Source organism: Silene latifolia, chromosome 3, assembly GCF_048544455.1.
Source record: "Silene latifolia isolate original U9 population chromosome 3, ASM4854445v1, whole genome shotgun sequence".
Classification (NCBI taxonomy): domain Eukaryota; kingdom Viridiplantae; phylum Streptophyta; class Magnoliopsida; order Caryophyllales; family Caryophyllaceae; genus Silene; species Silene latifolia.
In genome coordinates, this window is record NC_133528.1 from 79,040,059 (window position 1) to 79,184,237 (window position 144,179).

Below are 144,179 nucleotides of genomic sequence, written 5' to 3' on the forward strand. Positions count from 1 at the left end.
AACACATAATGGATGCATCTACAAAAAGAATAGCCACTTTCCTCATCTAAGTGGCGGAAATTATCTACAAGGGAAGCAATTCAAGGGTACACACTCCTTCATAGATGCAATTTCTTCAAACTACTAAGCCTAGAAGGATACCAATAAATCACCTCCAAGTTGTGTCAAGCTAGGGTACCTTTGTCCTCAATCGTTAAATGCTTTTGTCAAGAGTAGACTCCCTATGGTGTTAGAAACACTGGAGGATCGCGGAATTCCCCCTCTTGCCTAGACAAGAAGAAGGGTCGTCCCCTCTCTACCATGCACAAAAATGGATACGATGGATAAAGGGATCAATAGATATTTGAGTTTAACTTTGGGAGTTTGCTTTTGTTTTTGTTTTCCCCCCAAATTTCTTTGGCATTTGACTTTTTGAGAACACTTTCTTTGCCATTCTTTTGATTTTTGGCATTTCAATACTTGACAACTTTTTGCATTTCTTTTTGAACATTTTCAAAGTCACCCCAATTAGTAACGAGGGTGCCTTGTATTTGAAGCTTAGGAGTTCTATTTTTGCTCCTCTTTTCATTTGATGCATTTTTGCAAACTTTCTTTCACTTTTCATTTCATTGAACTCAAATTGATTTCTTTTTGTGCCCATTCCCTTTTGATGACAAAAATGTATGGTAGAACATGGATGAATGATATAAGTATGCATGGTTTCAAGGGTCACCTTGGAATAAACGGTAGCCAAGGAGTTATCACACCACAAGGTACTCTTGACTAGGCCTTAATCCATGGGTCAAAGGATACTAGCATGACACATCCTAGGGTGTTTTACAAGCATTCTAACAAGCAAAGTCTTAACAATAAAAAGCATCTACTAGGGCCTATATACACTTGTCAAGCTTCCCAAGTAGACGGTTTCGCAAAATTTTCTAACATGCAAACTACATGCCATGATGCAACTAACATATAAACATCCTAATGCAAATGATTCTACCAACTAATATGCCAAATAAACTAGATGCAATCCTAAGTTCACATTGTTTTTACCGCATCAATCAAAATAAAGCCACATAGTCATTAACATAAAGAGGAAAAAGGAGATTGGAAAGATCATACCATGCGGTCTTCAATATCCTCATGTCTCGGATGTGGCGTAGTCAATCAAAGTGAACAAGGATGAAACAAACACAATATATACAAAACAATGTATACAAAGGAAATGAACTTGTTTTTGGTTTTTTCAATTTTTAAATTTTTATGATTTTTGAAATTTTTCAATTTTTATGGTTTTTGAATAAAAGTTAAGTGTTAGAATTCCCATCCCCACACTAATATGGGCATTGTCCTCAATGGCCAAAATGATGGAAATTATGCAAGAATGATGCATGATTTCTATACTAAATGCAATTCTACACTAAGCTATACTACATGATGCATGGTTTTTGTTATGACGGAGAGGATAATTTAGATTACCTCCCGTTGCGTATGCATTAACTTCCCCAAACCAAGTAAGACACTATTGCTAATGTCAAAGCATGGGGGAGTTCATGCACACACTATGCTATGCATGAAACTAGATTGTCATTTTGGATTTTACAAATGGGAACAATAAAGAACACCTCAAAGGAACCGAGGTGTGAGTCCTTTGATGTTGCTAGGACTAAACCAACAAAAAGTCAAAGTTAAATAAAATACAAGGAAACAAGATGCAAAGTTCTTTTCATGAAAAATAAAGATAAAGAGGAGAGATTAGAAAACTTCACTTGAACTAAGGTGGGTGCCTCTTGCCCGCTCCACCTAGTGATGAAGTAATCTCCTAGAAATCGGCATCATCTCCTTCAATATCGGTATCCCAAATATCCCTAGAAGCATCACTTAAACTTGGATCCATGAATTCATCTTCTTCACTCTCAAGCTTCACCGTATCACCTCCACAAGAGTCGCCGCTCTCCTCCCCTTTGCGACCGTTTGCCCCTTCATTGGCCTTGTCCGAGTTAGGAAAGAGCAACTCCATTTGAGCCCATGAAGGAAAAGCTCCTTCTTCACTTATCCGTCCCTTTTGAACCATGTCGTGGTATTGAGGGTAAAGAGCATAATAGTTGTCCACCTTGGTTTCATATTGACGGTAGTGCAAGTCTTGCAAGATTCCCGTGACAAAGTCGTCACGGGGGAGGATGAAGGGATTCGGATGGTTGTAAGGTTGGTAGGGAAAGGGGTAGGGAGGCACCTTTATCTTTTCACCTTGAGTTTGTTGTTCTTGTTGTTGTGGTGGAGGAGCTTGTGGGGGTGGAGCTTGCCTTTCTTGACTTTGAATGAGGTAAGAGGGTATTGGGGACAAGCTTCCTCTCCTTGGGGAGACTCGAGGTAGGTCGGCCATCGGAAGGTAGATAGGATCACTTCCTTTCGTCAACCATTTGATCCTTTTATCAACCCCCTCAAGGGTTATCCAATGGTGTTGGACAACAAGGAGGTCTTCATTAATTCTCATTCCCCCCGAGAGTGGAGTGTACTCATTGTTCTCATTGAACCTAGGATTAAAGTGCTTTGCAAGTCTTGTTATGAGTCCACCATTCACTATATGCTTCTTCCCATCATCATCACCATTTCAGAATTTTGCCCACTTTTCTAGCAAGACTAGAGGTGCATTGAGATGATACCCGTCTCTTCCTTGAATGTTTAGATAGGATTCCATGAACATGAGGTCCATTTGATTCACAATAGCCGGGTCTCGGCGGGCGAAGAGGGTACCCGAAAGAAATCGGTATGTGAGCCTCAAGATTGGGTTTTGGATGTGAAAAGCAAGACACTCTTTGGTAAGAATGAAGTCCCGACCCGTCATGGCCCTCCACAAAGGTGCGACACTATACTTCTTGGGTCTTGATGTTCGGGTAGGCGAGACATCAAGACCGAACACACTCGCAAATTCCACAAGGGTCATTGTTCTAGAGACATTCTCTAACCTAAACTCTATGCTAATCACTTTGTTTGAAGTTGTAATCTTTAAGCAACTCAAGAATTCGAGCACAAGAGACCGATAGGTGGGTTCAAACATGCGAAAGAGTGTTGAAAGACCAAAAACCTCAAATAAAGCCTCCACTTGGTGGAAAATTCCAAGCTTTCTCAAAGTATCATGACAAAGGAATTTAGTGGGAAGAATATTCTTACTTAAGAGTCGATGGAAGACCAATCGCTGCACATCATCAAGGAATTCCACATTCGAGAAGTCGTCGAGCCTTGTGAGGTCTACAATTTCTACATGCTCTCTTCTAATGGTGTTGAGATGTGAGGTAGAGGAACTTCCCACCATCCTAGGTCTTCTTGCACTTCTAAAGGAGGATCTTCTAGGTGCCATCCTTGAGGTCTTTTGATTTGGGTTATTTTGTTTGAAGATTTGCTAAGGTTTGTTCTTTGTTGATTGAGAATTGGAAACCCTAGAAAATTGGGGACTTTTAATTTTGTGGGTGAAGAGAGTGATTTGGATATGTATGGGAGTCACAAGGGGGTGAGTTTTATAGGGTGAGTGGAAGGAGTAGTGATGTGTCATTATATGGGTGGTGGGGTGTAATTTAATTGAGAAAAGTCGGGTCGAGAAACGGGCAGGGAGACGAGCGGATTCGAAGCTGAGACGCTCGGATTCTCCTCTCACGGGACGGGCGGATTCTGGGCAAGACGCCCGGATTCTCGCCCACGAGTATAATCCCAGAATTTTTCTCGCCTCAAGACGGGCGTCCCGAGCATAAGACGCTCGGATTCATCGAGTCAGACGGGCGTCTTCTTGAGAAGACGGGCGGATTCTTCGACAGAGATTTTTCTTTGAAATGCTCAGGGGAAAAGACGAGCGTCTTTCCACTAATCCGGCCGGATTCTCTCAGACGGGCGTCTTCTTCCTTAGGACGCTCGGATTCTTCATCAGTCCAGAAACCTTCAATTTCTCAACACAGCTGGACGCGCGGTTTTTCCCTTGGACGTCCGTATTCTGCCAGGACGTCCGGATTTCCAGAGAGACGCACGGATTCTTGCTGCGAGTGTTGACTTTTTCTCCTTTCTTTCAATGCATCCCCGCACTTAGGAATTTTCTCCTTCCTTCATTCAAAAACTCATTAGTAACCCTCCCTCACTTGCGCTCATGAAAAGAATTTATGCTTTTAAACAAATGCAATTAAATAATAAATACAAGTTAGAGGGTTAGTATATTTACAAATGGTGGTTTAGGGAGGACTCCACCAAACTCTCATTCTTGATGAGATGTCAAGGAGAAGGAGGACCGAGGTAGGTAGCCTCGACCTCTCCAACAAATGCTCCTTCATAGTATGGCTTCAATCTTTGACCATTTACCTTGAACTTGCTTCCATCTTCCGCCTTGAGTTCGAAATCTCCATACTTCCCAACTTCGGTTATCACATAGGGACCCATCCATCTAGAGTTCAATTTTCCCGGAAAGAGTCGGTAGCGGGAATTGAATAGAAGGACTTTGTCTCCCTTGTGCAAGGCCTTTTGTCGAATCCTTTTATCATGAAGCAATTTTGTTCTTTCTTTGTAAATCTTTGCATTCTCATAAGATTGTAGTCGGAATTCCTCCAACTCTTGGATTTGGATCATCCTCTTTTGACCGCTCAATTTGAGATCAAGATTGAGTGCTCGGATTGCCCAATAAGCTTTGTATTCCAATTCGATTGGCAAATGACATGCTTTTCCATATACAAGCTTGTAGGGGAGGCACCAATGGGAGTCTTATAGGCCGTCCTATAAGCCCAAAGAGCATCATCAAGCTTTGTGCTCCAATCTTTCCGAGTCTTGTTCACAACTTTCTCAAGAATTTGCTTGATCTCTCTATTTGAAATTTCCACTTGACCGCTTGTTTGAGGATGATATCCCAAGCTGGTTCGATGTTGAACACCATATTTGGTCAAAAGGGATGCAAGCTTCTTTTCATGGAAATGTGTTCCTCCATCACTAATGATAGCTCTAGGAACTCCAAATCTTGGGAAAATTATCTTCTTGAAAAGCTTGGTGACCGTTTTTGCATCATCATTCGGGGTAGCAATTGCCTCTACCCACTTTGAAACGTAATCTACGGCCACAAGGATGTACTTATTCCCATTGGATGTCACAAAGGGTCCTTGGTAGTCAATTCCCCAAACATCGAAAATCTCCACCTCTAGAATGCCCCTTTGCGGCATTTCGTTTCTCCAAGATATATTTCCCGTTCTTTGACAAGCATCACAATGAATGATGAATTCTCTTGTATCTTGAAACATTGTGGGCCAATAGAAGCCCGATTGGAGAATTTTCGCAATGGTTCTTCTTGCTCCATGGTGCCCACCGTAGGGTGATGAATGACATCCTTCCAAGATTCCTTGGATTTCCCATTGAGGGATGCATCTCCGGTAGAGCCCATCACTACACTCCTTGTAGAGGTTTGGGTCATCCCAAAAGTACCTCTTCACTTCGAATAGGAATCTCTTCCTTTGGTTGTGGTTCAAATTAGGAGGGAGCACTTTTCCAACGATATAGTTAGCATAATCGGCAAACCATGGGGTGATGTGCCTTTCAAGTTGAGTTTGAATAGCCATCAAGATATCGTCGGGGAATGAGTCATTGATCGGGGTTTCTCCATTTTCATCATGAAACCGGATCCTTGACAAATGATCCGCCACTACATTCTCGGCTCCTTTCTTGTCTCTTATTTCCAAGTCAAATTCTTGAAGTAGCAAAATCCATCTCAACAACCTTGGTTTTGCCTCCTTCTTTATCAAGAGATGTCGAAGAGCACGGTGATCCGAAAATACAATCACCTTGGATCCAAGTAAGTAGGACCGAAATTTATCCAAAGCATATACAATGGCAAGAAGCTCCTTTTCGGTTGTGTCATAATTCACTTGAGAAGGGTCGAGGGTCTTGCTTATGTAATAGATGGCATGAAGAGCTCTCCCTACCCGTTGGCCAAGTACCGCTCCAACGGCGTAGTTGCTAGCGTCACACATAATCTCAAAAGGTAACTCCCAATTTGGGGGTTGGATGATTGGTGCCGAGATTAATGCTTCTTTGATTCTATTAAAAGCTTCAACACACTCGTCAAGAATTGGAATTGGGCATCCTTAAGCAAAAGTTGAGTGAGGGGTTTTGCTATTTTAGAAAAATCTTTTATGAATCGACGATAAAAACCCGCGTGACCGAGAAAACTTCTCACCCCTCTAACATTCACGGGAGGTGGGAGTTTCTCTATCACCTCAACTTTAGCTTTATCGACCTCGATGCCTTTTTCCGAAATCAAATGACCCAAAACAATTCCTTCATTAACCATGAAATGACACTTTTCCCAATTTAAAACAAGACTAACATCTTCACATTTTTGCAATACAAGAGAAAGATTATGCAAGCATGAGTCAAAGTCCTTTCCATAAACACTAAAATCATCCATAAAAACTTCCATTATGGTCTCTAGATAATCGGAGAAGACACTCATCATGCATCTTTGGAAAGTAGCGGGGGCATTACATAATCCAAAAGGCATTCTTCTATATGCAAAAGTGCCATAAGGGCACGTGAAGGTGGTCTTATGTTGGTCATCCGGGTGTATAGGGATTTGGAAGAATCCCGAATACCCATCAAGGTAACAAAAGAATTTGTTAGAGGCTAACCTCTCAAGCATTTGGTCAATGAATGGTAAGGGGAAGTGATCTTTCCTTGTTGCGGAGTTCAATTTACGGTAGTCAATGCACATACGCCAACCGGTGATCATTCTTGTGGGTATTAATTCATTCTTTTCATTTGTCACTACCGTAGTACCTCCTTTCTTAGGTACCACTTGGACGGGGCTAACCCACAAAGAATCCGATATGGGATATATGATTTCCGCATCAAGTAATTTCATGACTTCTCCTTTGACAACTTCTTGCATGTGGGGGTTCAATCTTCTTTGGGGTTGAATGGTAGGTCTATGGTCGTCCTCTAGATGAATCCTATGCATGAAAAAGTTGGGACTAATCCCCTTAAGGTCATCTAGACTATAACCTATAGCCTTTTCATGTTGTTTCAACACATTAATCAATTTACCCAATTGGTCATCATCAAGTCTATCATTAACAATCACGGGTTTGGTCTTTGATTCATCAAGGTAAGCATATTTCAAATTTGGGGGAAGGGGTTTTAAAGTAGGAGTTTGTACCTCACTTTCCTCCTTTGGAGTGTCATTGAGAATTTGCTCCATCTCCATTAGACATTCCATTCTCATAGCATACTCAACTTCACTTTCATGAACCTCATCATACTCAAATTCCATGATGGGTTCCTCTTGCTCTTGAGTTTGTAGAATATCCTCTAGGATAGATTGCTCATCCTCTATGGGTTGACATGCTTCTACTAGAATATTATGCACCAACTCGGATTGTGCATGGGTGAGTTCTTTGTTAGCTAGAGCGGCCTCAAAGAGATCCACCTCCAACTCCCAATACATGCTCTTAGCCTTACTTGGTTCTAAGGCCTCTAATGCTTGCATGGGATCCTTGAAGTAAGGGATACTCAAGTGGTCCTCTACAAAACAATCTATGAAATCCATTCTCGCAAAATATCAAACAACTAGAAAACAATTAGAGCAAACCTTGAGGAATTTTACTTCCCCAAGGTGAAAAAGACACAACTAAAAACAATAAAAGAAATCTTAAATCAATTAAACACCGTCCCCGGCAACGGCGCCATTTTTGATCGGAGCCATTTGGTGTTCACAATTAAGCATATGTGGTCGTTGGTCAATGGTCGATACAAAACACAATTTATACTTCACAAACAACTCTAAAATTAGTAAAGAGGCAAGTAAAGGTCGGATCCCAAGGGACGGGTATTGAAATGAAGATTCTATTGTAACTAGTGGTGTCTAGGGGTGTCACAAATTGGGTTGATGTAGAAGGTTACTAAACTAAAATAGCAATGAAAATAAACTAACAAGATAAATGAAATAAGGGTGTAAACAATTGATTAAAAGCACTAGGGTGTCATGGGTTCATAGGGGGATCATGGGATATGATCATACAAACATGTTCTCAAATTATAAGCAAGCAATTATTGTTGTGATGGATTGAGTTGGGTTATATCTTACAATCCTAGGAAAGTTTGGGTCCGGAGCCGAATCTCTTGGATTGTACAACACCTACAAGTCGACTTAATCTTCCCTACTTAACACATGCATGGTCTAACAAGACTCGAGTTGGGTTATGTCTTACAAGTCAAGTTGAAAGGATAGAAGATGATAGTAAATGCAAGGATTCATAGGCTTAGCATTTCATCAAATATAACATGTGCATGTATTAAGATCAAAACAAGCAAGCAAATAAGATATGAAAGCATATTAATTTAAGCATGAATCATTCCCCATGTTTGTTTCCCCTAATCACCCATTAAACCCTAGCTAAGAGACTACTCACTCATTATCATATTGATCATGCTAGAAAGGTTGTCAATCATACTAACATAATGAAACATGATGAATAAATGAAAGTAATTAGCAATAATTAAAAAGGGATTAAGAGATTATACCTACTAATGATTCCAATAATAAAGCAAGAATAATAGAAGTACTTGAATCCTAGATTGAGAGGTTGTCAATCTCCCAATAATAACCCAAATAATCTTCAATTACCCAAAATAAAGTAAGAACAAGAGAGAGATTAAAGAACTAAAACTTGGATTAAAACTTGATTAATATTTGATTACAATATTGAAGAGAGATTTGATTGATATTAACTACACTAATTATTGATAAGAAGAACATGCCCCTCTAATTAGACTAATGGGGTATTTATAGTGAAAATTAGGGAGGATGCATTAGGGTTAACTAAGGGCTAAACTAGTAATTACACTTTTAAGTTGAGCAAGGAGCCTCCGGGATTATCCGAGAGAAGGGCTTCTCTTATCGATGCTTGAGGAATGAAAACGTCTTTGTCTTTGTGATCCGTGCGGATGGGAGTCGGGACGGCCGGATCTGGGCTGAGGAATCCGAGCGGATTCTTGGGCAAGACGCTCGGACTGGCGAGGGGGAATCCGAGCGGATTCCAAGGAGGGACGCTCGGATTGGCGAGGACGGACGGATTCCCTACAATCCGTTCGGATTGTAGTTCAGCAACTTTCCTTCTTCTTTTTCTTCCCTTTTCTTCATGAATTCCTTGGGGATTTCCTTGGGGACTCAAGGATCCTTTTCTCAACAATGCTCTTCTACTATGCTATGTACAAAGGCCTTCTAGTCTTGTCTCTCCTTGATGCTTGGTCATTGAATATGATCAATTTAGCCTTGTTTTGCCATGAAAATGCAAGATTCTTACTCCTTTCCTACCAAGGGATCAAAATCTCAAAGAATATGCAAAACAAAGAACTAAAGATAAGAAATGACCCAAATAGGCACTAAAAAGCATGGAAACAATGGTAATTCGGGGGCTAAATATGCGCCAATTATGGTCACATCAATATCCCAATTCGGTTCTATGTTGATCTCTCTAGGGATTCCAAACCTTGGAAACATCACTTTTCTTAAGACCTTGGTTAGCGTCTTTGCATCGTCGGTTGGAGTAGCAATTGCTTCTACCCACTTTGATACGTAATCAACGGCAACTAGAATGTACTTGTTACCTTGAGACGATACAAAGGGACCTTGGTAATCAATTCCCCATACATCGAAGATTTCAACTGTAATACTACGGTTTTCTATGTCTATGGGTACTCTATCGAGTTGGGCTTACTCTGTCGAGTAAATAAGTTTTTACGCAAAACAGTAGCTGACCTGATGGGTACTCGATCGAGTACGTGTGACTTACGGGTTATTTTAGCCGGGATTCGTTAATGACGCGTGATTAATATAAAAGGTTTCTGTCATTCTTCTTAATCATCTTTACACTTTTCTAAAACCTTTCAAGTGAGAAAAAGAGTTACGTTGTCTTCATTCTTCGCGTTGTTAACAAATCCCAAGGCTAGGATCGTCGGATTGTCTTGTTCTTTACGCCGTTGAGATCGTCGTGTCAAGGGTAAGCTTCTAGTATAATTTTTATGATGTTTTGATAAGTTTGTTTAAAACCCTAATTGGGTAAATTTGGGGACTCTCGGTGTATTGCGTTGTTTGGGTGATGATTGTATGAATATGTGTTATAGGAGGAGGATTCGTTGAGGAACATTACTGATTAGCTATCGTGACGGTCTTGCTTGTGATTGCTATTCCAGGTAGGGTTTCCTTACTCAGTATTGATTACATGGCATTGTGATGATTGATTCGTTATTGTTGGTTTATATCATATCGGATTTGGAATTGGTGATTGTTAACTGTATAATGTGGTTGTGGTATAATTGTCTGTGGTTTGCGAGGTGCGCCCTCGGCTGAGTGGAGTTACTTGCGGGAGTGGCTTCACGCCCTTGATTCGCATTCTGTGGAACCTGCCACAGAAGGGGTGTGCACATTTACGAACTTGGGTTTATCTCTCGGATGAGATGAACGGGGCTTAGGTGCGAACGGTTTCGGCCCCCCACTGGCGGTGTGGAATACTTGTTGCGATGAGTATTCTGGCAGGACTACACACTTAAGTGTGTAGTCAGGTGTGTGGAGTTGTGATGGAAAATGGTTGTTTAGCTTGGATTGTATATTGTTTCTGCTGTGTTATTTTGTGTAATCAGTACTGACCCCGTTTAATTATTTTAAAAACTGTGGTGATCCATTCGGGGATGGTGAGCAGTTATTGAGCAGATATGAGTTGGCTGGCACGAGGGATAGCTGAGATGGAGTCATCACATGAGTCACTAGAGTATTCCGCTGTGTCATGAACTTATTTTACATCATTTTAGTTGGCTTGACAGTTTTGAGAAACAGTTGTATTTACTTTATCAGTTTTGGGATTTGGACTTATATCGCTTTAAACTTATCTAATAAAATTGTCTATTTGATATACATTGCCTCGAGTAACCGGGATGGTAGCATTCCCAAGCCTTAAGTGGTCCTGGTAAGGCACTTGGAGCATGGGGGTGTTACAAAGTGGTATCAGAGCGACGATTTTGGAACCTGTAACTAATGAACCCAATGAACTTAGGGAGTCAAAATAAAATGAACCCGGGTAGGAGTTGTTAGGAGCTAATGCAAAGACTTGGGAGACGTCTTAAAGTCGATCTCGCCCTACAACTTTGAACCGGTCACTATGGGGTCTATCTTGGGATCGTTGTGTGTTTATCTATGTATATTGCATATCTATATAGAAGTGTGTTGTGTGAATCGGTGGATGAATGCATGTGGAGGATAGGAGATGTTGTGGTGAAAGATGATGAGTAATATGAATATGTATATTGATTGAATAACGGAATTGCATGATGAATGATTTATAACGTGGCTTGTTAGAATCATGTGTGTATATATATATATATATATATATATATATATATATATATATATATATATATATATATATATATATATATATATATATATATATATATATATATATATATAGTTGGTTGGAAAGTAGTTGAGTTAAGCATGCGGGTAGTATACGAGTCAGCATGACTCGATCGAGTGGGGGCACTCGATCGAGTAGGTGAGTGACTCGATCGAGTGGGGTATTTTTCGTTTTTGGACAGTGTACTATTTTTGGGCACTAGATCGAGTAGGTAGGGGCACTCGATCGAGTGGGGTCAGCTCGATCGAGTAAGTATGTGGCTCGATCGAGTGAGGTTTTGGATTCATTCTGGTCAGGTTATGGAGTCGAGGCACTCGATCGAGTAAGTGGGTAACTCGATCGAGTGACCTTAACTCGATCGAGTAGGTCATGTTACTCGATTGAGTAGGTTCTGCACAGGTCATATACGTGTTTGAGATAAGGGGTGTGTGTTTATCTTTACCTTTCTCTTATATAGTGCAAAGATGCCGCCAAAGAGAAATGTATTGTATGTCAGGGTTGAGAATATGAGCATTGATGCGATAGTTAAGATGCTAGAGCACCAAGATGCTCTCACCGATGCTTTAAAGAAATTTGGGAAAGATAAAGAGGCTGGAATGGATTTCGCTAAGATGAGTATCAACATTGCTTTGGTTTAACCAAAAAGAGTACATGGGTACAGGTGCGCCAATCTTGCTTGATAATTAGCACAGAGAGATAGAGAATATACTTGATGTGGTTCATTGCCCTAAGGACATTAGAGTGGAACAAGCTGCGTTCTACATAACGGATGCGGCCGGAGAATGGTGGGACAAGGTTTGAGAGAGTGCTTTAGACCTATTTGTGAAACAGGGGATGTCTACTATACCTTGGAGTGAGTTCAAGAGGGCTATGCGTCGGGAGTTTGTGCCGGAACATGTCCGTAGTAAGTTAAAGGAGTAGTTTGATGATTTCAAGATGGCTCCGGATATGACAGTAGCTGAGTAATATCACAAGTTTAATGAGAAGTCTAGGTATGCAGAGGATATGGGGCTGAGTCAGGAGAACTTGGCATTGAGGTTTGAGAAGGGTTTGACACCCAAGATCATGGAGAAGTTGCCGGTAGGAGTCCTTACTGATGTTAAGGAGGTATATGAGCGTGTCGGGAGAGATGAGAGGTTGGTAGAGATGGCTAAGGATAATAGGGAGAGAGCTTCTGAGAAGAGGAAGGATGAGAGCGACGGTGGCGTCAGTCTAGTTACAAGAGGGGCAACCATAACCAGGTGACAGCTTACTCTTCGGGGTCGGGGTTTAGTGGTGGAGCTTCTTTTGGGCGTGCCCACGGTGGTGGTAGTAGCAGCTGGGGGTTATCTTGCTTTAACTGTGGCGGTATGGGCCACAAGAGACATGAGTGTACCATTGCTGTGGGCAGGGATTTTCAAAGGTAGTCACATGGGAGTTTCTCTCAGGGTCCGTCTCAGAGTTATACTAGTAACAGGCCGGCTGGGTCATGGAACAATCAGGGTGGTCAGAACAACAACAACAGTGGGGCTAACCGCAATGGCGGTAATTCATATCAGAGACCAGCGACGAATAACAACCAGGGGTCGGCTGTTAAGCCGTCTACTTCTGCCAGTACTATCCAGGGAGGTGGACAGAAGACCAGTGGTAAGCTCTTCATGATGGAGAAGAAAGCAGCTGAGAATGATGCTCACGTAATCACGGGTACTTTTCTTGTTAATGGTGTCTTTACCTTTGTTTTGTTTGATTTGGGGGCGTCACAATCGTTTTTATCATCGAGTCATGCTAAGCTTTTGGGTTTTAGAGAGTTTGAGTCTGTAAAGGAGAGAGTTTTTATACCGTCGGGTGAGTCTGTATCTTGTGGGAGGTTGTATAAGGCTGTGTCTATAACAGTTGGGCAGGTTGACCTACCAGTGGACTTGTTGGAGTTTCCTATGGATGGTTTTGAGATGATAGTTGGCATGGATTGGTTGGGTAAGTATAAAGCTAGAATAGACTATCACCAAAAGAGAGTCTCTTTGAGAGGTCCTAAGGGAGTTAGTGTGTCTTATCGTGGGTTTGTTGTCAAACCCAAAGTCAAATTTATTGCAGCGGTGACATTGAAGTCTTATCTGAGGAAGGGGTGCCCTTTGATCTTATGCCATGTGAGAGACCATAGTATGGTGAGTTCGACAGTTGATCAGATACCAGTGGTGGGAGAGTTGCCAGGTGTTTTTCCGGAGGAGAAACCAGGGTTACCACCAAAGAGGGAGATAGATTTCAGTGTGGAGCTGAAACTAGGGACGGGACCAATCTCTAAGGCTCCATACCGCATGGGTCCTAAGGAGTTGGAGGAGCTGAAGAAAGAGCTGGATGATTTGATTGATAAGGGATACATTAGACCTAGTGTATCACCGTGGGGAGCACCAGTTCTATTTGTGAAAAAGAAAGATGGGAGTTTGAAGCTATACATCGACTACAGAGAGCTGAACAGGGTTACAGTGAAGAACAAGTATCTGTTGCCAAGGATAGATGATTTGTTTGATCAGTTGAATGGGGCAGCGGCCTTTTCTAAGATTGATTTGAGGTCGGGTTATCATCAGGTGAAGATTCGGGATGAGGACATACCGAAGACAGCTTTTACATCGAGGTATGGTAACTATGAGTTTGTTGTGATGCCGTTTGGGTTATCTAATGCACCTGCAGTATTTATGGATTTGATGAACCGGGTCTTCAGTCAATTTTTGGATCGGTTTGTGGTGGTCTTCATCGATGATATCTTAGTCTATTCTAAGACTAAGGAGGAGCATGAGGAGCCCTTGAGGTTGGTGTTGCAGACTTTGCGTGATAATCAGCTATATGCAAAGTTGTCTAAGTGTGAGTTCTGGCAAGAGGAGGTTGCCTTTCTGGGGGCATGTGATTTCGATGAAGGGTGTAGCTGTGGATCCGGCAAAGATAGAGGCAGTCACTCGGTGGGAAGCACCGAAGAATGTGGCAGAGATCAGGAGTTTCTTGGGTTTGGCAGGGTACTACCGTCGGTTTGTGAAAGACTTTTCCAAAATAGCCAAACCTATGACAGCGTTGATGAGGAAAGAGAACAGGTTTCGTTGGGATGAAAGTTGTGAGACGGCGTTCCAAACATTAAAGGAGCGTTTGACCACAGCTCCAGTCTTAGCATTACCTGAAGGGTGTGAGAACTTTGAGGTATATACAGATGCTTCAAATAATGGTTTGGGATGTGTGTTGATGCAGAATAGGAAAGTAATTGCCTATGCCTCTAGGCAATTGAAGCCTTATGAGGAGAACTATCCGACACATGATCTGGAGTTGGGTGCAGTTGTGTTTGCTCTCAAGATTTGGAGGCACTATCTTTATGGGGAGACCTTTAAGATGTTTTCAGATCACAAGAGTCTCAAGTACATCTTCACTCAAAAGGAGCTGAACATGAGACAGAGGAGGTGGATGGAGCTGATTGGGGATTATGACATGGATATTATATACCATGAAGGGAAGGCAAAAGTGGTTGTTGATGCGCTGAGCAGGAAGAGTGTGCATTCTCTATGCACAGCCATGTCTTTGTGAGATTGAGAGATGAGGTGGGGAAGATGGGGATATATATGATACAAAAAAGGGATGCTAGAAGGGACTTGACAGTGGAGCCAGATCTTTATGAGGAAATTCGCAGGAAACAGGCCGTGGATCCTAAGATTGAGGAGTGGAGAGCTGGAGTAGAGAAAGGGACAGTGTCTAGGTTCTCTATTCATACAGATGGCAGTGTGAGGTTTGATGGCAGGTGGTGTGTTCCAAATCATGAGGAATTAAGGAAGATGATCATGACAGAGGCTCATTGCACACCATATTCAGTACATCTAGGCGGTGACAAGTTGTATAAAGATTTGAAGAAGACTTTATGGTGGCCTGGGATGAAGAAAGAAACAGCTGAGATTGTGGCTCGATGTTTGACATGTCAGAGGGTTAAAGGAGAGCAGCAACAACCACAAGGTAAGATTCAGTCTCTCGAGGTGCCTGAGTGGAAATGGGAGTCTATCTATATGGATGTTATAGTCGGTTTGCCGAGAAGTCAACAGGGCAACAACATGATTTGGGTAATAGTTGACCGTTTGACTAAGTCAGCTCACTTTGTGCCGATGAAAGATACTTGGACCAAGATATAGTTAGCCTTGGCTTATAGGAAGCATGTGGTTCGGTTGCATGGGGTGCCTAAGGATATAGTGTCAGATAGAGATGCGAGGTTCATATCGCGGTTTTGGAGAGAGTTGCAAGAGTTGATGGGAACTTCTTTGAAGATGAGTACAACTTTTCATCCTGCGACAGATGGACAGACAGAGAGGACCATCAAGACACTAGAGGATATGCTGCGAGCTTGTGTGATGGAGTTAGGTGGTAGCTGGGAGGATAGATTGGATCTTATTGAGTTTTATTATAACAACAGCTATCACACGAGTATTAAGATGGCACCGTTTGAGGCTTTGTATGGGAGGAGGTGTAGGAGTCCGATTTGCTGGGATGATATAGCTGAGGCAGCGGTTTTAGGATCACAGATGGTAAGGAGATGATAGAGCAGGTTAAGCTGATCAGGCAAAAGATGAAAGCGGCCCAGGATCGACAAAAGAGTTATGCAGATCTACATCGTCGTGGCATAGAGTTTCAGGTTGGGGATAAGGTTCTTTTGAAAGTGTCTCCTATGCGTGGGGTCATGAGGTTTGGTAAGAAAGGGAAGCTAAGCTGAGCCAGAAGTTTATCGGACCATATGAGATTTTGGATCGTGTGGGTGAGGTTGCTTAACGGTTAGCGTTGCCAGTAGCTTTGGATAGAGTACATAACGTGTTTCATGTGTCTCAGTTACGGAAGTATGTGAGCGATCCTTCACATGTGTTAGAGGTGGAGCACATAGAGTTGGATCAGTCCTTGTCGTATCTTGAGGTGCCAAAACAGATTCTTGATCGCAAGGTTCGGAAAACTAGAAATGGGGAAACGGTGTTGCTTAAGGTTCTTTGGTCTAACCATGAGGTTGAGGAGGCTACTTGGGAGGCGGAAGAGACTATGAGGGAGAGGTATCCATCTCTTTTTTATCAGGTATGTATGGTTACGGGGACGTAACCATGTTTCTTTTAGGGGGGTAGGAGATGGTCGCATAAGGTTTTTGTATGCTTTATGTTGGTTTTAGTACAGTTAGTAGTTGCTTTGAGGCGGTTTGAGTGTTGGTTGGGAGTTTTGTTTTGAGTTTTGTTTTGCGTTTTAGTTACGTTGTTGTGTCGGAGTTGAGATTGTATGTTTTGTTTTTGTGTATGGATTGAACTTCGGGGACGAAATTCTTTTTAAGTAGGGAAGACTGTAATACTACGGTTTTCTATGTCTATGGGTACTCTATCGAGTGGGGCTTACTCTGTCGAGTAAGTAAGTTTTTACGCAAAACAATAGCTGACCTGATGGGTACTCGATCGAGTACGTGTGACACTCGATCGAGTAAGGGGCACTCGATCGAGTAAGTCACTTACTCGATCGAGTAAGTGAGTCTTACGGGTTATTTTAGCCGGGATTCGTTAATGACGCATGATTAATATAAAAGGTTTATGTCATTCTTCTTAATCATCTTTACACTTTTCTAAAACCTTTCAAGTGAGAAAAAGAGTTATGTTGTCTTCATTCTTCGCGTTGTTAACAAATCCCAAGGCTAGGATCGTCGGATTGTCTTGTTCTTTACGCCGTTGAGATCGTCGTGTCAAGGGTAAGCTTCTTGTATAATTTTTAAGATGTTTTGATAAGTTTGTTTAAAACCCTAATTGGGTAAATTTGGGGACTCTCGGTGTATTGCGTTGTTTGGGTGATGATTGTATGAATATGTGTTATAGGAGGAGGATTCGTTGAGGAACATTACTGATTAGCTGCCGTGACGGTCTTGCTTGTGATTGCGATTCCAGGTAGGGTTTCCCTACTCAGTATTGATTACATGGCATTGTGATGATTGATTCGTTATTGTTAATTTATATCATATCGGAATTGGAATTGGTGATTGTTAACTGTATAATGTGGTTATGGTATAATTGTCTGTGGTTTGCGAGGTGCGCCCTCGGCTGAGTGGAGTCACTTGCGGGAGTGGCTTCACGCCCTTGATTCGCCTTCTGTGGAACCCGCCACAGAAGGGGTGTGCACATTTAGGAACTTTGGTTTATCGCTCGGATGAGATGAGCGGGGTTTAGGTGGGAACGGCTGCGGTCCCCCACTGGCGGTGTGGAATACTTGTTGCGATGAGTACTCTGGCAGGACTACACACTTAAGTGTGTAGTCAGGTGTGTGGAGTTGTGATGGAGAATGGTTGATTAGCTTGGATTGTATATTGTTTCAGCTGTGTTATTTTTTGTAATCAGTACTGACCTCGTTTAATTGTTTTAAAAACCGTGGTGATCCATTCGGGGATGGTGAGCAGTTATTGAGCAGGTATGAGTTGGCTGGCACGAGGGATAGCTGGGATGGAGTCATCACATGAGTCACTAGAGTCTTCCGCTGTGTCATGAACTTATTTTACATTATTTCAGTTGGCTTGACAGTTTTGAGAAACAGTTGTATTTACTTTATCAGTTTTGGGATTTGGACTTGTATCGCTTTAAACTTATCTAATAAAGTATGTTTATTTATTATCTATTTGATATACATTTCCTCGGGTAACCGAGATGGTAGCATTCCCATGCCTTAAGTGGTCCTGGTAAGGCACTTGGAGTATGGGGGTGTTAAAAAGTGGTATCAGAGCGACGATTTTGGAACCTGTAACTAATGAACCCAATGAACTTAGGGAGCCAAAATAAAATGAACCCGGGTAGGAGTTGTTAGGAGCTAATGCAAAGACTTGGGAGACGTCCTAAAGTCGCGATCTCGCCCTACAACTTTGAACCGGTCACTATGGGGTGTGTCTTGGGATCGTTGTGTGTTTATCTATGTATATTGCATATCTATATAGAAGTGTGTTGTGTGAATCGGTGGATGAATGCATGTGGAGGATAGGGGATGTTGTGGTGAAAGATGATGAGTAATATGAATATGTATGTTGATTGAATAACGGAATAACGGAATTGCATGATTAATGATTTATAACGTGGCTTGTTAGAAACATGTGAAGTAGGATGTCGTTTGTTGTATATATATATACTAGCTTAATACCCGTGCAAAGTTGCACGGGCATATATAAAAACATTTCCAACATTCTTTTTAATATTATTTCTATTTGGATTGATAACAACTCTACCAAACATATGTAATTTGTGTTACCAATTTTTTGCAAATTTCATAGAACAATTTTGTAATGTCCATAAACAGAATATATACAAACTACTCCGTATTTGCTAACCTTTTTAAAGCATAAATTTATATTTACCAATGATTTCGGTTGCTAATTACCTTACTAAAGGTATTGAAAAATAATAAAGTTGGTTGTATCACTTTTTGTTTAACTTGTTCAAAAGCAAAAATCATGCGAATGAACCGTGAATGATTTAGCAACGAAGCAAAACAGATTTGATATAATTCATTTTGATATAATTCAACACTAAAATTCAATTTAATAAGTGATTTTTCAATACTAAAGTAAATAGTTCATTAGCTCGAAGTTTGATCGATTCCTCTCCTCTTTTTGGATTCTAGTACTTAGTTTTTTACTCCCAGTCCCAGTTATTTGTTCACTTTTTTTTTTATTCTTACGAGCGATATTTTAATTAAATGTAAACAATAATTGAGAAACATGATTTCATTTAAAGTGTGGGGACGTAACATATATGAACTTCTTAAGTTTGTACACAATCGGTGCATACATGAACCCCAACACGATAAAATATTTTCAAATGCGGCCTAAATTTACAATTTTTTTTCTAACACTATTTTGCAAAGAATTTCAAATTCTCGAAGACCTTTATCAATTTTATTTAGTAGCTTCAGCTGCCTAAGAATTGTAAATGTCATTAGTATGGTGTCTTGTATAGTTGTGTCCTCTCCGGTAACTCGGGTCCTAGTTCCACTTTTAACAAAGGGTAAAAATGTAAGATGGTCATCATATCATATAATTGCTTTATTCTGATCGTTTGTTTATCGTTGATTAAACTACCGATTTAAAAGAATATAAAAGATAAACAAATACTTATCTTAGCATAAAAATAAAGAGATCTCTCCCGAAAAAAGATAATAGTATATTCAACTGATTGAAAAATAATCAAATAAAAAACTTAGCAACATCTTAAAAATTAATAATATAATCACGCGACGAAAGTAGGTCTCCTGAGAGACGGTCTCTTAATAAGCTTTATTGAGAGACCATTGTACAATTTTAAGAAAAAGTGGTACTAAAGGTAATAAAATAGGTACAGATCATGATTAATGATAAAATGGGTACATTTATTATGTAAATAGGTACGAAATTACTATGTAACGATCAACAACAAAAAGGGTACGAAATACAAATAAAAGGGTACGAAAGATTAGTTTCTCAATAACTTAGTGAAAGACCGTCTCTCCCAAGTTTTAGTGTATATCTAGTACATATATTATGTTGGAGTAACCCCTTATTCACTTGAACCGTTGGACGACACGTTGCAATCTATCACTACAAAGAAAGGTGTCGATTGATCGCTAAAGGAGCAAAGGACTTCGGACTTGGAAGACAACTACTTCCTCTGTTCCCGGTCATTTGTTTACCATTTTTATTTTAGGGTGTTCCATTCATTTGTTTACCTTTTTAAATGGTGGTATTTTTTATGAATATTTTGATCATCTATTTCCATATTGATCCATTTGTCATTTAATAACACTAACCACCGGTTGTTCCCTCTTATTTCCTTAATAATTGTGCGAAAACCAAAGGTAAGTAAATGACTGGGATGAAGGGGGAGTATTTATTTGTTAGGAAATTAAATTTAGATGTTACTTAAAATAGAAGTGAGATTGTATTATGAATCATAATATATGCAAAGAAAGAGAAACGATGTGGTAAGACAGAAAGGCATGAAAGAAATTATTTCACAATATTTGATTAATGGGCTTCATTTGATTAGTGAGCTAATTTGATTAGTAAGCCACACGGGACTATATATGTTTAATGGGCTTAATTTAATTAATTGGCCGCACAATAAGAATGGATAAATTTGTGTGTAATATGGGGTGGGACTGTGGGAGTTAGGCGGGAAAGAAAAAAGTTTTGGTTTTGTTTTATTATTTTTATATATATATATATATATATATATATATATATATATATATATATATATATATATATATATATATATATATAGGTTGAGATGAGTCCACAAATTTGGTTGAGTCCATAAGTTCACATCTCTACCATTTGATCTTACAAGATAAATGGTTGAGATTAAAACAAAAAAAACATTCACCCAACATGCAATTAATGCTTTGTCTCTCATAATTTCAATTACCAATTTTTCTAATCAATTACTTTCTCTTTCTTATCAACTAATTTATTAGATTAATATATTATCATTTATATTTCATTTATCAAAATATAAGATTTAAAAAACGAAATTTCATACCCGCGTAAAATAAAAACGGGTTCGTAAAAGACTCCGTAAATCTTCATCCGGACTTCGATTAAGGCGAAACAAAATCCTAAATTTATTATTTTTTCGAGCCCGACGCAATGGTAATATTTTCATATACCGTTGAGTTTTCGAAATTTTGAGTACTGCTAATTACTCGGAAGTTACACCCTATTTGCTTGAAGATAAAAACATACCCGCTTGAAGTTACACTATTTGTACTTGAACCTACTTAATTAATTTACTTATGTAATTAATTGGAGTCCGAATAAGAGGTGAGGGTGGTGGGTGGACTAAAGTTACACACTTACTTTATTAAAGTTATACACGTCACCTGTTAAAGTTACACCTTCAATAATTCAAATTAGATAAACATGTGATAAAGTTACACAAATTCAAATTTTATATACACAAAATGACCTTAAATGACAAAAGTTTCACCCGTCAAAGATAAAAGTTACACTCGCAAAGCACTAAAGTTACACTCGTAAATCAATAAAGTTACATAAATCTTTGCTAAAATTATAAAAATTCAAATTAATATATTCAAAATTTTATATACAAAATTATCTTAAAAGATTAAAGTTACACTCGTGAAAAATTAAAGTTATACTCATAAAGCACTAAAGTTACACTCATGAAGTACTAAAGTTACATAAACTTGTGCTAAAATTACAAACATTCAAATTACTAATATTCAAATTTGTATATACAAAATCACCTTACAAAATTAAAGTTACACTCGTAAAAGATTAAAGTTACACAACTAAAGTACTAAAGTTACACTCGTAAAGTACTAAAGTTACACCCTTACAAAACTGAAGTTACATGATATACAACTGAAGTTACACACTATATACTTGAAGTTACACACTATATACTTGAAGTTACACTCTTACAAAAATAAAGTTAGACACTATATAATTGAAATTACAACCTTCATTGACAATCATCAATCCAAATCTCACATCTTCATTGTCAATCTATAACACCAAAGACTCATCAACATCTTCATCGTCAATCTATATCGCCAAAGACTTATCATCATCATCATCATCCCATCATCATCATCATCACCATCAACATCATCATCATCATCATAAAAAATACTAAAATTAATTATTAAAAAATATAGATATAATTCATCAAAAAAAAAACAATCATACAAATCAATATATTTCAAATTATCAAATCATTTTAAATACCTAAAGCAACGAATTCAACAAAATCAAACAAAAATTTAACAAGAAAATATAAGTATATTAGTACTTTGAAAATAAATCTAGCCACTAATAATATGATAGTACTCTCATATTCAATTAGAGTTAAAAAGATAAGTAAAATAATTGGTTTATAATCTGAATTTTTCATTTCCGCGTAAAATAAAAGTGGTTTCTTAAAATGCTTCGTAAATTTTCATACGGACTCCGATTAAGGCGAAACAAAATTCTAAATTTATTATTTTTTCGAGCCTGTCGCAATAGTACTATTTTTGTGTACCATTAAGATTTCGAATTTTTAGTACTGGTCGGTAAATTTTTTTACGAATTTAAAAAACCCTAAATCACAATATGACTAAATTTTTCCCAATTTAAAAAACCCTAAATCAAAATAACGGAGGAAAACACTCGAAAATAGAGAGAAAAAGAATTAAGAACTTACATTAAACTAGATAGACGATGGAGGATATGGTTCTCGTCGATGACAAACAACATCTAATTAATTAGTTGAGTTGTGTTTCTTTTTATTTAGAGATTTGTTAGATTGAATCAAGAGAAAAAATCGTGTACAAATTGAGAAATTTGGATAAAGCACAATTTTTAGAGAGAGATAAAGAGATGTAGGGAGAGAATCATTTGGCAGATGAATGAATATGGGATGATTTTTTATTATTATTATTCTTTAAAAATAGGAGTTAATAGGAGACATTGTCATTGGTAATTACATGTATGGGGAAGTGGGGTATGAAGGGTGTTAAAAAACATGATTAGTTAGTTGGGTGGTGTTTTTTTTATTTAATCTTAGCCCTCCATTAAACTTAATCCAATGGCTAGTATTAGAACTTAGGGACTCAACATAAAAGGTAGGACTTATAGGATCCTATATATATATATATATATATATATATAGTTGGTTGGAAAGTAGTTGAGTTGAGCATGCGGGTAGTATACGAGTCAACATGACTCGATCGAGTGGGAGGCACTCGATCGAGTAGGTGAGTGACTCGATCGAGTGGTGTATTTTTCGTTTTTGGACAGTGTGCTGTTTTTGGGCACTCGATCGAGTAGGTAGGGGCACTCGATCGAGCGGGGTCAGCTCGATCGAGTAAGTATGTGGCTCGATCGAGTGAGGTTTTGGATGCATTCTGGTCAGGTTATGGAGTCGAGGCACTCGATCGAGTAAGTGGTCAACTCGATCGAGTGGCCTCAACTCGATCGAGTAGGTCGTGTTACTCGATCAAGTAGGTTCTGCATAGGTCATATACGTGTTTGAGATAAGGGATGTGGGTTTATGTTTACCTTTCTCTTATATAGTGTAATGATGCCGCCAAAGAGAAATGCGTTGTATGTCAGGGCTGAGAATATGAGCATTGATGAGATAGTTAAGATGCTAGAGCACCAAGGTTCTCTCACCGATGCTTTAAAGAAGTTTGGGAAATATGAAGAGGCTGGAGTGGATTTCGCTAAAATGAGTATCAACATTGCTCGGTTTAACCCAAAAGAATACATGGGTACAGGTGCGTCAATCTTGCTTGATAATTGGCACAGAGAGATGGAGAATATACTTGATGTGGTTCATTGCCTTGAGGACTTTAGAGTGGAATAAGCTGCGTTCTAGTTGAGGGATGCGGCCGGAGAATGGTGGGACAAGGTTAGAGAGAGTGCTTTAGACCTATATGTGAAACAGGGGATGTCTGCTATATCTTGGAGTGAGTTCAAGAGTGCTATGCGTCGGGAATTTGTGCCGGAACATGTCCGTAGTAAGTTGAGGGAGGAGTTTGATGATTTCAAGATGGCTCCGGATATGACAGTAGCTGAGTACTATCATAAGTTTAATGAGAAGTCTAGGTACGCTGAGGATATGGGGCTGAGTCAGGAGAACTTGGCATTGAGGTTTGAGAAGGGTTTGACACACAAGATCATGGAGAAGCTGCCGGTAGGAGTCCTTACTGATGTTAAGGAGGTATATGAGCATGTCGGGAGAGCTGAGAGGTTGGCAGAGATGGCTAAGGAGAATAGGGAGAGAGCTTCTGAGAAGAGGAAGGCTGAGAGTGAGGGTGGCAGTCAGTCTAGTTACAAGAAGGGCAACAATAACTAGGTGAGGGCTTACTCTTAGGGGTCGGGGTTCAGTGGTGGAGATTCTTTTTGGCGAGGCCGCGGTGGTGGTAGTAGCAGCTAGGGATTAACTTGCTTTAACTATGGCGGTATGGGCCACAAGAGACATTAGTGTATACTAGTGCTGTGGGCAGGGGTTTTCAGAGGCAGTCACAAGGGAGTTTCCCTCAGGGTCTGTCTCAGAGTTATGCTAGTAACAGGCTGGCTGGGTCATGGAACAATTAGGGTGGTCAGAACAACAACAACAGTGGGGCTAACCGCAATGGCGGTAATTCATTTCAGAGACCAGCGACGAACAACAACCAGGGGTCGGCTGCTAAGCCGTCTACTTCTACCAGTACTTCCCAGGGAGATGGATAGATGACCAGTGGTAAGCTCTTGATGATGGAGAAGAAAGCAGCTGAGGATGATGCTCACGTAATCACGGGTACTTTTCTTGTTAATGGTGTCTTTACCTTTGTTTTGTTTGATTCGAGGGCGTCACAATCGTTTGTATCATCAAGTCATACTAAGCTTTTGGGTTTGAGAGAGTTTGAGACTGTAAAAGAGGAAGTTTTTATACCGTCGGGCGAGTCTGTATCTTGTGGGATGTTGTATAAGGGTGTGTCTATGATAGTTGGGCAGGTTGACCTACCAGTGGACTTGTTGGAGTTTCCTATGGATGGTTTTGAGATGATAGTTGGCATGGATTGGTTGGGTAAGTATAAAGCTAGAATAGACTGTCACCAAAAGAGAGTCTCTTTGAGAGGTCCTAAGGGAGTTAGTGTGTCTTATCGTGGGTTTGTTGTCAAACCCAAAGTCAAGTTGATTGCAGCGGTGACATTGAAGTCTTATCTGAGGAAGGGGTGCCCTTTGATCTTATGCCATGTGAGAGACCATAGTATGGTGAGTTCGACAGTTGATCAGATACCAGTGGTGGGAGAGTTTCCAAATGTTTTTCCGGAGGAGATGTAACACCCCCATACTCCAAGTGCCTTACCAGGACCACTCAGGTATGAAGACATTACCATCTCGGTCGCCCGAGGTATGATAATCAAATAGACAAAACAGAAACAACGTTTAATTATAAATGCTTTAGCGAAGAGTTACAATCCTCAAACCAAACTGAAAGTACAATACATTATTCCAAACTATCTGTTCTCAACTGAAATAATAATAAATGCTAAACTACAGCGGAAGACTCTATCATCATGTCGTGGCCATCCCAGCTATCCCAGTACTCATCTCTATACCTGTTCAATATCTGCTCACCATCTCCGAATGGATCACCGCAGGTTTACAAAACAACACCGGGGTCAGTACTAATCACACAATCAATATAGATAACAACAATAAGATAACAGATACAATTTGAAATCACACACACACACACACACACACCACCAACTCCCATCATCTCAATATCGACCGTCCCTTTGGACCGGACCACCGCCAGTGGGGGACCGCAGCCGTTCCCACCTAAGCCCCGCTCATCATACGAGCGATAACCCTGTCCCATTAATGTGCACATCCCCTCCCGTGGCGGGTTCCACGAAGGGCAAAACTAGGGCGTGAGATCACTCCCGCAAGTGACCCCACTCAGCCGAGAACGCATCTCGAGAACCATCAACAAACACAACCACAATCACAACACAGTCATTATATCAAACAACCAAATACAACACATCACCAATATCCCATTATGGGACTAATACTGAGTAGGAAATCCTACCTGGAAAGCACAATAAGCAGACGGTATCTACAGCTGTATCAAAACGCCTCTTCTACGAATCCTCCTCCTAACACATAACACATAAAGACTACCAATCACTTACTACTCATAAAACCCCCAATCTCTAAATTAGGGTTTAAACAATCCCAACAAAACATTATAAAAATTATGTTAAGAGCTTACCCTCGACGCAAGGAATCCAACGACACGAAAAACAACAAAAACCGACCGTCTGAACTCCGGAATTGCTAAGAATGCGATTAGGAAGATGAACTGGTCGCTTTCTCTCTTAAACAGGGTTTTAGGTTTTGTAAAAGTGAATTAAAACAATGACGAATATGTTTAAATACCTTAATCGCATAATTAACAAAACCCGAGAAAACTCCCCGTAAAACCGGACACTCGATCGAGTACCCAAGGTACTCGATCGAGTACCCCCTTACTCGATCGAGTACCTGACTACTCGATCGAGTACCCAACAGTCGAAACTATTTTATTTCGCAACTTGCCCATACTCGACAGAGTAAGGGCTACTCGATAGAGTACCCCAAGACATATAAATACGGAGTATTACAGTCTTCCCTCCTTAAAAGGAACTTCGTCCCCGAAGTTCAAACTACTACTAAACAAAGGTACTCCCATAAGCCTTCCGACTCGACGGTCAAACAAAACACAACGTAAAACATGATACTAACCCAACTTATCCCGACAAACATACCGACACAACATATAAAAGGTGTATAAAACTCTTAAAACTCTCGCGATCATCTCCTACCCCCCTAAAAGAAACAAGGTTACGTCCCTGTAACCATACATACCTGATCAAAAAGGAAAGGGTAACGCTCTTTCATGATATCCTCTGCCTCCCATGTAGCTTCCTCAGTCTCGTGGTTAGACCAAAGGATCTTAAGCAAAACTGTCTCACCACTCCTAGTCTTTCTAACCTTTCGGTCTAGGATCTGCTTAGGCACCTCAAGGTATGATAAAGACTCATCCAGCTCTAAGCTCTCTGCCTCCAACACATGTGACGGGTCACTCACATACTTCCGCAGCTGCGATACATGAAACACATTATGCACTCTCTCTAACGCTTTTGGTAAAGCCGACGATAAGCAACTTCCCCAACTCGCTCTAAGATCTCATAAGGCCCTATAAACTTCTGACTTAGCTTGCCTTTCTTCCCAAATCTCATAACTCCACGCATCGGAAACACTTTCAGAAGAACCTTGTCCCCAACTTGAAACTCTATGTCCCGACGATGTAGATCCGCATAACTCTTTTGTCGATCCCGAAATTTGCTCTCATCCGTTCCCCGATCATCTTAAACTGTTCCACCATCTCATGCACCATCTCTGGTCCTAAAACCACTTTGCCTCAAAGACTATCGTCCCCAGATTGGACTCCTACATCTCCTCCCATACAAAGCCTCAAACGGTGCCATACCAATACTTGTGTGATAGCTGTTGTTGTAAGAAAACTCTATCAAGTCCAACCTCTCGCTCCCGCCTACCACCAAAATCCATCCCACAAGCTCGCAACATATCCTCAAGAGTCTTGATTGTTCTCTCGTCCGCCCGCGTCTGTCGCAGGATGAAATGTTGTACTCATCTTCAAAGTCGTTCCCAACGATTCCCGCAACTCCTTCCAAAACCTTGATATAAACCTCGCATCTCTGTCAGACACTATGTCCTTAGGGACTCCATGTAACTTAAGCACGTTCTTTCGATAGGCCATAGCCAATTGTGCCTTAGTCCATGTATCTTTCATTGGACCAAAGTGAGCTGACTTGGTCAGACGATCCACTATCACCCAAATCATGTTGTTACCTTGTTGACTCTTAGGCAAACCCACAATGAAATCCATGGAAATGGATTCCCACTTCCACTCAGGCACCTCTAAAGACTGAATCTTACCTTGTGGTCGTCGCTGTTCCCCTTTAACTCTCTGGCATGTCAAACAACGGGACACAAACTCAGCTGTCTCTTTCTTCATCCCAGGCCACCAAAACGTTTTCTTCAAATCCTTGTATAGCTTGTCTCCACCTGGATGAACTGAATATGGTGTGAAATGCGCTTCTGTCATGATCGTCTTTTTCAACTCCTCATCATTAGGAACACACCACCTACCATCAAACCTCAAGCTACCATCTGTATGAATAGAAAACCGGGACACTGTCCCTTTCTCTACTCCAGCTCTCCACTCCACTATCTTAGGATCCAAAGCCTGCTTATCCCGAATGTCATCATAAAACTCAAGCTGCACTGTCATATCACCCATGGTATCTCCTTTCTGCATCATATGAATCCCGAAGCTTGCTACCTCATCCCTCAGCCTCATCAAAGATAGAGCTGTACACAGGGAATGTACACTCTTTCTACTCAAAGCATCAGCAACGACATTGGCCTTCCCTTCATGGTAGATGATTTCCATGTCGTAATCGCCAATCAACTCCATCCACCTCCTCTGTCTCATGTTCAACTCCTTCTGCGTGAAGATGTACTTGAGACTCTTGTGATCAGAAAATACCTTAAAGATTGCTCCATAAAGGTAATGTCTCCAAATCTTGAGAGCAAACACCACTGCACCCAACTCCAGATCATGAGTAGGGTAGTTCTCCTCATAAGGCTTCAACTGCCTAGAAGCATAGGCAATCACTTTACCATTCTGCATCAACACACATCCCAACCCATTCTTCGAGGCATCTGTATAAACCTCGAAATTCTCGCTCCCTTCAGGCAATGCTAGGACAGGAGCTGTGGTCAAACGCTCCTTTAATGTTTGGAACGCAGTCTCACAACTCTCATCCCAACGAAACCTGTTCTCTTTCCTCATCAACGCTGTCATCGGTCTAGCTATCTTGGAGAAATCTTTCACGAACCGTCCGTAGTATCCAGCTAAACCCAAGAAACTCCTAACCTCAAGAACATTCTTTGGTGCTTCCCACTTTGTCCTTTCGCCTCAATCTTCGCCGGATCCACAGACTACCCCATCTTTAGAGATTACATGCCCTTAAAAGCAACTTTCTCTAACCGAACTCACACTTGGACAGCTTAGCATACAACTCATGATCCCTCAAAGTCCGCAACACGATCCTCAGATGCTCCTCATGCTCCTCCTTAGTCTTAGAGTAGACTAAGATATCATCGATAAACACCACTACAAACTGGTCCAAGAACGTCTCGAAGATCCTATTCATCAAATCCATAAACACCGCCGGGGCATTAGACAACCCAAACGGCATCACCACGTACTCATAATGGCCATACCTTGACGTGAAAGCTGTCTTTGGTATGTCCACCTCTCTAATCTTCACCTGATGGTACCCCGACCTCAAATCAATCTTAGAAAAGACTGTTGCACCGCTCAACTGATCAAACAGGTCATCTATCCTTGGCAAAGGATACTTGTTCTTTATCGTCACACGGTTCGGCTCCGGTAATCTATGCACGACCTCAAGCTCCCATCTTTCTTCTTCACGAAAAGAACTGGTGCTCCCCAAGGCGATACACTTGGTCTAATGTATCCCTTCTCTATCAAATCATCCAACTGCTTCCTAAGTTCCTCCATCTCCTTAGGACCCATACGGTACGGTGCCTTAGAGATTGGCCCCGTCCCTGGCTTCAACTCAACGGTGAAATCTATCTCCCTCTTCGGTGGCAACCCCGGAATCTCCACCGGGAAAACATCTGCAAACTCTCCCACCACTGGTATCTCATCAACTGCTGGACTTTCTATCCGGTCATCTCTCACATGGCATAAGATCAAAGGACATCCCTTCCTCGATACGACTTCAAAGTAACAATTTGCAATCAACTTAACTTTGGGTTTGACTAGAAACCCACGATAAGACACACTAACACCCTTAGGACCTCTTAGGGACACTTTCTTTTGATGATAGTCTATCTTAGCCTTATACTTTCCTAACCAATCCATCCCAACTATCATCTCAAAACCATTAAAAGGAAACTCTAGCAAGTCTACAGGAAAATCGACTTGCCCAACTATCAAAGATACATCTCTAAACAACCTCCCACACGATACAGACTCACCCGAAGGTATGAAAACTTGCTCACTAACAGACTCATATACTCTCAAACCCAACTGTTTTACATGACTCGAAGACACAAACGATCGAGAAGCCCCGAATCAAACAAAACAAACGTAGGAATACCATTAACAAGGAATGTACCTGTGATAACGTGCGCATCTTCCTCTTTGCCTTCTTCTCCATCATGAATAACTTGCCACTGGTCTTCTGCCCACCTCCCTGGACAGTACTGGCTGATGCGGTCGGCTTAGCACCCGACCCTTGATTGTTGTTGTTGTTGTTCATCGGTGTCTTCTGATAAGAATTACCGCCGTTGCGGTTGCCTCCACTCTGGTAACTCTGACTTCCCCGGTTTGGCCATGATCCGGCCCGGTCTGTTGCTCGCGAAGCTGCGCAGGTCTCGAAAGGATCCCGGTGCACTCGTGCACTCATGTCTCTTGTGGCCTACGCCACCACAACCAAAGCAGGTCACTCCCCAACTATTGCTCACACTCCCTCGGCCACGCCCAAAGGAAGCCCCAAAGCACTAAACCCAGACCCAGAAGAAAACCCCTTTGACTGATTGTGGTTGCCTTTCTTGTAATTAGATTGGCCACCACCCTCGCTCTCGGACTTCCTCTTCTCACCTCCCGACCTCTCCCGAGCCATCTCCACCAACCTCTCCACTCTCCCGGCTCTCTCTCATAAGCTTCCTTAACATCGGTAAGGATTCCCACGGGTAACTTATCCATAATCGTGGTAGTCAACCCTCTCTCAAACCTCAACGCCAGGTTCTCCTCACTCAAACCCATATCCTCAAAGATATCTGGACTTCTCATTGAACTGTCTCGTAGTACTCGGCCACCGACATCTCGGCGGTCATCTTAAACTTATCAAACTCTTCCCTCAACTTACTCCTTACATGCTCCAAGCACGAACTCCTTCGTCACAGCCCTACGAAACTCCTCCCAAGGTATAGCGGGTAAGCCTTGGTTGGTGTATATCTCCTTAGCACTCACCTTCACTGAATCCCACCACTTGCCTGCCGCTCTCCCTTAGATAGAACGCAACCTGTTCCACTCTCATCTCATCAGGGCAATGAACCAAGTCTAAGATGTTCTCCATCTCTCTCAGCCAACTATCAAGCAGATTAGGCTCCCCAACACCCTTGTATTCCTTCGGGTTAAACCTCGCAATGTAAAGGCTGATTTTCGAATGATCAACCTCCTTCTCCTTATTCTTATCCTTGTCCTCATTCACTCTCTTCAGGGTCTCAGTAAGAGCATCCTGGTGCTCTAACATCTTAACGATGTCATCCGTGGTCATAAGCTCTGCTCTCGCGTACAAAGCAATTCTCTTGGGCGGCATCTTGAAGCTATATAAGAAAGGGTAAACATAAACACACGTACTAAACCTCAAAACACGAACACACGATGCCCAGAACCCACTCGATCGAGTTCCCAAACACACTCGATCGAGTAACGGGCTACTCGATCGAGTGCCCCACGTACTCGATCGAGTACCCAAACTCCAGAACCAAACAGACCTTCTGATCTCTTACCTACTCGATCGAGTATCTAGGCTACTCGATCGATTGATTTTTCTACTCGATCGAGTACCCCTAGTTACTCGATCGAGTGCCCCAAAACTCGATTTCGGGTGAAAATCGCAAAAACCCACCCGATCGAGTCGGTCCCACTCGATCGAGTATCACTAATACGTAAGAGCTACCCGCATATTACGTCATATGCTAACATGCTAACCTTATAAATCACATATTATATCATATCAATCATGCTATTAATTGCCACATTGTAAATCATTCAACATGCTATCATTTCATCAATAAATTTACTCATATCACCATTTTCTTTCACATGCTCAACTTTCTACTTCTACATCCAACAACCAACACATTCCATCACATTTGTAAACAAGTTAACCAAGCACACATACGACTCGACACACACTTCCCCCATGTGACCGGTTCAAAGTTGTAGGGCGATCCCCGCGACTTTAGGACGTCTCCCAAGCCTTTGCACTAGCTCCTACAACTTTTACCCCGGGTTCATTTTAATTGACTCTCTACGTTTATTAGGTTCATTGGTTACAGGTTTCAGGATCGTCGCTCTGATACCATTTGTAACACCCCCATACTCCAAGTGCCTTACCAGGACCACTCAGGTATGAAGACATTACCATCTCGGTCGCCCGAGGTATGATAATCAAATAGACAAAACAGAAACAACGTTTAATTATAAATGCTTTAGCGAAGAGTTACAATCCTCAAACCAAATCGAAAGTACAATACATTATTCCAAACTATCATTCTCAATGAAATAATAATAAATGCTAAACTACAGCGGAAGACTCTATCATCATGTCGTGGCCATCCCAGCTATCCCAGTACTCATCTCTATACCTATTCAATATCTGCTCACCATCCCCGAATGGATCACCGCAGGTTTACAAAACAACACCGGGGTCAGTACTAATCACACAATCAATATAGATAACAACAATAAGATAACAGATAGCTGAACTGTCACACACACACACACACACACCACCAACTCCCATCATCTCAATCCGACCGTCCCTTTGGACCGCCGCCGATGGGGGACCGCAGCCGTTCCCACCTAAGCCCCGCTCATCATACGAGCGATAACCCTGTCCCATTAATGTGCACATCCCCTCCCGTGGCGGGTTCCACGAAGGGCAAAACTAGGGCGTGAGATCACTCCCGCAAGTGACCCCACTCAGCCGAGAACGCATCTCGAGAACCATCAACAAACACAACCACAATCACAACACAGTCATTATATCAAACAACCAAATACAACACATCACCAATATCCCATTATGGGACTAATACTGAGTAGGAAATCCTACCTGGAAAGCACAATAAGCAGACGGTATCTACAGCTGTATCAAAACGCCTCTTCTACGAATCCTCCTCCTAACACAAAACACATAAAGACTACCAATCACTTACTACTCATAAAACCCCCAATCTCTAAATTAGGGTTTAAACAATCCCAACAAAACATTATAAAAATTATGTTAAGAGCTTACCCTCGACGCAAGGAATCCAACGACACGAAAAACAACAAAAACCGACCGTCTGAACTCCGGGAATTGCTAAGAATGCGATTAGGAAGATGAAGTGGCTGCTTTCTCTCTTAAACAGGGTTTTAGGTTTTGTAAAAGTGAATTAAAACAATGACGAATATGTTTAAATACCTTAATCGCATAATTAACAAAACCCGAGAAAACTCCCCGTAAAACCGGACACTCGATCGAGTACCCAAGGTACTCGATCGAGTACCCCCTTACTCGATCGAGTACCCCAGCTACTCGATCGAGTACCCAACAGGTCAGAAACTATTTTATTTCGCAACTTGCCCATACTCGACAGAGTAAGAGCTACTCGATAGAGTACCCCAAGACATATAAATACGGAGTATTACAGGAGATACCAGGGTTACCACCAAAGAGGGAGATAGATATGGGTCCTAAGGAGTTGGAGAAGCTGAAGAAACAGCTGGATGATTTGATTGATAAGGGATACATTAGACCTAGTGTATCACCGTGGGGAGCACCAGTTTTGTTTGTGAAAAATAAAGATGGGGGTTTGAGGCTATGCATCGACTACAGAGAGCTGAACAGGGTAACAGTGAAGAACAAGTATCCGTTACCATGGATAGATGATTTGTTTGATCAGTTGAACGGGGCAGCGGTCTTTTCTAAGATTGATTTGAGGTCGGGTTATCATCAGTTGAAGATTCGGGATGAGGACATACCGAAGACAGCTTTTACATCGAGGTATGGTCACTATGAGTACGTTGTGATGCCGTTTGGGTTATCAAATGTACCTGCAGTGTTTATGGATTTGATGAACCGGGTCTTCAGTCAGTTTTTGTATCGGTTTGTGGTGGTCTTCATCGATGATATCTTAGTCTATTCTAGGACTAAGGATGAGCATGAGGAGCACTTGAGGTTGGTGTTGCAGACTTGAGGTTTAATAAACTACTCTGATATGAAAAATGATTTCAAAAGTTTTCTAACTTCATTTGCATTAAAATAACACTATTTAGAGTTAAAACCGTCTTCGGACCCAAAACCGACTCAGAAACCCGCAACTAGAGTCAACCTGAGTCAACCCGAATCAACCCAAATCCCGAATGTCAAAAATAATGCCATGAATGTCTTTATCATGTCATTTCCATTAAAATGACCCTAATTAGAGTCACAACCGTCTTCAGACCCAAAACCGACTCAGAAACCCGCAACTCGAGTCAACCCAAATCTCGAATGTCAAAAATAATGCCATGAATGTTTTCATCATGTCATTTTCATTAAAATGACCCTAATTAGAGTCAAAACCGACACCGGGCCAAAAACCGACTTGAAATTCAAATCCCGACTCACACGGGTCAAACCCGAGTCAAGCACACAAAACACCTACCTCATGTAACACCAAAATCATCTTATTAGATGCCCATATTGTTACACGGCATCTTATATGAATGCCACATATCAACAATGGATGGAGAATTGGCCACGTCCAAATTGAAAGGGACAATACACCCCTTTCCATCAAGAGGTAGCTCGCGCCTCTTTAGGCATGCCCTTGGCCAGCAAGCAAACTTAACCGACTTGCTACCACCCCCATTTCTCTATAAATACCCACCATCACACAACACAAACATCACGCGAGTGTCCGCCCCCTCACATCTCCCTTAAACTTCTATACTCGACTTCCTAAGTCACAAAATCGACACGTGTTTACGACCTACCGATCGTAAACACAAGCCTTACACATTTTGTTTGGTACCGTCGCCGTGCATTCGACCGACCGATTCGACCAACTCAACCTTAATCAACATGTTTTAATTAACATATTTTCAACATATTTTCAAAACAAAATCCTTTTTTAAGGCACTCTTTTAAACTTCTTTGATCGCGAGTAGCCACAATTAGAAAACCGTCTCTAAAGTCGTCTACGTCGCAAACATCAATACACGTAAGTTTGAGGGTGTAAATAACTCATTTATTTCATGTCTCTACTGTTTTTATGAGTTTATGAGCATGAACAATGCATAACACGATTCAAACATAGGTTAGACGAGCCAAAACCGAGTTTTGGCCTGAGACAGAAGCCTCTTGCTATTCAAAGAGGCTCGCGCCTCAATGGGGTGTCCAGGTCAGACTCAAACGTGTTTGAGTTCGTCTTTCCTTCAACACTTTCTTTTATTTTTACTTCTTTACTTTTACGGTTTTTACCATTTTAATTCATTTTTATGACAAATATTTTGACCATTACAAAAATCATCCTTGGTTCCTTATACCATGACGGTTTATTCCGTGACTCGATGATATTATGGTTAATTACATTTTAATGGCTATTTTAACACCCTTTTCTTTTATTTATCATTTTTCTCATTTATTTACATTTGCAAACATATTAGTCATGATTCATAATCACCCTTGGTTCTTTATACCATGTCGGTTTAATCCGAGTACGGTGATAAATATCGAATAATTACAAATAAATGAACTTAACATATTTATTTCAAATCAAACATTTTACATTTTTATTTGTAAACTATGCTTTTTCAAACATGCAAATCCGACAACGAATGTTACTAACACAATAGTAATTATTCCGAGTCATGCAAACAACATTTTCAAATCTTTCATCATAAATACGGTTTTAAATAACCTTTTCAAGAACCAGGAGACGCCCCCTTAGGTCGGCTCATGGCTCGCGCCCCAAGCGGTCGTCTGTTTCCATCTTTCAAAACCAGGGCAGAGCCCTTTATCTCACCAATACGCTCGCGCCTTAACAGGGCTGCCTGGGACTGTTCTGTCCCATTTTGGTACTTGTTTAGGACGATGACGATTACGGTTTATCCGAATACGTGACGGGTTAGATTGACAAGTTTACGTTTTTTACACTTTGTCATTTGACACCCTTTTTCAATAAATGGATCGTGTTAAGCATCATAACCCGAACTTGGTAAATGGATGTTTAATTTCCGTTTTCACATATAAATCAATCTAAATCCAACTTCACATCTTATGCTTGATATTTGGATTAACAAACCGACTTAGAAAGCTCACATGTTAGGTTAACACTTTTGGATGTCATGCATTTACACCGTTTTATCAACTTTTGCACTTAAACAACCACGATCGATCAGTAGAGGCCGCTAACGCGGGCGGGATTGGATGTCCGATTAAAGGGCTTCCCAATACGTACCCTCACCCCTTACTCAGAACCTTTGGATAGTGGATGGCCTTATCCAGGGCGTACGAGAGTCATTTTAGGCATAGAATAATAAAAGGGGGGCGAGTCCTTATCTTTAGTACCTATGTCAAGCACCGCTTTTTACCTTGATTGACCTAGGTATAAAGTGGATTCGAACGGGTTCCAGGCATCCCATAATTGCTTGGTGGCGACTCCGAACATCTCTGCATCATTTCGAGACCTTTACCGAGACAAACCGACCGATCTAAAGTGATCCGGTCAAAAGCATTTTTTACGTCACCGAGCGTGGCTTTCAAAAGACCGCTGCATGTCCACAATTTGGCTTGGCGTGCAGGTGGCCCGTGACTACGGACCGGTAGGTGGCCCAAATCCACAGACCGGCCTGTGGCCCATGCCCACAGATTGGCGACTCCGCTGGGGAAAACTAGGACACTTGTGTCTTTGTGATCCTGATGGGTGATGTCGTCGGGTCACATCCAATCAAACACATTTATAATACTTAACAAACTACTAGTTAACGGTAAGTCGAGGTCGATCCATGGGACGGTGTGCTTTGGGTTCTAAGTCTATCTATCTCAATTTATGCTAGTGTCACAATTTGTTTAGGTTTGTAGTTATGTCTAGACTAATGCAAGCAATAAAGTATAACAAGCAATGAAATAAAGGATGTAAACAAATGATTAAAAGTGCTAGGATATCATGGGGACGTAGGGGATTCATGGTGTTGATCATACAAACATGTTACAATTAAAAACAAGCGATTAATGTTGTGGAGGAACCGAGTTGGTTTATGTCTTACGGTTCTTAGGAAGAGTTGGGTCCCGGAGCCGAATCGATTAGATTGTACAACACCTACAAGTCGACTTACTTTCCTCCTAATCAACTTCTATGCATGGTCTAACAAGACTCGAGTTGGTTTATATCTTAAAAGTCAAGTTGAGTAGATAAGAGATGGGTAAAAATGCAAGGATTCATAGGCTTAGCATTTCATCAAACATAACATGTGCATAAAGTTGACATCACAACAAGCAAGCAATTTAATCATGTGAACATATTAGATTAAGCATGAATCAATTCCATGTTTATTTCCCTTAATTACCCACTAATCCTAGCTAAGTAACTACTCACTCATTATCATGGGAAACATGTCATTAATGGTGTCAATCATCACAACAAGTATAAACATGATAATGGAATGAAGAAATGAGCAATAAAGAGTAAAGAGTAAAGGAATTATACCAAACTTATGTTCCAAATAATAAAGCAAATAATAATAGAAGAAACTTGATTGATCGATGAAGGGTTGTCAGTCCTCCAATAATAAACCCAATAATCTTCAATTACCCAATAATAAACTTGAATAATAAACTTGAACAATAATTAAGGAGAGATTAATGTGAGAATTGTGGAAAGATTAAAGAGTAATTTCTTCTAATCTACTCCTAATCTAAGGAAGGATCTTCTACTCTAAAAACTTGATAAGGAGATGCCCCCTTTGATTATTTACAAATGGGATATTTATAGTAGAAATTAGGTGGATGCATTAGGGTTAACTAAGGGCTAAACTAGTAATTACACTTTTGGGATTGAGCAGGGAGGAGCCGGTATTCCTTGAAGGAAGGGCGTCTTTCACGGAGCTTGAAGAAGACGAAATTGTGCTGGGCAGGAATCCGAGCGGATTGGGGTGAAGACGGGCGGATTGTTGAAGAGGAAAACGGGCGGATTGGGGTGAAGACGCACGGATCCTGTGTATTAGAGACGGCCGGATTTCAGAGAATCCGCACGGGTTGGACTTCAGTTTTTGTTTTCTCCTCCATTCTTCCCTTTCCTCTACTTCCATTTTATTCTTGTAAGCTTGGCCTTTAGTTCTTGCTTCCTCCTCATACTAGTCCATCAAATATCGTCAAGTAGCTTCCGAATACGCACGAAAGACGGGAATTTCTGCCTTATTCTCTTCTTTCCTACAAAACATATAGAATGCGATAGAAAAGCAAATAGGAAGGTTTTGACGGATAAAATGGCCATGAAATGCTATAATAGTATGCAAAATAGGCTCAATTAGGGGACTAAATGTGCGCAAATAATGTTCACATCAGATCCTTAGAGGTGAAACTCGAATGAGGTCGTGGTTAAAGTGCATTAATTGATATTACGGTCATAAGTCGGGTTCCTTGTCCGGGTCCAGAACCTAACCTTTATCGACCAATTGGCTCGTCTCATCGGCGTGAGTTTTCTCATCCCCGCGTTTTGAATCCCGATTGAGTCAAGCATACCATTGACGTTACACATTTCTTTTTCGTCAAAGAGCTTTCATCACCTTCGAGCACGAGGCTAGGGCACCCTCCTTACACATTTAGTTTGGATTGGTATCTCTTTCGAAAATCGGGGTTTGATTGCTTGGTGTGTAACCCATCCTATTAAGCCAAAACCCGTGTCAGCATTATGCATAATATAATGAAACCGCGAGTGCTTATGTGTTATGTGATCATAGGTCCTTCCGTGTCATTTTCAAACTTTCAAAACACCTTTTTGTGCCGTTATAATGGCCATTTCAAAACTCGGTCTTTCGCCGACCGTTGCACGCCTTTTTACGCCGTCCAAATGACGACTTTCAAACCGGTTTTTTTTACAACCGTTTCAAAAACACCTTTTTCGCGCCATTATAATGGCCATTTCAAACTTCGGTCTTTCGCCGACCGTTGCACACCTTTTTAGGCCGTCGTAATGACGATTTTCAAACCCAGTTTTTATAACCATTTCAAATGCACCTTTTTATACCGTTGTAATGACGATTTCAAACCTTGGCTTTCACAAAGCATTTTAAAGTCCCCTTTTACGTCATCGTAATGGCCGTTTCAAACCTCGGTCCCTAGCCGACCGTTGCTGTAACACCCCGTATTTTATTAAGTTGGATAAAATTCTTTTAATTGCTATTTTGAATTTAATTACATCATTTAACGATTTATATATATATGCTTTGCTAATTAATTAATTTCATCATAATTCGATACGTTAATTTTAATAATCATTAATAAGTTTATTTAAAGTTAGTTCGAGTTTATTGAAGTTAGTTCGAGTTTATTTATTTAATAATTTCCGTTTCTTTACGAGTCCTTATGAAAGTTGTTTTAAGTGAACCCGAGATGGATTTTGGGAACAAAACCGTCCAATTAGCTATTTTGAGCTTATTTCACTAAATTAGCAATTTTTATTAATATCCGTTAGTTTTGTAAAAATCGCTAATAATTCCGATTCAAGCTGATATTGTATTATTTACGTTAACTAGCTGAGTTTATTTTATTTTCACTCATTAAATTTATTTATTATTGATTCCGTTTTATTACTGAAACTTTTACTAAAACCGATTTTATTAACTCGAGACGGTTTTAAAAACTAGCGAAATTACTTAACGATGAAGAAAGATACGTATAATAAATAGCTAGAAAGCAAGCACGTCACTCATTTCTACGTTGTTCCTCTATCTTCTTTCTTCTTCTTTCGTTCTTCTTCTTCTTTTTTTTCCCCTTTACAATTTCGCGTCTATAAACCCGTCCCGACGCTTCGTTTCTCAACCGTTTTCAACTATTTTTGTTCCATAGCGCTCCTCTCGTCGTTCTCGTCATTCCGATGTAAGTAACATTCATTTTCGTCATGTATTTTTACAAACCCAATTTATACTTTCAGCTTTATTTATTATAAGACGGTTGTAGATGCTGTGATAGGCGGTCTTGTAGAAGATTTGTTAGTCATAAATGATTAGTTCAATCGGAAAAAGGTAACAATGATAGGTTACTCTATATTACTTATAAAATATGTTTATTTCGAATGCTGGTTAGTCTGTTTTATAGTTGAGACGGTGTATAATTATATATAAGGATCATTATGGATGTTAATTAGTCCGTTGTATAGTTGAGACGGTGTATACTGATATGTGGAGATGATTGAGACGGTGTATACTGACCTGTAGGGATCATTTGGGATGCTAGCTAGTAAGTGGTATATTTAAGACGGTGTATCTTTGACATGTATGGATTGTTTTGGGATGCTATTTGGGATAAAGATGATTGTGTTAGAATAATAAAAGGAATTACGGATGGTTGCCATGTTAGGTGTAACTAATTTATAAATGGAAGAGGAGGTGGGATATGTGAGATGAAAGAGATCATGATGGATATATAAAGCTTTATACGTTGAATTGCAGAGAGATATTCATAGCCCTTGTACCGTCAGTTGATTAATGGCTTTGAGGTTCAGATTTGGACTATGGATTTGGAGTATTGTATATTAATTTGTGTTCCTGGCTGTAGCTTGGCAGTGGCCTGGCCGTGGCCTAGGCAGTGGCCTAGCTAAGTCACGAGTTTGAGGCCATGTGTAGTTGGTGGTTAGGCCGAGTTTGAGGTTGTCATAATAACTTTTGACCCGTGTCTATAAATTGTTTTGACGCTAGTTTGGTTTATTTAAAATATAATTAACTTAATTTCCGTCTCTTATTTTATATAACGATAATTCGTTAATATCGTCCTTTCACATCATTATTTTAGGTGGCTCATATGTGGTTGAAGATGAAGAGTAATTTTGGGTTTTAGAAGCTTTCTCAAGTTATTACTTGTCTCTTTGCTAGCGTAAGGTAACTATTCCGAGTTACTCGACGAATTAATGTCACATTAGTAGTTGATGTTGTGTTTGTTGTTTGATAAGTGTTTAGGTGATTGATAATGTTTTACTTTCGTTTTTCACATGATAGAAATTGGAAATAGCATGAGAATAATATTGCGATAAAATTTGTGATTTGGGCCAAAGTAGGCCAAGACTCGAGTGGGCAGATTGACCGAACGAGTTTGGTCAAACTAGGTTTAAACCGGTCAGCCTCGATTTGACCGATGACCCGTCGCGGGACTCGGGTCGAGGGTTTGTCTTTGAGGTGAGATTGGTTGTTATTGGAAGTTTTATGTTATGCCTTGATATTTGTAATTATCATTTCACATGTTGGTTGTTGGATGCTTTGGATGCCTTATGCTTGAGTCTTCTTGCCTTGTTGCCATTTTATCTTGTTCTCATGAATTATGAGATTAACGGTTAGCTGGAATTTGGATTATTATTGATATTGGAGATATTGTTGGATTGTCAGCTGAATATGCTCTTGCGTAGCCTTTCATATACTAGGGTGTGTATGATCATTTGAGTGTGGAAGTTTGGACTCTTTGCCTCTCTTATGGTTAATTGGGTGTCCTACTTATCTTGTGTGGTGTGGGCTAAAGTATTCATTTGGGACCTAGATTGGTTTTATTTAGGTCCTAGGTGAGTATTTCGGCCTTCATCATAGATAGGCCATTATAGTCTTTGACGAGTATATGTTTGCGGCTTAATAGCCTTTGTGTTCCTGGCTTGGTGGGTTTATATCCAAGCTGGGGCATGACCTTTCTGCCTATTTTGTGAGGAGATGGTCAGCTTAAGTACTAGCCAACCCTTTGGTGGACTCCTTAGGGTACTCATGTGGTTTTATCATGAGTCTTGGGTGCGGTGGTTTTATCCGCATTTCGCTAGGTCTGCGCAGTCTAGGATTAGGGTTGAGTCGTGTTTTGGCCATGTTTTAAATGTAACCTCTGAGCCAAAATACTAGCTTCCCTACCTCGTGGTATAGACTCGAGTTACAAAGTGACTATTGACTGTACTAGTAACTTATGCCTGTCTCTAGATATATTGTCCTTTCTTGTTTGATGATTCTATGAATCATAGAAGGTGAGATGCAAGCCGGCTATGGTTGATAGAGTTTGGATTCCTGGATGTTATGTGATTCACATGATAGTGTAGTATGAGTCGGTCTAGTATTCGCATGCTATGACTATGTGTTGTTATATTGTTGTTCACATGATAAGCACGATTGTCTAGCATCTATATGCTAAGGCTATGTGTTATTCATATTCATATTCTTATGTTTACATGTTATATTAATTATGACATTTCGTGGTCGGGAGAACTCGGAGTTACTCCCCACCGACCGTGGCTTTCGTATTTGTATAAAATGCGAATGATGTAGGTGATGCATATATGGGGTACATGGACGAGCTAGCGAGCAAAGTAACCTTGGGACCTAGATTGGTTTTATTTTATTGTGACCCTTAAACACTTTTTATGTCACATACATTTTAGGGACATATGTCTCCCTTTCTCATATTTGGGTTGTATAACTTTGTTTCGCGACTTTAGCGATGTTTCATTCATGAGATTTATTTTGGACCTTGCATGTTTGACACCTTCCCATTTGGATATTTTTATAACAGGTTCAGGTTTCGTTTTCGGTTTTAAAAATTACAGGTTTTTACCCAACTTAACCTATTACAAACATATCCATGCAGCTTTATTCTAGAATTACTATGTTTATTTTTCCGCGATAAATGAGGGTGTCACAGTTGGTATCAGAGCATATTTGCTCCCGACGCACGTTTGTGCACCCCCAATATAAATAACTTGACCTTAAAATAATAAACATGAGAGATGGGTAAGATGGGTAGACTTAGGACCTTATGTTGTAGTCTCTTTGTGTTTGCTCTTTGTTAGGTACTAACCTGTTTGTTGATTGTCATTTAATAATTGTTGCGTTCTTGGATCAATGACCGTGAGCTTATCTATAGCTAATGGAGTTATTACCCTTATTATAAAAAAAAAATTTGAACTAAAGGTTTTGAAAATATTTTAATGTTTTTCACTGGTTTTAACGTCAATTAGTGTTAAAGCTTGTTATTGGAGACGTCTGATAATTAGTTTTATCATTTGTTGGTGTAAAAATGTATTTTTATGTCTTTGAATTGGAATATTGATGTTCTTGAGTGATCGCCAAGAGTATCTCCGTTCCATTGAAAGGACACTTATATTTTAAGAAGATCAAGATTTAGTGCCTATTGCTGAGGATTGAAGATTTGTTCAACCTTTGAAGAATGCTTCTACTTACTTGAAGATGTTTCTCGTTCTTTTTGTATCTCGCCTTATTCTTAATCTCTTGGTGCTTATCCTCCTTCTAAACTCCCTTCTGTTTTACTTTAAAAGCTACGCTTGTACTCCTAACTTGTCCTTTGTTCTTTGCTTATCCTCCCTTAACGCCATTAGATAGTACTCTTTCTTGTGAGGAATGTTGACCTTGGTTGGAAAATTCGACTTTTGAGGAGATTGTTTGTGTCTGACCCTTAACCTGGCTTTGAGAAGTCGTGATGTTAGAAAGACTTAGGTAATGTGATGAGACATACTTAGTGATTCATATACCTAGTTCCTTGACAAAGTGAGTATAATTGATTGGTGGATTATTTGTGTTAGGACTGAGTTGCCTATGTGATTAAAGTTATAGAACTTGGCTTTGTTGTTTATGTTTGGGATTTGAAAGCTTAGTAGGTTGAGCGTCGTCACCTTAGGAGTAAACATGAGATAAGTTTAGAATATGAATTTGGAAGAAAACCCATTTTTAGATGTTAACAATCCCGTATAGATTAGGGATGTGATTTGGTGTTTGTTGTTCCTTGAGAACTTTGTTGAGAAGTCTTTGTCAATTCATTCTTTGGTTTTGAAAACATTGAGGCTGTGTCGAGTGCTTGAGATAAAGAGATGCTTTTATACTTGAGTGGTAGATTTGATTTAGGGAAATCCTAATATGTGATAAGATAGGTGGAAGAAGTATCTAACCGATTTATCACCCCTTAAGCGAGCATTTATTTTACCTTGACCCTTGTTTTGGGATTTGGTCGTTGTGTTATAAAGGTACAATACCCTAATAGACGTGACCTTGTTAGAGAGAACCTTAAGTTTTAGGAAGCGTATGGATTAAGCCTTAAAATCTTCTTTCGTACCATCAATCGTTTTCCCCCCTTTCGTTCATACCTTGATTGGATTTGATTCTTAAGTATAAAAGTTTACTCGTTATTACCTTGTCTTGAATACCTCCCTAATTCTAATATCTCTTACTGGTTGTTAACTAGTTATCTTTATGATTCGACTCTTTTAGTCTCACATCTTGACATGTTCATATATCCCTTTTTAAATTTCCTATCATTTCCTGACCTGGTTATTACCCTTTGTTTCCTTAGTGGAGTGATGACATTGTTGTTTGAGATTTGAGTATCTGACATTTCCCTGTTGTCTAATTTCCCTTTATCCTTGACCATAAGCGTTACCGTTCATACCTCATTTCCTCGCTTCATCTTGCTCCTCCTTTAAGTTTGACACTCGTATCTTGTGAAACTCTATCTTTGACATCCTTGTAAATTTGACTCCAATCCTTATCCCTAGTGTAACACCCCGTAATTTCGGACCATTATTATATTGCGGAAGTAATTTATTAATCAAGTAAAATTTGATATTAATATATTTGAAGTAATAACAATTCAAAGAAATATAATTCTATTATATTTTGAAGTAAAGTATTTATTTTGATAGTTTCGAAATGTTTAAAAATAGTTTAAACCGTGTAAAAATCTTTTATTTCGAAATAAGGGCATATCGGGAAAAATGGCAATTCTTTTGAAAATTGGGCAAACGATTTTGGAAATGGGTCATATGAGTACTCAATCTTCTTGTAATCTCGTGTTTAAGAACTTTGGCCTTGTCGGAATTTGCATTTGACAAACGGTTCTAATTATTGTCGAAACGAGCCAAAACCGACTCATGAAATTCCGTCACATCCCGCTCCTTTCCTCTCCTTTCCACGGCACCCCCTTCCCTTTCACCTTTCCTTTTGATTTTTCTTTTCCAACATCATCTTTCTTGAACATTCTAAAGCATCCTAAACCAAAAACACCATTTTTATAACAAATCTAAGCTTTTCTAAACTAAATTTCATCATAATTCACTCATTTCTAGTCCGATTTTCGCAAAATTTATATTTTCGGAATCCTCTCTTCAAGATCTACATCCTAGTATGTTTTAATTTCAGTTTTCTTTATGTCGATTTAAGACGATTTTGGGCATAATTTTGGTTTTGATAATTATTATTGTGTTTTTGTTGTTTTTAATAGGTGAAGATTATGAGGATGATATAGGGGACTCCTATATAGTAGAGGATGATGGGTAGCTACTGTTTTTAGGGTTTTCTCAAGGGTTATTTTGCCTTTTTCTAGCTTAAGGTAACATATTTCGAGTTACTCGACGAATTAATGTCACAATCTTGTTTTTTTGTATGATTTTGTGATTTTTATTTGAGTAGTTTATTTCACATGAAAATATGTGTTAAATTCATGTCTTTTGTATGTTTAAGTTCACATATTAGTATGGAAATGAAATGGGAATGATTAATTGATGCTTTAGACGATGTTAAACTGAACAAAAATGGAGAAATGGAGGGTTGGGGGTGGCGGCCAGCAGGCCCGGCAGGCCCTAGGTTGGCCCGGGTTGGCCCGTTGCTTGTTTTGCGGTTTTTCATGCATTATTTGTCGTTTCGGGTTTATTAATGTTATAATTAGTAAATATAATGTTGATGGTAAAATTATGTTTATATTGGTAGTTGCACATGTTAGGATAGGTTATGATATGAAATTGTAATGAATAGGCTTAAAATGAATTTTATAGCGATAATTGCAATGTTTTGGTGAATATACCGAAAACTGAGCCTTAGTCCCTTTGACTGAATCGATGTCAGTCAATTGTGTGATTGGTCAGCCGCAATTTAACCCGTACCTGTCGCAGGGCTGGGGTTGCGGGTAAAAATTCGGTTGGATGAAATTTTGTATGAATTGGATAATCGGCCTTATTCTTGTTTTAGGCCATTTATTATGTTTTATTTCACATGTGTTGTTGGTTGATTTGAGTAGTTTCTTATATTGTAGAAACGGCCCTAGATTCCCTGAAACCTTTAATATTTTTAATATTGCTTGAAATGGAATTGGTATTGAATACTTCTTGCAGGTTGTTGTGTTTGTCATAGATAGGTCTTTATAGTATTTGACGAGTATATGTTCACTGCTTAATAGCCTTTGTGTTCCTGACTTGGTGGGTTTATATCCAAGTTGGGGCATGACCTCGTTACTTATTTTGAGGGTAAGTGGTCAGCTTAAGTACTAGCCAACCCTTTGGTGGACTCCTTAGGGTACTCACTTTGTTTTAGAAAAATTGTGGGTCTTGGGTGCGGTGGTGTGTATCCGCATGTCTAGGTCTGCGCAGATTTTAGGCTAGGGTTGTGTTGTGTCTTGGCCATGTTTTGATAGAACCTCTGAGCCAAGATACCGGTTCGATTACCTTCCCTACCTCGTGGTATAGACTCGAGTTACAGAGTGACTATTGACGGTGCTAAGAACTTATGCCTGTCTTTGATATATTGCCCTTTCTTGTATGGTGATTTTATGAATTGTAATAGGTGAGATGTAAGCCGGTTACAATTGATAAAGTTTGGATTACTGCTTGTTATATGTTTCACATCATAGTTTAATTTGGTCAGTTTAGTGTTCATATGTTAGTATATTCGATAATTAGTTTATTTATGATGTTGTTTACATGTTACATTACATGTTACATTAAATATGACATTTCGTGGCTGGGAGGACTCGAAGTTACTCCCCACTGAATTGTGGCTTTCGTGTTTGTATAAAATGCGATTGACAGGTTGATGATGATTAGATGGGGTACACGGACGAGCTAGTGAGCAAAAGAACCTTGGACCTAGTTTGGTTATATTTTGTAGTAAACCTTTAATCATTTGGTTGTGTTTATATTTTGAAGGGACATATGTCTCCCTCTTTTACTTTGGTTTGTATCACTTTATTCTCACGACCTAGTATTGTTATGTAAATTAGTTTGTTAGTATTTGCAGGTTTTGGCACTCTTCATTTGGAAATGTTTGTGAATGGTTTAGAAACATTTTTGAACTTACAGGTTTTTATCTAGTTGAACCAATTACAAACATATCCTGTCAGTTTTTCTGTAGAATTTACGTGTTTATTTAACGCTAAGAATGAGGGTGTCATAGTTGGTATCAGAGCTTGTTGCTCCCGACGCACGTTTGTGCACCCCACTTAAAAGCACTTGACCTTTAAATAATAAACTTGAGAGATGGGTAGGATGGGTAGATTTAGGATTTTATGTGGTAGTCTGTTTGTGATTGCTAATTGTTAGGTACTAATTAAATTTTCTCTTTTGTAAGATGGCTCCGCCAAGAAGAGTTGATGATGCTATTTTACTAGTTCTTACTCAAATTCTCCAAAACCAACAAAATCAGCAGAATCAACAAGCTCCTCCTCCTCCCCCGCCTCCTGAGGGTACTCCAGGCACCTATAATTGGGTGGCTAATCAATTAACCCGAATCAACACTCCCACTTATGGTGGAGAGATTGATCCAGTTGCTCTTACGGGGTGGTTTCGGGAGTTAGAGAAAAGCTTTACGTTGTATGATGTTAAGAAAGAACATAAAGTGAAGCCGACATCTCACTTCCTAGTACGAGAAGCAGATCGATGGTGGTCCATGACTGGGCCTACCGTTTCATCTGAACCGGGATTTGACTGGGAACGTTTCAAGGAATTAGTGGAGGCCCGATTCTATCCGCAAGAACTTAAACAGCAGAAGTTGAAAGGATTCATGGAATTAAAGCAAGGAAGCCTTCCTGTTCAGGCCTTCACTGATAAATTCAACGAGTTGGCTCATTATGCTACTAGATTGGTGAAAGATGACAATGAAAAAGCCTTCTTTTATCTTGAAAAGCTCTCTCCTAAAATCAAAAGCATGGTCCGCCGGGACTCCACCAGCTTTGTTTCAATTTACAATGATGCTTTATGGGCTCAGAATGCACTGAAAGACATTGAAAATGAAGCTCGTGCAACCAGTTCCAGTCTTGGCAAGAGGCCTTTATATCCATCTTCTAGGCCCTATACTCCTTCACCCAGGTTCACTTCTTCTCCCTCTGACCCAAACAAGAGGACATTTGTTTCTACTGTGCAAGTTAACCGGGGTGGTCAATCTTCAGCTTTTAACAACAATAAAGGTGCTAAAGACCGAGTGTGCTATAACTGCAAGAAACCAGCACACCCTGGTAAATGCTTCGTTGATCCTATCATATGCTTTTCTTGCAACAAACCGGGCCACAAGGCCAATGTTTGCCCGGAGAAGAAGGTGACGGCTCCTACTACTCCTGCTGCCCCAGGGAGGCCGAAAGGCCGGATTTTTGTCATGAGCCGAGCAGAAGCTGAGGCACACCCTGATATCATTACTGGTACATTTTCTATTTTTGATGTTCCCTGTTTGGTACTATTTGATACGGGTGCCTCTTTATCTTTTATTTCAATGAAACTCTCCGATAAATTATCACTTGAATCATCACATGGAGAAAGCACATCTATATCCTTACCGTCTGGTGATGTCTTTTCCTGTTCTAAAATCTATCCGGAAGTCCCTATTTCTATTGCGGGATCTATATTTCTAGCAAATCTTTTCCAATTTCCGCTTGAAGAATTTGATGTCATTTTGGGCATGGATTGGTTACATAATTATCATGCTCGATTTGAATGTCGGGACCAGAAAATAATTCTTACAAGCCCTTCAGGTCACCGTGTGTCTTATCAAATGGTTAAAAGAAAAACCGGTGCTAAATTAATTTCTGCTATGAAGTTTGTCAATGCGATGAAAAAGGGTCATCAAGCCTTCTTTTCTATGGTGACTCCTTATGATTCTTCCTCTCTGCCTCCTAAAGAGAACATTCCTGTGGTATGTGAATTTCCCGATGTTTTTCCTGATGAGCTACCGGGAATTTCTCCTGAAATGGAAGTTGAATTTACTATTGATCTTATTCCTGGTACCGGCCCTATTGCTAAAGCTCCTTATAGACTGGCACCGTCTGAAATGAAAGAGCTGAAGGCTCAGCTGGATGATTTGATTGCCAAAGGTTTTATCCGACCTAGCTCTTCACCTTGGGGTGCTCCTGTTCTCTTTGTAAGGAAGAAGGATGGATCTATGCGGTTATGCATAGATTATCGTGAACTTAACCGGGTTACTATCAAGAATAAATATCCTCTTCCTAGAATTGATGATCTTTTCGACCAACTCCGAGATGCTTCCACTTTTTCTAAAATTGATCTTCGTTCGGGCTATCATCAAATTCCAGTCCGATAAGCTGACATTCCTAAAACCGCCTTCAGTACGAGATATGGTCATTTCGAGTTTACAGTGATGCCATTCGGATTGACCAATGCTCCAAAGAAAGTATTCATGGATCGATGAACCGTACTTTCAGAGAACACCTTGACAAATGCGTTGTAGTGTTCATTGATGACATCCTGATCTATTCTAAATATGAAAAAGAACATGCCAAACACCTTCGTGTTATTTTAGAGATTCTGCGCCGTGAAAAATGGTATGCTAAATTCTCTAAATGTGAATTCTGGTTACCTAAAGTGACCTTCCTTGGGCACGTCATTTCGAAAGAGGGCGTTATGGTAGATCATGCCAAAATCGAAGCCGTTGTTAGTTGGAAAAGTCCGACCAATGTTTCTGAAATCCGTAGTTTCCTTGGCTTGGCGGGTTACTATCGGCGGTTTGTGAAGGATTTTTCAAAGATTGCTAGGCCGATGACTCATTTCTTTGAAGAAAGAGTCTAAATTTGTGTGGTCTGAGGAGTGTGAAAATGCCTTCCAAGAATTGAAAAAGAGGTTGACTACCGCTCCGGTGTTGACCTTACCTGAAGAAGGAGTGGACTTTGATGTTTACTTTGATGCTTCTAAGCATGGTATAGGTTGTGTCTTGATGCAAAAAGGGAAAGTCATTGCGTATGCCTCTCGACGGCTTAGAGTTCATGAAGTTAACTACCCGACTCATGATCTTGAATTAGCTGCGGTGGTGCATGCTTTAAAGATTTGGAGACACTACCTCATTGGAGTCCATTGCAACATCTACACCGACCACAAAAGCCTGAAATATCTCTTTACCCAAAAAGAGCTGAACATGAGACAAAGAAGATGGTTGGAATTGGTGAATGACTATGATGCCGACCTAATTTATCACGAAGGAAAAGCTAATGTGGTGGCTGATGCTCTTAGCAGAAAATCCTGTCATTCTTTGAATTCTTTTCGGGAATTACCTCCTGAACTTGCTTTAGAACTTCAAAAATTAGGAATAAGCCTTGTAAAAAGGGGCTCTAATCATCTTGATGCCATGTCAGCCGAACCTGACTTCTACCGTGAGATCCGTGCATGCCTTCCCGATGATCCTACTTTCAAATCCATTCGAGCTAAAATTCATCTTGGGCAAGCTAAGGATTGTAAGATTGATGATGATGGGTATCTTCGTTATCATGGTAGAATCTATGTTCCGGAGGCAGCTGATTTGAGAAAAAGAATTCTTGATGAAGCACACCTCTCTCCTTACTCCGTTCATCCGGGAGGTACCAAAATGTACAAAGATTTGAGATTACAATTCTGGTGGCCTAGGATGAAGATTGAAGTTGTGGAATATGTCAGTAAATGCCTCACCTGCCAGAAAGTAAAGATAGAGCATCAAAAGCCCGGGGGTTTGCTTCAACCCTTGGATGTTCCTCTTTGGAAATGGGAGTCTATTTCCATGGATTTTGTGATGGCTTTACCCAGGACTTCCACAGGAAAGAATGCTGTTTGGGTGATTGTGGACCGATTGACTAAGTGTGCTCGTTTTATTCCTATCAAAGAGACCTGGAGTTTAGAAGTTCTAGCTCGTGTCTATGTGGATGAGATAGTGCGATATCATGGGGTTCCTAAAGATATAGTTTCAGATCGGGATCCTCGATTTTGTTCTCGTTTCTGGACTGCATTACAGGAGGCCTTGGGTAGTAAACTATTGATGAGCACTGCTTTTCACGCCGCCACTGATGGTCAAACCGAGAGAACAATTCAAACTTTAGAGGATCTTCTTCGTGCCTGTGCTTTAGATTTCCAAACTTCCTGGGAGAAATGTTTACCTCTGGTTGAGTTCTCTTACAACAACAGCTATCAAGCCTCCATTAAAATGGCACCATATGAAGCTCTGTATGGTAGAAAATGCCGTACTCCAGTCTGTTGGGATCAAACCCAAAATGTTCCAATGTTAGGACCTGATTTGGTGACCGAGTCCGTTGAACAAGTTAAAATCATTCGGGAGCGGATGAAAGCCGCCAGACCGTCAAAAATCATATGTCGATGTCCGTCGTCGACCACTTTCTTTTGAGGTTGATGATCAAGTATTCCTTAAAGTGTCACCTATGAAAGGGGTGAAACGGTTTGGCGTAAAAGGAAAGTTGAGCCCTAAATATATTGGATCTTTCCGGGTGATTGAAAAGATTGGTCCGCGCTTACCGTTTAGAATTGCCCCAAATCTAAGCAAGGTTCACAATGTCTTCCATGTTTCTCAGTTGAGGAAGTACATTAGTGACCCTAGCCATATCATCCAAGAAGAGATTCTTGAATTGGAGCCTAACTTGGCGGTTGAAGAAAGGCCAATTCGGATTCTTGAGAAAGCCAACAAGCAACTTAGGAGCAAAGTTGTACCTTTAGTCCGTGTTCTTTGGCGTTGTGGAAATGTCGAAGAAGAGACTTGGGAGACTGAAGCTTCTATGTTAGCTAAATATCCTGAATTATTCTCGTAAGGTATTCCTTTTCTTACTCTTTTTCCGCGTTACTAAGCCGTATTTAATCATAATTAGTAAAGATATTATTCTTATTATAGAACTTTAAACTAAAATTTTGAAAATGCTTTTATGATTTTTAATGGTTTTAACATTAATGAGTGTTAAATCTCGTTATTGGAGACGTCCCAATAATGGGTTTTCTCATTTATTGGTGTAGAAATATTTTTTTTTATATATCTTGATATGAATGTGGATGTTCTTGTCTGATCAACAAGAGTATCACCGTTTCATTGAAAAGATACCTATATTTTTCTTATGATTATATTATTAAGATGTTGTATACTATAATTTCTCCTTCTAAGTTTCGAGGACGAAACTTTTTAAAAGGAGGGGTGATTGTAACACCCCGTAATTTCGGACCATTATTATATTGCGGAAGTAATTTATTAATCAAGTAAAATTTGATATTAATGTATTTGAAGTAATAATAATTCAAAGAAATATAATTCTATTATATTTTGAAGTAAATTATTTATTTTGATAGTTTCGAAATGTTTAAAAATAGTTTAAACCGTGTAAAAATCTTTTATTTCGAAATAAGGGCATATCGGGAAAAATGGCAATTCTTTTGAAAATTGGGCAAACGATTTTGGAAATGGGTCATATGAGTACTCAATCTTCTTGTAATCTCGTGTTTAAGAACTTTGGCCTTGTCGGAATTTGCATTTGACAAACGGTTCTAATTATTGTCGAAACGAGCCAAAACCGACTCATGAAATTCCGTCACATCCCGCTCCTTTCCTCTCCTTTCCACGGCACCCCCTTCCCTTTCACCTTTCCTTTTGATTTTTCTTTTCCAACATCATCTTTCTTGAACATTCTAAAGCATCCTAAACCAAAAACACCATTTTTATAACAAACCTAAGCTTTTCTAAGCTAAATTTCATCATAATTCACTCATTTCTAGTCCGATTTTCGCAAAATTTATATTTTCGGAATCCTCTCTTCAAGATCTACATCCTTGTATGTTTTAATTTCAGTTTTCTTTATGTCGATTTAAGACGATTTTGGGCATAATTTCGGTTTTGATAATTATTATTGTGTTTTTGTTGTTTTTAATAGGTGAAGATTATGAGGATGATATAGGGGACTCCTATATAGTAGAGGATGATGGGTAGCTACTGTTTTTAGGGTTTTCTCAAGGGTTATTTTGCCTTTTTCTAGCTTAAGGTAACATATTTCGAGTTACTCGACGAATTAATGTCACAATCTTGTTTTTTTTGTATGATTTTGTGATTTTTATTTGAGTAGTTTATTTCACATGAAAATATGTGTTAAATTCATGTCTTTTGTATGTTTAAGTTCACATATTAGTATGGAAATGAAATGGGAATGATTAATTGATGTTTCAGACGATGTTAAACTGAACAAAAATGGAGAAATGGAGGGTTGGGGGTGGCGGCCAAAGAAAGCCGGCAAGCAGCCAGCAGTGCCCAGCCACGGCAGCCCAGGTTGGCCCGGGTTGGCCCTTTGCTTGTTTCGCGGTTTTTCATGCATTATTTGTCGTTTCGGGTTTATTAATGTTATAATTAGTAAATATAATGTTGATGGTAAAATTATGTTTATATTGGTAGTTGCACATGTTAGGATAGGTTATGATATGAAATTGTAATGAATAGGCTTAAAATGAATTTTATAGCGATAATTGCAATGTTTTGGTGAATATGCCGAAAACTGAGCCTTAGTCCCTTTGACTGAATCGATGTCAGTCAATTGTGTGATTGGTCACCGCAATTTAACCTGCACTGCCGCAGGTGGGGTTGCGGGTAAAAATTCGGTTGGATGAAATTTTGTATGAATTGGATAATCGGCCTTATTCTTGTTTTAGGCCATTTATTATGTTTTATTTCACATGTGTTGTTGGTTGATTTGAGTAGTTTCTTATATTGTAGAAACGACCCTAGATTCCCTGAAACCTTTAATATTTTTAATATTGCTTGAAATGGAATTGGTATTGAATACTTCTTGCAGGTTGTTGTGTTTGTCATAGATAGGTCTTTATAGTATTTGACGAGTATATGTTCACTGCTTAATAGCCTTTGTGTTCCTGACTTGGTGGGTTTATATCCAAGTTGGGGCATGACCTCGTTACTTATTTTGAGGGTAAGTGGTCAGCTTAAGTACTAGCCAACCCTTTGGTGGACTCCTTAGGGTACTCACTTTGTTTTAGAAAAATTGTGGGTCTTGGGTGCGGTGGTGTGTATCCGCATGTCTAGGTCTCTTGTGATTTTAGGCTAGGGTTGTGTTATGTCTTGGCCATGTTTTGATAGAACCTCTGAGCCAAGATACCGGTTCGATTACCTTCCCTACCTCGTGGTATAGACTCGAGTTCTGAGTGACTATTGACGGTGCTAAGAACTTATGCCTGTCTTTGATATATTGCCCTTTCTTGTATGGTGATTTTATGAATTGTAATAGGTGAGATGTAAGCCGGTTACAATTGATAAAGTTTGATTCTTGCTTGTTATATGTTTCACATGATAGTTTAATTTGGTCAGTTTAGTGTTCATATGTTAGTATATTCGATAATTAGTTTATTTATGATGTTGTTTACATGTTACATTACATGTTACATTAAATATGACATTTCGTGGCAGGGAGGACTCGAAGTTACTCCCCACTGAATTGTGGCTTTCGTGTTTGTATAAAATGCGATTGACAGGTTGATGATGATTAGATGGGGTACACGGACGAGCTAGTGAGCAAAAGAACCTTGGACCTAGTTTGGTTATATTTTGTAATAAACCTTTAATCATTTGGTTGTGTTTATATTTTGAAGGGACATATGTCTCCCTCTTTTACTTTGGTTTGTATCACTTTATTCTCACGACCTAGTATTGTTATGTAAATTAGTTTGTTAGTATTTGCAGGTTTTGGCACTCTTCATTTGGAAATGTTTGTGAATGGTTTAGAAAATTTTTTGAACTTACAGGTTTTTATCTAGTTGAACCAATTACAAACATATCCTGTCAGTTTTTCTGTAGAATTTACGTGTTTATTTAACGCTAAGAATGAGGGTGTCATACCTAGGAAGTTCATCATACCTCTTTTGTTGGTTAAACTTGAACCCTCTTAGCATACTTGTATCTATGATGTCTAACTTACTTTTCATTTCGCACAATTTCTAAATATTTCAAGCTACCATTTTTGGTTCGTTGTTAAAAATTTATGTTACTATTACAAAATTTTCCCTACTTGTAAAGATTTGGAAAATGAAAATTCGATTTAAATTCTCTAATTGTTCTTTGAGTATAGACTTCTTTATCATGGTTTTGAGTTGCTAAACCTGAGATTTTTGTAAATTTTATCCAATTTCTATTCACTTTGATCTAATCATGATGCCTTTGTTAAAGTTTAATATTATATTTCAGGAATTTAACTTCCCTTTTAGTTTAAAGGTGAAACCTTCATTTCTATTTTGTCTTTCGCAAAAGAAAATTTGAGTGGATTGCCTTTTTCTTTGATTTTGACGTTGATCGGATGTTAGAACTAGTTATTGGAAACGTTTGATAACTTGTTCTACGCTTGTCGGCGAATAGTTTTTGTTTTAAATTTGTCTCTGACTTGGAAAGTTAGCGTTCTTGTGTGCACGACAAGAGCAATTCCGTTCCATGAATGAGACTTATATTTTTGAAAACTCTTCGTTAATGTTTTTGAAGGTATTTTGATTTTTGATTTATACAAATGATTTGCCTTTTGACCTTATCTTTGATTTGGAATGTGATGTTCTTGAATACGTAACGAGAACACTTTCGTTCCCTTGATGAGAATCTGGTTCTGTCGGAAAATTTTATTTGAAACTTTTGAAAGAATTTTGATTCTTACGATAAATAACCTTTAAAATGTTTTGGTTACCGATTCCAATTCCAGTTTTATTTTTATATAACCTTTCATTTATACTTTCAAGTTTCGAGGACGAAACTTTTTAAAAGATGGGGTGATTGTAACACCCCGTATTTTATTAAGTTGGATAAAATTCTTTTAATTGCTATTTTGAATTTAATTACATCATTTAACGATTTATATATATATGCTTAGCTAATTAATTAATTTCATCATAATTCGATACGTTAATTTTAATAATCATTAATAAGTTTATTTAAAGTTAGTTCGAGTTTATTGAAGTTAGTTCGAGTTTATTTATTTAATAATTTCCGTTTCTTTACGAGTCCTTATGAAAGTTGTTTTAAGTGAACCCGAGATGGATTTTGGGAACAAAAACGTCCAATTAGCTATTTTGAGCTTATTTCACTAAATTAGCAATTTTTATTAATATCCGTTAGTTTTGTAAAAATCGCTAATAATTCCGATTCAAGCTGATATTGTATTATTTACGTTAACTAGCTGAGTTTATTTTATTTTCACTCATTAAATTTATTTATTATTGATTCCGTTTTATTACTGAAACTTTTACTAAAACCGATTTTATTAACTCGAGACGGTTTTAAAAACTAGCGAAATTACTTAACGATGAAGAAAGATACGTATAATAAATAGCTAGAAAGCAAGCACGTCACTCATTTCTACGTTGTTCCTCCATCTTCTTTCTTCTTCTTTCGTTCTTCTTCTTCTTTTTTTCCCCTTTACAATTTCGCGTCTATAATCCCGTCCCGACGCTTCGTTTCTCAACCGTTTTCAACTATTTTTGTTCCATAGCGCTCCTCTCGTCGTTCTCGTCATTCCGATGTAAGTAACATTCATTTTCGTCATGTATTTTTACAAACCCAATTTATACTTTCAGCTTTATTTATTATAAGACGGATGTAGATGCTGTGATAGGCGGTCTTGTAGAAGATTTGTTAGTCATAAATGATTAGTTCAATCGGAAAAAGGTAACAATGATAGGTTACTCTATATTACTTATAAAATATGTTTATTTCGAATGCTGGTTAGTCTGTTTTATAGTTGAGACGGTGTATAATTATATATAGGGATCATTATGGATGTTAATTAGTCCGTTGTATAGTTGAGACGGTGTATACTGATATGTGGAGATGATTGAGACGGTGTATACTGACCTGTAGGGATCATTTGGGATGCTAGCTAGTAAGTGGTATATTTAAGACGGTGTATCTTTGACATGTATGGATTGTTTTGGGATGCTATTTGGGATAAAGATGATTGTGTTAGAATAATAAAAGGAATTACGGATGGTTGCCATGTTAGGTGTAACTAATTTATAAATGGAAGAGGAGGTGGGATATGTGAGACGAAAAAGATCATGATGGATATATAAAGCTTTATACGTTGAATTGCAGAGAGATATTCATAGCCCTTGTACCGTCAGTTGATTAATGGCTTTGAGGTTCAAATTTGGACTATGGATTTGGAGTATTGTATATTAATTTGTGTTCCTGGCTGTAGCTTGGCAGTGGCCTGGCCGTGGCCTAGGCAGTGGCCTAGCTAAGTCACGAGTTTGAGGCCATGTGTAGTTGGTGGTTAGGCCGAGTTTGAGGTTGTCATAATAACTTTTGACCCGTGTCTATAAATTGTTTTGACGCTAGTTTGGTTTATTTAAAATATAATTAAATTAATTTCCGTCTCTTATTTTATATAACGATAATTCGTTAATATCGTCCTTTCACATAATTATTTTAGGTGGCTCATATGTGGTTGAAGATGAAGAGTAATTTTGGGTTTTAGAAGCTTTCTCAAGTTATTACTTGTCTCTTTGCAAGCGTAAGGTAACTATTCCGAGTTACTCGACGAATTAATGTCACATTAGTAGTTGATGTTGTGTTTGTTGTTTGATAAGTGTTTAGGTGATTGATAATGTTTTACTTTCGTTTTTCACATGATAGAAATTGGAAATAGCATGAGAATAATATTGCGATAAAATTTGTGATTTGGGCCAAAGTAGGCCAAGACTCGAATTTGGGCAGATTGACCGAACGAGTTTGGTCAAACTAGGTTTAAACCGGTCGCCTCGATTTGACCGATGACCCGTCGCGGGACCCGGTCGAGGGTTTGTCTTTGAGGTGAGATTGGTTGTTATTGGAAGTTTTATGTTATGCCTTGATATTTGTAATTATCATTTCACATGTTGGTTGTTGGATGCTTTGGATGCCTTATGCTTGAGTCTTCTTGCCTTGTTGCCATTTTAGCTTGTTCTCATGAATTATGAGATTAACGGTTAGCTGGAATTTGGATTATTATTGATATTGGAGATATTGTTGGATTGTCAGCTGAATATGCTCTTGCGTAGCCTTTCATATACTAGGGTGTGTATGATCATTTGAGTGTGCAAGTTTGGACTCTTTGCCTCTCTTATGGTTAATTGGGTGTCCTACTTGTCTTGTGTGGTGTGGGCTAAAGTATTCAAGCTGGGACCTAGATTGGTTTTATTTAGGTCCTAGGTGAGTATTTCGGCCTTCATCATAGATAGGCCATTATAGTCTTTGACGAGTATATGTTTGCGGCTTAATAGCCTTTGTGTTCCTGCCTTGGTGGGTTTATATCCAAGTTGGGGCATGACCTTTCTGCCTATTTTGTGAGGAGATGGTCAGCTTAAGTACTAGCCAACCCTTTGGTGGACTCCTTAGGGTACTCATGTGGTTTTATCATGAGTCTTGGGTGCGGTGGTTTTATCCGCATTTCGCTAGGTCTGCGCAGTCTAGGATTAGGGTTGAGTTGTGTTTTGGCCATGTTTTAAATGTAACCTCTGAGCCAAAATACTAGCTTCCCTACCTCGTGGTATAGACTCGAGTTACAAAGTGACTATTGACTGTACTAGTAACTTATGCCTGTCTCTAGATATATTGTCCTTTCTTGTTTGATGATTCTATGAATCATAGAAGGTGAGATGCAAGCCGCCTATGGTTGATTGAGTTTGGATTCCTGGATGTTATGTGATTCACATGATAGTGTAGTATGAGTCGGTCTAGTATTCGCATGCTAGGACTATGTGTTGTTATATTGTTGTTCACATGATAAGCACGATTGTCTAGCATCTATATGCTAAGGCTATGTGTTATTCATATTCATATTCTTATGTTTACATGTTATATTAATTATGACATTTCGTGGCGGGAGAACTCGGAGTTACTACCCACCGATCGTGGCTTTCGTATTTGTATAAAATGCGAATGACAGGTAGGTGATGCATATATGGGGTACATGGACGAGCTAGCAAGCAAAGTAACCTTGGGACCTAGATTGGTTTTATTTTATTGTGACCCTTAAACACTTTTTATGTCACATACATTTTAGGGACATATGTCTCCCTTTCTCATATTTGGGTTGTATAACTTTGTTTCGCGACTTTAGCGATGTTTCATTCATGAGATTTATTTTGGACCTTGCATGTTTGACACCTTCCCATTTGGATATTTTTATAACAGGTTTCGTTTTCGGTTTTAAAAATTACAGGTTTTTACCCAACTGAACCTATTACAAACATATCCATGCAGCTTTATTCTAGAATTACTATGTTTATTTTTCCGCGATAAATGAGGGTGTCACAGTTGCATTCTCAAAGCGCCCTTTTACGCCGTCGTAATGACGAATTCTACCCTCGAATTTTCAAAATTCGAAATCAAGTTTCAAACAAAAACGTTTTTCAAACTGTCGTAATGGCGATTTTAACCCGTGCAACTTTCAAAATTTCAAATCTCGTTTTCCAAATCAAATTTGTCTTTTCTAAGCCGTCGTAATAACGATTTCAATTCTCACAATTTTCGATTTGCATAACGTCTTTCAAAGGTTAAAACGGTTTGCTAACCCGTCCTAATGACGAATTCAATTCTGATAATTTTCAATTTCAAATCATTTGAAAACAAATCTAACCGTTTTCAAATTTCAATTCAAAATCAAATCTTTAAAAACGAATTTAACTGTTTTCAGATACCAAATCCAATTTCAAATCCTTGAAAACAAATCTAACCGTTTTCATATTTCAATTCAAAATCAAATCCTTTTAAAACTAATTTAACCGTTTTCAAATTTCAATTCAAAATCGAATCTTTGAAAACAAATTTAACCGTTTTCAAATTTCAATTCAAAATCAAATCCTTTGAAAATAAGTCTAACCGTTTCAAATTTCAAATTCAAAATCAAAATCATTTGAAAACGAATTTAACCGTTTTCAGATTTCAAATCCAATTTCAAATCATTTGAAAACAAATTTAACCGTTTTCAAATTTCAATTCAAAATCAAATCATTTGAAAACAAATTTAACCGTTTTTTAATTTCAAAATCAAAATCAAATCTTTGAAAATAAATTTAACCGTTTTCAGATTTCAAATCAAAACTTAATCTTTGAAAACAAATTTAACCGTTTTCAAATTTTCAACCCAATTTTAAATCCTTTGAAAACAAATTTAACCGTTTTCATGGCCATTGTGATGACAATTCCAAATTCTTCAATTCTCGATTTTCAAATCCGTGATTCGGAATTTCAAAAACCGTCTTCGGAAACAATACATTGTTTTCAGAGCCGCCGCAAACTCAAACTCAAATCGTCTTTTGAAAACAAACTTAAGACAACTCTTCAACTGATCGACTTTCGGAGATCCCTACTCTTCGAAAACCGTCCATAAAACGACAAATGAACCTTTTTGAAAATTTCTATTTTCGAAAATTTCAGTCCACCATTCCGATTCGGCCTCGAGTCGATTTCAAGTCAAGTCGTCTAGATAACGTCGAGTGTCCACCGAAGTTAGTACCTACCTTCTAGTCTAGGTCGTGTCGCCTATTTTTCGAGACATATTCAATGGCGTTAGGAGAGTTAAAACCTCTCGGGTATTAAACTTGTGTTTCCGCCGTATTACGGGTCACAGGTCAAGTTTGTGTACATGTCTCGTCCAACGGCGTCAAGCCATCAACACACATCCAAACTAAGTCAGAAGTCGTCTGTCTAGGCATCACTATGCCAAAGTTGACACTCGAGTCTAAGTTCAAAGTCATGCACTAAGAGTTCAAACACAAGAGGTTGTTCACGATCTTTAATGAACTCATAACCTAGTCACACTGTCGCGTCTTCACGACATAACTGCCTTTTGTACATATATGTCGTACTTGCCTTTTTTTGCGCAATCCCCTGCCAAGACAAGTTATAACGCCTATCGTTATGTCAAACACGAATCCCTTGGGTGCCATCAATCTCCAACCAGATTCTTAAGAAGCTGATCAACCTTCATCCGCCATGACTTCTGCCGAAACCAACAACATGGTCCTTCGACTTCTAGCTACCGTGGAAAACTTGAGCACTCGTCTCTCCCAGGTTCAGGACAAAATCTCCAAAGGAAAGCTCAAACCAATTGGTCTAACTCCTGACCCTCTACCAAACAAGCGAGAACGTAGATGGGATGGAAAACTGTTTTGTCAATATCACCAAGGTCGCGGACATGACACTGAAATGTGTCTCCCCTTAAAAGGTATCATCCTTGATATGATCGAAAAGGGTGAATTACCACTACCTCTCTCAGCAAACAACAAAAATAACCCTCCAGAAAACCCTATTGGACATAGTCAGGAATCTTCCCTAGACTACTCTCATCTCATCCTTCCTGACGATGAGAAAATCCATGCAATTGACGAAGATGGCATACAAAGTGCTATAATGATGCTCTCCGTCTCCATCAACAACATATTCTCAAAGCTGCAAGTGGCTATCGATGATTTGAACACTCGGGTAGCTAACTTGGAGAAAAGGTTGGGTAATACCAAAAATGAACCCAACCATCAAGGAGGAGACCAACCTGTAGATACCTCATTTCTGCACCTCCCGCAAACCACCCGGTGATGATTGGGCCGCATGTTTGGTACACGGAACGATTTGTGACAGTTCGTAAGTTTATCGTCAAGTGATCGCTCAAACACTTGTGTCTACCTCATAATTGTCATCTACTTGCCGATACGGTCGTTTTGCCAGTAATTAGAGTACATTTGGAGTCCGGGTCAAAAAACCATCTTCATTTTCTAAATACCGAGTCAGAGTGTTCTGGAATGTTCCGGATATTTCTATTCCATATTTTCCAATCTTTTGATCTTTGGTAAAATATCTCCCGTAATATTCACACAAAATATTAAGGAAACGAGATTAATCCGCTATTCCATAATAGAAACGCGGAAATCTTTCTTCCGCAGGAGGAAACCACTGAGGAAAGGATGCAGCAAGTGTTGCGCCTCTTCCAAGGGACGCAGATTTCTGCCGCGCCTCTTCCTCGATCCTTTTGCGTATTTTCGTATCTTTTCGAGATTCACTTCCAAAGTTTCTCCGAAAACCCTAGTTCTTTCGTGTGATTAGTATAAATAGAGACCTTCGGTCTCACATATTTCTCACGCGTGTGTCCGCCCTTCTCTTCTCCCTTTGCATTCTAGACCACGTTCTTACTTTTTGGCGCCTACGTGCTTGAACTTTAGACCACGTAAGCTCGGATCTTTCTGAGTACCAGCCTCGTTTTGCATGACCGACCAATTTGACCAACTCCACATCAATCAACATTAATCAATCTTATTCATTTTCCTCCTAGAGGGCACTTTCGTCGTACATTCGAGTCGAGCATCACTAAACGTTAACTTAGTTCATCTCGTTTCGTCAAACATGTAAGTCTCAGGGTGTAAATCCTTCTTTTAATTATTGTTCTTTATTTTTGTAATCACTATTGTAAGATTTATGTTGAAAATACGTTTAAAACCGATTTGTAAAACCTTATTTCAAACCCTTTTTACGGATTATCAGAAGACGAACATCGAGAAAGGACGCAGCAACTGCTGCGCCTCTTCCTGAGGCTGCCGCAGTTCCTGCTTCCTTTCTTCTTCCTTCGTCTTCTGTTTGTCTTATTGTTTTTGTTTCGTCTTTCAATTGTTCATATTTCTTTTAACATAATAATTTGAGTATGATAATTCTAACATGTAAATCTTTATTATTTAATTCATCTTTTAAATTCCCGACTTAAATCCCTTTTAATTCATATTTGCAGATTTTCGTCATTTAAATCAATTCGGGTTTTTAAGAGGTTCGATTCATCCATATTGAGTCTCTGTAATTCATCTTTGATATATTTTCATTCGTTATTTATCGTTGCCATCATTAGTTCGTCATTAATAATCGAGTTAACCTAATTAGTTTATTTGATTCATTATTAACCTCATAATTAATCTTGTAAATAATTCTTTCTAATTAGTTTTTATCCGTGTTTTATCGCTTTTATGACCTCAATCACATGTAAATAATCTGTTAATCACTTCTATCCGAGTCAAATAATATAATCAAGCATTAAAATCACCAATGAATATTAACGATTTGCAATTCCGGCTTCACAGCCAGAACTGAACTCAGGAACAGACGCAGCGTCTGCTGCGCCTCTTCCAAGGGACGCAGCTCTGCTGCGCCTGTTCCGGGTTGAGTTCTGTCCCTGAACTCCCGTTTTTGCCTTGACCTAGTTTATTAATTACGTATTAATCTACTATTACTCGTATTATCACCTAATTTCTGTTTGTTTGTTTATTTATTCTTTCTTTTCCCAAATTATCCGTTTTGAATGTATTTTCGACATAAATCAATTAATCCAATGTAATTATTGTAATTTTCTTTATTGTATTTTTATTGTATTTCTTTTATCGTATTGCTTGTATGCTCTCACATGTAATCGATCTTAAATTTCTACTTCGACATTATTGCATGTTAAATTACGTGTTCACCGACTTAGTTAATTCTCACATGCTAGGATTAATCTAATGGATGTTACATTGCATGCATATAATCGACAACATATCAAGTATAGATGATTTTCCGTAATCATTAGTAGAGGCCGCTATCGAGGCGGGCGGGATTAGGTGTTCGATCAAAAGAGCTTCCTAATACGTACCCTCACCCCTTACTCCAGATCTTTGTGAACATCCGTGTTCATTGGCATCCACGAGAGTCATTCTAGACATAGAATGCTAAGGGTAACGAGTTCTTGGTGTTCATGTCACTACTTTGTGTCTTGACATGGCACGAGTTATTCGAACGGTTTCCAATTTTCCACAATAAATTGGTGGCGACTCCACAAATTCAACAAAAGAAAAGCTTGCTTCACTTTTTGCCCCCGTGGGCCCGCGTCCACAGTTTGGCGACTCCGCTGGGGACAATACACTTACGTGTAGCCAAAAGGGTGAAACTTGAACAAGGTTAGGGAATAGTTTGTACAAGACAATTGTCGGTTTTCATAACTCGGTCTTCCTAGATCGTTTCATTCGGCCTTCCTAGGCCCAACCCAACCCATTCGACCAATCGTCCCGTCTAAACGGTCCTAATTCTTATTTGGGCCTAAAGATGGATAGCGATTGACGTCATCCATACCATGGTACTTACTCTTGTTTGTATCAAGGACTTTCACTACTTGAGGAAATGGACTAGGAATAGGCCTTACTCTTGTTTGGTACGAGCCTCTCCACAGACCTCGGGTTTGATTGTTCGGTATGGCAACCCACCCTTTAAAACCAAAACCCTTCTAAATGCACTCAGCATCCCGTTATAATGCTTGTAAAATGTTTGTACCATATGTGATCACCATTTCTAAACAAAACCATGACGATTTTTGTAAAATCAAAATCCCTTTTAAAATGTAAATTTTTTTGAAACATAGGCCTAATATTAGCGCAAAACCAGTCGAAACCCTGTCCAATTGTCGAGTCAAAATTCGGGCCTCAAAACCCATTTCAAAACCTCACTTCGAGTCCACTCCTACAACTACACTAAAGTTGACTAGGACCAACATTTTCAAACTTTGTCTTTTACTCAAAACTCACTTGACATAAGTGGCACACTCCCACTTCACGAGTCAAAACATTTCTTTTTTCGAGTAAGTGTGCTAGAATGGTCGATCGTGTTTTGATTCGTTGTTGATTTCTTATCCAGTTTCCAAGATGCCTGAAACAAGCGACGTGAGCCACAACCAATACCAGAATGGTAATGATCAAATCCTAGCCGCACTAGCTCGTCTCCAAGTCACTCAAGACCAAGTGTATGATCGCCTTGACACAATCGAGGGCCGAATATATGCCGTGGAAATGAGGATGCCTCCTCGAGAAAGTGAAGTGTCTGATGAATTTGTGAATAACTTCGGAGACGAAAACCCTCCCATAGGTATGACTACAGCTGAGAAACGATGCCAATACTTGGAGGAACAATTGATGTATCTCAATGGGGATGATATTTATAGGAAAATAATCGCAAATATGAAGCCGTGAGTTCCAAGTTGCCAACCAACATCAACATGACGGATATCCCTAAATTCAAGGGGCATGAAAACCCTTTGAGCCATATCCGTGCTTTCAAGGATTACATGTCTATCAAAGGCATTAAACCCGAGATGTTCTTAAGGATCTTTCCTTCATCTCTTGACACCATCCCAAAACAATGGTTGTATTCTCTAGAGCACAAGAAAATTGCTACCTGGGACGATGCCGCAATTGAGTTCGCCAAGCAATATGCGGATAATGCTGAAATCCAAGTCAACATGCGCACTTTAGAGGTTCTTACCCAAAATGACAAAGAAGGTTTCACCGACTTCCTAAGTAGGTGGAGGTGTTGAAGCTGGTGTCCTCCAGTTAGTGCGGATAACGTCATTGCACGTACACTTGTACGGACAAGTGGGAGCTTGTTGGGGCTGGTGTCCTCTACAGTTAGTGCAAGGACTTATAAATCTCTAAAAGGATCAAAGGGTATACCTTTGTATTATTATCAGTTGGTCCACGTTTATCAATAACGGTTGGCTTGCTAGATAAGTTTGACGTTATTGTCATACAGATGGCGGTGATCAACTGGTCCCTAAAAGTCACACCTATAGGATACGTTTGAGAGATGTGACGGTATGAAAATACAGTCATGTTGATGCCTAATTTGACTAAGCAGTTAGTCAGAGTTATTGACTAATAATTAGTCAAACGCGATGTTGAGATATTTATTTAATACAAATTAAATAATAATGGCTAAGGCGAATTAAGCGGTTAATTCGTAAATTAAATATAAACGGTTATATTTAATTGATGTATATTGAATTAATTATACAATATTGTCTTTGTCGGACATGTATTAATATATCGACTGAGTCACGTTACTAGTTGATATTTTAATAACCGATAACCGATGACGATTTATAATAAAATCCCGTCATATACATTTTAGCAAATTCGAGTCGGACCACGAGTTAAAAAATAAAGAGGAAGTGAAAGCCCACTTCCCCATGCAAACCCACGGTTTGGCCGAAACACACAAAAGGAGAACTCCTCTCCTTTGTGACCTAATTGTCTCATTTGAAACAAAAATTAGGGTTTTGAGAGTATTTTCCTCTGAAAAATCCTAGATCTCACATCAAGAAAACTCACAATAGCTCTCTCAATATTGCAAGTCAATTAGAGAGTATTTCTAGCACAAGGGGCATAGTCTCAGACGGTCTTGGGTGCAACGATTAGGAGGAAATCTACTTTGATTTCTGTTCTTAGGCCGAATTCACCAAGGACCCGAGGTTGATTCTTATTCCTTATTGTTTCTCTTGTATTTTGTTTTATGACGATAATCACATGTTAAAATACGTTATAGTCCTAATATTCAAGGGAATTTTACGGATATTTCCCTACAAGTGGTACCAGAGAGAGGCCACGTATATTTTTCATTGTGATTTTCATAAAAACGATTTGAAACGATTTTTATTGTCTCGAAAACCGTGCGGCCTCATGTGTTTCACGGCTGTTTAGTGTTTGTTTTCGATCTGTTTTATGCATATTGTTATTTTATACGGAAATTATAGCAATATGTTAAGGTTTTGTCAAATTGTTGTTTTGATTTTATACGTATTAGATCAAAATCACCATTGGTTTTGTTTTGACAAATGTTTTCACGAGGGTTTTTTAATTTTCAGAACTGTTTTGGTCTTGATCGAGTGGATTTCTAATCGATCGAGAGCTTCTCTGACTTGTTTTTGCTCGATCGAGTACATGTTATACTCGATCGACCTGTTTTAAAACCCCATCTGTTCGATCGAGAAGTCCTCGTGCTCGATCGAACAGGTTTGCTAATATAAGTCCTCGATCGACCCCTAGTTTAGTCGATCGAGCACTTCCTGTTTGGCAATCCTCTCGATCGAATGGCAGCCTCAGTCGATCGAGCCCTTTTCTTCCTCGATCGAGGACATTTCATCTTTGGCAGCGTTGAAATTTTATTCCTTTTGTTTTAAATTTTCTTTTGGCCATAATTTGTACTTTATACGGATATAGTACACTCGCTTGATAGTGAAACGGTTCACTCACGTACCAGATAGTTATTTTAAAGCGAATTTAAAATAACGGATTGTAATGGATTAAAATTAAGTTGATAGAAGCGGTTTTGTCACATAATTTTAATCGTTAAAAAGGTGGTTTGGATAAATTTAACATAATTACGGAATTATGTCACGAATAAATTTTAGTTTTAGTTGATGCATTTTATTAATCGTTATTTTGAATGCCTTGAATGTTTTATTACGTATTTAATTTTTTTACAAACAGTTGTAACTTAGTGTGGCCTTAGTAGAACGTGTTACCGTAATGATGGAACACGGTCTTGGTTGTATTTTGAGATCTCGTATCTCCATTTTGTTTTTTTCCTTGTAATTACAGTTTTTATTTAGAATGTAAATAGGTTTATTTTTGTAAATTTTAATTGTAATTTTGAGAAGACCAAAGATGGAGATCGGATGCTCACTCCCGCTACATGGACAAAGATGGAACATCAAGACAAGCTTCTCGGGTCCAACGGTGGATTCCAAAGTTGTATTAAGTTCTTTTTACTAGGATAGGCCACACTAGGACTTTTTATTTACATTTTGCATTCTTTTATTTTTGTAACGATAATTTGCATCATATTCCGCCTAAAACCAAACCACCTAATTATTGCATGAAAACTGACTCATATAGAGGTCACGCGTTAGTTTTCTTTGATATACAGATATCACTCGTTTTTAAATAAGCCATCACCTAAATTAATTCATTCACGCAGTTGCTAGTTTTTCGTTCACTTAAAATGAATTAAAACTAAGTTGATGGGATCTTCCTCGTATAACCAAAAATTGAGAATAGTCTTTATAGGTCAAACTCCAATGAATCCCTTCTTCGTCGGTAGGCATAATATGACCCCTTCTACGTCGGGTAAGTTGGAACTGATTGACCTATTTTATCTCAACACCATGGTCACTCGTACGATCCTGTGATTATGGTGGACTATAGATAGGATTTACGGAAATCTATCGATCAGGAGTTCTTACGGAAGAACTAGCTAAATAGTTGGCTTATCAATTTACGGAAATTGAGTCTTGGGATCACTTGTATTATTCTTGAGGGAGATCAATTATGCAAGTGCAATAAGTCTACACGATTAAAATGAATTTTAAATAGACTTAAATCACCTCGATGAGTTGCTTATTTCGTTTTGTTTTTCCTTTCTTTTTCAGTGTAGATCACAATCACTTAAACTGCTAATAACAAAATGGCTGGTCCTACTAACGACTGAATGCCAAGTGCCACATTGGACCGTGAGTCCTGGCTTCGGATCTTCATGAATCAGATGAATCAGTCTACTCGACTGAAGAATGATGGATCAAACTTCGCGGACTGGGAGGCGGCATTACGGAATGCTGCCGCTGCTGACGGGAAGCTCAAATATCTAATAGAGCCAATCCCGCCAAACCCAGGTCCCACGGCTAGAGCTAACGAGATCGCCAAGTATAACGATTTCTGTATGGAAGCGGGTGCGATAAAGAACGTACTCATTTTTGCAATGGAACCCAATTTGAAGAAACGCTTCATAGCCCAAGGTGCAAACAAGATTTTCACCACGCTCACTAAGGAATTCTCGAAAGCACCGAGAATCGTGACCTATGAGCATACCACTCGCTTCTTTGATGCGAAACTCCAGAAAGGCCAACCGGTTAGCCCACACATTCTCAGATGATTGAGAATGTCGAGAGATCGGAGGCGCTTGATTGTAAAATCAGCGAGAACATCGTGATTGACCGCATGCTTCATTCACTCCACGATGGTTTTGCGCTCTTTAGAGCGAAATACTATATGAATGATTTGAAGAAAAGTCCCCATGAACTACACTCCCTACTCGTACAGACCGAGAAGGATATGAAGTTTAGTGGGAGCTTGAAACAGGATGTTCTCGTTGTGTCAAACAAGGACAAGGGTAAGGGCAAAGCTCAGGCAGACCTAGCTGTAGGTAAACCGAAGTTCAAGAAGTCGGGATCAGGTAAGAGTGGGCCTGGTGAGTCGAGCAACTCATCGGGCGCGACAAAGAGCAAGACCGATAACATGGAATGCCATCACCGCCACAAGATCGGGCATTGGAGGCGTACATGTCCTGTTTACCATGAGGACATAAAAGCGGTCGCGTTAAACCCGTTGGTATGTCTTCTTCCTCTTCTACTTTTATTCATATGATTGAGATTAACCACGCAAGTTACGGAACTTGGGTACTAGATACTTGTTGTGGTTCTCATCTCGTGTAATCATGCGGGGGCTCAAACATCGAACCCCTCGTAAAGGGTGAGGTGGACTGCGTGTCGGGAATGGAGCACGAGTGGCTGCCGTCTCAAGGGGAACATATGTGATCCGGCTTCCTAGCGGATTTGAGTTATTTTTATATAACCGCTATTATGTACCCAGTCTTTCTAAAAACATTATTTCGGCCGCACTTGACAAACTTGGTTTTTCATTTGTAATAGAGAATAATACTTGCATTTTCTCATTACACGATATGATTTATGGCAAGGCAGTCTCCATGAACGGAATTTATGTTTTAGATCAAACCACTGAAATATTGCACGTAATGAATAAAAAGTTAAAGGTTGGTGACAAAGATCAAACGTATCTATGGCACTGCCGCATGGGACACATTAATGAGAAACGCGTAAAAACAGCTCATCAAGAATGGAGCTATCTCGGCCTTTGATTTTCAATCATTTGGCACGTGTGAATCATGTCTCATCGGTAAGATGACTCGAATTTCCTTCAAAAGTGTTGGAATGCGCGCTGCTGACCTATTAGGACTCACACATACGGATGTGTGTGGACCTATGTCAATCACCGCACGAGAAGGCTATAGGTATTTCATCACTTTCACGGACAATTTAAGTAGATATGGCTATGTCTACTTAATGAAGCACAAAAGTGAATCCTTTGAGAAATTCAAGGAATACCAAAATCGGGTACAGAACCTACTGGGTAGAAAGATTAAAACACTGCGATCAGACCGTGGTGGCGAGTATCTTTCTCACGAGTTTGATCAACACCTCAAAGATTGTGGGATTGCCTTACGCTTAACTCCACTGGAACACCTCGGTTGAATGGGTGTCCGAACGGAGAAATCGAACACTACTTGATATGGTTCGATCCATGATGAGTCACACCGTGTTGCCTGACTCATTGTGGGGTTATGCTCTTCTATCAGCTGCTCTAATACTTAACCGAAGTCCGTCTAAAGCTGTTGACAATACTCCATATGAACTATGGAAGGGAACAGTCCCTAACTTGTCCTTTATACGGGTTTGGGGCTGCGAGGCTTATGTCAAGTGGAGACACGACGATAAGCTCGGCCCGCGATCGGTCAAGACATACTTTATAGGTTATCCTAAAGGAACGCTTGGTCATCACTTTTATTCGCCAACCGAACAACGTGTATTTGTTGCGGCTAGTGCGACATTCTTAGATAAGGAATTTCTCGAGAATGCAAAGAGTGATAGAACCTTCGAACTGTCGGAGATTCCAGAACCAAATACCGAGCAACCATTGGAGGAACCAGTTCCTTCAATCCCGCTGCAGATTAATATTCCCGAGGAACCTAGGAGGTCGGGAAGAGTCTCTATTCCTCCTCCGAGATACATTGGTATGGTCGAGGAACATGACATAGATGACATTCTACTCTTAACGAGTAGTGAACCCGCAACCTATAAAGGTGCCATGACTAGTTCTGACTCAAAGCTATGGCTTGAGGCCATGCAATCCGAGATGGACTCCATGTATGAGAACAACGTATGGGATCTTGTTGACTTACCTGCTAAGGTTCGTCCCCTTCAATGCAAATGGCTTTACAAGATAAAGCATTCTGTGGAAGGTCAAAAAGATATCTATAAAGCACGACTAGTTGCTAAAGGTTTCACCCAAGTGCCAGGTTTGCACTACGATGAAATTTTTGCACCCGTAGTCATGCTGCGTTCCATTCGGATTATCTTAGCGATTGCCGCTTTTCATGACTATGAAATTTGGCAGATGGATGTGAAAACCGCCTTCTTAAACGGTTTTTTGGAGGAAGAGTTGTACATGGTACAACCCGAAGGTTTCATCGATCCAGAACATCCTAAGAAAGTGTGCAAGCTTAAGCGTTCCATTTACGGACTTAAGCAAGCATCTCGGAGTTGGAATCATCGCTTCGACCAAGTGATAAAAGAAAATGGATTTACTCGATCGGTCGAGGAACCATGTCTATATATCAAGTCCAGTGGGAGCAAGATTGTCTTCCTAATATTGTATGTTGACGACATACTCCTGATTGGGAATGACATACCTCTCTTAACTTCGGTAAAAGTATGGTTGAAATACCATTTCCAGATGAAAGATCTGGGTGAGGCACAAAGAATTTTGGGCATCCGTATCTATCGAGATAGATCACGTCGGATGTTATCTCTATGTCAGGAGTCTTATATAGACAAGATACTAGAGAGATTCAGCATGACTAACTCCAAAAAGGGGTTTCTTCCTATGGCTCCAGGGGTGCATTTGAGCAAGTCTCAGGCACCAGCGACACCGGAAGAGAAAGAGCGCATGACACGGATTCCTTATGCCTCGGCTATAGGATCAATCATGTATGCCATGATATGCACACGTCCGACCGTGGCATATGCATTGAGTATGATAAGTCGATTCCAACAAAGATCCAGGTGAATCACATTGGATGGCTGTCAAGAACATTCTTAAGTACCTACGGAGGACTAAAGATTGGGCATTGACTTATGGAGGCGAACAAAAGCTATGCGCAACCGGTTACGCAGATGCTAGCTTCCAAACGGATCGAGATGACTCGAAATCTCAGTCTGGATTCGTTTTTACTCTTAATGGCGCGCAGATCAGTGGAAGAGTTCCAAACAAAGTGTTATAGCAGATTCTACGATCGAGTCCGAGTACTATGCCGCGTCGAAGTCGCAAAGGTAGCAATATGGATGCGTCAATTCTTACAAGGACTATCTGTAGTGCCTAGTTCGAATGACCCGATCACCATCTATTGCGACAATAGAGGTGCCATCTTCCAAGCTAAGGAGCCTAAGTCTAGCAACAAGTCTAGACATGTACAACGGAAAGCTCATCTAATCCGAGATTACGTGGAGCAAAAGGAGGTAGTGATAGAAAAGATTGCTACAGATGATAATATAGCAGATCCTCTCACTAAACCATTACGACAAGATAAGCATGAAGGGCATGTTAATTCCATGGGAATTAAACGTGTTCCTGAGTTGTAGTACTCTTTTATGGATTAGATTCATTCTCTTTTGTACTCTATACGACATCATCGTTTTGATATTTATATATTTTGTTTTTCATGTGGATTTGTACGACAATTTTGAACACCACAAAGTGAACTGAACAAACATTATATTTTGGTCCTTAATTGCCCACGTGAGCTGATAACTCTGGTAATTATTTTGTGACGTTGGTTAATGGTGGGTTCAACGAGCCATAAGTCAAACGGTTGACTGACCAATCACAGAGGCGAGTTATACGGATATCTCGTAGGACACAATTGTGACATCGACGTGGAGTCCTAAATGTTTTATAACATTCGGTGCCAGGTCGTGGATAGGACCTCCATGGTGATCCTAAGAGTCAATTCTTTTGACTATCGACTGTCTCTTGAGATTAAGGCAGATTTTGGGTGACTTTGGTTTATTTCTCACGGTCATCCGTAACAGGGGGCCAAGTAGATTTTTTCTGGGTCATTTCATGTTGTGCTTAGATCGGCAGGGGTCGAGTTGAAGGAAATATTCAGCCTTTATCAGGTACTCGATATTTCTCGGGGCCACTCGAGGAGTCAGAATCGAAATGCATGGCCATGCTCGGATACGGATTCGTTTTATCAGTTAAGTTACTCTCTAGTCGGGGAAACCACTCTAGATACAGATCGATTGTAAAATACGACCTTTGCGGATCCGGATCTGCAAATTGTTTTACATTGAGTGGGAGAAATTTTAAATGGATATGAGAATCGGTTATCGCACATACACTTCTACGGACAAGTGGGAGTTTGTTGAAGCTGGTGTCCTCCAGTTAGTGCGGATAACGTCATTGCACGTACACTTGTACGGACAAGTGGGAGCTTGTTGGGGCTGGTGTCCTCTACAGTTAGTGCAAGGACTTATAAATCTCTAAAAGGATCAAAGGGTATACTTTTGCATTATTATCAGTTGGTCCACGTTTATCAATAACGGTTGGCTTGCTAGATAAGTTTGACGTTATTGTCATACAGATGGAGGTGATCAACTGGTCCCTAAAAGTCACACCTATAGGATACGTTTGAGAGATGTGACGGTATGAAAATACAGTCATGTTGATGCCTAATTTGACTAAGCAGTTAGTCAGAGTTATTGACTAATAATTAGTCAAACGCGATGTTGAGATATTTATTTAATACGGATTAAATAATAATGGCTAAGGCGAATTAAGCGGTTAATTCGTAAATTAAATATAAACGGTTATATTTAATTGATGTATATTGAATTAATTATACAATATTGTCTTTGTCGGACATGTATTAATATATCGACTGAGTCACGTTACTAGTTGATATTTTAATAACCGATAACCGATGACGATTTATAATAAAATCCCGTCATATACATTTTAGCAAATTCGAGTCGGACCACGAGTTAAAAAATAAAGAGGAAGTGAAAGCCCACTTCCCCATGCAAACCCACGGTTTGGCCGAAACACACAAAAGGAGAGCTCCTCTCCTTTGTGACCTAATTGTCTCATTTGAAACAAAAATTAGGGTTTTGAGAGTATTTTCCTCTGAAAAATCCTAGATCTCACATCAAGAAAACTCACAATAGCTCTCTCAATATTGCAAGTCAATTAGAGAGTATTTCTAGCACAAGGGGCATAGTCTCAGACGGTCTTGGGTGCAACGATTAGGAGGAAATCTACTTTGATTTCTGTTCTTAGGCCGAATTCACCAAGGACCCGAGGTTTATTCTTATTCCTTATTGTTTCTCTTGTATTTTGTTTTATGACGATAATCACATGTTAAAATACGTTATAGTCCTAATATTCAAGGGAATTTTACAGATATTTCCCTACAGGAGGAAGACTAGTACTCAACTTGTTGAACGTCCAGATGAAGCTACCCTCGTGGAGAAATTCGTGGACAACCTAAAGCCCATCTATGCAAGTCATTTGAGGTACCAAAACATTAAGACCTTCAAAGATTTAACCGTACTAGGAACAAGGATCGAAGATGACATCCGTAAAGGGCTCTTGTCCACAACGGTAGGTTGTGGATATCAAGGCTCAACAAGTCGTTCTTACGGCTCTACTAGCAAAACTGATGAAGTTAACCTTCTCGAGCCATCTAAGAAGAGTACCCCACCAAGGAAATTCACAAATATTGGAGACACATATTCCAATGCTCTAAAAAGGTTGATGAAACTGGGTAAACTTCAACCCATAGGCCCTACATCCGAATCAGAAAAGAAATCCAAGTTCTGGGATGAGAATTCGTACTGCGAATACCATAGAGGTAAGGGACATGATACAGAGAAATGCTACAAACTGAAAAATGTACTTCAAGACATGATTGAAGACGGTCGCCTACCAATACCGCCTGGAGGTAAGCCTAACAACACTCAGAATCCTCTTTGAATTCTAGTGATTACAAGTGAAGAATCTACCATAGATTGTTCACACCTCATTTCTCCAGTCGAAGATGAAATTCATGCAATAGAGAATGAAGGGAACTACTCTACCATTTCCCCAACCATCACCGATTTCATTGCATGGGCAAAAAGTGTGAATAGGCAAGTCATAGAACTAGAGAGTGTAGTGGCATCCCTACGTGATCCACGTGAAACACCCAAAGAACGTGCGCCACCAAGTTTCTCTCAGAACACTACGATGCAAGAAGTAGTAGCCATGGTTGATGAGCTAGTCGACCAAATTATCCAATTGGAGGCCGAAATGATAAGAATGAGGGAACTTGCTACTGTCAATGGAATATGGGCAGATGATAATGAAGATGAGTATCTCACTGAACACTACCTAGTCAAAATCAGTGAGCAAATAGTCCAAAATAGTGAGGATCAAGATGTAGACCACCTTACTCGTTCAGGACGTCCATACCAAAACACTTCTCAAAATGGTCCCATAGCGAATGGTCCACCCAATATGGTCACACCAAGTGATAACGAAGATACCACCACTGACCATCTGCTAAAGCAACTACAGAAGACAAAGGCTGATCTTTCAGTCTGGCAACTAGTGGCAAGCTCATTCCCACATCGCCAAGCTTTACTGCAAGCCTTGGCCAAACTAAATGTGGCACATAACTCCACACCCGATGACGTAATCAACTTGGTCTTCCAAGAATCACAAAAGCTAATTAATCCTATTACTTTCTCGGATGAAGATTTGCCACCCTTTGGTGCTAGTCATAACTTGGCTCTTTATAACGGCATACAAATTGGGCATGAAAGAGTCGTATTGGACCCCTACCAACCAAGGTGTTCGCGCATATGATGGTACATGACGAAAGGTAGTAGGACTTGTTAACCTAACCATAGCCACAGGGCCAATTGAGCGAAAGGTTAACTTCCAAATAGTGGACATTGAAGCATCCTTTAATATACTTCTGGGAAGACCTTGGATTCACGCTTCCAAAGCGGTAACATCCACCCTCCACCAGAAAATCAAAATCCCACTAAATGGTAAAGTGGTGACGATAACCTCATCACCCATCAAGGCAGTAATAGAAAAGAAGTCAAGAAATCAAGTCCTTGCGGATCCAGTACATGAACTTGGGGGCTTCCATAGCATAAATGTCCTAGAAAGTGAGTTGGCACCCTTATACTTCAATCCCTACTCTAATTTAGTGGTCAACCACATACTCAAATCCCAGGGATACTTCCCGAGAATGCCTTTAAATCCTATCCGAAGGAACACCTTTGCACCCTACAAGGAAGGCAACTCACAAAGAATACCACTTGGACTAGGATACAAACCCGCTAAAGAGGAAGTTCTCGAGATGCTCGCTTAAGTTCAAAACCGTAAGAATGTGGGAATCCAAATGCGACCCTACCTCCCTACCCTAAATGGATACTTCGTTAGGGAAGGAAGTCAAGATATCTTTCACGGATTTCCAAAACCTTGGCACTATCTCGAAAGGAAGCTAGCCGGAATCGAGATCATTCACGACTGCTACTTCATTCCTCCAGAAACGGTTCCTACCGTCAAGACTCGTCAAGCACCTTGCTTAGACGAACAACCTGTTAGTCTACTATTTGGAGAAGATCGATTTGTTAGAGCCGCGCAGGATGAGATCATTACCATGATACTTCAAGACGATCACTTCAACCCTACCGCGTTAATCACATAAACCAACACCAATCAGCAGAAAGGATGGAGAAAGTCGATCAAGTGGACAAACAATCAAGGAAGACTCTTCAAGCTCACCACTGGAGAAGGAGAGATGTTCAAAGGAGAACCAGAAGACGATGAATTCGAGTCAGAGTCAGAGTCGGAGTCAGAGTCGGAGTCTAGAGTGTTGGAATATGTGTCCTCCGACAATAATGCGATCACGACTGTTGATCATGATGATCACACGTTTAAATCTCATTATAAAGAATACAATTGGGAAGTAATATTGTTACTGTCGACTGGTCAACATATATCGGTAATGATTGGCTGACTAGAGTTTGACATTACTGTCGTGTGACGGTGGTGATCAGTTGACCCCTAGGTCATACCTATAGGGCAATACTCTTAATTGATCATTTAATTAATCGTATAATGTTACGAGTTAATTAAATTACTTGAAAATTTGACGGACGATTTTGGAAGTAAAATTTACGTATCAAATTGAAATGTGATTAAATGAGATACGGTCTGAGTAATCGAATTGTATCATTACTCGGATGAAATTATTGTTTACAGAAACAATTAAATTTGAATGAATTATTATAAATACGATTTATGAATTGGTAAAATATTTTGGCACAAGTAATTATGAAATTACTAAGTCGATTTTTGTATGTGACGTATTTTTATTAATACGTTGATTTTTAACATGTTAAAAATTACATAACAAATTTATGTCACATATGACATGTGACATATTGACATTTGACAAAAATAATATGGATCTCATATTATCATATGTGCAGAAAATGGGAGGTTGTTTAAACAAATATTGTGTTTGTTTAAGTTAGTGGTAAGCATAATGATAATTACTCTAATATAGGCATGCATACCTAGTGCCTTTTGTGTAAGAGCACAAAGGCCATGCATAGGCCATTTCCTACCACCCTACCCGGTTCTCCCTTGGAAAGAACAAGGAGTTCTTTTACTTATTATCTTTATCATTCACCATATGTAGTGGGTGGTTAGATAATTATTCATTCTTACTTAATAATAAAATTTTTAGAGAGATAAAAATTACATCCTTCCTCATCTATTCTCCTACCCGGTTTTAGGAGCAAAACCAAAATATTTTTGGTTCATTTTTCTACTAGATTAATATTATACTAGTACTTATAATATTAATTAGATTAAGAGTTAAGCTTTGGGTATAAATCCTAAGGAGAGATCCTACACTTGGATCTTGTTCTTCCATTAAAGGAAAGCTCAAGAACAAAAGAAAAGGAAATTTCTTTTGTGCCCATTTGAACCGTAATTTCAATGTAAGAATATGATTTCTTCTCTATTTTGTTTATTTGTTTGCATGCATAAAATCCATATTTAATTTTATGACAAATTAATTTCGACATATATGAGTATGTTAGTATGTATATGAATCTACATTTCCTTCAATCGGTATCAAGAGCTACGGTTGTTTGCATGCAAATCGGTTAAAAGTTTTTCCAAGTTATAAGAATAACAAATAAAACTTGTAAAATTTGTGTTATTATGATATATCACGAAATTAAACCATGCATGTTAATATTTCTGGTCCTAAAATGTTTTAGGATATTTTGGTTAATTTTTCGGATTTTTATTGTTCATAATTTACAATAATGGCATTTAAATGTGATTTTATGAGTAAAAATGTCATTTTTGGTCTAAAATTAGCTATACTTCGAATTTTCCATTGATTTTTGGATATGTTGTCACATATATTATTTTGAGATAACCTGTAAATGTTCATAATTTTTGGACTTGTTATGCTCGAAAAATGAATTTCTCATTATTAAATTCGGATTTAAGTAAAAAATAGGTTAATATGAGTTAAATTTCGAATCTGGTCATAGAAAATTAATATGTTGTCACATGCAATTTTACAAGATGTGTGTAAAATAATTGGCTATAAAGAAGTCTTTTTGCATGATTTATGAATTTTTGAAGAAAAATAGCATAAATAGTGACATTATTAGTGGAAAATTAATAAAACATAATCTATGACTTAGGAAAAACGTATAATGTTGCATTTTATTATCTTTTTCAGATCTAAAATTGAAAAGTTAGTGAGAATAATTTTTCCGTGTTTTTATGATTATTTTATTAAAAATCGATAAACCGCAACATTGTTTTTCCGGAAAAATTTCGAAATTTTTAACCTAAAATTTTGAACATTATGAGTGTCATGGAATTTTTCCAGAATGTTCATGAGTTTAAATTTCAAATTTTGAATTTATTTGAAATTTTGTGATTTATTTGATGTTTAATAGCTTATTTTTGTAATTTTGGACCATTTATGAACAATTTTATAAAATATTGGTTAATTATGGTCAAATTATTAGTGAAGACTAAATTTTGAGTCCTAAGAGGTTAGGGTAATTAACTTATGCATAAATATGAGTTTATGTATTTTTGTGATTATAAAATGTTGAAATCACGCAAATCCGTAAAAACCGAGTAATATACGATATTGGCTAATTAAAGGCGAATTAGCATAAAATTGAGCATGTTCATACATATTATAATGCTGCATTTTCTTTATGATTGTCATAATTTTAATTTATGTAATTTTTGAATTATGTAATTTTACTTAGTATGGCCTTAGATTTTAATTGGTATTTCCCGAAATGTATGGGAATACCGATTCGGTTGTAATTTTATTGTGATCTCGTATCACCGTTTTGTAATTTAATAGATTTATTTTATTTTAGTTACAAATGTATAATAGGAAATTATGTAATTTGTTATGTAATTTTATTCATTCCGGAGTTCCCAAAGACGGATTTCTTCAAGAATGGCGATACATAAAGACGGTGTTACCTCGAGATGCGTGCCACAACCGAAGTTCAAGGGACCAATGGAGTTGGTTTCCGAATATGTAATAGTTAAATAGTTTTTCTATTTTAGGAAAGGCCATACTAGGATTTATTTATCTTTATGCTTGCATTTTATTTTATGTCACATGCATTGCTAAATCGCCATAACTAAACATGCATTGTCATTTTATCGAGTTCATCGACCGTGTCAATTAGAATTATCGTAGTTCACCGCTTTAGTTCACTTAAAACGTGATAGATAATAAATTGACATGACCTCTCGCTAAAACAATCAATTGAGACATAGCCTTACCAAATAGTAGAAACCATGAAAACCTATTTCGCGAGGGAGTGCACTCGGCTACCCCGGGGTTCAAACCTTGTTACGTAGGGGAAGTGGGTGATAAATGTCTAATCCACCGAATTCATGTTGATGAGGGTTTCATCGGCTACCCCGTGCCTAAGTTAATGTGGGTTTGGATAATGGACACATTTATTCGAAATTTGGATTGAACTCAACAAAAGTAATTGATAAGGGTTTCATCGGCTACCCCGTGCCCTTGTTGATGTGTTTTGGGCTATAGATAAATATTAGAGTAATTTTATCGACCGAGAGTTCTAAAAGTAGAATCGATTAAAGAGTTAATCCACCGAGTTATATTGATAAGGGTTTCATCGGCTACCCCGTGCCCAAGTTAATATGAATTTGGATCTTGGAATCATTTATCATAGTTGGGTAGAGGTCACTATGTAAATGCTATACACTTTTACAAGTATTAATATAACGATGAATGTTTTGTTTTCCCCTATTCCGTTGTCATATTGTTCTATTTCTTTACCACTATTCATATACGATATCATTTCGTTTTTGATTCAAATCTCCATTAAAACACCGTAACCAAAGACAAAATTTGAATTTTCTTCTTAAGACCTCAAATTAACCATTGCTAAGGATCTCTTGTAAAGAGTATAGATTAAAGTTATTCATTATCAAACTGGTTTTTGATTCTTGACTAACACATCTACTTACAATGGATTGTTTTTCATATACTTAATTGAATTAAGTACCTTGAAGCGATAAATTGTTTTGGTTATTAGATTTTCAGAATTCGTAATTAACCAAAATAACGCAACCACTTCAATGAAAGTTTTAAGACTAAAACGAACAAATGAAGAGTAATCTTCATGAATTCAATTTTTGCTTCTCAAAGCAAAGACTCATTGAAATGAGTGGGAGCATTCTCTTAAACCGTTAAGATGAGAACGAGGTTCAAGAAGTAAGGATTATAATGGAATTGATACAAGGTAATGTTAAAAGTAAAGTTGTTGAGAATAGCGATACTAAACCTATCAATCCCGACCGATAAAGTTTCCATTGTCTTAAATGTTGGACACAAGAAAGGAAACTACCCCAAATTATTGAAGAATCAACAAATTAGTTGTGGGACATCTAATAGGATCTTCTTCTTTAAATGTTTATATGATTGACATAAATTTTGCAAGTACCACTTCGTCAATATTTGAAACCGGTGGTGGTTTACATCGTTGTACTTGATACATAGAATGATTAGAATATGACGACTAGCATCAATGATGTCGAGAGATAGAGTCATTGTGTACTAAATCTAGTTTTCGGGTTTGGAGTTGTACTTAATTGTGACTATTAAGTACATAAACTCTAAATAAGAATACAAATTTGTTAAGATACAAAAGAGGTTTCACTTTTGTGACCCTATACACCATGATTTGATGTATGGCTAGCCCATCATCAAGGTGATTATATTCTAAACCAAGCTAGAATGATATATCATGAAGATGATGCAAGACTCAAATTGGTAACCCAAGATTAAACCTTAAAATTTTGGAATGATGAACGCAAAGAGTTATCGAGTACTCTTGAAACCATTAGATTGTTAATGGTATATGCGTATCTTGTATTCAAAGCAAGATGTCTCGTGCCTTTTGGTTGAAAAGGAGATCGAGGTTATAAATCATCAATCCAAAATAGGTTGATCATCATCTTTTACCAACGATTTAAGTTGACACTAGTGTGTTCACTTAATAAGGTAAATAGAGAAATCTTTGAAGAAGTTCAAGAGTTCAAGGAATCACGATTTAGTCGTGATGGGACTATCAAAGTGAAGACTTTGATATAAGCCAAAGGAAATGTGATATAGTATCACAAGTTAATCTCTCTTAGCACGCATTATAAAATAATGTGTGGATGGATAAGAAATCAAAACGCTATTCGATATGGTATGGACTTCAATCAAGTTACTTTGAGTTACTTGATCCTTTTGGGGATTTTATCATTTTTGTCTAAATTATTTTTCCACTAAATCGGATCATATGAGATATGAAATGGTAAGGGTACCATGTTTGTAAGTTTTCACAAGAAATAAATGCTCATTTTTCCCTCTTCAATTATCACGAGTACGACGGGTTTGCGGCTCGTGAAACTGTCTTTCTAAAATACAAGTTTATTTTTAGAAGACAGAGTGGGAGAAATTATTCAAGAGCCACAAAGAATGCCACAGAGAATGTTATGTCGCAAGAAACTAGTCTTTCTTGGCTACATGAGACGTTTTGTGTAAGACATTGTTTCTTGCAAACCTAGGAGGTTAAATTCGTCACTTGTTAAAAATGATGAATTCATGCTACTTTTAAGAAAGTAAAGAGCTTATAACTTACAAAAGAAATTGTTTGATTCGAGTTGATTACTTCTAGAAAGTAATGAACATATGACTTACATAAGAGTGTTTAAGTCACAACTCAATACAAGGCTTAGAGCCATGAAAATCCGAAATAAAAGGCTTGATTAGTGACAAAGGGTTTTGCACTAATAAAGTGATATTTCATAGCAAGATTAGTTGCAAAGGGTTTTGCACTAATTGAAATGCTTAAGTCTATTTGGATCTTCTTAGGGATTGTGTTTCATTATGAGGTTATGAAATACGTAGCAAGTGAATCTAAAACCCACTTCTTCAAAAGAAGGAATGTATTCAATACATGTCATGAGTTTTGTATATTCTTGCAATCCTAAGATAATGTGAAACTTAAGAGAGGGTCTTAAGTAGGACATCAATGAGTTGGAATCAACATTTTGATCATGTGATAAAACATTTCTCGATAAGTCGAGAAGTTGTGTTTATACATGAAGTTTAGTGGGAGTTACGGAATTTTTAATTAGTCCGATATGTGGATGACATATTGATCATTGAGAATGATTTAAGACTTTTGGAGTATTATAATACATCTTGAATATCCGAATTTATGAAGATAAATCCACATGATATAAGCGTCAGTAAGAAGTCTTATGTTGATAAGATTCATGACTAGTTCAATTAAATTGAACATATTTGATTGATTTTATTTGCTTCCGCTGCCGAATCAATTAAAAAGAAATGATGTATAACACTTCATATGCCTTGAGTATGATGAATTGTTTTCAAAATCGAATTTAAGTAATCTTTACCAAGTAAGCTATAAAGATTACCCTTAAGTGCTTGCAGAAGCATTAAGGAAGTAAAGCAAAGTGTTTATGATGCAATATTGTGTAAGGATGTTACACAAGTGACAATTGACAATTGAGATTGCGCATGGTTTCCGACAAAACCATAATCAAAACACATTAGGATGGTTAAGATACCATTGTGGCAATGTTAAATAAGAAGTAGATTTTCTAGAATCGTTCTAGGCAATAAAGAACAATGAGAGATATTTATAACGGAAATTGAGTACACTTGCGATCATGAGATGTGCAAGAAGGATGAGTCCCGCACACTTTGTGAAAACAAAGTGGGAGCTATTCTTAGGCTAGAGGGCTTATGTCTTGATTGGATCTCGACACGTACTCAGAAAGTTTTGTAATACAAATGTATACATTACAAAGGAAAACGAGTATGTAGTGAGGTTGAGTAAGGTACAAGAAATTGATAAAACCTACTAACCAAAGCCTTCTCAAAGGCTAAACATGATGAGTCATGTCATTTCAATTGAATTGAAATGAACAACTACGTACAAGATCAAATTAGATTATAGAACATGAAATAGTAATCGGCATTGACTATTCATATGTGATAATCGCATTTGTCGTTCGAGTTTTACTTTAAAACTCTTTTATTATACTTTGTTACATCCAAACGGGTTGTAGAGACAATTGAACCCCGTTAAAGTGAACACGGATTAACATAGTATTCGCCCATAGTCACTTGTATGAGGTGACGTCTCGAAGTGACTAGAGTGTGATGCGATTGATGGCAAGTTCAAGTGCCATAGAGTCATGTGAGATGACTAGTCGATCACATAGGCAGATTGTTAGGAACATTTTGTCGGGCCTAATGACCGCTTATAGAGTTCTGGCAAATTTATATAGCCTGGTCGTGGCGAGAGCTGCTATAGTATTCAAATGAGTCGATTCTTTTGACTAAAGACTATTCACCTAAGATGGCTCAGTTTCAGATTAACTTTGATTTGTGTTACTATGACCTTCGTAAATGGGGTCAAATGGGCATATTTTGGGTTATGATGGCTGTGGCTAGTCGAAGGGAATGAGTGCGATAGGAATTGTCCATCCCCTTGTCAGGGTTAAAACAATATCTCAGGGCCACTCGAGGAGTAATGAACTGGAAATGCGTGGCCACGCTCGGAAAGTATCTATGATAGATAAGTCCGGTCAATCAGTTATTCTCCAGATCGAGGAAACCACTCTCGATATGATCACTTGCAAGTACGACCTGAAAGACACCTTGCATTGAGTGGGAGATAGTAATAGGACAAGAGAATTGGTGACGCACACTTGTCGAGGACAAGTGGGAGATTGTTGGAATATGTGTCCTCCGACAATAATGCGATCACGACTGTTGATCATGATGATCACATGTTTAAATCTCATTATAAAGAATACAATTGGGAAGTAATATTATTCTTGTCAATGGTCAACATATATCGGTAATGATTGGTGACTAGAGTTTGACATTTCTTGTCGTGTGACGGTGGTGATCGTTGACCTCCTAGGTCATACCTATAGGGCAATACTCTTAATTGATCATTTAATTAATCGTATAATGTTACGAGTTAATTAAATTACTTGAAAAAAATTGACGGACGATTTTGGAAGTAAAATTTACGTATCAAATTGAAATGTGATTAAATGAGATACGGTCGGAGTAATCGAATTGTATCATTACTCGGATGAAATTATTGTTTAAAGAAACAATTAAATTTGAATGAATTATTATAAATACGATTTATGAATTGGTAAAATATTTTGGCACAAGTAATTATGAAATTACTAAGTCGATTTTTGTATGTGACGTATTTTTATTAATACGTTGATTTTTAACATGTTAAAAATTACATAACAAATTTATGTCACATATGACATGTGACATATTGACATTTGACAAAAATAATATGGATCTCATATTATCATATGTGCCGAAAATGGGAGGTTGTTTAAACAAATATTGTGTTTGTTTAAGTTAGTGGTAAGCATAATGATAATTACTCTAATATAGGCATGCATACCTAGTGCCTTTTGTGTAAGAGCACAAAGGCCATGCATAGGCCATTTCCTACCACCCTACCCGGTTCTCCCTTGGAAAGAACAAGGAGTTCTTTTACTTATTATCTTTATCATTCACCATATGTAGTGGGTGGTTAGATAATTATTCATTCTTACTTAATAATAAAATTTTTAGAGAGATAAAAATTACATCCTTCCTCATCTATTCTCCTACCCGGTTTTAGGAGCAAAACCAAAATATTTTTTGTTCATTTTTCTACTAGATTAATATTATACTAGTACTTATAATATTAATTAGATTAAGAGTTAAGCTTTGGGTATAAATCCTAAGGAGAGATCCTACACTTGGATCTTGTTCTTCCATTAAAGGAAAGCTCAAGAACAAAACAAAAAGGAAATTTCTTTTGTGCCCATTTGAACCGTAATTTCAATGTAAGAATATGATTTCTTCTCTATTTTGTTTATTTGTTTGCATGCATAAAATCCATATTTAATTTTATGACAAATTAATTTCCACATATATGAGTATGTTAGTATGTATATGAATCTACATTTCCTTCATAGAGAAGTTCCTAGAGAGTCTCCTCCTGTCGTCATTCCCACTCCCCTTGTTTCTCCTAGCTTAGCATCAAGTAGTAACAGTAGTTCGGGAAATGTCCCAACGGCTGTCCCTTTACCGCCACTGACTACAGATCAGATGGCTTCTTTGTTTCAACTTTTCTCAAATTTTAATATAAATAAATTAGGTTCTGCTTACTCTTCGTGTTATTTTGAATGCAGTTCTGTTTACGATGATACTGAGGATGACCCAGACCCAGACTCGATCGAGATACCTCCCTACATGGCCAAAAAAAATACTACAAAAGGGGGAAGGGGTACCAGTAATAGAAAACACTGAACCCCTCAACGTAGGAACCGATCTAGAACCCCAAGAACTTAGGATAAGGACAACCTTGAGCTCTACTGAAAGGGCCAGTTTTATAGACCTCCTACACGAGTTCAAGGACATTTTTGCTTGGTCCTACAAGGACATGCCAGGGATCGACAGGGATATTGCAGAGCACAGAATCCCGATTAAACCAGGTTTCAAACCCGTAAAACAGAAGCTTCATCGAATGAGGACAGAATGGGCTCTTAAGATCAAAGAAGAAGTCGATAAGCAATTCAAAGCCGGGTTCATCAAAGTTTCCTAGTACTCAGACTGGGTAGCTAACATAGTACCCGTACCCAAAAAGGATGGGAGAATCCGTGTTTGTGTTGATTTTAGAGACTTAAACAAAGCGAGTCCTAAGGATGACTTTCCTCTACCACATATTGACATATTGGTTGACAATACAGCAGATCACGCGCTATTGTCCTTCATGGATGGATACGCGGGATATAACCAAATCAAGATGGCCATAGAATATATGCACAAAACCACCTTCGTCACTCAATGGGGCACCTATTGCTACACGGTTATGCCGTTTGGGTTAATTAACGCCGGAGCTACATACCAACGCACCGCAACTACGCTATTGCATGACATGATGCATAAAGAAGTTGAGGTATACGTAGATGACATGATTTCCAATTCCAAGGATAGCGAGGGGCACATTGCGAACCTTCGCAAATTCTTCTCAAGGCTACGGAAGTACAACATGAGGTTCAATCCTCAGAAATGCGCATTCGGAGTAACATCTGGTAAACTCCTGGGATACGTTGTTAGCCAACGAGGAATAGAAATAGACCCTTGTAAGATCAAAGCTCTAATCAAAATACCGCAACCTCAAACGGAGAAAGAAGTTAGAGGATTCCTAGGCAAGGTGCAATACATAAGTCGATTCATATCGAAACTCACCATGATCTGCGAGCCTATCTTCAAGAAGTTAAAGAAAACAGATCACACCATGTGGGATGATGACTGTCAGAAGGTTTTCGACCGAATCAAGGAAATACTAGCCAAACCACCAGTGCTCATGCCACCTCAACGAGATCAACCTCTTGGTTTATATCTCACGGTAACTGAAACGGCCATGGGCGCCATGCTAGCTCAAACCGTAGGAAAAGAAGAAAGAGCTATCTACTACCTTAGTAAGAAGTTCTTGGAGTACGAGTGCAAATACACACCACTCGAGAAGACATGCCTCGCTCTTGTGTGGGCAACGAAGAAGCTACGCCATTACATGCTTAGCTACTCCGTCAAAATATACTCCAAAATGGATCCTGTCAAATACCTCTTCGAGAAACCCGTTCTCAATGGACGCTTAGCAAGATGGACTTTGATGCTCTCAGAGTTCGATCTCAAGTATGTACCTCTGAAAGTTATAAAGGGGCGCGCCGTTGCTGAATTCTTCGCAGAAAATCCCATTAATGATACACAAACGATAGACACACTGGTCGTTTAGGATGAGGATATACTCCAAACCGATGTAGACTCCTGGGACCTTTATTTTGATGGAGCATCGAACTTAAGAGGATTTGGAATAGGAGTGTTGCTCATTTCTCTTGAAGGCGAGCATACACCAATCTCTGTCAAACTCGACTTCGAGGTGACAAATAACGCTGCAGAATACGAGGCTTGTCTCATTGGATTACAAGCAGTAGTAGGTTTAGGCATTAAGAATGTTCGAGTGCATGGGGATTCATCTTTGATCATCAACCAAATTACGGGATCTTGGAAAATCCGAAGTGAAAGCTTAGCACCTTATCAAGCCAGAATAGACCAAATCGCCCAATTCTTCGATCAAGTAACCTACCTACACCTACCTCGAGAGGAGAATCAATTTGCAGATGTTCTTGCAAAACTTGCATCTTTGATTAATATGCCGGATAGCATGGTAGAAATGCCTTTATGCATCGAACGACGGTCAGAGCTAGCTTATGTGCACCAAATCACCGATGAAGTGGAAATCACAGAGGAACCTTGGTTCCAAGCGATCCTAAACTTCAAACTCAACGGCACCTATCCACCGGATGTGGACAAAAGGGGACAACGCGCTATACGCTTACTAGCTTCCCAATACGTTCTCATGCAAGGAGAGTTATACAAAAGAACACCTCTTGGTGTAATCTTACGCTGTCTTGATCATTCACAGGCACGAAAAGTGATGGAGGAAGTCCATGATGGAGAATGTGGCCCTCACATGAGTGGACCCATGATGGCAAGGAAAATCACACGTTTGGGGTATTATTGGACCACAATGGAATCCGATTGCATCAAATATGTAAGACATTGCCACAATTGCCAAATCTTCGGGAATGTGCAACATGTCCCTCTTTCATTGCTTTACACCATGACATCTCCCTCGCCATTTTCTGCTTGGGGAATTCACATCATCGGCAAGATCACTACAGCCAGAACAGGAGGTCACTGTTTCATTCTAGTGGCTATCGATTATTTCACCAAGTGGGTAGAAGCGGCTTCCTACACCAGACTTACAGCCAAGAACGTGGCAAAGTTCATACAAACCAACATTATCTGTCGATACGGTTGCCCACATGAGATCATCAGTGACAATGGATCACATTTCCAAGCTGAGACTGAGCAATTGCTAGCCAAGTACAAAATCAAGCATCACCCCTCCTTGCCATATAGACCACAAACTAATGGCGCGGTAGAGGCGACAAACAAAAACGTTGTCACAATTCTCAAGAAAATGATTGACAACTATCGAGATTGGCCAAGCAAGATACCTTTTGCTTTATGGGGATACCGTACATCTGTTAGGATGCCCACTGGGGCCACCCCTTTCTATTTGACATACGACATGGAAGCTGTACAACCAGTCGAGCTAGAAATACCATCCTTGCGTATTTTACTCGAAAGTCAAATCCCAGAAGCCGATTGGAAGAGGGATAGATACGAAGAACTCATCCTCCTGGATGAAGGAATATTGCGTGCATTACATAATGTGCAAACATATCAGGCACGTATCAAACGAGCCTTCAACAAAAGGGTTAAGCCAAGGAACATCAAAGAAGGAGACTTGGTCCTCAAATCAATTAGAGCTCTTTTACCTGTCGATCCACGAGAAAAATTCAAACCCAATTGGCCCGGGCCATTTCTAGTCAAGTCCATACTTCCGGGGGGTGCGGTTAGGATCACAGACTTAGATGGGAATGAATCTGCCAACCCGACAAACCTCGACCAACTGAAACGTTACTATGCCTAGAATAGGAGCAAAAACGCGCCTCGCGTAACCTCACGTGTCGCTCTTGTGGCACTAAATAAACGGCTCCTGGCCAAGCTGAAAAAAGCTAATGTCATCTTGCTCTTGCATTTTGACAATTTGTCATCCTCATATCATCAAATAAACTGAAATGCATTTTAGGAGTAAGTGAAAGCTCATGCTTATTTTCTAAGTTCATTACATGCTCTTGCTTAGAACAATTATTCTTTTACATTCACTTGAACTACGCGCAAGGGTTTGATTTCATTTTTTAAATGAATACGTAGGCAATCCTTCACAGGATACAACCCATTAATTATTTTAAATGTAAATAGAAGGACATTTGCAATTGCATTTGGAATTCGACAAGAATAATGATAGAAAATCGTAACGGTTTCATAACCAATCAACCTCTTTTATTCCATGCCTTTTAAATAATAATATGCCACATAATATAAAAAAATTAAAATAGGCTAGGATTCTAAAAACCCCACCTTCTTATTACAATAATAATAATAATAATAAATAATAATAAAGACTCAGGCTATTCTTCCATCTTCCCTTTGCCTTTGTCATTTTTATCATATTTCTTGTCCCGACCTCGAGCCGGACGCTCTTGCGCCACTTCAGACCTAATCACCAACGGTCTCTCTCGTGGTCTTGCCTTGCCATTCTTGTCAACTACCATCTTGACGGCAGGAGAAGTCTTCGGTTTCTTCGAAGGATGCACAACTCGAAACCCGGCTTCTTCTCCTCTCCCTCAGTCAGATGCTTCTCTTTCTCCTTTTCTACATCACAAACCTTGTAGTCAACAGGCGCGCGTTTCCTCAATCTCTCGCGCTCCTTCGGAGTAGTAGCTTTCCTCCACCGCAGATAGGAATCCAACACCCATAGAGCACTAACAGAAGAGTTCAAGAACCACATATTTCTGTGAGCCCATTTGATGGCCCATTCTCTTGGACTCTCAGTAGTAAGCGCCACGGCTGTCTGCGGGACAGTGTCAAGCTTCAGAATCATCTACTTCAATCCAACCTGCCTCATCAACCTCTCCGGGAAGATGCATAACATAAACTCCAAGCCAGGAATGCGCACCGATCGGGTAGGATCAAAGGATGATACTCCAGTGACAGATTTGAGATGCCACCATCGTACAATCCATCTAATCAAGGGGCCATCGTTACTCTTCAATTTGTTTTCCCAATAGTTGCAGACTCGAGTGAAGTCCACCATGTAGAGCCTAGTCCTCATCGCGATTGAGCGTGCATGATAAGCAGGAACATTAACTGGGGGCTCGATCAATCGAAGACGCTCCTTAAGCCAGACCTACCAAAAGCAGGTATTAAAAAACAAAAAAAAAAAAAACACAAAAGAAACCAAAAAAAAAACAAAAAACAAGAGAAAAAAAAAGAAAAAGCAAAAAAAGAAAAAAAAAGGATTTTTTTATTCTTTTACCTGCAAAATGATGGGACTTCCCAGATAAGGAAGGTCACGGTTGGCTTTCCTGTTATCTAACCCCAACATGATCTCTCCTAGACACAGGCAAGCTGGGCTCCTGCGCAGCTCCATTTGCTCAATAAGGCTCAAATAACGAGGATCACCTCTCAAATCCTCATCAACATGCCCTTGAAGGACATATACATGTATTAGGCAAAACCCGAATGCCCTTCGCCTGGCAACATAAGAGATAGTGGGATCTGCCCTATTGATGAATCGATCAATGAAGTCCAACATTTGCACTCCCTTTGAGGTCACAAGACGGTCAACCTCAGCTCTTGTCAACCCAAGCAAATCTCTAAACTTGTTCTTATATCCTTGAGAAGTAGAGGGTATAGCAGGAAAATGTTCCGGGTCCCAACCACCAATCACAACAATTTTTTCGGGAAATGGGCAAATGTCGCCTCCGGGGAAGGCAAATACGTGATAATTCGGGTCCCAATAATCAAGACAAGCATCTAGGAACGGTTTGACCACCTTGATCAACTTCAAGCTCAAAAGTGATCCAAAATTATAGGCGCCCATGTCGTGTTTCTCCACATTGGAGAACTCATTTGTCCACTCCTTCAGACGAATTTCGAGAGTATTCATGATGTATGCTTATTTTGAGAGCTTTATGTAATAAGACGAAGGAAAGACGGAAGAATTATGTGAATAAAACCTCCCTCGACGTCTCTATTTATACTAAAAGCTGTTTCCTAAAATCCGTCAGGACGGATACACTGGGGAACAGCGCAAAGACTTGTCGCGCCTCTTCATAGGGACGCAGCGCCTGCTGCGCCTCTTCCTCAACCTTCTTTCTGTGTTTTTCCGCGTTGGATCTTTCCTAAATTCCCCAAATAATAATTTCCTATTCATACGGGTTATTATTTTGGTAAATCCGTCAAATTGCCATGTTTCGTGCTTCCTAACTCCACGGGCACGCATTTTGAGGCGATATCGACATTTTCGTCATCTTAGCACGCTTATACATTTCTTTTTTAATTTTCTTTTGGGGAATCATTTCACCAATTTAATTTATTCATTTTCAAACTTATACATTTCTTTTTAATTTTCTTTTTTTGGGGAATCATTTCACTCCCGTTCCACATTACATTTCAAACTTATAGGTTTCTATTTTTTCCTTTTTTAGGGGGTAGCCGTCCCTACCGTCCGGTCATTTTCGGCAAATTTTTTGCATTTTCGAGTCATTGTTTTGCGCTAATTTAGGCCATGTGTACAAATGTATGTTCTATGTGAATTTCTGTGTAAATTCCGGCAGCATGACGGCATAAACCGTCATCTACCAAACCTATTCAAAGCTAACCTGCAGGTACAAACAAAGCAACCCAGCAGCAAAGGCACTCAGGCCATCATATATACAACCAAGAGGGGATATGTACACCAAACTGGGGGCTCGAGCCCCAAAACAAAGTCCGAATGTCAAAAATGTAGGTCCTAAAAATGTACAAAATGTGCAAAATAAAGCCGAAGACAAAAAAACAACAAGCAAACTACTGCTTGTCGCCGCCTAGCTCAGCAACTCCCGCCTCGAGAGCAGCAACCTCGGCGTCACGAACCTCGAGCTCCCTCAGCAGGCGAGCTGTCTCCTCCCGAGACTGGGCTAGCTCTCGCTCCAGCTCACACTCCCTCTGCAAACGCACGAATTGGCTCATGTCAATCATTCCAAAAAATAAGGAAAAAAATTCTAAAATAAAGTAAACGGAAGGTTCATACCTGACGTCCTCAACCGCCAACAAGTGCCTCGACGGCAGTAGCCCGTAACCGGTTGGCTACCCTCCACAAAGCCAAGAACCGGGATGGTGCAACCTACATTTCAAAAGAAGAGATTCTTAAACGATTGGACAAACTCAAGCAAATGTGTTCTTACACAAAATTATACAAGTTAGGAGACTCACCCTCCGAATCAGATGCTGCCACTCGTCTAGACCAGCATCTCTCACCGCCGCATCAAAGTCACGAAGCTCGGAGATCGTCGTCATCCCCGTCGCGTCAGTGTACTTAAGGGTCTCGGGGTACTCTGGGGGCTCGATGCCCGCCGCCTCGACCTCCTGCAAAGTCAAATGATTTCCATTAATTGATGATCATTCATCGTGTTCTCAAAATGATCAAAAGTAAGAGTAAAACACTTACCACGACTGGCCAGTACGCCAGCCTCCCGTAGAGGAACGCCGAGTAGTCCTCACCAGGAAGAAGGAGGGCATCACCACCAACGCCTGCCAGGTCGCCTCCTCTCGCCTCGAAGGCTCCCTGAACATCGTCCGAGGAGGATCGATGGGAACCGTCAAGACATCCCGAGAGCACTGACGAGCCAAACGCTCGCCCAAGTACCACACAGGACCCATCTGTTAGAAATCTATATCTCATTATACAACATATTCTTATATGTTACAAATTAATTTAGTCATAAAATTAATTTAGATCTTATGCATGCAAACTAAATTAAAAGAGAAGAAATCATCAACCCTTACTATGATAATTTTGGTCTTATGGGCACCAACAAGATCTCCTTCTTGTTAGTTCTTGAGCTTTCCATTAATGGTTGAACATTCATGACTTCAAAATAGAAGCCCTCCAATTAGTAGCACCCAAGACTATCCCAAAATCCCACAAACTAATATGTACTAGATATTTGTAATGTGGTTTACCTTAAAATCGGTTACTAATACTCATATACTACTACTAGTATTATTAGTGTTTGATTTGTATAAATTAGATTCATAAAAATGAATTTTATGAAGAACAAGAGAGAGAAGGTATTGTTTTTATTAAACATAAGAAGAATGATAAAAATTGAGAAAAACTCTCAATTGAGCATACACAAAACCGGTGGGGGTATGGAGCTTTTAGGCTCTCTCTCATTTTCCTTTTTGCCTTCACAAGACCAATTGTGTAAGCCTTTGTCCATAGTCATGTCACTATCAAGCATTTTAGACAAATGAATAAGACAAATGGAAAAGGACAAAACTTCTAACAATGCCCACAAATTTCGGTTTATATGTAGTAATATGGAGTCAATTTTATTTTTGTCAATTGTACAATTGTATGTCATGTGACATGTGACATGTCTTATGTTATGTTTTAATTTAAAATGCATATTTAACAAATTAAATATCATTTACAAATTAAATAAATCACATTTAACAAATTGACTAGTAATTCAAAATTACTTTCACATAAAATGGTCATTTAAATACTAGTTACAATAATTCACAGCATCTTGTAATTATAACTAACTTATCATTCTCATCTCGCGTGTTTCGCAAACACCGATTAATTTTAGTAATATAACTTCTTAAATTACTAAATAAAATCTTATTTAATCACATTATAATAAGATGTCATTTTTCTCTCTTATGACAATAATTTGTTCAATTTTAAGGAATTAATTAATCAGACGACATACAATTAATTAACCTTTTCAATTAAGGGAATCGTCCTTTAGGTGTGACCTCAAGGGATCAACTGATCACCACCGTCGCACGACAGTAATGTCAAACTCTAGCCAGCCAATCATTACCGATATGTGTGGACCAGTTGACTATATATGTAATGTATCATCCCTTTCGTATTCTTGTAATGAGATTTAAATATGTGATCAATATGATCGACAATTGTGATCGCATTATTGTCGGGGACACTTACTCCAACAATCTCCCACTTGTCCTCGACAAGTGTGCGTCACCAATTCTCTTGTCCTATTACTATCTCCCACTCAATGCAAGGTGTCTTTCGGGTCGTACTTGCAAGTGATCATATCGAGAGTGATTTCCTCGATCTGGAGAATAACTGATTGACCGTAGTTATCTACCATAGATACCATCCGAGCGTGGCCACGCATTTCCAGTTCATTACTCCTCGAGTGGCCCTGAGATATTGTTTTAACCCTGACAAGGGGGTGGACAATTCCTATTGCACTCATTCCCTTTGACTAGCCACAACCATCATAACCCAAAATATGGCCATTTGACCCCATTTACGAAGGTCGTAGTAACACAAATCAAAGTTAATCTGAAACTATGCCACCTTAGGTGAACGGTCTTTAGTCAAAAGAACCGACTCATTAGAATATTATAGTAGCTCTCGCCACGACCAGGCTATATAAATTTGCCAGAACTCTATAAGCGGTCACTGCCCGACAAAGTGTTCCTAACAGTCTGCCTATGTGATCGACTAGTCATCTCACATGACTCTATGGCACTTGAACTTGCCATCAATCGCATCACACTCTAGTCACTTCGAGACGTCACCTCCTACAAGTGACTATGGGCGAATACCATGTTAATCCGGATTCACTTTAACGGGGTTCAATGTTGTCTCTACGACCCGTTTGGATGTAACAAAGTATAAAAAGGAGTTTTTCAGCTTAAAAACTCGAACGACAAATGTGATTATCACATATGAATAGTCAATACCTGATTACTATTTCATATTCTATAATCTAATTTGATCTTTTATGTAGTTATTAATCTCAATCCAATTGAAATGACATGACTCATCATGTTAAGCCTATAAGAAGGCTTTGGTTAGTAGGTTTTATCAACTTCTTGTACCTTACTCAACCTTACTACATACTCGTTTTCCTTTGTAATGTATACATTTGCATTACAAAACTTTCTGAGTACGTGTCGAGATCCAATCAAGACATAGGCCCTCTAGCCTTAGAATAGCTCCCACTGTTTTCACAGTGTGCGGGACTCATCCTTCTTGCACATCTCATGATTGCAAGTGTACTCAATTTCCGTTGTAAATATTTCTCATTGTTCTTTATTGCCTAGAACGATTCTAGAAAATCTATTTCTTAAATAACATAGCCACAATGGTATCTTAACCATCCTAATGTGTTTTGATTATGGTTTTGTCGGAAACCATGCGCAATCTCAATTGTCAATTGTCACTTGTGTAACACCCTTACACAAAATTGCATCAAAAACACTTTGCATTATATCCTTAATGCTTCTGCAAGCACTTAAGGGTAATCAATATGGCTACTTGGTAATTATTACTTAAATTCGATTTTGAAACAATTCATCATACTCAAAGTATATGAAGTGTTATACATCATTTCCTATTTAATTGATTCAAATGAAGTTTAATGGAATCAATCAAATATGTTCAACTTGATTGAACTAGTCATAAATCTTATCAACATAAGACTTCTTATTTGACGCTAATATCATGTGGATTTATCTCCATAAATCTGGATATTAAGATGTATTATATTTCTCCAAGTCTTAAATCATTCTCAATGATCAATATGTCATCCACATGTAAGACTAATTAAAATTTCAGTAACTCCCACTAAACTCCATGTATAAACACAACTTCTCGACTTATCGAGAAAAGTTTTATAACATGATCAAAACATTGATTCCAACTCATTGATGTCCTACTTAAGATTCTCTCTTAAGTTTCACATTATCTTAGGATTGCAAGAATCTACAAAACTCAAGACATGTATTGAATACATTCCTTCTAATGGAAGAAGTGGGTTTTAGATTCACTTGCTATATGTATATCATATCATCATAATGAAACACAATCCCAAAGAAGATCCAAATAGACTTAAGCATTTCAACTAGTGCAAAACCCTTTGCCACTAATCAAGCCTTTTATTTCGGATTTTCATGGTTCTAAGCCTTGTAGTGAGTTGTGACTTAAACACTCTTATGTAAGTCATATATTCATTACTTTCCAGAAGTAACTTGAATCAAACAATTTCTTTGTAAGTTGTAAGCTCTTTTCTTTAAGCTCTTTACTTTCTTAAAAGTAACACTAATTCATCATCTTCAACAAGTGATGGCTTTAACCTCCTAGGTTTTGAAGAAGCAACGTCTTACACAAAGCGTCTCATGTAGCCAAGAGAGACCAGTTTCTTGCGACATAACATTCTTTGTGGCTCTTGAATAATTTCTCCCACTCTGTCTTCTAGAAATAAACTTGTATTTTCGAAAGACAGCTTCACGAGCCACAAACCCGTTGTACTCGTGATTATAATAAGGAAAAATGAGCATTTGTTTCTTTTGAAAACTTACAAATATGGTACCCTACCATTTCATATCTCATATGATTCGTTTTAGATTTAGTGGAAAAATAATTTAGACAAAATGATAAAATCCCCAAAAGGATCAAGTAACTCAAAGTAACTTGATTGAAGTCCAAACCATATCGAATAGCGTTTGATTTCTTATCCAACCACACATTATTCCATAATGCGTTCTAAGAGAGATTAACTTGTGATACTATATCACATTTCCTTTGGCTTATATCAAAGTCTTCACTTTGATAATCCCATCACAACTAAATCGTGATTCTTTGAACACTTTGAACTTCTTCAAAGATTTCTCTATTTACCTTATTAAGTGAACATTTTAGCGTCAACTTAAATCGTTGGTGAAAGAAAATGATCAACCTATTTTGGATCAATGATTTACAACCTCGATCTCCTTTTCAACCAAAAGGCACGAGACATCTTGCTTTGAATACAAGATACGCATATACCATAAGATCTAATGGTTTCAAGAGTACTCGATAACTCTTTGCGTTCATCATTCCAGAATCTAAGGTTTAATCTTGGGTTACCAATTTGAGTCTTGCATCATCTACATGATATATCATTCTAGTTTGGTTTAGAATATAATCACCTTGATAATGGGCTAGCCATACATCAAATCGTGGTGTATAGGGTCACAAAAGTGAAACCTCTTTTGTATCTTAACAAGTTTATATTCTTATTTAGAGTTTATGCACTTAATAGTCATAATTAAGTACAACTATAAACCCAAAACTAGATTGATTACACAATGACTCTATCTCTCAATATCATTGTTGCTAGTCGTGATATTCTAATCATCCTATGTATCAAGTACAATGATGAAAACCACCACCGGTTTCTAATATGGACGAAGTAGTACTAGCAAAATTTATGTCAATCAAATAAACATTTAAAGAAGAAGGTCCCATTAGATGTCCCACAACTAACTTGTTGATTCTTCAATAATTTGGGGTAGTTTCCTTTCTAGCGTCCAACAATTAAGACAATGTAAACTTTATCGGTCGGGATTGATAGGTTTAGTTCGTTATTCTCAATAACTTTACTTTTAACATTACCTTGAATCAATTCCATTATAATCTTTACTTCTTGAACCTCGTCCTTTTCTTAACGGTTTAAGAGAATGCTCCCACTCATTTCAAAGAATCTTTACTTAGAGAAGCAAAGTTGAATCTTATGAAGACTACTCTTCAATTCAATCGTTTTAGTCTTAAAACTTTCATTGAAGTGGTTGCGTTATTTTGGTCAATTACGAATTCTGACAAATCTAATTACCAAAACAATTTAACGCTTCAAGGTACTTAATTCAATTAAGTATATGAAAAACAATCCATTGTAAGTAGATGTGTTAGTCAAGAATCAAAAACCTGTTTGATAATGAATAACTTTTATCTATACTCTTCACAAGAGATCCTTCCAATGGATAATTCGAGGTTTTTAGAAGAAAATTCAAATTTTGTCTTTAGTTACGATGTTTTAATGGAGATTTGAATCAAAAAACGAAATGATATCGTATATGAATTGTGGTAAAGAAATAGAACAATATGATAACGGAATAATGAAAACAAAACATTCATCGTTATATTAATACTTGTAAATAACAAGTAAAGCATTTACATAGTGACCTCTACCCAACTATGATAAATGATTCCAAGATCCAAATTCATATTAACTTGGGCACGGTGTGGCCGATGAAACCCTCATCAATATAACTCGGTGGATTAACTCTTTAATCGATTCTACTTTTAGAACTCTTGGTCGATAAAATTACATTAACATTTATCTTTAGCCCAAAACACATCCGACAAGGGCACGGTGTGGCCGATGAAACCCTTATCAAAAACTTTTGTTGAGTTCAATCCAAATTTCGAATAAATGTGTCCATGATCCAAACCCACATTAACTTGGGCACGGTGTGGCCGATGAAACCCTCATCAACATGAATTCGGTGGATAGACATTTATCACCCACTTCCCCTACGTAACAAGGTTTGTACCCCGGTGTGGCCGAGTGCACTGCCTCACGAAATAGGTTTTCATGGTTTCTACTTTTTGGTAAGGCTAAGTCTCAATTGTTTATTTTTAGCGAGAGGTCATGTCAATTTATTATCTATCACGTTTTAAGTGAACTAAAGCGGTGAACTACGATAATTGTAATTGACACGGTCGATAAACTGGATTAAAATGATAATGCATGTTTTAGTTATGGCGATTTAGCGATGCATGCAACATATAAATAAATTGCAAATCATAAATTAAATCCTAGTATGGCCTTCCTAAAATAGAAAATTTAATTAACTATTACATATTCGGAAACCAACTCCATTGGTCCCTAGAACTTCGGTTTTGGCACGCATCTCGAGGTAACACCGTCTTTATGTATCGCCTTCTTGAGTGACCCCGTCTTCAAGGAACTCCGAAATAAATAAATTACATAACAAATTACATAATTTCCTATTATACATTTGTAATTAAAATAAAATAAATCTATTAAATTACAAAACGGTGATACGAGATCACAATAAATTACAACCGAATCGATATTCCCATACATTTCGGGTAATACCAATTAAAAAACTAAGGCCATACTAAGTAAAAATTACATAATTCAAAAATTACATAAAATAAAATTATGACAATCATAAATAAAATGTAGCATTATAATATGTGTGAACATGCCCAATTTTATGCTAAATCGCCTTTAAGGAGCCAATATCGTATATTAATCGGTTTTTTACGGATTTGCGTGATTCAACCTTTTAAAATCACAATAAATTACATAAAATCATATTTATGCACAAGTTAATTATCCTAACCAACTTAGGACTTAAAATTAGTCTCCACTAACTATTTGACTATAATTAACTTATATTTCTTAAAATTGTTCATTAATGGACTCAAAATTACAATAAAATGCTATAAACTCCAAATAAATCATAAAAATTTCAAATAAATTAAAAATTTGAAATTTAAACTCATGAACATTCTGGAAAAATACCATAACACTCATAATGTCCAAAAACTTAGGTTAAAAATTTCGAAATTTATCGGAAAAACTATGTTGCGGTTTATCGGATTTATCAAATATAATCATAAAAATGAGACAAATTATATTTATCAACTTTTCAATTTTAGATCTGAAATGGGTAATAAAATGCAACATGTGACGTTTTTCCTTAGTCATGAAGTATGTTTTAGCAATTATTCACTAATTAAGTCACTATTTATGTTATTTTTCATCAAAAATTCATAAATCATGCATAAAGACTTCATTATAGCCAATTATTTTACACACATCTTGTAAAATTGCATGTGACAACATACTAAATATTTATGACCAGATTCAAAATTTATCTCATATTAACCTATTTTTCATTTAAATTCGATTTTTACCATAAAAAATCCATATTTCGAGCATAAAACCTCCAAAAATTATGAACATTTACAGATCATCTAAAAATAATATATGTGAAAACATATCCAAAAACCACTGGAAAATTCGAAGTTTAGCTAATTTTAGTCCGAAAATGACATTTTTATCATAAAATCACATTTTTAATGCCATTATTATATAAAATGAACAATAAAAATCCATAAATTAACCAAAATATCCTAAATACATTTTAGGATCAGAAACTTTAACATGCATAATTGATTTCGTGTTATATCATAATAAGCACAAATTTATAAGTTTTATATGTTAATCGTATAACTCGGAAAAACAATAACCGATTTGCATGCAAACAACCTAAGGCTCATGATACCGCTTGTTAGAAATCTATATCTCATTATACAACATATTCTTATATGTTACAAATTAATTTAGTCATAAAATTAATTTAGATCTTATGCATGCAACCTAAATTAAAAGAGAAGAAATCATCAACCCTTACTATGATAATTTCGGTCTTATGGGCACCAACAAGATCTCCTTCTTGTTAGTTCTTGAGCTTTCCATTAATGGATGAACATTCATGACTTCAAAATAGAAGCCCTCCAATTAGTAGCACTCAAGACTATCCCAAAATCCCACAAACTAATATGTACTAGATATTTGTAATGTGGTTTACCTTAAAATCGGTTAATAATACTCATATACTACTACTAGTATTATTAGTGTTTGATTTGTACAAATTAGATTCATAAAAATAAATTTTATAAAGAACAAGAGAGAGAAGGTATTGTTTTTATTAAACATAAGAAGAATGATAAAAATTGAGAAAAACTCTCAATTGAGCATACACAAAACCGGTGGGGGTAGGGAGCTTTTAGGCTCTCTCTCATTTTCCTTTTTGTCTTCACAAGACCAATTGTGTAAGCCTTTGTCCATAGTCATGTCACTATCAAGCAATTTAGACAAATGAATAAGACAAATGGAAAAGGACAAAACTTCTAACAATGCCCACAAATTTCGGTTTATATGTAGTAATATGGAGTCCATTTTATTTTTGTCAATTGTACAATTGTATGTCATGTGACATGTGACATGTCTTATGTCATGTTTTAATTTAAAATGCATATTTAACAAATTAAATATCATTTACAAATTAAATAAATCACATTTAACAAATTGACTAGTAATTCAAAATTACTTTCACATAAAATGGTCATTTAAATACTAGTTAGTATAATTCACAACATCTTGTAATTATAACTAACTTATCATTCTCATCTCGCGTGTTTCGCAAACACCGATTAATTTTAGTAATATAACTTCTTAAATTACTAAATAAAATCTTATTTAATCACATTATAATAAGATGTCATTTTTCTCTCTTATGACAATAATTTGTTCAATTTTAAGGAATTAATTAATCAGACGACATACAATTAATTAACCTTTTCAATTAAGGGAATCGTCCTTTAGGTGTGACCTCAAGGGATCAATTGATCACCACCGTCGCACGAAAAGTAATGTCAAACTCTAGCCAGCCAATCATTACCGATATGTGTGGACCAGTTGACTATATATGTAATGTATCATCCCTTTCGTATTCTTGTAATGAGATTTAAATATGTGATCAATATGATCGACAATTGTGATCGCATTATTGTCGGGGACACTTACTCCAACACCATCGACGTCCTCAGCAGCAACCGGCTCGAGCTCCTAGGTCGAAGGACCTCAGCCACAAAGGGAGGAGCGCCAGCGTAGTCCACCAAAGGCCTGGGCACCCACTAAGAAAAGCAAACGAAGGGTCATTCTTATGATCAGTTCTAAAAAGAAAATGAAGAAAGACAAACAACGCAAGGTGAAATACTCACGTCGTCCAACTGAAGAGCGTTCATCTCCCGTCGACAAACATCGTGAAAGGAACGCCGGCTCCTCGTACAGCACATCACCCAATCCCTCACAACGGGATAGGCCCTCTCCACCGGCTCCGTCCTCTTGGGCGCGAGGCTCGGAAAATAGGAGTACACCCACGCTTGTAAAACAAGATAATCAATAACGATCTTTCGTGATTCGATAAGAAAAGGAAATTATCTTTCATGAAATGAAATGAAGGTTCATACCTCCAACAACAGTCCAGGGCCAACGGCGGCAGGAGAAGTCCCCTTCTCCATCAACTCCGAACGAACCACGTCCCTCATAAAGCGAATGAGGACCGCAAAACCAGCAGTGACCCACTCCCAACGGCCTAGGTCGCTCAGGTCAGAAAGAAAGGGAAGGAGCTTCGTCGATAGCCTCTCTCCCTTGTCTCCGAGGTAGATCGAAGACAGGAACCACCAGAGCCACAAGCGGACTCTCTACTCTGCAGTACAGGGAGGAGGAGCCGTCTCCCTTCCCTCGATCACCATCGACGTCGGGGTCTTCCCCGCAAAATAATCCCGGACGTAAGAACTAGGCACCAACCCGGGTACTGCAGCAGCCTTCGGCATCACGTTCCAGCCGATCAATCTCCTAGCCTCAGCCGAGTCTACCCTCATGGCTGTCTCCGGCCACTCCACCACCTCAGTCCCACACGGCAAACCAGAAATCATGCCGTAATCCTCCAACGTGACCCCCACCTTGCCAAAAGGCATGTGAAATGTAGAGGTCGTGTCCCAAAATCGATCCAAGAAAGCTCGGACCAGGCTGAGGTTAGCCCGAAGCTTCCTCCTCGTGATATCCCTCCAAGCCTGCACCAAAGCACGGAACGCTCCCCGCTCGATGATGGCTCGCTCCTCAGCCGACAGCCTCTCGTAGCACGCCATCGTCGTCATGTAGCCCGAGAATGATCTGATGTTCCCGGCCTCCTATTTGGATTCGAAGCAAAAGCTATCTTTAGCTTGAATGAAGAAGAAAAGGAATAGCACATAGAAATGAAAGAAGATGAGTGAAGAGTGATGAGTTCGATTTACCAAGCTCTTCACCGTCCTGTAGGTCAGGTGACCCTCTGCACCCCAAAGTAGGTGCCTGCTATCCCAAGTCTCAGCCCACGCAGGTGCTCCCCTTAGCTGGCGACCACCCCGTCCAACGTTGGCCCATCTCGGAGCCTCCTCCTCCTCAAGGACCTTGTCCTCAGCAGCCGTCACCGCGGCGGTAAAAGCCTGCTCTAACGCCTCCTCAAGCATACGAGAAGGGTCAAGAGCTATGTCCACATCCATGGGAGCTCTCCCTGACGTAGAAGCCTCATCACCTACAAAATTAAAGAGAATTTAGGCCGCGTCAAATGACGACAAGCCTTAATTAGGGGATTTTTGAGTTTTCGGAGCTCCGAAATCGCTCTTTTCTCGCCATCTTTGGCCATTTTCCCACAAACACGACCGCTCATGTGGTAATTTGGGTTAAGTCAAGCCTAAGTTGAAGCCTAGTCATGGGTTCGAGTCGGAATTTCGACAGCATTTCGTTATAACGGCGATTATGCCCTAGAAAAGTATCCTAAAAAAGCCATCACAAATCAAAATTCCGAGATGATAGAAAGTTAACCCATCATAAAAGGATTCCAAATATCAAGTTTCGTCACAAATGAGTAATCCTAAGGCTATTTTCGAGGCGATTTACGGTTTAGCTGTGAGACCGTCTCAATTTCACTCAAATGCTCAAAACTCAATGAAAATTCGAAACAAATACATGGTTATGATCCTTATACTACCAATCAGCCATTTACATGGTCAATTTTGCAAGGCAAAATCATTTGGGGAAAAAGCTCCAAATTTTCGACATAATTAGGGTTGAAAACCCTAATTTGTCGGTCCAATTTGATCAATTATAGAAGATTAATGCAAAAATAATACACATACCTCGATTAGTCATGGCAAATGCAAGCTTTTGATCAAATTTTGACGAGAAATGGTTGAAATTTGAGAGAAAAATTAGGATTTTGTGTTTCGAAATAATGAAACAAAACCCCTGTTTCATCGGGTTTTTACTCAGGAATGTCACGCTCAGGAAAAGACGCAGCAGGTGCTGCGCCTCTTCCGAGGGACGCAGTTCTTGCTGCGCCACTTCCTCAGTTTCCCTCCATATGAATTTTCGAAGATTCGTTATAAGTTCGTTATTTTGTGGGCCCATCTTTGGTGCGCCTCTTCCTTGATGCCACACATCATATATTTGGTCCGTTTGACATTTATTCTTCGCCCGGACCCATATTTCCAAGCCAACTGCAAACTGTCGCCATATTTTTACCAAGACCTTGCTTGTCACAACGAGCGAATATTCTCTGACAGGTGTTTCTGTAATACCCGCCCTTTTAGAGACCCTTTGACCAGCGTTGACTGACCTTGGGAGCGGTATAGTCCTTAGAAGTGCGTGGCAGTTTACCTTGGGCTGTGAGTTAAGCGAGGTACTCGATAGAGTAGAGGCTACTCGATCGAGTATCTTGGGTACTCGATTGAGTAGGGTGGCACTCGATCGAATATGTGTGACACTCGATCGAGTATCGGGTTTTCAGCGAGGGTTTTTAATCACGTTTTGTTAAATCCGCAAATCATTTCCGCCTCATTCCTTCCATCCTTTAGTCGCCTCTTTCCCTTACCTTCACCATAAAACCTCCATGGAAGCCTTTTGAAGGTCCTTGTGCCTTAGGAGAGCATAGCTTGAGTCGGGTAGCGGTCTTTTGCCGGGTTTCTCCTTGTAGGTATGTTGTCATCATCATCCGTATCCTTGTCTTTACGATTAGGGTTTGCTTGATAGTAATAGATGATTGTGTTGTGGTTATAGGCTTTGCTTGATTGCTGGATATGTCGTATGTTGGCATGGATTGGTTGCAGTTGCTTAAAGGTAGGTTCGCCTACTCAGTTTCTCTGGATAGTCTAGTGTGTCGATTGTTGTATCGTGTTGTTGTATTGTGGTTGTGTTGGTGTGGCAACGTATTTACGGTTGTTGATTGTGATTGTTTGTCTCTGGTTCTCGAGATGCGTTCTCGACTGAGTGGAGTCACTTGCGGGAGTGGCTTCACGCCCTAGTTTCGCCCTCCGTCGAACCCGCCACGGGAGGGGATGTGCACATTAATGGGACAGGGTTATCGTTGGGTATGATGAGCGGGGATTTGGTGGGTACGGCTGCGGTCCCCCACAGGCAGGGCTGGTCCAGTGGACAGTCGGTGACGGAGATTGATTGGAGTGGGTGTGATTGTGTGTGTGCCTGATCGTGTTGTGTTGTAATGCTAAGTGTCGTTGGTTTTGCCATATCTTATCTCAGTACTGACCTTGTGTGGTTCTCTTGTTGTTTTATGTGTCTGCCGTGATCCCTTATGGTGAGCAGTCTGTCTTAGCAGGTGTTGATGTCGTGGATAGCTGGAGTCCGGGCAGGGATGAGTCTTCACGAGAATTGATAGTTATAGCGAGTAGCCTTTGAGTTGTATCTTTTATATCGTCAGTTGGTTTTAAATCACTTGTAATATAACATAATAGTTCTTTTATCGACATTTGATTATTACTATCCTCGGGCAACCGAGTTGGTAATGCCCTTATATGCTAAGGAAGGCCCAGTTAAGGCTCCTCTGGATATGGGGGTGTTACAAAGTGGTATCAGAGCGACGATTTTGGAACCTGTAACAAATGAAAATAATGAACGTAGTGAGTCTAATAAAATGAACCTGGTGTATGTATAATGGGAGCCCCGCTGATGCTAGATTTTGGGTGAGTAGGCGCCCTCATTTCAAAATCATGGCCCCATGGTCCTTAAGCCAGTCACAGGGTAGGGGAATGTGAAGTCCGTGTGTATATATGTGATGTGTATGTTAATTGTGTCGGAGTTATTTGTGGTCAAGTCTTTGTTAACATAGAGATGGGTATAGTAGTTGCGTTTGGATGGAGTATAGTGCAGTTTTGGCGTGATTAGTGAGCTGTACGATGGTTATGAGAACCGTGATAGGAGCTTATTTAATAGAAATACGTGAAAATGTGAAAATGTATGTCATAATATGAAGGTGATCATGTTAGCATTTGCTTCAGGTTGTTAATAACGGTAATCATATACGAGTTTATAAGCCCTACCGTGTTTACAGTGAGGATGCATGGTTAAGGAAGTGTTAAGTTATAATATGAGACATAGCACATAGTAATACGTATATGCCTTGTTTATTAATAGAAACTTTCCGCTGCGTGACGATCGATTTGTGTAGCAAAATTTTGTTTGTGTTGAAATTTGAACTTAATAAGCTTTAAATTGCTATGTAGAATATACATTATCTTTTTATGACATATGAAAGAATGAATTAACGTTAATTAGATGTTTCATGTTGATGTGAACACGAGTTTGGTAGTAATGTGGTAAAATAAGTTTAAGTATGGTATGATGACGTGATTATGCTTACGAATTACTCGGTAGCAGGTAAACCGAGTTGGGTAATTTGTTGTAGCATAGTATGACATAAACCTTATTTGTTGAGACGATATGGTGTGCTTGAGTAATAATAGTAGTACGTGAACGAGTATGATAATTAGTGGCGAATTCCGAACTTAGTTTGGAATCGACACGCGATATTGTTTTTGCAGGAACCATCTATTTACTTCGTATTTCTGACCGAGTACTCAACCTTACTTGACCGAGTGCGAGTGCTTACTAGACCGAGTAGACCTCACTCGATCTCGTTAGGAAGCTATGGCGTCGGGATGTGGAAATTTTCTGCAGATACTCGACGAAATAGCGCCTACTCGATCGAGTAGAGGGCACTCGATCGAGTACCCTAGACACTCGATCGAGTAGGTTACTGTACAGTGATTCTTACGGGTTTCTTAAAACCCCTATTCTTCCTTATCCCTCTCATTCTTCCTTCTTATTTCGAACCCTAAGCCTAAATTCCTCTCAAAAGCTTCCCTCATCTTGAGTTAGTGGTGATTCTTGGGGTTGTTTTCCTTGTTTAATTTCGTCCTATTACTTTCCTACTTAATCAAGGTATGATTTTCTTCCCAATTTACATGATTTATTAATTTGGGTGTGTTAGAATAATGATGTAATTTGAAATTTTCGATTCATATGGATAGATTATTGCTTTTAATTGTTGTAATATGATTCACATGCTTCCCTTTCATGAATATTGGTGATTAATTGCTGTAGAAATAGGCTAGAAATTGCCAAATTGGGGCCGAAATTTTCCAGGGTTACCAAAATCAAAATTTATTTTTGGTTGTTTTTACATGTTATATAATGAAATTGAACACTATATATGGTACATATCATGTTGAAGGATGAATTTTAGTGATTTTCACCTTAAAAGTTGCCTTAAAACTCCGTCTTAAAAGTGCCCCAAATTGAAATTCGTCTTCTATATTTGAAAGTTTGGTGTTGCATATGATTGTTTAAGTAAGAGTAAACTTCAACATAGTAATGGTGGTGTTAATTGATGGTGGATATGTCCAAATAGTTACAGCTGTAGAGACCGTCTGACAAGTCTAACTGAGTTGTTTTGTTTCTAATATTGAAGGTTGATGATGATATGTTCTAAATGACGTTTCTATGAGCATGTATACATATATCACATGTTATTAAAGCATATGTATAGAATAGCATTTGAATCATGCTAGGATGTTAGAATGGGTTGAGTAAACCATGTATATCATGCTAAACTTTTCACAACTATCGATTATGAGTTGCTATAAACTGAATTTGCATTTCAAAATTGGGAACTTGTTGGTGAATTTGTGTACCTAGCTGAGTATGTAAAATCCAATTGCATGAAGTATATGCTTTACATGTTTATGCAAGTTGTTTAAGTTATATGCTGAAACAGATGCCGAGACCGAACGTAGGGACCCATCAGAGTAAACGGGGAAGGGTGACACAGCCTGAGACTGGGGAAGGGAGTTGACCCGTGGTACCCGCGGTACCGGAATACCCTTTAGTAGTGTTTGTAGATTTCAAACAAAGAGAGCGTTTTGTAGCTTTGCAAAAACGCAAAATGAGGCCAACGAGTTGTGTGGATACCACTCTTCTGACTGATTTGGGAATAGAGACGGATGTGCGTCACATATTTGAGACTTTGGGATTTACGGGGTTGTATCGGCTGAGGAAACATTCCTACCCTTTCCTTACTTTGGAGTTTATGAGCTCCTTTAGTTATGACCCAACTGCCCAGACCGTTGAGTTTCGGTTGATGAACACCAGTTTCTTGCTTACTATGGACCTTTTCGCCTCTCACCTTGGGTTGGCCAAGCCTCCCAAGGATTCTATCACTGATATTCCTGCTGAGTGCGGTGTCTGCCGCCTAATGCCTTGTCTTACTGGGAAACCAGCTCCCACCTCAAGCAACATGCTGATTAATGATGTTCAGCATGTTACATTGAGGATCTTTCTTCGTTCTCTCTCGAACCTCCTTTATGATAGACCGGATATCAGTAAACTGAACAATCATGAGGTGTTGCTTCTGATGTCTTACTTGAACCCGGAGCGGGCCAGGAAGGTGGCCTTCAATGCCCCTGCCATCGTCTGCGCTAGTCTTGCTTTGATGGCTACTGCCACTTCCCGGTACCTGAGTTGTGGCGCTATCGCCACTCGGTTAGCTGAAACGCTAACCTCCTTTGAGGCTTCTTCGAAGTATGTGCCTCTGGCTACACCGGTGCCTACGATGGACCGTGACTACTATCTCGACCTGAAATGGTTGAGAACTTTGGCTGACGGTAGCCTAGCCTGGAGAGTGTGGGGGATGAGTTGGATGGGGATCCCGACTCCTGAGCACCTTCCACCGACCGAGCCGTTAGAGCCGGTGGTGACAGCTGTTGACTCCGACGAGGAGGAGGAGGATGATGACGTGCCCCCCGCGATTCTGAGACCTACCTCATTGATGACACGATCCTCGAGGTGATGCCCGAGCCGAAGAAGGGGGAGAAGGCGGCGGTAGTGGAGGAGAGGCCCAGGTTGGGGAGAGGACCCCGTCGAGTGAGAGAAAGGACCGCGAGACTAGATCACGGCCGGTAGCACCACCACAGCAGCACCCTTTTCCATGCTACCCCTACCTTGACACCCCGGAGACGCGATCGAGTTACTTGGCAGAGAGAGTGTCATCTACCTTGACACTCAGGAATATGCACGAGATGGCGTACACTCAGGGGATTGGGACAGAGGGACCGCATCCGGTATGGTGGAGTGGAGTTGGGGACTATAGTGGGGTTTTCCACTCTTACGGGGTGGAACAGTCAGCTTGGGGGACGCCTCAGTCCTTTGTTTACGGTGGCTTGACCCCATGGTACGTAGGTCCTGGAGCTGGAACGGGGGTTGATGCGGGGATCGGGTCATCGGGAGCGGGCACCTCGGGAGGTGATGGTGGTGGTGATGAGGTGATGGAGGAGGAGCAGCAGCAGCAACAGGAGTGATACTCCTATTTCTTTATCTTTGTCATGATTGTTGGTATTGGATGTTGGTAGTTGTTAGTAGTTAGAACCTTTATTTTCGGATTTTTATGCTTGGCCATAAGGCCGGATTTTCTAGTTGACTTTGTTGCAGGATTTTGTGAGTCGGGAGGTCATTCATACTCAAGTTATGTGACGAGTATGTATATATACATGTGGGTTGCGACAGGTTTTCCAAGGCATTTGACCTGTAGGTACTCGACAGAGTACCCCATACTCAGTCGAGTAGCTGCAGGTATGACAGAATTGATGCATTCTGATCTCAGGGCTACTCGATCGAGTAGCCAAGACACTCGATCGAGTAGCAGGGCACTCGATCGAGTACCACTACATACTCGATCGAGTAGCACTGTTACAGGAACTTTTCGAAAATTAAAATTGTTAATGGTTACATAATTGTATGTTTGATGTTTAGCATGGTTAGTGATGCTTAGTAACACCTTTTAACCGTTAATGTCACATGTTAGAAGTCGCGTTTGGGTTTTATATGCATATTTGTAACAAGTAGTGAAGTGGCGATTGTTTCTTGTTGCTTTAATATTACATCCGCCATATTTACTATCTATTCATCGGAGATACATATTCTCATAAACTTGTACACATGATATTAACATGCTTTCTCGACAGCGACTAGTTATTCGGGTGAGTTGTGTATGTTTTCTAATTTAATGAGTATATAATTAGTGAGTAATGTCTGTAATAAATAATATGGTTTTAATCTATGACATGATACAAGTAATAAGTAACGTGTGTGATAATTTGGTGGTGAACTTCGGGGACGAAGTTCCTTTTTAGAGGGGAAGAGTAATGTCGCAAAATAAAAAGGCTGATTTTGAAATTATGTTGTTGTTCGTTTATAATGCTTTGTTGTTTATTTACAAAATTTTCTATTGCTTCGGTCACATTGGTTGTATGAAGTTGTAATTGGTTACTTTAATTCATTGAGTAATTCATGCGTCGAAGTGGAAGTTGATAGTCGTGGTGCCATGTGTCGTAATAGAATCGCGTTGTTGAGTCACATGGTGGTATAGTCGTGCGACATGAAGTCGATATGAGATATGTTTTGTGTTGATAGTTGTTACCAGTGAGTGGGGTAATTTCATATACGATGGGTGATCGTTGTGCTGGTTCGTGTTGCGAGGTTGGTGTTTCATATGATAGTTGTAAGAGTCGATATGAATAGAGTGTTAGAAGTGATGATGATGACATGGGGGAGGGTATTTCAGGGGAATAGTGACATGTGTCGAAAGAGTAGTGATGTCGTTGTTTTCCCGTGTCTTGTGCGTTGAGATAAGTGAGTTGAACTTCGGGGACGAAGTTCTTTTTAAGGGGGGAAGACTGTAATACCCGCCCTTTTAGAGACCCTTTGACCAGCGTTGACTGACCTTGGGAGCGGTATAGTCCTTAGAAGTGCGTGGCAGTTTACCTTGGGCTGTGAGTTAAGCGAGGTACTCGATAGAGTAGAGGCTACTCGATCGAGTATCTTGGGTACTCGATCGAGTAGGGTGGCACTCGATCGAGTATGTGTGACACTCGATCGAGTATCGGGTTTTCAGCGAGGGTTTTTAATCGCGTTTTGTTAAATCCGCAAATCATTTCCGCCTCATTCCTTCCATCCTTTAGTCGCCTCTTTCCCTTCCCTTCACCATAAAACCTCCATGGAAGCCTTTTAAAGGTCCTTGTGCCTTAGGAGAGCATAGCTTGAGTCGGGTAGCGGTCTTTTGCCGGGTTTCTCCTTGTAGGTATGTTGTCATCATCATCCGTATCCTTGTCTTTACGATTAGGGTTTGCTTGATAGTAATAGATGATTGTGTTGTGGTTATAGGCTTTGCTTGATTGCTGGATATGTCGTATGTTGGCATGGATTGGTTGCAGTTGCTTAAAGGTAGGTTCGCCTACTCAGTTTCTGTGGATAGTCTAGTGTGTCGATTGTTGTATCGTGTTGTTGTATTGTGGTTGTGTTGGTGTGGCAGCGTATTTACGGTTGTTGATTGTGATTGTTTGTCTCTGGTTCTCGAGATGCGTTCTCGGCTGAGTGGAGTCACTTGCGGGAGTGGCTTCACGCCCTAGTTTCGCCCTCCGTCGAACCCGCCACGGGAGGGGATGTGCACATTAATGGGACAGGGTTATCGCTGGGTATGATGAGCGGGGATTTGGTGGGTACGGCTGCGGTCCCCCACTGGCAGGGCTGGTCCAGTGGACAGTCGGTGACGGAGATTGATTGGAGTGGGTGTGATTGTGTGTGTGCCTGATCGTGTTGTGTTGTATTGCTAAGTGTCGTTGGTTTTGCCATATCTTATCTCAGTACTGACCTTGTGTGGTTGTCTTGTTGTTTTATGTGTCTGCCGTGATCCCTTATGGTGAGCAGTCTTTCTTAGCAGGTGTTGATGTCGTGGATAGCTGGAGTCCGGGCAGGGATGAGTCTTCACGAGATTTGATAGTTATAGCGAGTAGCCTTTGAGTTGTATCTTTTATATCGTCAGTTGGTTTTAAATCACTTGTAATATAACATAATAGTTCTTTTATCGACATTTGATTATTACTATCCTCGGGCAACCGAGTTGGTAATGCCCTTATATGCTAAGGAAGGCCTAGTTAAGGCTCCTCTGGATATGGGGGTGTTACAGTTTCGACACGCCTCTATTCTGTTCCCCCAGCGAGAGTTCACGACAGACAATCGTCCCTCTCGAGACATGGAGATCAGTTCCTGATTATGTTCCCCCAGCGAGATTTCACGGACACGCAATCGTCCCTCTTGAGACATGGAGATCAACATCGACCCCAAGCTCTTCCGAAGTTTGTTTGAAGCCGACCCAAGCAGATTTCTCCCAGCAATTCCTGACTACGTCATGCTGCCTCCTCCCAATATCGCGTTTTGTTTCCCCTGGAGTTTCAAGGAATTTCAGGTATGGTCTCTTCTTATGGCTGGCGGGCCTCCTTACGTAGTCTAATGGACTTTAAACGACCCTCCCCGATAGTGGACAGACTCTAAAATGTTCCCGACGACAGGTCCTTGGCTCAGACCCCTTGAGCCGCCTCGCGTCGCCATAGTCGTCAGGTTGTAATCTTCGATTGACCTGATGGCTATACTTTGACTTTCGCCTTGTCCAAGCCTCAGTCAAAGTGGGGGCTCTGTAGATACCTCATTTCTGCACCTCTCGCAAACCACCCGTTCAGGATTGGGCCGTATGTTTGGTACACGGAACGATTTGTGACAGTTCGTAAGTTTATCGTCAAGTGATCGCTCAAACACTTGTGTCTACCTCATAATTGTCATCTACGTGCCGATACGGTCGTTTTGGCAGTAATTAGAGTACATTTGGAGTCTGGGTCAAAAATCCGTCTTCATTTTCTAAATACCGAGTCAGAATGTTCTGGAATGTTCCGGATATTTCTATTCCATATTTTCAAGTCTTTTGATCTTTGGTAAAATATCTCCCGTAATATTCACACAAAATATTAAGGAAACGAGATTAATCCGCTATTCCATAATAGAAACGCGGAAATCTTTCTTCCGCAGGAGGAAACCACTGAGGAAAGGACGCAGCAAGTGCTACGCCTCTTCCAAGGGACGCAGTGCCTGCTGCGCCTCTTCCTCAGTCCTTTTCAGCGTATTTTTCGTATCTTTTCGAGATTCACTTCCAAAGTTTCTCCGAAAACCCTAGTTCTTTCGTGTGATTAGAATAAATAGAGACCTTCGGTCTCACATATTTCTCACGCGAGTGTCCGTCCTTCTCTTCTCCCTTTGCATTCTAGACCACGTTCTTACTTTTTGGCGCCTACGTGCTTGAACTTTCGACCACGTAAGCTCGGATCTTTCTGAGTACCAGCCTCGTTTTGCATGACCGACCAATTTGACCAACTCCACATCAATCAACATTAATCAATCTTATTCGTTTTCCTCCTAGAGGGCACTTTCGTCGTATATTCGAGTCGAGTATCACTAAACGTTAACTTAGTTCATCTCGTTTCGTCAAACATGTAAGTCTGAGGGTGTAAATCCTTCTTTTAATTATTGTTCTTTATTTTTGTAATCACTATTGTAAGATTTATGTCGAAAATACGTTTAAAACCGATTTGTAAAACCTTATTTCAAACCCTTTTTACGGATTATCAGGAGACAAACGTCGAGAAAGGACGCAAAGAATCGAATCGCGCCTCTTGAAGGGACGCAAGACATCGCCGCGCCTCTTCGAGGGCCGCCGCATTCTCGCTTCCTTTCTTCTTCCTTCGTCTTCTGTTTGTCTTATTGTTTTTGTTTCAGCTTTCAATTGTTCATATTTCTTTTAACATAATAATTTGAGTATGATAATTCTAACATGTAAATCTTTATTATTTAATTCATCTTTTAAATTCCCGACTTAAATCCCTTATAATTCATATTTGCGGGTTTTCGTCATTTAAATCAATTCGGGTTTTAAGAGGTTCGATTCATCCATATTGAGTCTCTGGAATTCATCTTTGATATATTTTCATTCGTTATTTATCGTTGCCATCATTAGTTCATCATTAATAATCGAGTTAACCTAGTTATTTTATTTAATTCATTATTAACCTCATAATTAATCTTGTAAATAATTCGTTCTAATTAGTTTTTATCCGTGTTTTATCGCTTTTATGACCTCAATCACATGTAAATCATCTGTTAATCACTTCTATCCGAGTCAAATAATATAATCAAGCATTAAAATCACCAATGAATATTAACGATTTGCAATTCCGCTCACACAAATTTAGACCGAGCTCAGAATGACGCGCAATGCGTCTGCTGCGCGCTCTTCAAGGGACGCAGCTCTCTGCTGCTTTGTTCGGTTGAGTTCTGTCCCTGAACTCCCGTTTTTGCCCTGACCTAGTTTATTAATTACATATTAATCTACTATTACTCGTATTATCACCTAATTTTTGTTTGTTTATTTATTTATTCTTTCTTTTCCCAAATTATCCGTTTTGAATGTATTTTCGACATAAATCAATTAATCCAATGTAATTATTAATATATTCTTTATTGTATTTTTATTGTATTTCTTTTATCGTATTGCTTGTATCTCTCACATGTAATCGATCTTAAATTTCTACTTCGACATTATTGCATGTTAAATTACGTGTTCACCGACTTAGTTAATTCTCACATGCTAGGATTAATCTAATGGATGTTACATTGCATGCATATAATCGACAACATATCAAGTATAGACGATTTTCCCTAATCATTAGTAGAGGCCGCTATCGAGGCGGGCGGGATTACGTGTTCGATCAAAAGAGCTTCCTAATACGTACCCTCACCCCTTACTCCAGATCTCTGTGAACATCCGTGTTCATTGGCATCCACGAGAGTCATTCTAGACATAGAATGCTAAGGGTAATGAGTTCTTGGTGTTCATGTCACTACTTTGTGTCTTGACATGGCACGAGATATTCGAACGGTTTTCAATTTTCCACAATAAATTGGTGGCGACTCCACAAATGCAACAAAAGAAAAGCTTGCTTCGCTTTTCGCCCCCGTGGGCCCGCGTCCACACAACCCTCCATTCACCAACCAACAGCTGTTGAAAATGAGGAGTCATCCGATGGTTCCCACATCCACGAACCTAACAACAAAGAAATCACCTCACCAAATAGCCCTTCAAAATACCAAGCAATTTCCTCAAAACTTCCCATTGACAACGGCCAAATCCTGCTTCCGCCCAAGATTGACAAAAACAAAAACAAAACTCACCAAAACATTCCAAAAAACAACAATGTTGGAACCATGGGAAAACATCAAATGGTATTCACAGATCTGGGAATAACATATGGCACCGCTCTGGCGATACTTGCTTCAGAAGGAATGCTCCAACCCATTGGTTCGACTCCGAACAAACCTGAACACAAAAGAGCCAGATTCTGGGATGGTAATGCCTATTGCCAATATCATCAAGGCAAGGGCCATGACACTGAAGCCTGCTTCAAACTCAAGCACGCCATTCAAGATATGATTGAAGCTGGCAAAATCATAATTGCACCTCTCAGTCAAGACAATCCTCTCGGATGTCTCAAGTCAAACAGCAAGGTTGAACGTTCTCAAAGGACATTCACCAACCTCAACACAACCTATGCCGCATCTCTTCAAAAGCTTGTGATTGAAGGGAAGCTACAACCAATCGGGCCCACTCCGGACCCGTCTGAATGCAGGAAAACCCATTTCTGGGACGGCAATGCCTATTGCCAATATCATCAAGGAAAAGGTCATGATACTGAAACATGCTTCAAACTAAAACATGTTATTCAAAACATGATCGACAACCATCAATTGATAGCTTCATCCCTAGGCCAACCAAGTCATAAAAACAACCCTAATGAACATCTCTTTCTGCAAGGAGATGAAAGCCTCATTGACTTTTGTCCTCATATCATTCCCAACAACGAGAGTGAAGTGCTCAAGTGGGGCAATGCTCAAGACCAGACATTCAAGCCGCTAGATGCTACGAAAGAGACCTTCGAGAAGGAACATGCTGATTAGGAGTTCGTATCTACGATTAAGTCTGAGTCCGAGTCCGAGTCTTAGGCTTTCTCATATCTATCCTAGTGTCTGTCCTTTTATTCCTAAGTGACAAACTGGGGGCTGTCCCCATGATTCACATGTATTCATCGAGTCTGTTCTAACATCTTATTTATCTAAATAAAAGCACGATTTCCAACTATCATATATTCTCCTCTTTACCATTTCCCGTTGACAACGAGAATTGATTTGAGAATTGATTTAAAACATACAATGTGTTCCAATTTTATGTGAGTACACTCGAGTGACATTCCGTACTGAGTAAGCAAAGGACCCGAAACTCCGTGTCCATTTTCTTTACCTATTCCATGTCTGGCAATAGAAACCATTCATTAGCACCCGATCTAGAACGAGCTCTCAATCAAATGGATCCTACGATGAACCTAGATGACAAACCAGAACATCTCCTTGTTCATGATCAATGACGGAAGGCAACCCATTCCCCACAAAAAACATCCCATCACCAAGTATCAACCTTTCACCAACGGGTACATCCCCGTCTGCACCTTTACCTTCCTCGAACTATGGACGGCAAAGAACCATTAGATCCAAGCCAATATCCATTCATCAAAAGCCAAAGCAAAAGGCCAAAATCAAAGGCCCAAGCCAATAGCCATTCAAAACCAAAGCCAAAAGCAATTCACTCAAGGCCAAAGCCAAAGCAAAAGCCAAGGCTAAAGCTAAGTGGTGTTAGTCCAGTGGTAGCTGGGTTAAACCTTGAAGCTTGCAGAAATGCAGGAGTTGAGAGGTCCCAGGTTCGACTACCAGCTGGGGCGATGATCACTTGGCCACTGCAGCCCCCGAAGGGGGTGGCTTACATGGTCCATGTGGTGGTGCGGGAATGCATGGGCCCGGGGGGACTCAAGCCCCTCGTCATCAAAAAAAAAAAAAAAAAAAAAAAAAAAAAAAACAAGATAGTGAAATTCAAGTTCACTATTTTCACAAATTTTAAACGACGGAATAAAAAAACCGTCATTTTTAAAATCACAAACATAAAATAGTGAAATTCAAATTCGGTATTTTCACAAATTTCAAACGACGGAATAAAAAACCGTCATTTTCAAATCACAAATACAAAATAGCGAAATTCAAATTCGTTATTTTCTCACGATTCCACACAACGGATTTAAAAAAAACTGTCCTTTCCAAACAAAAAACGAAATAGCGAAATTCAAATTTGTTATTTTCTCTCAATTCCAAACGACGGAATTAAAAACCATCCTTTTTCAAAAAATGAAATAACGGAATTCAAAATTCGTTATCTTCCCACAATTTTAAATGACGAAATGCAAAACCGTCACTTTAAAAAAAAAAATGAAATAACGGAATTCAAAATTCGTTATTTTCCCACAATTTCAGATGACGAGATTCAAAACCGTCACTTTTCAAAAAATGAAATAACGGAATTCAAAATTCGTTATTTTCCCACAATTTCAAATGACAAGATTCAAAACCGTCACTTTTCAAAAAAAATGAAATAATGGAATTCAAAATTCGTTATTTTCCCATAATTCAAATGACGGATTTAAAAACCGTCTTTTTCAAACAAAAACGAAATAGCGAAATTCAAATTCGTTATTTTCTCACAATTCCAAACGACGGAATTAAACCGTCACTTTTCAAACTTTGGACCGACGAGTCCAGCACCAAAATACCAAGTCCGGGACCAACAAGTCCAAAGCCCAGGACCCATGAGTCCAAAACACCAAGTCCAGGACCAATAAGTCCAAAGCCCGGGACCCATGAAATCCAAAACACAAAAAGCCCAGGACCAACAGGTCCAAAGCCCAGGACCCATGAGTCCAACACACCAAATCCCGAACCGACGAGTCCAAAACACCAAACACCAAAACCTCAGCCATCACCGCTTCACCCCTAAGTCCTTCCAGAGACTACTTTAGGGAGACCTATCTAGGCTTCTGAGGATTCCCCTCAAGCTCGTAACATCACACCTTAACCTTTATGGTCCAGACATGGGAATCTGATCCCACATTATTTACCAACCATTTCATGCTCAGGCCACATCAAGCTTGAGACCCCATTCCGCACCACATTACAAAACGTAACCCACCGGCCTAAACATCACAAAATACAAACTCCAGATTTGTATCTGTCAAACAAACCTATTATTACCAGGCTCTACATTCCATAATGTCGAAGCCATTTCCACCTTGACCCAAATACAGAGTCTTCAAAAAACATTGCTCCTTGGAACGGGACACACACATTTCATTTTTAGAGACCACTTTTTAGTGTGCTCACGTAACAAGAAACCTTTTCACAAATTATGCCTCTTCGATTCATGATCAAGAGGGATTTCTATCCAATCAACCTTCGAGTCACCAAACGGAATTCACCGTCGTGACCCTCAGCTCCAGATTTTTATCTGTCAAACGAACCTATTATTACCAAGCTCCACGTTCCATAATGTCGAAGCCATTTGCACCCCGACCCAGATACGGAGTCTTCGAATGCTTTGCTACCGAGAACGAGACATACCCGGTTTACCCTTAGGGCCCACTTTTTAGTGTGCTCACGTGATAAGGAACATTTTTTCACAAATTACACCTCTTCGATTCATGATCAAGGAGGAATTATCTCAAATCAATTTCTCGAGTCACCAAACGGAGTTTACCGTCGTGACCCTCACACTTTAAGGTCCTAACAACTCGCTTAGGCACACATCCAGATGAGTCACCGCACGGAATTTACAGTCGTGACCCTCACACTTTAAGGTCCTAACAACTGGCTTAGGCACACAGCTCAGAACTACGATCTGGTTTGATTTCACACCATGTGAATACGTAGGCAGTCCTTCAAGGACACAACCATACCCCTCAAAATCACCTTAAGGTCCTAACAACTCGTTTAGGCACACACCCTGAACTACGATCTGGTTCGATTTCACATCACGTGAATACGTAGGCAGTCCTATTACAAGGGCACAACCGCATACCCCTTTCACAACCGCATACTCTTTCAATCTCAACCATCAACATAAATCCTCAAAAACCAGCCCACCCAGCTGCAGAAAATTAATCTCATACCTCTTTACTGAGGGCTTCTTCCTTAAGACGTCACCCATTCCTCCTTTTGCCAAATTCCCACCTTCTCACTGTGGGAGCTTCTCCTTCGAAAGGCCACCCATCCTTTATCCTCAAACATCTTTTGAGTCTCAACTACAGTCCAAAATAAAACCGCCCGTAGTCTAGTGCCCGGTTCGGACGATGACAAGGTCTTGGTTCCGCTCTTCGAATCATCAAAACTCGAGAAGGGATCTCAAAACAAGCAAATGGAGGCAAAGATGTCTGGAGAAGTTAATCAATTCATGTTCCCCATCCGAGCGAACCTTCTACTCCAGGGATATTTGATACGCATTGTCACCCTTTCTTGGCTAGGAGTTGCACTTACATGTGCAAAGTCTGTCAGAGTCACCCCCGTGTCGTGTCGATAATGAGTTGGCATCACGTTCACGACATCTTGTATGTCAGGATGTCATTATGCATCCGTGTGAGTCAATGTTGCAGCGGTCACGTGTCTCCAATCTATTAAATAACAGATCTACGAGTAACAAGACTTGCCTTTAAGCTTCACAACATTCAAAAGTTCTACCTCCCTTCGTGTGAGATATTACATGCTAGTTGCTTATATGCTAACTGCTCACATGCTTATGTTCTTATATGCCTACGTGCTAGTTGCTTATATGCTAATTGCTCACATGCTTATGTGCTTACGTACTTATATGCTTGCATTCAACGTGCTTGTCTATGCGACTGCGGATTTGTGTGGTCACTAACCATGCAGGTAATCTTGAGAAGACAAATACACTCCAGCTAAGTATTGGGTTCTTCTCAAGAAACGGCGACCCGTCAAGTCCAAGGGCTTCAACCGCATCAATTACATGGCATACGCTACCTTCCAGCGAGCAACAACTCATATCCCCGGCGAGTCCTGAGAAGTTTCTAACTCCCCAGCGAGTGCCGATTTTCAAATGAAAGTCCCACAAGTCTTTCAAAGATCCTCACAACATCATTCATGATCCTGACGCAGCGCTCTCCCTAAATGGTTTTCCAGAGAGCCTTACTTACATGATTTATCCCCACGGAACTCGTTTAGGGCACCCATCAAGTTGGAGTTCGTTGCTCCCTAGCCAAACCTATCAACGTCAACCTAGTTGGAAGTCATTTCCAGACAATATCTTAGAATAAGCCCGATGTTTCAGGCTATTTCCCACAGTCGATCATCCGACCATCGATGGCTGGCGAGCCTCAAAACGCACCATCAACATAGCTGGCGAGCCTTTGCACGCACATAATAAGCAATTCAAGGACATATCCCGAAGATGCCTCAGGTATGACTCCATCATATGGCTGGCGAGCCTCAAAACGCACCGGCTGGCGAGCCTTTGCGCGCAAATGATTCAAGGACGTATCCCGAAGATGCCTCAGATATGATTCCTTCTTATGGCTGGCGAGCCTTTATACGTAGTCTAATGGACTTTAAACGACTCGAATTGGAAGTCTACAGACTCTAAAATGTTCCCGACGACAGGTCCTTGACTCAAATCCCCGAGTCGCCTCGACGTCGCCCTTCCCGACGGCAGGTCCTTGGCTCAAATCAATTTTAGTCGCCTCGATGTCACAATGGTCTTCAGGTTGTAATCTTCGATTGACCTGGAGATCATACTTTGACTTTCGCCTGTCCAAGCCTCAGTCAAAGTGGGGGCTCTGTAGATACCCAGTATCTGCACCTTCCAAAAACCACCCGATGATGATCGGACTATAACGTGTTTTTGATATGCGTGCGTGGATTTGCTATGCATGAGACGGTTTAATGCACTACTCGGATATGAAAAATGATTTCAAAAGTTTTCTAACTTCATTTGCATTAAAATAACACTATTTAGAGTTAAAACCGTCTTCGGACCCAAAACCGACTCAGAAACCCGCAACTCGAGTCAACCTGAGTCAACCCAAATCTAGAATGTCAAAAATAATGCCATGAATGTCTTTATCATGTCATTTCCAATAAAATGACCCTAATTAGAGTCAAAACCGTCTTCGGACCCAAAACCGACTCGGAAACCCGCAACTCGAGTTAACCTGAGTCAACCCGAGTCAACCCAAATCTCGAATGTTAAAAATAATGCCATGAATGTTTTCATCATCTCATTTCCATTAAAATGACCCTAATTAGAGTCAAAACCGACACCGGGCAAAAAACCGACTCGAAATTCAAATTCCGACTCACACGGGTCAAACCCGAGTCAAGCACACAAAACACCTACCTCAAGTAACACCAAAATCATCTTATTAGATGCCCATAATGTTACACAACATCTTATATGAATGCCACATATCAACAATGGATGGAGAATTGGCCACGTCCAAATTGAAAGGGACAATACACCCCTTTCCATCACGAGGTAGCTCGCGCCTCTTTAGGCATGCCCTCGGCCAGCAAGCAAACTTAACCGACTTGCTACCACCCCCATTTATCTATAAATACCCACCATCACACAACACAAACCTCACGCGAGCTTCCGCCCCCTCACATCTCCCTTAAACTTCTATACTCGACTTCCTAAGTCACAAAATCGACACGTGTTTACGACCTACCGATCGTAAACACAAGCCTTACACATTTTGTTTGGTACCGTCGCCGTGCATTCGACCGACCCATTCGACCAACTCAACATTAATCAACATGTTTTAATTAACATATTTTCAACATATTTTCAAAACAAAATCCTTTTTTAAGGTACTCTTTTAAACTTCTTTGATCGCGATTAGTCACAACGAGAAAACTGTCTCTAAAGTAGTCTACGTCGCAAACATCAATACACGTAAGTTGAGGGTGTAAATAACTCATTTATTTGATGTCTCTACTGTTTTTATGTGTTTATGAGCATGAACAATGCATAACACGATTCAAACATAGGTTAGACGAGCCAAAACCGAGTTTTGGCCTGAGACAGAAGCCCCTTGCTATGCAAAGAGGCTCGCGCCTCAATGGGGTGTCCAGGTCAGACTCAAACGTGTTTGAGTTCGTCTTTCCTTCAACACTTTCTTTTATTTTTACTTCTTTACTTTTACGGTTTTTACCATTTTAATTCATTTTTATGACAAATATTTTGACCATTACAAAAATCATCCTTGGTTCCTTATACCATGACGGTTTATTCCGTGACTCGATGATATTATGGTTAATTACATTTTAATGGGTATTTTAATACCCTTTTCTTTTATTTACCATTTTTCTCATTTATTTACATTTGCAAACATATTAGTCATGATTCATAATCACCCTTGGTTCTTTATACCATGTCGGTTTAATCCGAGTACGGTGATAAATATCGACTAATCACAAATAAATGAACTTAACATATTTAGTTCAAATCAAACATTTTACATTTTTATTTGTAAACTATGCTTTTCAAACATGCAAATCCGACAACGAATGTTACTAACACAATAGTAATTATTCCGAGTCATGCAAACAACATTTGCAAATCTTTCATCATAAAAACGGTTTTAAATAACCTTTTCAAGAACCAGGAGACGCCCCCTTAGGTCGGCTCATGGCTCGCGCCCCAAGCGGCCGTCTGTTTCCATCTTTTAAAACCAGGGCAGAGCCCTTTATCTCGTCAATAGGCTCGCGCCTTAACAGGGCTGCCTGGCACTGTTCTGTCCCATTTTGGTACTTGTCTAGGACGATCCCGATTACGGTTTATCCGAATACGTGACGGATCAGATTGACAAGTTTACGTTTTTTAGACTTTGTAATTTGACACCCTCTTTCAATAAATGGATCGTGTTAAGCATCATAACCCGAACTTGGTAAATGGATGTTTAATTTCCGTTTTCACATATAAATCAATCTAAATCCAACTTGACATCTTATGCTTGATATTTGGATTAACAAACCGACTTAGAAAGCTCACATATTAGGTTAACACTTTTGGATGTGCATTCATGCATTTACACCGTTTTATCAACTTTTGCACTTAAACAACCACGATCGATCAGTAGAGGCCACTAACGCGGGCGGGATTGGGTGTCCGATTAAAGGGCTTCCCAATACGTACCCTCACCCCTTACTCAGAACCTTTAGATAGTGGATGGCCTTATCCAGGGCGTACGAGAGTCATTTTAGGCATAGAATGCTAAAAGGGGGACGAGTCCTTATCTTTAGTACCTATGTCAAGCACCGCTTTTTGCGTTTGAAAGCATTTTTTACGTCACCGAGCGTGGCTTTCAAAAGACCGCTGCATGTCCACAATTTGGCTTGGCGTGCAGGTGGCCCGTGACTACGGACCGGTAAGTGGCCCAAATCCACAGACCGGCCTGTGGCCCATGTCCACAGCGTGACAATCAGCTATATGCAAAGTTGTCTAAGTGTGAATTCTGGCTAGAGGAGGTTGCCTTTCTGGGGCATGTGATTTCAAAGAAGGGTGTAGCTCTGGATCCGGCAAAGATAGAGGAAGTCACTCGGTGGGAAGCACCGAAGAATGTGGTAGAGATCAGGAGTTTCTTGGGTTTGGCAGGGTACTACTGTCGGTTTGTGAAAGACTTTTCCAAGATAGCCAGACCTATGACAGCGTTGATGAGGAAAGAGAACAGGTTTCGTTGGGATGAAAGTTGTGAGACGGCGTTCCAAACATTAAAGGAGCGTTTGACCACAGCTCCAGTCTTAGGATTACCTGAAGGGTGTGAGAACTTTGAGGTATATACAGATGCTTCAAAGAATGGTTTGGGATTGAAGGGAATTATTAATCTCATTTTTCGACATATTCATATATGTGATAATCTATTTAGTCATAAAATAAATTGTGATCTTATGCATGCAAACATAATTAGAAAAAGGGAAGAAATCGTCATTCTTACTATGAAAGTTTCGGATTTTGGGCACAAGCAAGATCTCCTTCTTACTTGTTCTTGAGCTTTCCTTATATGGAAGAACAAAGATTCAAGCTTAGAATCTCTCCCAAAGATGTATACCCAAGATAACCTCTTAAAAGACTAATATTATAATTACTAGAACAATACTAATCTTAATAAAATTGACCCAAAATATTGTTTTGTCCTCTTGAATTTTCGGCCAAGAGAAGATGAATTTTGGAGTATTTATTTATCTTTCTAAACTTCTATAAGTTGGTTTTTTTGGATGAACAAAAATAATGCACAACACTAGTAATGATATTATGTGCATTATAGTGATTAAAAAGGGTAAAAACCCTTTCCTTGCATGGTTGGGAAACCGGGTATGGGGAAGGGGCTATGGCCAATGCATGAGCTTCAATTCTTCCCAAGAATTATAGGCATGCAAGGCTATGTATTAGGTCTTATGATTATGCTTTCCACTTAAACATAATTAACATAATTAAGCTTAATACTCCCTCCTTATTTTCGGCACATATTGTGTAAAATGGAAAGTCCATTTTACACATTATTTTGTTAATTTGTTACATGTAACATGTTCCAAGACATTATGTGTATAAAATGTATTTTTAACAATTAAAAATCAACATATTAATAAAATATGTCACTTATAAAATTAACCTAGTAATTCATAATTACTTGTACCAAAAAGTGTTTCCGAATTATAAACTACAACATTCTGTATTTATAATAATTTATTCATTCCATTTTAATTGTTTCCGTAAAAAAATTTCATCTAAGTAATAAAACAATTCGATTACTTAGACCGTATGTAATTTAATCAAATTACAATGAGACACGTAAATATTACTTCCAAAATCGTCCGTCAATTTTAAGTAATTTAATTAACCCGTATCGTTATACGATCAATTAAATAATCAATTAAGAGTTTTACCCTTTAGGTATGACCTAAGGGGATCAACTGATCACCACCGTCGCACGACAGTAATGTCAAACTCTAGTCAGCCAATCATTACCGATATGTGTGGACCAGTTGACTGTAAAATATTACTTCCCACATGTATTCTTAAAATGAGACTTAAACATGTGATCATCATGATCGACAGTTGTGATCGCATTATTGTCGGAGGACACATATTCCAACAATCTCCCACTTGTCCTCGACAAGTGTGCGTCACCAATTCTCTTGTCCTATTACTATCTCCCACTCAATGCAAGGTGTCTTTCAGGTCGTACTTGCAAGTGATCATATCGAGAGTGGTTTCCTCGATCTGGAGAATAACTGATTGACCGGATTTATCTACCATAGATACCTTCCGAGCGTGGCCACGCATTTCCAGTTCATTACTCCTCGAGTGGCCCTGAGATATTGTTATAACTCTGACAAGGGGTGGACAATTCCTATTGCACTTATTCCCTTCTACTAGCCACAGCCATCATAACCCAAAATATGCCCATTTGACCCCATTAAAGAAGGTCGTAGTAACATAAATCAAATTTAATCTGAAACTGTGCCACCTTAGGCGAACAGTCTTTAGTCAAAAGAATCGACTCATTAGAATACTATAGTAGCTCTCGCCACGACCAAGCTATATAAATTTGCCAGAACTCTATAAGCGGTCATAAGGCCCGACAAAGTGTTCCTAACAGTCTTCCTATGTGATCGACTAGTCATCTCACATGACTCCATGGCACTTGAACTTGCCATCAATCGCATCACACTCTAGTCACTTCGAGACGTTACCTCATGTAAGTGACTATGGGCGAATACAATGCTAATCCGTGTTCACTTTAACGGGGTTCAATTGTCTCCACAACCCGTTTGGATGTAACAAAGTATAATGTGAGTTAATAATAACTCAAACGACGAATGTCGATATCACACTCGGGTAGTCAATACAATATTACAACCTTGTGATGTATATCGTAAGTGTGTAAACACTAGTCGATTTGCAATAGAAGTTTAACATACTATGTGTCCATGTGTTCAAACATCTTATATTGCACTTTCTTTTATATTCATGTCATCTCTCACAGCATGAACCTTACCAAGTACACATCTAGGTTCCCAACCTAGGTTTAGGTTCTTTATCTTGAAAGAACTTTCTTGTTGTTTATCACATAACCAACGAATTGTGGTGGATAATATAACTTGTACTGGTCAAGTGTTCTACCAACCCACAATGCACTAGGTATACGTTTTGTAGGGTCTTGCAACAATTGTCAAGATGATAAGCCTAGCACTTCTTATTAGTCCTAGCATATTTGAAAATACTAGTTTTGAGTAACTTCTTACTATAACAAGTATCTTTTCAAACTTCTTATTTCTCCTTTTAGCTTGAATTGCTTAGGATTTTCATAAATCCTTACATGTGTTCGAACTTCAATATGTCCAACTACTTGTCACATAACAGAGTGTTCTGTCAAACACTGGAATAGCTCATTAGTTCTCCTCGAGAATTCATGACGATTCTTCTATGGCTTGCCAATGACCCATCATGCTCTTAAGCATATGATTCATTATTGGACATGTGCATGATTATTCTAATGGCGGAAACATTAGTTATCTTTAATCATGTGATCAACCATTCTTAGGTTCAATGAATGACCATGACTACTTATGGTAATTCCATTTTCATTGACATGAATAACCTACGTTTCTCGTTGATTTGATGTGTATATCTCAATACCTATCCAACATCCCATGATGTGATTGGATTCATCATAGTCCATAATCATCCAGAATTGAAAACTCAAATACTTCTTTGTGAAAGATAGTACTAGCTCGTCATTCTCAATGAGTAATGAGTTATAAATTTTACAAGATGATTGCTCCCACTAAATTCCATGTCTTCTCATGATAATTTCAAACTCCCACTCAATTCCACATGTTTCGCAATTGACTACTCAATCGAAACATTTCAAGAATTGAAATACATTTTGCTTTGCCAAGTTGTTAAGATTAAAACCATATATGTTCCCAGCATATCCCTTCAAAATACCTATTTTGAAAAGGTTTCAGTCTTAAACTTATGGAAAGAGATTTTGATCTCTTACTCATTCATTTTATAATGATGCGTAGCAATGTCATTATTTAAATGTGAATTTCATTTAATACACGTCCTTCTCAAAATACCCTTTTCCGGAAGTTGGTTTTAACCATTTCATTTTCATAATGAGGTTAAGTAATGACACTAGCGTGGTTAACAATTAACTTAGCTCTTTTAGTTATCGGCATATCTTTCTTTGCAACTTTTAGTTATAAATCTCATTTATTTGAAAGGATGCAACTTTGTTTCATTTAGGCTCTTAAGTAAATATCAATGTTGAAACTCTTGGTCAAATGTTGTTCATAAACTAGCCAAACCTCTTGTTAAGTCTTTTCTTTAGTCATTTTCTTCCAAAACTTTCTTTTGGTCTCCTCGTGTAGTTATCTTAGGAACATATTCCTTTGATTACTTCACTTGGTCTCTTTTGTCATGTAGATCTCATCTATTCGAGACCATAGATCTCATCTATTCGTGTATACTTTTATTTAGGTATACAAATCATTCTTTCTTTCGTAGATCTCATTTACTCAAGAATACAAATTATCTTTGTATTCTTTGTGTCTTCATTTTTCTCCCACTCTATCTTTAGAATAAATATACTAGATATTCAAAGATAGCTTATGAGACACAAATAATGATTTTGAAGTACAAGGAGGACTATCTCATGGATTGACTAATAGTTTTAGATTTGATGAGTGTACTTGGTGATTGACATTCCTTTAGGAGAGTTTATCAACTCAACATTACTTTATAATTGATCATACACAAGCCTTAAGCTTGTGGACATATAATTAATCCCATCATCATAGTTGTCTATTGGATCACTTTAAGTGGATGATCATATGTTTCTATGTGCAAGCATATAAAGACGAATTTTTAGAACAAGGAAATACGATAAAAAGGGGTGACTTGGGTTGCAAACCAAGCAACCATAATCCAAAATACAACAATTGTTTAGAAAGGATCAACCATTTCCATGTCGAACACGGAAATCAAAATAGTTCTAAAAATCCGAAACATAACTTAAAATAAGATAATAATAAAAAGCCAAGCTTCATTGGAAGCTACTCCTAGCTCCTTGTTGATTTCTCAAGCTTGCTTTTCCTTTCCCTTGTTTTTGCTTGGAGGAGGCCCTATTTACAATAAAAAAGGGGATACATTATAACAACTTTGTATCAAAATACCATAGTTGAATTAGAAACATAAAAGAAAGGATAGTCATATACCTACTGGAGTGATCTTTCCAGCTTTGATGTCACCAAGATACTTGGAACAATTCCTCTTCCAATGTCCAACACCATTACAATAATGGCATTTCTCAAGAGGACCCTTCTTGGTCTTGGAAGTGCTAGCTTCAAAAGTCTTAGCCTTGGTGGACATGGGAGCTTGCCTCTTACCCTTTTTCCCATTCTTCTTGAACTTCCCCTTACTCTTGGTGCTTATGTTAAGCACATCCTTAGGTGGTTTAACATTTAACCCCATGTCTCTTTCGGCTTGCACAAGTAACTTGTGCAACTCTTCAAGAGACACGTCCTTGTCTTGCATGTTAAAATTCACCCGGAATTGAACATACGCTTTGACTTTGAATAAGGAGTGTAGAATCCTATCTATAATGAGCTCTTAGGGGATTTCAACTTTTTGAATCTTCAAAGTCTCGACTAGCTCCAACAATTTGAGCACGTGAGGGCTAACCTTTTGGCCCTCCTTGAAATCGAGATCAAAGAATGCCGAGGCCGCTTCATATTGGACGATCCACGGTGTTTGTGAAAACATTGTCACGAGTTTGGAATAGATTTCATTAGCGGTGCCCATTTTAAAGGCTCTCCTTTGGAGATCCGCCTCCATCGCAAAAATCAACACATTTTTCATTGCGGCGGACTCTTTGTGGTAAGCCTCATATGCTTCCCTAGTGGCGGCACTCGACCTAGCATTAGGTTCGGGTGGAGAGGCCTCGGTGAGGTAACGAAGCTTGTCGTCACCTTGGGTGGCTAATTTGAGTTGGGCATCCCAATCGGAGAAATTTGACCCATTCTTTTCAAGTTTACAACGATCCATGAAGGATCGGAGCCATGAAGCATTAGTGAGAGGTGTGGCGTTGGTGTTTGGTGCGGCCATTTGTTATGAGAAATTAAAGTGGTCTACAAAACAAAATAGAAGGAATAAAACATTTGTCGGTTTTAATATCATACTTGTAAATAAATTAACAAGATATGAGTATTTATATAGTGACCTCTACCCAACTATTATAAATGATTCCAAGACCCAAATTCATATTAACTTGGGCACGGTGTGGCCGATGAATCCCTTATCAATATAACTCGGTGGATTAACTCTTTAATCGATTCTACTTTTAGAACTCTTGGTCGATAAAATTACATTTAACATTTATCTTAAGCCCGGAACACATGCAACTACAGTTACGAATACTTCCGTTGAGTTCAATCCAAATTTCGAATAAATGTGTCCATGATCCAAACCCACATTAACTTGGGCACGGTGTGGCCGATGAAACCCTCATCAACATGAATTCGGTGGATAGACATTTATCACCCACTTCCCCTACGTAACAAGGTTTGTACCCCGGTGTGGCCGAGTGCACTGCCTCACGAAATAGGTTTTCATGGTTTCTACTTTTTGGTAAGGCTAAGTCTCAATTGTTTGTTTTAGCGAGAGGTTATGTCAATTTATTATCTATCACGTTTTAAGTGAACTAAAGCGGTGAACTACAATAATTGTAATTGACACGGTCGATAAACTCGATTAAAATGCATGTTTAGTTATGGCGATTTAGCGATGCATGCAACATATAAATAAAATGCAAAGCATAAAAATAAATCCTAGTATGGCCTTCCTAAAATAATAAATCTAATTAATTATTACATATTCGGAAACCAACTCCGTTGGTCCCTTGAAATTCGGTCTTGGCACGCATTTCAAGGCAACACTTCTTTAATGGATCGCCTTCTCGAGTGGCACCGTCTTCAAGGATCTCTGGAATAATTAAATTACATAACAAATTACATAATTTCCTATTATACATTTGTAATTGAAATAAAATAAATCTATTAAATTACAAAGCGGTGATACGAGATCACAATAAATTACAACCGAATCGATATTCCCATACATTTCGGGTAATACCAATTAAAACTAAGGCAATACTAAGTAAAATTACATAATTCAAAAATTACAAAAAATTAAAATTATGACAATCATAAATAAAATGCAGCATTTGAATATGTATGAACATGCCCAATTTTATGCTAAATCGCCTTTAATAAGTCAATATCGTATATTAATCGGTTTTTACGGATTTGCGTGATTTAACCTTTTATAATCACAATAATTACATAAATTTATATTTATGTACAAGTTAATTACCCTAACCAACTTAGGACTCAACATTAGTCTCCACTTACATATTGACAATAATTAACTTATATTTCTTAATATTGTTCATAAATGGACTCAAAATTACAATATCATGTCATAAACTTCAAATAAATCATAAAAATTTCAAATAAATTCAAAATTTGAAATTTAAACTCATGAACATTCTGGAAAAATACCATGACACTCATAATGCTCAAAACATAGGTTAAAAATTTCGAAAATTTATCGAGAAAAACAATGTTGCGGTTTATCGGATTTATCAATTATTACCATAAAAATATGAGAAAAATTATTTTATTAACTTTTAACTTTTAGATCTGAAATATGTGATAAAATGCAACATGTGACGTTTTTCCTTAGTCATGAAGTATGTTTTAGCAATTTTTACTAATTAAAGTCACTATTTATGTGATTTTTCATCAAAAATTCATAAATCATTCATAAAGACTTCATTATAGCAAAATATTTTACACACATCTTGTAAAATTACATGCCACAACATACTAAATTTCTATGACCAGATTCGAAATATAACTCATATTAACCTATTTTTCCATTTAAATATGATTTTAACTTGAAAAATCCATATTTCGAGCATAACAACTCATTTTATTATGAAAATTTACAGGTCATCAGTAGATAATATATGTGAAAACATATCCAAAAACCACTGGAAAAATCGAACTTTAGCTATTTTTAGTCCAAAAATGACATTTTTATCATAAAATCACATTTTAATGCCATTATTATATAAAATGAACAATAAAAATCCATAAATAAACCTAAATATCCTAAAAACGTTTTAGGACCAAAAACTTTAACATGCATAATAAATTTCGTGATATATCATAATAAACACAAATTTATAAGTTTTGTTAGTTAATCGTATAACTTGGGAAAACAATAACCGATTTGCATGCAAACAACCTAAGGCTCATGATACCGCTTGAAGGGAATTATTAATCTCATTTTTCGACATATTCATATATGTGATAATCTATTTAGTCATAAAATAAATTGTGATCTTATGCATGCAAACATAATTAGAAAAAGGGAAGAAATCGTCATTCTTACTATGAAAGTTTCGGATTTTGGGCACAAGCAAGATCTTCTTCTTACTTGTTCTTGAGCTTTCCTTATATGGAAGAACAAAGATTCAAGCTTAGAATCTCTCCCAAAGATGTATACCCAAGATAACCTCTTAAAAGACTAATATTATTATTACTAGAACAATACTAATCTTAATAAAATTGACCCAAAATATTGTTTTGTCCTCTTGAATTTTCGGCCAAGAGAAGATGAATTTTGGAGTATTTATTTATCTTTCTAAACTTCTATAAGTTGGTTTTTTTGGATGAACAAAAATAATGCACAACACTAGTAATGATATTATGTGCATTATAGTGATTATAAAGGGTAAAAACCCTTTGCTTGCATGGTTGGAAAACCGGGTATGGGGAAGGGGCTATGGCCAATGCATGAGCTTCAATTCTTCCCAAGAATTATAGGCATGCAAGGCTATGTATTAAGTCTTATGATTATGCTTTCCACTTAAACATAATTAACATAATTAAGCTTAATACTCCCTCCTTATTTTCGGCACATATTGTGTAAAATGGAAAGTCCATTTTACACATTATTTTGTCAATTTGTCACATGTAACATGTTCCAAGACATTATGTGTATAAAATGTATTTTTAACAATTAAAAATCAACATATTAATAAAATATGTCACTTATAAAATTAACCTAGTAATTCATAATTACTTGTACCAAAAAGTGTTTTCGAATTATAAACTACAACATTCTGTATTTATAATAATTTATTCATTCCATTTTAATTGTTTCCGTAAACAAAAATTTCATCTAAGTAATAAAACAATTCGATTACTTAGACCGTATCTAATTTAATCAAATTACAATGAGACACGTAAATATTACTTTCAAAATCGTTCGTCAATTTTAAGTAATTTAATTAACCCGTATCGTTATACGATCATTTAAATAATCAATTAAGAGTGTTACCCTTTAGGTATGACCTAAGGGGATCAACTGATCACCACCGTCGCACGACAGTAATGTCAAACTCTAGTCAGCCAATCATTACCGATATGTGTGGACCTGTTGACTGTAAAATATTACTTCCCACATGTATTTTTAATATGAGACTTAAACATATGATCATCATGATCGACAGTTGTGATCGCATTATTGTCGGAGGACACATATTCCAACAGGGATGTGTGTTGATGCAGAATGGGAAAGTAATTGCCTATGCTTCTAGGCAATTGAAGCCTTATGAGGAGAACTATCTGACACATGATCTATGTCTATGGGTACTCTGTCGAGTAGGGCTTACTCTGTCGAGTAAGTAAGTTTTTTACGCAAAACAGTAGCTGACCTGATGGGTACTCGATCGAGTACGTGTGACACTCGATCGAGTAAGTCATTTACTCGATCGAGTAAGTGAGTCTTACGGGTTATTTTAGCCGGGATTCGTTAATGACGCGTGATTAATATAAAAGGTTTCCGTCATTCTTCTTAATCATCTTTACACTTTTCTAAAACCTTTCAAGTGATAAAAAGAGTTACGTTGTCTTCATTCTTCGCGTTGTTAACAAATCCCAAGGCTAGGATCGTCGGATTGTCTTGTTCTTTACGCCGTTGAGATCGTCGTGTCAAGGGTAAGCTTCTTTTATAATTTTTATGATGTTTTGATAAGTTTGTTTAAAACCCTAATTGGGTAATTTTGGGGATTTTGGGTGTATTGTGTTGTTTGGGTGATGATTGTATGAATATGTGTTATAGGAGGAGGATTCATTGAGGAACATTACTGATTAGTTGCCGTGACGGTCTTGCTTGTGATTGCTATTCCGGGTAGGGTTTCCATACTTAGTATTGATTACATGGCATTGTGATGATTGATTTGTTATTGTTAATTTATATCATATCGGATTTGGAATTGGTGAGTGTTAACTGTATAATGTGGTTATGGTATAATTGTTTGTGGTTTGCGAGGTGCGCCCTTGGCTTAGTGGAGTCACTTACGGGAGTGGCTTCACGCCATTGATTCGCCTTCTGTGGAACACGCCACAGAAGGGATGTGCACATTTAGGAACTTGGGTTTATAGCTCGGATGAGATGAACGGGGCTTAGGTTGGAAAGGCTGCGGTCCCCCACTGGCGGTGTGGAATACTTGTTGCGATGAGTATTCTGGCAGGACTACACACTTAAGTGTGTAGTCAGGTGTGTGGAGTTGTGATGGAGAATGGTTAATTAGCTTGGATTGTATATTGTTTCAGTTGTGCTGTTTTTTGTAATCAGTACTGACCTCGTTTAATTGTTTTGAAAATTGTGGTGATCCATTCGGGGATGGTGAGCAGTTATTGAGCAGGTATGAGTTGGCTGGCACGAGGGATAGCTGGGATGGAGTCATCACATGAGTCACTAGATTCTTCCGCTGTGTCATGAACTTTTTTACATTATTTCAGTTGGCTTGACAGTTTTGAGAAACAGTTGTATTTACTTTATCAGTTTAGGGATTTGGACTTATATCGCTTTAAACTTATCTAATAAAGTATGTTTCTTTATTGTCTATTTGATATACATTGCCTCGGGTAACCGAGATGGTAGCATTCCCATGCCTTAAGTGGTCCTGGTAAGGCACCTTGAGTATGGGGGTGTTACAATGTGGTATCAGAGCGACGATTTTGGAACCAGTAACTAATGAACCCAATAAACTTAGGGAGTCAAAATAAAATGAACCCGGGTAGGAGTTGTTAGGAGCTAATGCAAAGACTTGGGAGACGTCCTAAAGTCGTGATCTCGCCCTACAACTTTGAACCGGTCACTATGGGGTGTGTCTTGGGATCGTTGTGTTTTTATCTATGTATATTGCATATCTATATAGAAGTGTGTTGTGTGAATCGGTGGATGAATGCATGTGGAGGATAGGGGATGTTGTAGTGAAAGATGATGAGTAATATGAATATGTATGTTGATTGAATAACGGAATTGCATGATGAATGATTTATAACGTGGCTTGTCAGAAACATGTGAAGTAGGATGTCGTTTGTTATATATATATATATATATATATATATATATATATATATATATATATATATATATATATATAGTTGGTTGGAAAGTAGTTGAGTTGAGCATGCGGGTAGTATACGAGTCAGCATGACTCGATCGAGTGGGGAGCACTCGATCGAGTAGGTGAGTGACTCGATCGAGTGGGGTGTTTTTCGTTTTTGGACAAAGTACTGTTTTTGGGCACTCGATCAAGTAGGTAGGGGCACTCGATCGAGTGGGGTCAGCTCGATCGAGTAAGTATGTGGCTCGATCGAGTGAGGTTTTGGATGCATTCTGGTCAGGTTATGGAGTCGAGGCACTCGATCGAGTAAGTGGTTAACTCGATCGAGTGGCCTTAACTCGATCGAGTGGGTCGTGTTACTCGATCAAGTAGGTTTTGCACAGGTCATATACGTGTTTGAGATAAGGGATGTGTGTTTATGTTTACGTTTCGCTTATATAGTGTAAAGATGCCGCCAAAGAGAAATGCGTTGTATGTCAGGGCTGAGAATATGAGCATTGATAAGATAGTTAAGATGCTAGAGCACTAAGATGCTCTCACCGATGCTTTAAAGAAGTTTGGGAAAGATAAAGAGGCTGGAGTGAATTTCGCTAAGATGAGTATCAACATTGCTCGGTTAAACCCAAAAGAGTACATGGGTACAGGTGCGCCAATCTTGCTTGATAATTGGCACAGAGAGATGGAGAATATACTTGATGTGGTTCATTGCCCTGAGGACTTTAGAGTGGAATAAGTTGCGTTCTACTTGAGGGATGCGGCCACAGAATGGTGGGACAACGTTAGAGAGAGTGCTTTAGACCTATATGTGAAGCAAGGGATGTCTGCTATACCTTGGAGTGAGTTCAAGAGGGCTATGCGTTGGGAGTTTGTGCTGGAACATGTCCGTAGTAAGTTGAGGGAGGAGTTTGATGATTTCAAGATGGCTCCGGATATGACAGTAGCTGAGTACTATCACAAGTTTAATGAGAAGTCTAGGTACGCAGAGGATATGGGGTTGAGTCACGAGAGCTTGGCATTGAGGTTTGAGAAGAGTTTGACACTCGAGATCATGGAGAAGCTGCCGGTAGGAGTCCTTACTGATGTTAAGGAGGTATATGAGCGTGTAGGGAGAGCTGAGAGGTTGGTAGAGATGGCTAAGGAGAACAGGGAGAGAGCTTCTGAGAAGAGGAAGGCTGAGAGCGAGGGTGACGGCCAGTCTAGTTACAAGAGGGGCAACCATAACCAGGTGAGGGCGTACTCTTCGGGGTCGGGGTTTAGTGGTGGAGATTCTTTTGGGCGTGGCCGCGGTGGTGGTAGCAGCAGCTAGGGGTTATCTTGCTTTAACTGTGGCGGTATGGGCCACAAGAGACATGAGTGTACCCGTGCTGTGGGCAGGGGTTTTTAGAGGCAGTCACATGGGAATTTCTCTCAGGGTCCGTCTCAGAGTTATGCTAGTAGCAGGCTGGCTGGGTCATGGAACAATTAAGGTGGTCAGAACAACAACAACAGTGGGGCTAACCGCAATGGCGGTAATTCATATCAGAGACTAGTGATGAACAACAACCATGAGTCGGCTGCTAAGCCGTCCACTTCTACCAGTACTGTCCAGGGAGGTGGACAGAAGACCAGTAGTAAGCTCTTCATAATGGAGAAGAAAGCAGATGAGGATGATGCTCACGTAATCACGGGTACTTTTCTTGTTAATGGCGTCTTTACCTTTGTTTTGTTTGATTCGGGAGCGTCACAATCGTTTGTATCATCAAGTCATGCTAAGTTTTTGGGTTTGAGAGAGTATGAGTCTGTAAAAGAGGAAGTTTTTATACCGTCGGGTGAGTCTGTATCTTGTGGGAGGTTGTATAAGGGTGTGTCTATGATAGTTGGGCAGGTTGACCTACCAGTGGACTTGTTGGAGTTTCTTATGGATGGTTTTGAAATGTTAGTTGGCATGGATTGGTTGGGTAAGTATAAAGCTAAAATAGACTCTCACCAAAACAGAGTCTCTTTGAGAGGTCCTAAGGGAGTTAGTGTGTCTTATCGTGGGTTTGTTGTCAAACCCAAAGTCAACAAGTTGATTGCAGGGGTGACATTGAAGTCTTATCTGAGGAAGGGGTGCCCTTTGATCTGATGCCATGTGAGAGACCATAGTATGGTGAGTTCGACAGTTGATCAGATACCAGTGGTGGGAGAGTTTCCAGATGTTTTTCCGGAGGAGATACTAGGGTTACCACCAAAGAGGGAGATAGATTTCAGTGTGGAGCTGAACCCAGGGACGGGACTAATCTCTAAGGCTTCGTACCGCATGGGTCCTAAAGAGTTGGAGGAGCTGAAGAAATAGCTGGATGATTTGATTGACAAGGGATACATTAGACCTAGTGTATCACCGTGGGGAGCACCAGTTTTGTTTGTGAAAAAGAAAGATGGGAGTTTGAGGCTATGCATCGACTACAGACAACTGAACAGGGTTACAGTGAAGAACAAGTATCCGTTTCCAAGGATAGATGATTTGTTTGATCAGTTGAACGAGGCAGCGGTCTTTTCTAAGATTGATTTGAGGTCGGGTTATCATCTGGTGAAGATTCGGGATGAGGACATACCGAAGACAGCTTTTACATCAAGATATGGTCACTATGAGTACGTTGTGATGCCGTTTGGGTTATCTAATACACCTGTAGTGTTTATGGATTTGATGAAGTGGGTCTTTAGTCAGTTTTTGGATCGGTTTGTGGTGGTCTTCATCGATGATATCTTAGTTTGTTCTAAGACTAAGGAGGAGCATGAGGAGCACTTAAGGTTGGTGTTCTAGACTTTGCGTGATAATCAGCTATATGCAAAGTTGTCTAAGTGTGAGTTCTGGCTAGAGGAGGTTGCCTTTCTGGGGCATGTGATTTCAAAGAAGGGTGTAGCTGTGGATCCGGCAAAGATAGAGGCAGTCACTCGGTGGGAAGCACCGAAGAATGTGGCAGAGATCAGGAGTTTCTTGGGTTTGGCAGGGTACTACCGTCGTTTTGTGAAAGACTTTTCTAAGATATCCAGACCTATGACAGCGTTGATAAGGAAAGAGAACAAGTTTCGTTGGGATGAAAGTTGTGAGACGGCGTTCCAAACATTAAAGGAGCGTTTGACTACAGCTCCAGTCTTAACATTACCTGAAGGATGTGAGAACTTTGAGGTATATACAGATGCTTCAAAGAATGGTTTGGGATGTGTGTTGATGCAGAATGGGAAAGTAATTGCCTATGCTTCTAGGCAATTGAAGCCTTATGAGGAGAACTATCCGACACATGATCTGGAGTTGGGTGCAGGTGTGTTTGCTCTCAAGATTTGGAGGCACTATCTTTATGGGGCGACCTTTAAGGTGTTTTCAGATCACAAGAGTCTCAAGTACATCTTCACTCAAAAGGAGCTGAACATGAGACAGAGGAGGTGGATGGAGCTGATTGGGGATTATGACATGGATATTATATACCATGAAGGGAAGGCAAACGTGGTTGCTGATGCGTTGAGTAGGAAGAGTGTGCATTCTCTATGCATAGCCATGTCTTTGATGAGATTAAGAGATGAGGTGGGGAAGATGGGGATACATATGATACAGAAAGGGGATGCTAGAAGGGACTTGACAGTGGAGCTAGATCTTTATGAGGACATTCGCAGGAAACAGGCTGTGGATCCTAAGATTAAGGAGTGGAGAGCTGGAGTAGAGAAAGGGACAGTGTCTAGGTTCTCTATTCATACATATGGCAGTGTGAGGTTTGATGGCAGGTGGTGTGTTCCAAATGATGAGGAATTGAGGAAGATGATCATGACAGAGGCTCATTGCACACCATATTCAGTACATCCAGGCGGTGACAAGTTGTATAAAGATTTGAAGAACACTTTATGGTGGCCTAGGATGAAAAAAGAAACATCTGAGTTTGTGGCTTAATGTTTGACATGTCAGAGGGTTAAAGGAGAGCAGCAACGACCACAAGGTAAGATTCAGTCTCTCGAGGTGCCTGAGTGGAAATGGGAGTCTATCTCTATGGATTTTATAGTCGGTTTGCCGAGAAGTCAACAGGGTAACAACATGATATGGGTAATAGTTAATCGTTTGACTAAGTCAGCTCACTTTGTGCCGATGAAAGATTCTTGGACTAAGATACAGTTAGCTTTGGCTTATAGGAAGCATGTGGTTCGGTTGCATGGGGTGCCTAAGGATATAGTGTTAGATAGAGATGCGAGGTTCATATCGCGGTTTTGGAGAGAGTTGCAGGAGTTGATGGGAACTACTTTGAAGATGAGTACAGCTTTTCATCCTGCGACAGATGGACAGACAGAGAGGACCATCAAGACTTTAGAGGATATGCTGCAAGCTTGTGTGATGAAGTTTGGTGGTAGCTGGGAGGATAGATTGGATCTTATTGAGTTTTCTTATAACATCAGCTATCACACGAGTATTGGGATGGCACCGTTTGAGGCTTTGTATGGGAGGAGGTGTAGGAGTCCGATTTGCTGGGATAATAGAGCTGAGGCAGTGGTTTTAGGACCACAGATGGTACAGGAGATGATAAAGCAGGTTAAGCTGATCAGGCAAAAGATGAAAGCGGCCTAGGATCAACAAAAGAGTTATGCAGATCTACATCGTCGTGACATAGAGTTTCAGGTTGGGGACAAGGTTCTTTTGAAAGTGTCTCCTATGCGTGGGGTCATGAGGTTTGGTAAGAAAGGGAAGCTAAGTTGAGCCAGAAGTTTATCGGACCATATGATATTTTGGATCGTGTGGGTGAGGTTGCTTACCGGTTAGCGTTGCCAGCAGCTTTGGATATAGTACATAACGTGTTTCATGTATCTCAGTTATGGAAGTATGTGAGCGACCCTTCACATGTGTTAGAGGTGGAGCACATAGAGTTGGATGAGTCCTTGTCTTATCTTGAGGTGCCAAAACAGATTCTTGATCGCAAGGTTCGGAAAACTAGGAATGGGGAAACGGTGTTGCATAAGGTTCTTTGGTCTAACCATGAGGTTGAGGATACTACTTGGGAGGCAGAAGAGGCTATGAGGGAGCGGTATCCGTCTCTTTTTTATCAGGTATGTGTGGTTACGGGGACGTAACTATGTTTCTTTTAGGGGGGTAGGAGATGGTCGCATAAGGTTTTTGTATGCTTTATATTGGTTTTAGTACAGTAAGTAGTTACTTTGAGTCGGTTTGAGTGTTGGTTCGGAGTTTTGTTTTGAGTTTTGGTTACGTTGTTGTGTCGGAGTTGAGATAGTATGTTTTGTTTTTGTGTATGGGTTGAACTTCGGGGTCGAAGTTCTTTTTAAGGAGGGAAGACTGTAATACTACGGTTTTCTATGTCTATGGGCACTCTATCGAGTGGGGCTTACTCTGTCGAGTAAGTAAGTTTTTACGCAAAATAGTAGCTGACCTGATGGGTACTCGATCGAGTACGTGTGACACTCGATCGAGTAAGGGGCACTCGATCGAGTAAGTGAGTCTTACGGGTTATTTTAGCTGGGATTCGTTAATGACGCGTGATTAATATAAAAGGTTTCCGTGATTCTTCTTAATCATATTTACACTTTTCTTAAACCATTCAAGTGAGAAAAAGAGTTACGTTGTCTTCATTCTTCGCATTGTTAACAAATCCCAAGGCTAGGATCGTCGTGTAAAAGGTAAGCTTCTTGTATAATTTTTATGATGTTTTGATAAGTTTGTTTAAAACCCTAATTGGGTAAATTTGGGGGTTTTGGGTGTATTGCGTTGTTTGGGTGATGATTGTATGAATATGTGTTATAGGAGGAGGATTCATTGAGGAACATTACTGATTAGCTGGCGTGATGGTCTTGCTTGTGATTGCTATTCCAGGTAGGGTTTCCCTACTTAGTATTGATTACATGGCATTGTGATGATTGATTCGTTATTGTTGGTTTATATCATATCGGATTTGGAATTGGTGATTGTTACTTGTATAATGTGGTTGTGGTATAATTGTCTGTGGTTTGCGAGGTGCGCCCTCGGCTGAGTGGAGTCACTTGCGGGAGTGGCTTCACGCCCTTGATTCACCTTCTGTGGAACCCGCCATAGAAGGGATGTGCACATTTAGGAACTTGGGTTTATCGCTCGGATGAGATGAGCAGGGCTTAGGTGGGAACGGCTGCGGTCCCCCACTGGCGGTGTGGAATACTTGTTGCGATGAGTATTCTGGCAGGACTACACACTTAAGTGCGTGTGTAGTCAGGTGTGTGGAATTGTGATGGAGAATGGTTGATTAGCTTGGATTGTATATTGTTTCAGCTGTGTTGTTTTGTGTAATAAGTACTGACCCCGTTTAATTGTTTTAAAAATTGTGGTGATCCATTCGGGGATAGTGAGCAGGTATGAGTTGGCTGGCACGAGGGATAGCTGGGATGGAGTCATCACGTGAGTAACTAGAGTCTTCTGTTGTGTCATGAACTTATTTTACATTATTTCAGTTGGCTTGACAGTTTTGAGAAACAGTTGTATTTACTTTATCTGTTTTGGGATTTGGACTTGTATCGCTTTAAACTTATCTAATAAAGTATGTTTCTTTATTGTCTATTTGATATACATTACCTCGGGTAACCGAAATGGTAGCATTCCCATGCCATAAGTGGTCCTGGTAAGGCAGTTGGAGTATGGGGGTGTTACATCAACTTTCAATATGCCTCGTTATGGCATCTCATTTCTCCAAGATATGTTCCCGGTTCTTTGGCAAGGATCACAATGAAGGATGAACTCTCTAGCATCTTCAAACATGGTGGGCCAATAAAAGCCCGATTGTAGGACTTTGGCAACCGTCCTTCTTACTCCATGGTGTCCTCCATATGGGGATGAGTGGCAACCTTCCAAAACTCCTTGAACTTCTCATTGTGGCACACACTTTCGGTATAGACCACCACTACATGCTTTGTAGAGATTGGGATCATCCCAAAAATACCTCTTTTCTTCAAATAGGAATCTCTTTCGTTGATTGTAGTTCAAATTTGGGGGAAGAACTCCTCCTACAATGTAATTTGCAAAATCGGCAAACCATGGTGTGGTGTGTCGTTCAAGTTGTGTGTGGATGGCCATTAGAACATCATCGGGAAAGAAATCATTAATTAGTGTATCTTCTTCATTGTTGTCAAACCGAATCCTTGACAAGTGATCCACAACTACATTCTCGGCCCCTTTCTTGTCTCTTATCTCTAAGTCAAATTCTTGGAGCAACAATATCCACCTCAACAATCTTGGTTTGGATTCTTTCTTTACCAAGAGATGTCTAAGACCACGGTGGTCTGAGAATACTATCACTTTTGATCCAAGTAAGTAGGAGCGGAACTTATCCAAAGCATACACTATAGCAAGAAGTTCCTTCTCCGTGTTATCATAGTTGACTTGTGTGGCATCAAGGGTTTTGCTTATATAATATATGGCATGTGAAGCTTTCCCAACCCGTTGGCCAAGAACCGTGCAAACGACATAGTTGCTTGCATCACACATTATCTTGAAAGGCAACTCCCAATTTGGCGGTTGAATAATCGGTGCCGAAATTAGAGCTTCTTTGATCCTATCAAAAGCCTCAACACACTGATGAGTAAATTGGAATTGGGCATCTTTAAGCAAAAGTTGAGTGAGGGGTTTTGCAATTTTGGAAAAATCTCTTATGAAAGGTCAGTAAAACCCCGCGTGTCCGAGAAAACTCCACACCCCTTTGACATTCACGGGTGGGGGTAATTTCTTTATCACCTTAACTTTAGATTTATCAACCTCGATGCCCTTTTCCGAAATCAAATGACCCAAGACAATGCCTTCATTGAACATGAAATGACACTTCTCCCAATTTAAGACAAGGCTAACATCCTCACATTTTTGCAAGACAAGTGATAAATTATGCAAACATGTCTCAAAATCTTTCCCATAGACACTAAAATCATCCATAAAAACTTCCATTATGGTCTCTAAGTAGTCGGAAAAGACACTCATCATGCAACATTGGAATTCGGCGGGAGCATTACATAGCCCGAAGGGCATTCTCCTATAGGCAAAGGTACTATAAGGGCATGTGAAAGTGGTCTTGTGTTGGTTATCCGGGTGTATCGGGATTTAGAAGAATCCCGAATACCCGTCAAGGTAGCAAAATAATTTGTTAGAGGCAAGCCTCTCAAGCATTTGATCAACGAATGGAAGAGGGAAATGATCCTTTCTTGTTGCGGAATTCAACTTCCGATAATCAATACACATTCGCCAACCGGTGATCTTCCTTGTGGGTATTAGCTCGTTCTTGTCATGTTTCACCACTGTGGTACCTTCTTTCTTGGGTACCACTTAAACGGGGCTAACCTACAAGGAATCCGATATGGGGTAAATGATTTCCGCATCAAGTAATTTCATAACCTCCAGTTTTACAATCTCTTGCATATAGGGATTTAGTCTCCTTTAGCCTTGAATGGTAGGCCTATGGTCTTCTTCTAAATGTATCCTATGCATGCAAAAGTCGGGGCTTATTCCCTTAAGATCGTCTAGACTATAACCTATAGCCTTTTCATGTTCTTTTAACACACCAAGCAAACTTTCCAATTGACATTCATCAAGTTTTTCATTGACAATCACAGGTTTGATCTTAGACTCATCAGGGTAAGCATACTTCAAATTTGGGGAAAGGGGTTTTAAAGATGGGGTTTGTACCTCAATTACTACCTTTGATGGTTCATTGGGAATACTTTCCACCTCCATTACGCTTTCCACCTCTATTACACTTTCTACCCTCATTTCTTGTTCTACTTTGATGGGTTGTGATGATTCTTTGAGAATGCCATCTATCCTCATGGATTGATCATAGGTGAGCTCTATGTTTTCTAGAACGGCTTCAAGGAGGTCTACTTCCAATGCCCAATATTTACCGTTGACCTCACTTGCTTTCAAGGCCTCCAATGCTTCCAAAGGGTCTTTGATGAGAGTAGAACCCACATGGTCCTCTACACAACAATCTATAAGGTCCATCTTACAATGTAAACTAAGAGAAAAAGGTGAGAAGTACCTTGAGGAAATGTTTTTCCCCAAGGCAAAAAAAGACACAACTAAAGACAATAATTGATAACAATTCAATTGAACACCGTCCCCGGCAACGGCACCATTTTGATGAACGTGTTGGTGTACGCTCTCAAACAATATTTATAGTCTCAAAAAACTACTCTTAGTAGAGCGGTAAGTAAAGGTCGGATCCCAAGAGACGGGTATTAGATTTAGCTATCAAATGCAAGTAGTTATGCCTTTAAGTCACAATTTGGTTTGGGTTGAGATTGTTATCTAAAATACTTAACAAAGGAAAAGTAAACAAATGAAAAGCAAATCAAAGCAAGTAAATAAGGGTGTAAACAATAGATTAAAGATACTAGGGAGTCATGGGTTCATAGGGGAAACATGATGAGATCACATAAATAAGTTTCATAGATGCAAGCAATTTATTGTTGTAGTGGAATCGAGTTAGTTTATATCTTACAATTCCTAGGAAGTTTTGGGTTTCGGTGCCGAGTCGGTCAAGACTTTACAACACCTACAACGACTTAATTCTCCCTATTCAACTACATGCATGGTCTAACAAGCCTTGAGTTAGTTTATGTCTTACAAGTCTTGTTGAAAACATAAGAGAATCATGCTAGGTTGTAAATCAAGCATTTCATCAAGCATAACATGTGAATAAGTTGAAACTTGTAGATACCTCATTTCTACACCTCCCGCCAACCACCCAGTGATGATTGGGCCGCATGTTTGGTATGCGGAATGATTTATGACAGTTCGTAAGTTTATCATTAGGTGACAGCTCAAACACTCGAGTCTACCCTTTGGTCGTCATCTACCCACCGATACGGCCGTTTTGACAGTAATTAGAGTTCATTTGGAGTTCGGGTCAAAAACCACTTCATTTTCTAAGAAACCATTTAAAA